The sequence below is a fragment of the Haemaphysalis longicornis genome, unplaced genomic scaffold (genome assembly GCF_048455015.1).
Source record: "Haemaphysalis longicornis isolate Haplotype H1 unplaced genomic scaffold, Haemaphysalis longicornis Haplotype H1 scaffold_10, whole genome shotgun sequence".
Taxonomy (NCBI): Eukaryota; Metazoa; Arthropoda; class Arachnida; order Ixodida; family Ixodidae; genus Haemaphysalis; species Haemaphysalis longicornis.
Genome location: NW_027526204.1, coordinates 133805995 through 133929393, shown reverse-complemented (window position 1 = coordinate 133929393; position 123399 = coordinate 133805995). Strand labels below are relative to the sequence as shown.

Below are 123399 nucleotides of genomic sequence, written 5' to 3'. Positions count from 1 at the left end.
TTTTACAGTATGTTAATACAAACTCTTGTTATTAAGCCTGGGTATATTGCTACATTGTGACAATTTTGTGAAATGCCTTAATTCTGTCCTGCAGATGTTTGACCCTCAGCATGAATAGCCGAACCGAATAGACAACTAGTTACAGCTTGTGTTCATTCTTGACATTTTACTACTTCTAACAGCAAGATCAACAAAAGCATAGCATTTACAGGCTGTTCATTTTAGTCATGCACACTTTACAGTTGATTTATAACTGCAATATATTTACCACCGCACGTACTAAATGACGTAAATAAACGTTCGTACGCACTTTAAATGCGGAGAAATCAGGCAATTAAGGTTCGTATAAAATGGATGCGAGAGTAATTTGCTACTTCCTTAATGCTGTAAACAGTAACATCCTTTGCTTCCCCGTGAGTTTTCTAGGTTTGCTAATATTTACGTATATTAGATGCAAAGCATCTTTTGCTCGGGGCTATGTTCGTTGTCCGTTGGCGTCCGCACCTCTCCTGCTCATCCCCCTCTCCACGCCAGCTGTGCGATAATGCGCTTCTCACTCCGTCCTCCTCTCTACGCCAGCTGTGCGATAGCGCGCGCATGCGCGCCTCTCCCTCCGTCCTCCTCTCCACGCCAGCGCTTGATTATAACCGCGTGCACGCGCCGCTGCCTCAGTTGCTTCGTCGGATGAGTCTCGCTCCGGCGTCTAATGAGTACCGACAGTCCTGCTAGCGGATTGGCTGACACAAGTTCAGCCAGCATCAGCCAACCAGTTAACAGAGCCGTTTGTCAGAGGGGAACCCTGAGGTGATGCGAAGCATTGCGGAGTTTCCAACAACGTTCACGCGATGTGGATAATCAACGCAAGTGAAAATAAAGGGAACTCCGCGATGCTTCGCATCCCCTCAGGGTTCCCCTGGGGAAGATGGTTTAATTTTTTTGTTAGTTAGATACCTCTTAATTCACAAATCATCGTCTTCATTATTTGTTAGTAAAACCCCGGAGAGATGTTTTCGGATTCTCATCAGCACAGAAAACTGCCGGCCATTCAAATACTCTCTCCGCCAATGAGCACGTTTAAATTATCAGTTATTTATACCGTTAGAAATATCAGTCGTGGATCTTTCAGTGTCTCATAAACACACTGGTACTTCCCACAGAGCACGACATTCTGTGTGCCATTCCTTTTTTACTCTTGTACCCACAGCGCCTTTCAGGCATTACAGCGGGGGCTTCATCGGCACCTCAGTTTCGCGTAGCCGATATTAATTGACACTTTTTAAATTGTGTCCCACCCTTACATGTTTGTTTTCTATTGTCCATATAAAATAGCGGGAATGCTCGAAAATGCGTATCTTGTCTATCAAGTGAACAAATCAGTAATTTATGGTAATGGAGCAAAACAGTCTGTTTTAGCACGAAAGTAGGACATTGCACACTTTTGCACCGTTAACTAGTCTATGCAAACACTCGACAGTTTTAACGCGCATGGTGTGGCCAATTTTTTCAGAACTGCTAAATTAATCGCTTGAAAATGTTTAGCCTGCGCGCAGCGCAGCTAGTTTGGTATGAATACTTCAGCTAACTTTTGGTGTGGGTGGATAATGACACCGCGACGACTGGTCTTTTAATTAAAGCAAGAAAAAAGACACCCATGTTGATCGGGTTAGGCGCATTGTAAAGAGCCTTGTGGTGTGCCCTTAAGAGCAGTGTAGCTGCAGCATGTTTACTATTTCAGCGATTTAAGGTGATCGTTTTTCCTTTTTTACAGCAACCCACTGGTTAACTGCGCGGATGTACAAGACATCGATCTCTCTAAATGGAATGATACTCTTACCACAGCGCCAGAGGACGGGACTACTTCTGCGGCTTCTGATGTGTCAGATACCTAGGCACCTACTATGGTTTAGTTTAACTGTTTTAGTTTTAGTGTTTTCTAGAAAAGACTTTATGCGGTCGAGACAAATAAAAGATCAAAAACGTCCAGAAGAACCGAGCTTGAAATGTTTGTTTACGTATTCTCTGCTACTACAGAGCCAAAACCACGGAACTATTATAAAAAAAAGAATTACTCCACTCTTACAAACAATTTTGGCGCGGTACTTAATGTGGCGAACCCCCACGGAATTTTCAGAGCCGCTTTTTGAAGGCCTGTTTCAGGTGATGGGGACTGTCCGGTTGAAAATGAAAGCGTTTTTTTTTTCGAATGACGTTCCATGCAGACGGACCTGGCGAGGTGATTCTCCCACAACCTAATGTCACAGTGGCTCAGCTGACAGATGTCATCAGAAGAATTGGTACCCAGCGTCGTGGCCCAAAAGCACCAGACACTCGACGTTTTGTCCGAGCCCTACTTGTCAGCCTCATTACATATCAACCTCAGCCTCAAAGAAAACTTCAACCTCGTTTACGGGATGGCCTCCTTTAAAAAACGAATGTATTTTCCCATAGACCGGTTGGGCGACCGCAAATCTCTGATAAGATCTCTTGGCACACGGCGCGTTATTGAAATCGGGTTTCTGTTGTATCAAAATGGTTACTTGAAAATCGCGAAAAAGGAGTAGTTTTATTTAAGACCATTTACACTCATCGATCATGAAGAAGAAACAATAGTAAACGTCTATCTCATAAATTACGTATCAGTACAAGTTTATATCGTTCGTAGATGTGTTTACTTAGTGCGCGAAAAATCGTCGCGTACGTTCGCTCTTGGTCAGCAATTTGGTTTTTTGAAGGTTTGACGACGGATTAAACGCACTGTCAGCGAAATTTGGACGCACTTTTAGCGAAGGTTTTGACGCACTTTTGACGCTGTTTTGGTGTGAGAAAGCTTTCGCGCTACTCTAAAGTTTCTTTCGAAAAGGATAATAGAGTTATTTACAAGTGTGTAAGCGATGATGAGGCATGGCTTGTATATTCTGCGTAATAGCTGCTACATAAGAAAGTGCAATTGTAACTACGGCACCTTCACTATTTAAATAAATCGTTCCACCGCTAGCAATAAACCATAATGAATGACGCGGAATGGCCCATGTGAACCCAGTGAAAAGCCTTTATTAGTTGAACTTTTTACCATTCAAAACGCACTATTCCTGGCGGGTGCCCTCAAAGTTGTTGACCGATGGAGTTGCTGTAGCGGGTGATCACAGATTGAAGCCGTTTGTTCCATCGAACGCCTAATAGGGCGTATATGCATTGACATTGATCTGAATGTACGCACACCCATCATGACTAAGCATTGCATGCCCTCTCGTGGTGCTTATTACTTCGATGTCGAAAGGAAGAACAAAAAACATGTGCAAAAAAGGGCCTTTATATTATATCGGGCATACAACTACCCTTAAGAAGCAAACAATTCGCAAAAAATACAAGCATAATGCTCGAATCGCGATACTATCCTTGTCCACTACGATCTGCCTTCACTTCTTAAGAGACCAAGATTCATAGCCTAAAGAGAGAGAGAAAAAAGAAAACATCTTAGGAATGAATGAATGAATTTATTGTCAAGAAAAAGGAAAGGAAAGACCACCAGCAGGCGTAAATTGTCACACCTAGGGGTGGACACCAGAACGCCTGCTGGTGTGGGAGTTGGGGCAGAGGATGACAGATTCAGAGAGAGGAGAAACAAATGATAGAGGTGACATATTTACAGAGCTCAAGGGGAGAGAGGGGCATATTTACAAGTTAACACATACTCACACACCCACACAAAGTCTGGTCCAGAAAAAAAAACCGGAAAAGTCCACACAGTCACTGCGCCAGGGAGTCAAGTGCCAGGCGGAGCCCTGAGGCATCCAGGTAGCCGCCCAGCGCCTCGTGGACGCTGTCCCTCTCCCTGGTGTTGCCCGGCGGCTATAGCAGCTCGTCTAGCGGCCGAGCCCTTCCCCCTAGGGCGGCCAGCAGTTCCGGCCTCCCTGCCGCATACTCGGGGCACTCGAAGAGTAGGTGCGGCAGGGACTGGACAGGTGCGCGGCAGTGCCGGCAGGCAGGGCTGTCGGCCAGCCCCAGGCGGTGCTTTCGTTCCGCCGTCCACACAGCCCCCACGCGGAGGCGCAGGATTGCCGAACGCTGCTGTCGGGGCAGCCGTGCGGCCCGCACCGGTGGTGGGGCCTCTCCAGCGGCCAGCCGTGGGTCCGGGTGCTGTGCCCGCACGTGCCGCTGTAGAAGCAGGCGGGAGTCGTCCGCCGCTGCCTGGGCATTCGTGGCCGAGGGCGTCAGCTCGTGGGCCTCGAGCCCGATGTGGCCGGGCACCCACTGCAGCCGCAGCCGGGCCCACCTGTCTGCCAGCCGCTCCGCCTTCTCGCGCACACCCCGAACCAGAGGGGAGTGCGGGTCGCCCTCCCGGATGCGCAGCAGAGCCACCCGGGAGTAGCACAGCAGGGCGCAGCGCTCGGGTGCGGGCTCCAGCTCCAGCAGCAGGTGCAGGCCCAGCTGGATCCCCACAAGCTCTGCCCTGGCCGAGGATGCGGCGTAGTGCAGCCTGGCCTGCCGGGTGGCCTCCCCCAGCACGGCGGCCGCTGTGGCCGAGCCCTGCCGCTGCCGCACAGAGCCATCCGAGTAGGCCAGGGTGTGGCCCTTCAGATCTCTCCAGACGACGGCCCGGGCCAGCTGCAGCAACCCGCAGTGTAGCGTTCGCCGCTTGCTGCGCAGGCCCGGAATCTCCAGTTGCAGCTCGGCCGCCAGGTTCGGAGGGCGGCTGGAGGGCCCCAAGTCTGTGGTGTCCACCACCTGCTCGTACCGGGCCAGCATGCACCCCATGCGCGAGTGCCGGTGGGTGCGCAGCCGCTGCAGCAGGGGGCCGCCCCCCTCGGCTCGGCGCAGCCGGTCAATATGGCCCAGGGCCCTCTGCTCGGCCGTCATCTCCAGCGTCCACATCCCTGCCTCTGCCAGCGTCCTGTCGCACTGCGAGTTTCGGGGCAGGCCCAGGCAGGTGCGGACGCCCTTTCGATGGTCGCCCTCCAGCTGCCGCCAGTTGGGTCTCCGCAGGGTGGCCAGCGACAGCGCGTACATCAGTAGCCCCACGGCCGAGGCGCTGTACAGCCACAGGGCTGTCTGCTGGGAGCAGCCTTTGTCTCGGGCGACCATCTTCCGCACAGCCGAGGTGGCCAGCTGTGCCCTGGCCCGTAGCTCCTTGGCGGCCTGGCGGAAGTCCACCCTGTGGTCCAGGATGAGCCTTAGGTAGCGCACCCTGGTCTTCCACTCGAGCTCCTCGCCGTCTATGTGGAGTTTCCTCGTCCGTCCGCGGGCGGCTGCGCTCGGGTGCACAAGCATGGCCTCTGTCTTTGCAGCCGACAGCTGCAGGCCGACACCTTCGAGCTTGTACCGCACCTCATCCATGGCTGCCTGCAGCTGCTGCACGACCGCCCTGCCGTCTCCTTTCGGTCCCAGCACCCACAGGGCGATGTCGTCGGCGTACACCGACATGTGTACCCTGTGCCCCCCCCCCCCCCCTCTGGGCAGGCAGCCTGGCTGCCTGTTAATGATGTTGATGAACAGCTCTGATAAGTATTTGCCCCTTTTTCCGGTGGCGAACTTCCACTCGCGTTCCAAGTGCTGTAGCTTTTGTTAGTCACGCAGTTCGGTCAGTTCACGCGAGCGCTTAGAGGACGCCCCTTGTTTATCCTTCGTGGTCGCTCCCTCAATTTCTTCCGCGGTCTGGTACCCGTAGCTTGGTAGGGTAAAATGCGATTCTGACGACTGTTCGCTAGCAGCGTCGTCCTTCTTGTTCTTGTGTAGTTCCACTGCCTTGAAATTGTCTTCCAAGTCGCATCGCTGGTATCTTTTTCGCGTACTTCATAGGGCTGTGCCAGAGTGGGCGGAGTTGAATCCGCCGCTTTCCCCAGCTCCTTGTTGCATTGCGCGACGGTCACTGTTGAAGTCGACGCCGCCGTTGCCGCCTTCTCTGCTTCCTCGACGTCCGTGACATCGGGGTGCACTTCTTTGTCCTGATCGTGCGCACGCAGTCGTGGGCTTCGTGTCCGAACGAGAGGCACTGGGTGCCCTTCGGAGCTCTGCAGTCCTATATGGCCCCTCCTATGACAATGCAGGCAAACAAGCGCATACCCAGGCACGGCAACAAGCACGGGCCCCGTAAAACTTGAACAGCTAGGTGTCGGAGCTCGTGAGGCGATAGGTCCTCGCGTAGCGTAAGGAGATCCAACCTCGTCGTAGACTCGGGGGATTCAAGACCCACCGCTGGCCAGGCGTCTTGACGCACGTCCTTGACATCCCCGAAGTCGGTGAAAGCCCTACGAACAGCCTCTTTCGATACATAAAATGGCTCCCAATGCACTTTGATTGTCAGTTCCTGGTGGGCGGGGCCGATGATGGCGCAGAAACGTCCTTTCACCTGAATTCCCTCGGCGTTAATCAGACGTTGCCTTGCTTGCGTGCACAGCCTAATAGGCAGGCATGGCCCATTTGGAAAGGACCGTTACCTCCGATATCCTTGGGCACGCCAAACTCTTGAAGTGGCGTGCGAAAGTATTCATTCTTGTAAGGCCTTCCCCCGAGGTTGCAGTGTAGAATCAAACAGGTCTTCACCGAATCACCTGAAGGCAATGTCGGGAGTAAGAACCTGTAGCACGAAGGCGCACGAGAGGACCGGTCACCGCGGCTGAACATAGTCACAGGAGCGCCTGGCTCAGAGCCAGCCATCACCATGTCCGATCGCTGCGCGAACCGGATGCGGACTGAGCGGACCATCGTTATCGGTAAAAGTTACCACCACTTCCACTGGGGCATTTCCTGCAAAGTCGGGTAACTTTCCAAGCACTAGATCCCCTGTGTAAGGGGTGCTTGTAGCGATTTTGTTACTGGTTGGTGCCCGGCGGTACCGAGGTACCTACCAATTTCTTGCAACCCGTGATACGGTCCCTCGTGGTGTTACGGTTTCCAGGATCCCCCGCATGGTAGGCACCTGCACCCATATTTATTCTGATGGGTGACCAGCGGATCAAGTCATGGAGCAGAATCCTCCCACGTCTTCCGCAGTGGTAGAGCGTTTCCAAGCCCTTTATCCCCCTCCGAGACAGGGGGCGCTAGAACCCTTTTGACTGGTTGGCCAGCGGTCCCAGACACCGCCCAAAGGGGCTTGAGGGACCTCCCACATGACCTCGCATGGCTGCTTGCGGTCAAGCTCCAAGCGTTTATTGCCACGTCGAGACGAGCCGCGCTACGGGGACGGGTACATTCTTCAAAGACACCGGTGGGTACCCGGCGGCCCAGGATTCGAATCTGGTATCTCCCGCTCACGAGACGAGTGTTTTACTACACAACCATCGCGGTCTCCCAGATGAACAAATGGCACGCTGGGAACCCCGATTTGAGCCAATAACGTTATATATAAATTCACTGCAGCAATACCCCACCATAGCAGAACCCACCACTGCTAAAGCTTTGTTCGTTTCCATCTTCACAGAGTAGAAGGGGTCTGAATATTTTCGCTTCAGCCTCCCGGCAGGCTTTCTTGACAAGTTGACTTGTGGATGTCAACTAGAAGCGTCCGGGACGTACAGGCTTGGAGAACAGCTTGCAAGTTTGCGTACATGTAGGTGCACCGTTTCGGTCGTTGCCCTTCAATGTATAGAATCTTTTCCAAAAGACCAGCTTGTGTCTGACATACGCGCTCATCTCCAAGCTGTACAAACGCACAATCATAAAGCAGTTCAATGGATTCCAGCCCATTGTGGGATAACTGGCATTGTAAAGGCGGACATTGCTGCATCCGTCGCGGATGACCATCGTTCATCGGCCATATCTATACCATTCTCCAGCAAAGATACATCTGTACTTGCATCTAGCGAGGCATGGAACATGCAGCGTGCAACCTAGGATGACGTATCACGTCATTACGCGCCGCTATCTTCCATCCATCCAAACTGCAAATTCAGAATGCCATCAGGGGCCCAATTCTCTACAAAAAGGCCACCGTTTTGAAACGACGCGGTAGCCCCATGCAAATTCACGTGTTCTTGGGCGGGAGCGCTGCTTTGGATGTCGAAGAGGAATAATATAAGCCAAGAAAAGCACTGGGGCAAAGGCGCAAAGCGACAAGCAAAACGACGGAAGGGGGGGGTGGGGGGGGGGAGGGGCCTGCCCGTCGCTTTGCGCCCCTTGCTACAGTGTTCTTGGCTTATCTCATTCCTTTTCCACATCCAAAGTAGCGCCCCCTCCCAAGAACAGATGCATTTGCATGGGGCTGCTGCATCGTTTCAAAACGACGGACTCTCGTTTTAGAGAATTGGGCCCCAGGACCCTCCAAGCGGGTAGAAGCAATTTCACTAGCATGTGGTTGAATGTCGCATACTCGCGAAACTTCCTCTTGAAGATGAAACGAGCTACACCGCCACTCTGCCCATACTGTAATGTGCGAGAAAGCCTCCAGCATCTGCTCTGTGAATGCGCTCGATTCAGTGCTCAAAGAGTGTCCCTCGCAGTGTATTCGGGACTGCCGCTTTCCGTGGACATGCAGCTAAAGGACGTTTTAGGACCATGGGCTTGTCCCAAACGTGCTTTACGGGCTACCAAAGCTCTGATAGAGTACCTGCAACTCACAGGTCTAGACCAGTCTCTGTGAATAAGTCAACGTCTCTGTGCGCATCAAGTTCTCGAACATCATCTCCATCATCTTCATCACGTCATCAACTGGCGTAGTTACGCATTTTAGCCCGGCTAACATCGCCAGGCTTCATTAAAAACCGTTCTCTCTCCCTCTCGCGCCGCCGTTGTAACCGTTGAAACTTGCTCCATGGCCCAAACGTGGGCACGAAGCTCGAGGTCTGTACAGTCGACGGCGTCCGATTGAACATATAGAGGCACACACCACACGAAATTTCGATTTTTTTGACGAATCTGCATCAGAAAAAAAAAGAATGCGGCAGAATTTCCATCAACCCATCGCCCCTTGTGAAGTGGTAAACTAGCACGCGGTTTTAGTAGTCGATTGAGAAAGACGCTTGAGAACGGAGTTCCCGGGCGTAGTGTCTCGCTACGATATATCCCGCTATTGCTAATTCCGCTTAGTTTCGATAAGGAGCTCGGTTCCGCAAATCTAGCCGACAGTACAAAACATTGGTGTGCGCAAAACAGGAAAACGAGCGAAAAGGGCGCAGAGGAGGGGTTGGGGAGAGTGTGACCTGTCCAAATCCGCTTATGCTGTAGGATATGTACTAATGAATATGTAGAAAGAAAACACTCTTTGAAAAACTGCATAATAACAGGGAGCCAAGTGCGAACAGAAACCCCTCTTTAGGTGGAGTAATGACCTCCAACAACCCGCACGGTTCAGCGGGCAGAGTGCGTTCGCAGCTGGTCTTCGTGCACCAGGGATACGCATGCGCACACACACGTGGCCGGGCGGGATCTAACCATTCTTTCGTTGCGCTCTTCCAGCATAGGGGAACGCAGCAGCCGCAGTCAGAAACAAGCGGGTAGTCGAATTTATTGCGTTCATTCCTCTTTCGCCGCAAGACATGCTTCACAGGTAAGCAATCTCTCAAACTTCCTTCCCAGATAGCCATGTTCACTAAAGCTTTGTGCAACCCGACCGGCCTGTAAAGAAAGTGACGTACGTACATCCACGCGCAGCTCACGTTGCCGGATTGTTGTACGCGGGATTGTTGATCGCTTTCAGCGTAGTACACGTCATTCACTATAGTGCTTCGTGGTATATCTGTGCGGGTAGCACGTTGGCGAACAATTTCTATGTTTACCAAACACCCCTTAGCGACACCCCTCTCACGCCACACTATGTGAGCTTGTCTTAATGATACACTTTCCTCTATAACCCGCGACAAGCACTGGGAGAGGGCGCTGGGCAGCCCCGATAAGGAGGTTCAAGCCTCTCTGACGAATCTGGCTGCCATTTTCGCCGCCAGGCTTAAAGGAGCCATGAAGACAAAATACAACTTGGGTTTAATAGAAAGACTGCTTAGTCCCGATAACAATGATACCAATATCATCGCAATCTTCGAACAAATAACTAAGATATTGAAGAAAACGTGTGAAGCAGTCCCGACCCCCTAGCCAATTTCCCGCAACTTTTCTACGACGTCACGGAACCTTGTTTGTGCGATTGGCGGCCGCCTAACTGACCTGTCGCGACGACACATGACTGGACGTCTGTAATGGGGCCTCTAGTTCCATTTGACCGCATCACTTGAATGCTGACGTGCAGTTAACGCACTGAAAATTATGTTTTATTGTTGGCCCGTATGACGTCATTCTTGCTCATAACACGCCTCTGTGGCGCAAAATTTGAACGTTTTTAAATACTTCTTGCTTTTTTTCGTTCAAAAAACATCTTTTGTGGCTGTAATGGAGCTGAGTGAGATACTGAATCCTAGTTCTTTCAAATTAAACGAAGTTGTATTTTCTCTTCATGGCTCCTTTGAGCCCAGCGGCCACCACGTCCCCATGACAGAGCTTGGCCCCCAAAAAAGTTTATCTCTCTCTTCTCTCTCCCTCCCTCTCTCTCTCTCTACCAATTCAACCTGAATGGGAGTCGAAGTGCGAAATCCACACAGTTTCGACCGCGTCCTAATGTAGCAATCAGATAAATGTCGGCTCCGCAACGCGAGGGACCATGGTTCCATTCCTACTAATTCAAGCGTTTTGTTTTTTTCTTTTGAGGCGCTTGGTATGCTTTTGTGGAACTAATCATCATCATGAGCCCTCTCATTGTCTAAAGCTGGCTTCTCCACAGTGCGTTTTCACGTGCGGTCGCTATCAGTTGGGTGAAAAAAGCTTCGCTAAAAAAACACGCCCACGCACACCGTACAGATGGTTAACCGGAGAAACCGTTACGTGCGGCCAGTGTCCACCCGTGTGTTATTCCTAATGCTGCATTACAGCCTCCCTCATTGTATGCTGCCTGTGGAAAGCTTCGCGTGGGCTTGCGCAATATGAGGGGTTCACAAAAAGAAAAGAATAAAATAGTGAGCGCACGTGCAAGTCAGCGGCGTTTGGCGCCCGGCGTCGGCGTCGTCGTTGGCATTGTTGATCTTTGTAACACGGCACATACCCACATGGGGGATTGGCCAGGAATCGGGCATAAGGAGGGGAAAAAAAGAGGGCCAATGTGTCCGCTGCACTTAACTTTAAATTAGAAACTGAAGCATTTGAATGAAGGAAGGGCATATAATCACAAGTAATTGGTAAAAAGTCCGAAGTCGAGGTTGGAACAAAAAAATTAGCTTTTTGAAGATGACAAGTGTAAAAGCTACAGCATCGGCGACAAAACGACTGTTGTCTGCACCCGATGTCACTCGCTCCGCGTTCCTAGGGGCAACTTCATAAGCTCATATTGGATTGGAAAAAACTTTATTTGAGCCGGCAGTTGGGTGCTAGCGCGCCCCGACGAGGGCCTCCGTCATCTTCGGGGTTTCCGCTACTCGGCACGGGTCCCTTGCTCGCCGTTGTCAGCTCGCGGGGTCCTTGCCTTTCGAGCGCCCCGACGACCTGCTTGCCGGCCCAAAGTTGTTGGTCTTGGTCGTCGCTCTAACACATCACACTGAAAGATTTACGACACAACCCGGAAGCTTACCCTAAACCACACAAACACCTAACCAAAGAAGAACAGGTCTTAGTGAGGCAGGCGCAAACGGGTACCCTCCTAACCCCAGCACGAATGGCCCTTTACCAAGCAACACCACAGTGCTCGAAATGTCTGGGAGTGCTGGACCAGCGTCACCTATTCGGCAACTGCAACAAGGGACCAGGCGAAGAAACCATTGTGGGACTCTCGTCACGTGAAGACCAAACCGCCCTCACCGCTTTTATCAAGCATATCCTGGAACGCCACTGCAAGGGACGTCAACAAGCCCCCGACAAGGACTCAACCTAGTCCACATGGCGCCGCCTAGGAAGCCACGATATGCAACCAAGAGGTTCCCAGAACAGAGAGGACCCATACCGGCAAAATATATATAGTAATAAAGCTTTCATCTATTTATTAATTCCTTCGCAGCTGAAACTCTTTCGCCGCCGCGGTGGCGCCAGCGGCGGAAGAACTTTCTCCGACTCTGGGCCGCGCGCATAGGAGATGGGGGCGAACAAAGAAGGTGCGGACTCCCGAAGAACAGGCGGCTTATCGGGAAGCGCGCCGCCTGCGAGGCGAGAATGCAATATCCCGCAAAAACAATTAGAAGTAGTACTGCAGGTCTTCAACGGCGAGGGAGCACTCGACGAAGGCTTTGCGGTTGTGGCTGATAAATTATACGACAGCTGAAGGGGGCATTGTACAAATAAAGCACTTATATATACTTTACTTATCGTTTTATTTGGTCTTCTACTGCCGGGTGCCATATATATACACACGGTAAATGGTTCTACGGGATTTATATGGCGCTCGTCCAGTTGAGCTTAATTAGTAAGATGAACACAGCTCTACTGTGACGTCAGGCTTGCACCGCTGTGCAAGCCTGAGGAATATTTTCTGATAGCCACTGCTAACCAAATAAAACAGTGGCTGCATTCCGGTACGCCTTTGTACCATCGTATAATAAAACTGCATCTTCAGCTGATTTCTTCCTTGAAAAATAAACTTTTAGATTCCAGTACGAGTGGGTTCACTAATTTTCAGCGCGTACCAAGAACGTGTGCATCCAGGCAATTTGTGCTTTCAAACGCTACGTAGAAAGTCGGTTTCAGAAAATAAAAACAGTGTAAGGGAAGCAAACTTCTGTAAAGACAACACAATACACCGTACCACCCGAAGCGCTATCGTTCTGCTACACATTGCGATAATCGCCACGGAAACTGGCCGTGAAGAAGACTTGTGCTTGAAAAAAAAATGGGGGTTTTCTATTCGAACATAAAATTACTACGTATTTCGCTTTATGCATCCCTTGGTGACGAAATGGCTTTAAATTTTCTAGCAGCAACACTTCTAGGAGCAAGTTAAATTCATTGGAGATAAATGTTAACAAAACGAAGGCAATTCTATTTTCACCCAAACTATCATGCGCTGTGTTAGAAGGAAGTCTCCTCCTCGGTAACAACATTGTCGAAGTATTTAACTCCCTTAAAGCACTTGGTTTCCATTTTCATAAAAACATGTCATGGGATCTACATATCAATCATGTTATTTCCCGTATTGCAAGTTCTGTTGGCATTTTGGCAAAGTTTCGTTTCTTTTTACCGCATCAGATCAAACTAAAAAGTTACAATGCCCTTTTCCTCTCTCATACTGATTACTGTGTCCTTGTTTGAGGGAAAGCCACGGTAACGAACTTAAATCGCCTACTCGCACTCCAAAAGAAAGCTCTTCGACATATAGGCAATGAAGATTACCACGCGCACACTAAACCGGTTTTCTATCGTTTTAATTTAGTTTCTACTCGCAATCTTTACTCATATCATTTAGCGATGAGATACACACAAAGCATTAATAACCCTGAAAATTTATTAGCGTGCCTTGCAGATCTGACAAACCGGATGCCCATATACAAAAACCCGCAACACAGAACCTTGCCTAATACCTTTTTCGAGAACTTTTTATGGGGAACAAATGCTTCGCTGTTCTCTCCCTACGCTCATAAATTACCTGCACAAACAGACAATAACAGTAGAAAATACTGGTAGAGCAAAACTGCGCACATTTTTTGTACATGCTGAATGATATCTTGAGAGAAATTTTGAATTTATTCATATGTTGATGAAATGTTTTCTTCTCATTTGTATGGCAGTGTTATCGTGATAAGTTATCATTCTGCTCTGTGAAATTGATTCCGCTGTTGTGACTGCTGTCTTGCTCTGTGCCCTTGATTCTGCTGTATGGTTGCTTGTTGATTTTTTATGTACGTAACATGATTTAACACGTATAACATGTTAAACATGCCTTGTAAAGGGTGGCCCGAACCCTTGTCAAGTGGACCAGTCTCCACTTATTGTTCGGGCCTGCTTCCAAATGTTCTTTGGAAAAATGAAGATGATTTTGAAGATTGGATTGGATCGCAACCGAATAGATTCCAATGGAGCATTCGATGAAACGGGCCAAGTCACCTCGACGAAACAACGTTCCATGAAATGGCTTCGATGAAATTGACATGCCTTCGATGAATCGGCATACAACGAAACTGTGTTCGATTAATTGTCACGTACCCCCCCCCCTCCAAAAAAAAAAACAACAAAAAAACGTCACTTTTGGAATTCTGCTCTTTAAATTGACCTTCAGTGCTAGAATAGCATGGATTTGGAGGCCACCAGCTGCGTAGCTGAGCGCTCCCTGGACGACGAAGTAATGCCATCGCATTTCACATCTTAAGACATAAATGGAGATGTCCTCTGCGACTTTCTTGTTTGTTGAGTCAAGTGTCATTGGAACTCACACCGAAATTGTTGCATCTTTTTTCAGGGCTTTTTTCGTCAGTGTTCTGTGCGTGGCTGCAGCTGCCCAGGCGTCATTCGCCGCAGGGCTGCCAAGGAGAGCCTTAGATCACCTGGCTGATGAGGCCAGGGAATCGCTTGTGCGGAAATTGGAGGCTATCGATCCGGAAGAGACGGTGGAGCGCGACGACCAAGGTGCGTTTGAAGGGCGAGGTGATTACGTTTTGGCCCAGCCAATGCAGGCGCGCTCCACAAATTCTCGCCAAGGCGCGTTCTGCAAGTGAGATAGGGTAGTCAGTTACACGCCGATAGTCCGGGCCATAAAGAAAGCATCTCATTCGTCTCTCAAATTCTTGGTTCGTCCTCCTTTTCGCAATTATAGGTTTAAATATGATGCGGGATTTGGCGATTCCTGCATAGAATAAAAATTGCTGAACTTCTCAGTGACAACATTTCGTTACCCTTAACTAGAGACGCTAATTTTATTTATTTATTCATTTATTTATTCATTTATTTATTCAAGGAAACCCGCCGAATACGCTGGTTTTAGCGGATAATATTTTGTTCAGCTTCTGCTACTACTCTAAGGGCTATATTATTCAGTATGCTATCGTTTACACGTACTAAAACGCGATTAGATTAAGCCCAACCAAGCTTTCACTGTCTTGTCATTGAAAACGCATACCCGCCGTGGCGCCTCACTGGCAAAGGCGGCCGCGTTGTGCTGCGGAGCACGAGGACGCGGGTTCGATTCCCGGCCGCGGCGGCCGCTTTTTGGATGGAGGCGAAAAGCAAAAACACGCAGGTGTACACGATTTCGGCGCATGTTAAAGATCCACAGGAGGTCAAAATTAATCCTGAGCCCTCCACTACGTCGCGCCTCATCACCGGTCAAGCGTCGCCGCGTTAAAGCCCACAATCAATGAATTGGAAACCCATGGAGAGCCGCGCGGGTCGTCTGCTCTTGTACTACACAGACGCGTAGGGCACGAGGGGGCGCTGGTTATCGCCAAAACTCCACCGCAGGAGTCCTGTAAGAGGGATACGAGTATTGTTTTATCCCAATACGAGCTGATTTGTTCAGGTAACCAGCCCTAAGTTACCAATCGTTCAGCTCGCATGAGATTTCGGTGCGGACGCCATGGTTAGAAATTCGCCTTCCCCAATGTATATATGTTCCGCGACTGCACCTTCCAAAGCCCACTTTCTAAGTTAACTCTTCGCGATGCGCCCTTTTTAGAGCAAAGCTGTATATGCCTTGGTCGTCACAGAGCCTGCGTGGATAAATCAGCGTGGAACGGAAATTCACACCCAAAACCGAGCCTTTTCACTTTCCTTCCTCAAACAAATTTACCATCCCCTCCTAAAGAAAGTTGAGACAATCTCGAAATCTAGAAGTGCCTCCAACCTTCACTGAAAGTGCGTTGAATCGATCGTACATCAAACCTTCCAAGGCCCAAATCGCAAGCTAACGAAGAACGAATCCATTCGACGATTTTTAGCTTACTAAGTAAAGGCATGTACGAACGATCTGAACGTGTGCCGACACGTGGTTTATGAGATAACAGTCTACTTCGTACTCCTTCACGATCGATGCGTGTATGGTCTTATCTAGAAGCGCTCCTGTTTATAAGTTTTCAATTAGCCTTTTTGACGCATTGAAAGCCCGGTTTCATGTACGCGCCGTGTGCCCAAAGATTCTATCAGAGCTCTGCGATCGACCAACCGGCCTATGGGGAAATGGGAAGACAGAAAAGGAAAGCCGGAACAACACGAGCGCTGCGTGTTGTTCCGTCCTGCCTTTTCGTCCTTGTTGTTCTGCGCCGTAGACATTTGTCGCGTTTAACGAACAAGCCCAACTGGTTCGTAGTTTTTTTTTTTTTGAAGATTTCCTGGTGTGACGTGACCGCCGATTTTTTGCACACCGAGCTTAAAGGACTACCGGATTGAGATTTTGGCCGTTCTCCTTCATGCCTATATGCGTGTGAGCATTGCCGGTGGCCGGTTATACGCGCACGGGTGCGGGGGCGGGGGGCAGAAGCAGCAGTGCTTCACGCGCTCAGCGATGTGCTGGTTGTGCTGGTTGTGCAACCAGCACAGTTGTGCTGGTTGGCGATTTCAGCGCCGACATCTCAGCACCCTATGTAGTCGAGTATTTTGGGTTGGTGGGTTATACAACAGTAAGATGTTCACTACGCGGGAGGGAAACGGAAAGCACATTCTTGTCCCCTACAGCGAAAGTAGTTCTTCTAGGTTTCATTCAGCTAATTAGCTTGTTAGTACGCTCAATTGCAAATTACAAAAGTTTTGTTACGTACTCTCCATGGACTGTGCCCAGCTTCGCTGGTCACCTTTCTTTGCAGAGTGAAACGCAGGAACTGAATGAATGTTTTAGCGAAGCTGCTAGCTTCTAGTCGGCTGGAAAATTTCGAAAACAAAGTCCAGGCAGGACCCAGCAGTTCTCTCCTAACACGCCGAGCGCATGCGGCAGGCTAATCACTCAACACCATAGAGACCAAATTCTTTTAAGGAAACCACAAAACAAGCGTCGAAACCGTATTACGGATGATAAGGATTATGTTTGCAGATTATGTTTGAAGCCTAGGCATGACTACTGTAACTAAATAGAGCAGTGTTGAGCAAGCGCATGCACCCGGCTTGACAGGACGCAGAATTTGCCGCCAGGGAAGCCAAGCGCAAGCTTCAAGCCCGCCGAGACAACGAGAAACATTCTGCATGCCCTCCCCCATTAGCATTGGCTTTACGACAATTTCGGTGGACATCCACTTCCGCATGGCGGGATGGCGACCATTTGTTTTTTATCTTTTTAGGAGATGTTGTTAGTATCTATCTAGTTATTGCTCCTGCACTATGGTACTGGCTTCGTTATAGGTTTGCTTTCAAGCGATCGTAAGAATAATACAACCCAGCCCTGGCATCGTTTTTAGTGACTACCCCCTTCCTCGCGAGTGAGCCTAAGTGCGTATATATGTCCTCCTATAGGAGGACACTTTTCTGTGAAACCACCTCCATTCCTAGCTAGAAGACAGCCCTGCCCACTTGAGTCACAAAACTTTTCACCCTCTCGTTGGTAGTTTTTCCCAACTTCTTGATTTGGTCTGCTCGAAATGAACTGTGACCAAGCAGAGGAAAGTGTTAGCTCCAACGCCGCATCCTTGAGATAACGTTTTACAGTGGTTTACCGAGCATCAAGTGCACCGGAACCATCGGGCTGTCCCTTCGCTAGAGGCGAGCACCGAAACGAGCGCAGCGTGACGTCAGAAGCACGCAGTGCTGAAGTCGCCGCCATCTACGAAGAGACTACGCGGGAACTTTTGACAAGGTGAGGCGACAGGAACAAGACGTGCTATCCTGCTTTCCTCGCTTAGCTGCAGTTGCGTTTAAATAACTGGTTGTGGCCAATGCTTGACATAGGAATGCTAAGTCCACTTGTGCTTCGAAAATTCTGGCTATTTCTCTACCACTTTACGAAACGTCATCGCTCTGCTAAGTGAACTAACCAGGAATTCACGCAAGGCCTTCGAGTTGATGCGCCACACTTTAGCCTGGACTGCCCAACTCTAGCGGTGGGCTCTCAGCTAGGTTTTTAGGACTGCAAAGATCCGCCCCGCATACCTTGTAGCGGAACATCGTATATCCGAACAGGGTCAATATCTCTCAGTGACACAAACCTCCGTTACAGTGAAAGATGTGCAGAGCATAGTTTCGGAATGATATTGCTGCCACGCTCCCCGTGTTTCAACGCCTCGAGAAAGAGAGGCGTTGAAACACGGGGAGCGTGGCGAAGCCCGCCTATATATATATATATATATAGGAAATGAGGGGCTCGTTGAAAATAACACAGAAATAAGGGTTGGCAGTCGAGAAAACCTCGGAAAGCAAAGGGGAGGATGTGGTAGATCATTGAAACAGATTAAGAATTTGGAAAGAAAGAAAGAAAGTGAAGAAAAAATGCCCGCCAGGTGGGATCCGAACCCACGACCTCCAGAATACCGGTCTGGTGCGATAACCACTACGCTACCGGCGGGGCGATTTTCCCATTCACTTTCTGGGGTATTTATGTTAGGTATGTTTGTTTCCTGTGCTTGGGGGTGGTAGCCAGCGCCATTCGGACTAATCGGGGTGAAGGGGACCTTCTTTTTAACCCCCGGGTCGTGACTCGAGTGTCTACGACATGTCCAGAGTGGTCGACCAGCTTTGAACCCTCTTAAGCTCCCTTTGGCAACAAGACTGCCAGAACAGAGGCCCTCGCTATGCATGTAGCGAATCAGAATAGGAAATGAGGGGCTCGTTGAAAATAACACAGAAATAAGGGTTGGCAGTCGAGAAAACCTCGGAAAGCAAAGGGGAGGATGTGGTAGATCATTGAAACAGATTAAGAATTTGGAAAGAAAGAAAGAAAGTGAAGAAAAAATGCCCGCCAGGTGGGATCCGAACCCACGACCTCCAGAATACCGGTCTGGTGCGATAACCACTACGCTACCGGCGGGGCGATTTTCCCATTCACTTTCTGGGGTATTTATGTTAGGTATGTTTGTTTCCTGTGCTTGGGGGTGGTAGCCAGCGCCATTCGGACTAATCGGGGTGAAGGGGACCTTCTTTTTAACCCCCGGGTCGTGACTCGAGTGTCTACGACATGTCCAGAGTGGTCGACCAGCTTTGAACCCTCTTAAGCTCCCTTTGGCAACAAGACTGCCAGAACAGAGGCCCTCGCTATGCATGTAGCGAATCAGAATAGGAAATGAGGGGCTCGTTGAAAATAACACAGAAATAAGGGTTGGCAGTCGAGAAAACCTCGGAAAGCAAAGGGGAGGATGTGGTAGATCATTGAAACAGATTAAGAATTTGGAAAGAAAGAAAGAAAGTGAAGAAAAAATGCCCGCCAGGTGGGATCCGAACCCACGACCTCCAGAATACCGGTCTGGTGCGATAACCACTACGCTACCGGCGGGGCGATTTTCCCATTCACTTTCTGGGGTATTTATGTTAGGTATGTTTGTTTCCTGTGCTTGGGGGTGGTAGCCAGCGCCATTCGGACTAATCGGGGTGAAGGGGACCTTCTTTTTAACCCCCGGGTCGTGACTCGAGTGTCTACGACATGTCCAGAGTGGTCGACCAGCTTTGAACCCTCTTAAGCTCCCTTTGGCAACAAGACTGCCAGAACAGAGGCCCTCGCTATGCATGTAGCGAATCAGAATAGGAAATGAGGGGCTCGTTGAAAATAACACAGAAATAAGGGTTGGCAGTCGAGAAAACCTCGGAAAGCAAAGGGGAGGATGTGGTAGATCATTGAAACAGATTAAGAATTTGGAAAGAAAGAAAGAAAGTGAAGAAAAAATGCCCGCCAGGTGGGATCCGAACCCACGACCTCCAGAATACCGGTCTGGTGCGATAACCACTACGCTACCGGCGGGGCGATTTTCCCATTCACTTTCTGGGGTATTTATGTTAGGTATGTTTGTTTCCTGTGCTTGGGGGTGGTAGCCAGCGCCATTCGGACTAATCGGGGTGAAGGGGACCTTCTTTTTAACCCCCGGGTCGTGACTCGAGTGTCTACGACATGTCCAGAGTGGTCGACCAGCTTTGAACCCTCTTAAGCTCCCTTTGGCAACAAGACTGCCAGAACAGAGGCCCTCGCTATGCATGTAGCGAATCAGAATAGGAAATGAGGGGCTCGTTGAAAATAACACAGAAATAAGGGTTGGCAGTCGAGAAAACCTCGGAAAGCAAAGGGGAGGATGTGGTAGATCATTGAAACAGATTAAGAATTTGGAAAGAAAGAAAGAAAGTGAAGAAAAAATGCCCGCCAGGTGGGATCCGAACCCACGACCTCCAGAATACCGGTCTGGTGCGATAACCACTACGCTACCGGCGGGGCGATTTTCCCATTCACTTTCTGGGGTATTTATGTTAGGTATGTTTGTTTCCTGTGCTTGGGGGTGGTAGCCAGCGCCATTCGGACTAATCGGGGTGAAGGGGACCTTCTTTTTAACCCCCGGGTCGTGACTCGAGTGTCTACGACATGTCCAGAGTGGTCGACCAGCTTTGAACCCTCTTAAGCTCCCTTTGGCAACAAGACTGCCAGAACAGAGGCCCTCGCTATGCATGTAGCGAATCAGAATAGGAAATGAGGGGCTCGTTGAAAATAACACAGAAATAAGGGTTGGCAGTCGAGAAAACCTCGGAAAGCAAAGGGGAGGATGTGGTAGATCATTGAAACAGATTAAGAATTTGGAAAGAAAGAAAGAAAGTGAAGAAAAAATGCCCGCCAGGTGGGATCCGAACCCACGACCTCCAGAATACCGGTCTGGTGCGATAACCACTACGCTACCGGCGGGGCGATTTTCCCATTCACTTTCTGGGGTATTTATGTTAGGTATGTTTGTTTCCTGTGCTTGGGGGTGGTAGCCAGCGCCATTCGGACTAATCGGGGTGAAGGGGACCTTCTTTTTAACCCCCGGGTCGTGACTCGAGTGTCTACGACATGTCCAGAGTGGTCGACCAGCTTTGAACCCTCTTAAGCTCCCTTTGGCAACAAGACTGCCAGAACAGAGGCCCTCGCTATGCATGTAGCGAATCAGAATAGGAAATGAGGGGCTCGTTGAAAATAACACAGAAATAAGGGTTGGCAGTCGAGAAAACCTCGGAAAGCAAAGGGGAGGATGTGGTAGATCATTGAAACAGATTAAGAATTTGGAAAGAAAGAAAGAAAGTGAAGAAAAAATGCCCGCCAGGTGGGATCCGAACCCACGACCTCCAGAATACCGGTCTGGTGCGATAACCACTACGCTACCGGCGGGGCGATTTTCCCATTCACTTTCTGGGGTATTTATGTTAGGTATGTTTGTTTCCTGTGCTTGGGGGTGGTAGCCAGCGCCATTCGGACTAATCGGGGTGAAGGGGACCTTCTTTTTAACCCCCGGGTCGTGACTCGAGTGTCTACGACATGTCCAGAGTGGTCGACCAGCTTTGAACCCTCTTAAGCTCCCTTTGGCAACAAGACTGCCAGAACAGAGGCCCTCGCTATGCATGTAGCGAATCAGAATAGGAAATGAGGGGCTCGTTGAAAATAACACAGAAATAAGGGTTGGCAGTCGAGAAAACCTCGGAAAGCAAAGGGGAGGATGTGGTAGATCATTGAAACAGATTAAGAATTTGGAAAGAAAGAAAGAAAGTGAAGAAAAAATGCCCGCCAGGTGGGATCCGAACCCACGACCTCCAGAATACCGGTCTGGTGCGATAACCACTACGCTACCGGCGGGGCGATTTTCCCATTCACTTTCTGGGGTATTTATGTTAGGTATGTTTGTTTCCTGTGCTTGGGGGTGGTAGCCAGCGCCATTCGGACTAATCGGGGTGAAGGGGACCTTCTTTTTAACCCCCGGGTCGTGACTCGAGTGTCTACGACATGTCCAGAGTGGTCGACCAGCTTTGAACCCTCTTAAGCTCCCTTTGGCAACAAGACTGCCAGAACAGAGGCCCTCGCTATGCATGTAGCGAATCAGAATAGGAAATGAGGGGCTCGTTGAAAATAACACAGAAATAAGGGTTGGCAGTCGAGAAAACCTCGGAAAGCAAAGGGGAGGATGTGGTAGATCATTGAAACAGATTAAGAATTTGGAAAGAAAGAAAGAAAGTGAAGAAAAAATGCCCGCCAGGTGGGATCCGAACCCACGACCTCCAGAATACCGGTCTGGTGCGATAACCACTACGCTACCGGCGGGGCGATTTTCCCATTCACTTTCTGGGGTATTTATGTTAGGTATGTTTGTTTCCTGTGCTTGGGGGTGGTAGCCAGCGCCATTCGGACTAATCGGGGTGAAGGGGACCTTCTTTTTAACCCCCGGGTCGTGACTCGAGTGTCTACGACATGTCCAGAGTGGTCGACCAGCTTTGAACCCTCTTAAGCTCCCTTTGGCAACAAGACTGCCAGAACAGAGGCCCTCGCTATGCATGTAGCGAATCAGAATAGGAAATGAGGGGCTCGTTGAAAATAACACAGAAATAAGGGTTGGCAGTCGAGAAAACCTCGGAAAGCAAAGGGGAGGATGTGGTAGATCATTGAAACAGATTAAGAATTTGGAAAGAAAGAAAGAAAGTGAAGAAAAAATGCCCGCCAGGTGGGATCCGAACCCACGACCTCCAGAATACCGGTCTGGTGCGATAACCACTACGCTACCGGCGGGGCGATTTTCCCATTCACTTTCTGGGGTATTTATGTTAGGTATGTTTGTTTCCTGTGCTTGGGGGTGGTAGCCAGCGCCATTCGGACTAATCGGGGTGAAGGGGACCTTCTTTTTAACCCCCGGGTCGTGACTCGAGTGTCTACGACATGTCCAGAGTGGTCGACCAGCTTTGAACCCTCTTAAGCTCCCTTTGGCAACAAGACTGCCAGAACAGAGGCCCTCGCTATGCATGTAGCGAATCAGAATAGGAAATGAGGGGCTCGTTGAAAATAACACAGAAATAAGGGTTGGCAGTCGAGAAAACCTCGGAAAGCAAAGGGGAGGATGTGGTAGATCATTGAAACAGATTAAGAATTTGGAAAGAAAGAAAGAAAGTGAAGAAAAAATGCCCGCCAGGTGGGATCCGAACCCACGACCTCCAGAATACCGGTCTGGTGCGATAACCACTACGCTACCGGCGGGGCGATTTTCCCATTCACTTTCTGGGGTATTTATGTTAGGTATGTTTGTTTCCTGTGCTTGGGGGTGGTAGCCAGCGCCATTCGGACTAATCGGGGTGAAGGGGACCTTCTTTTTAACCCCCGGGTCGTGACTCGAGTGTCTACGACATGTCCAGAGTGGTCGACCCGCTTTGAACCCTCTTAAGCTCCCTTTGGCAACAAGACTGCCAGAACAGAGGCCCTCGCTATGCATGTAGCGAATCAGAATAGGAAATGAGGGGCTCGTTGAAAATAACACAGAAATAAGGGTTGGCAGTCGAGAAAACCTCGGAAAGCAAAGGGGAGGATGTGGTAGATCATTGAAACAGATTAAGAATTTGGAAAGAAAGAAAGAAAGTGAAGAAAAAATGCCCGCCAGGTGGGATCCGAACCCACGACCTCCAGAATACCGGTCTGGTGCGATAACCACTACGCTACCGGCGGGGCGATTTTCCCATTCACTTTCTGGGGTATTTATGTTAGGTATGTTTGTTTCCTGTGCTTGGGGGTGGTAGCCAGCGCCATTCGGACTAATCGGGGTGAAGGGGACCTTCTTTTTAACCCCCGGGTCGTGACTCGAGTGTCTACGACATGTCCAGAGTGGTCGACCAGCTTTGAACCCTCTTAAGCTCCCTTTGGCAACAAGACTGCCAGAACAGAGGCCCTCGCTATGCATGTAGCGAATCAGAATAGGAAATGAGGGGCTCGTTGAAAATAACACAGAAATAAGGGTTGGCAGTCGAGAAAACCTCGGAAAGCAAAGGGGAGGATGTGGTAGATCATTGAAACAGATTAAGAATTTGGAAAGAAAGAAAGAAAGTGAAGAAAAAATGCCCGCCAGGTGGGATCCGAACCCACGACCTCCAGAATACCGGTCTGGTGCGATAACCACTACGCTACCGGCGGGGCGATTTTCCCATTCACTTTCTGGGGTATTTATGTTAGGTATGTTTGTTTCCTGTGCTTGGGGGTGGTAGCCAGCGCCATTCGGACTAATCGGGGTGAAGGGGACCTTCTTTTTAACCCCCGGGTCGTGACTCGAGTGTCTACGACATGTCCAGAGTGGTCGACCAGCTTTGAACCCTCTTAAGCTCCCTTTGGCAACAAGACTGCCAGAACAGAGGCCCTCGCTATGCATGTAGCGAATCAGAATAGGAAATGAGGGGCTCGTTGAAAATAACACAGAAATAAGGGTTGGCAGTCGAGAAAAACTCGGAAAGCAAAGGGGAGGATGTGGTAGATCATTGAAACAGATTAAGAATTTGGAAAGAAAGAAAGAAAGTGAAGAAAAAATGCCCGCCAGGTGGGATCCGAACCCACGACCTCCAGAATACCGGTCTGGTGCGATAACCACTACGCTACCGGCGGGGCGATTTTCCCATTCACTTTCTGGGGTATTTATGTTAGGTATGTTTGTTTCCTGTGCTTGGGGGTGGTAGCCAGCGCCATTCGGACTAATCGGGGTGAAGGGGACCTTCTTTTTAACCCCCGGGTCGTGACTCGAGTGTCTACGACATGTCCAGAGTGGTCGACCAGCTTTGAACCCTCTTAAGCTCCCTTTGGCAACAAGACTGCCAGAACAGAGGCCCTCGCTATGCATGTAGCGAATCAGAATAGGAAATGAGGGGCTCGTTGAAAATAACACAGAAATAAGGGTTGGCAGTCGAGAAAACCTCGGAAAGCAAAGGGGAGGATGTGGTAGATCATTGAAACAGATTAAGAATTTGGAAAGAAAGAAAGAAAGTGAAGAAAAAATGCCTGCCAGGTGGGATCCGAACCCACGACCTCCAGAATACCGGTCTGGTGCGATAACCACTACGCTACCGGCGGGGCGATTTTCCCATTCACTTTCTGGGGTATTTATGTTAGGTATGTTTGTTTCCTGTGCTTGGGGGTGGTAGCCAGCGCCATTCGGACTAATCGGGGTGAAGGGGACCTTCTTTTTAACCCCCGGGTCGTGACTCGAGTGTCTACGACATGTCCAGAGTGGTCGACCAGCTTTGAACCCTCTTAAGCTCCCTTTGGCAACAAGACTGCCAGAACAGAGGCCCTCGCTATGCATGTAGCGAATCAGAATAGGAAATGAGGGGCTCGTTGAAAATAACACAGAAATAAGGGTTGGCAGTCGAGAAAACCTCGGAAAGCAAAGGGGAGGATGTGGTAGATCATTGAAACAGATTAAGAATTTGGAAAGAAAGAAAGAAAGTGAAGAAAAAATGCCCGCCAGGTGGGATCCGAACCCACGACCTCCAGAATACCGGTCTGGTGCGATAACCACTACGCTACCGGCGGGGCGATTTTCCCATTCACTTTCTGGGGTATTTATGTTAGGTATGTTTGTTTCCTGTGCTTGGGGGTGGTAGCCAGCGCCATTCGGACTAATCGGGGTGAAGGGGACCTTCTTTTTAACCCCCGGGTCGTGACTCGAGTGTCTACGACATGTCCAGAGTGGTCGACCAGCTTTGAACCCTCTTAAGCTCCCTTTGGCAACAAGACTGCCAGAACAGAGGCCCTCGCTATGCATGTAGCGAATCAGAATAGGAAATGAGGGGCTCGTTGAAAATAACACAGAAATAAGGGTTGGCAGTCGAGAAAACCTCGGAAAGCAAAGGGGAGGATGTGGTAGATCATTGAAACAGATTAAGAATTTGGAAAGAAAGAAAGAAAGTGAAGAAAAAATGCCCGCCAGGTGGGATCCGAACCCACGACCTCCAGAATACCGGTCTGGTGCGATAACCACTACGCTACCGGCGGGGCGATTTTCCCATTCACTTTCTGGGGTATTTATGTTAGGTATGTTTGTTTCCTGTGCTTGGGGGTGGTAGCCAGCGCCATTCGGACTAATCGGGGTGAAGGGGACCTTCTTTTTAACCCCCGGGTCGTGACTCGAGTGTCTACGACATGTCCAGAGTGGTCGACCAGCTTTGAACCCTCTTAAGCTCCCTTTGGCAACAAGACTGCCAGAACAGAGGCCCTCGCTATGCATGTAGCGAATCAGAATAGGAAATGAGGGGCTCGTTGAAAATAACACAGAAATAAGGGTTGGCAGTCGAGAAAACCTCGGAAAGCAAAGGGGAGGATGTGGTAGATCATTGAAACAGATTAAGAATTTGGAAAGAAAGAAAGAAAGTGAAGAAAAAATGCCCGCCAGGTGGGATCCGAACCCACGACCTCCAGAATACCGGTCTGGTGCGATAACCACTACGCTACCGGCGGGGCGATTTTCCCATTCACTTTCTGGGGTATTTATGTTAGGTATGTTTGTTTCCTGTGCTTGGGGGTGGTAGCCAGCGCCATTCGGACTAATCGGGGTGAAGGGGACCTTCTTTTTAACCCCCGGGTCGTGACTCGAGTGTCTACGACATGTCCAGAGTGGTCGACCAGCTTTGAACCCTCTTAAGCTCCCTTTGGCAACAAGACTGCCAGAACAGAGGCCCTCGCTATGCATGTAGCGAATCAGAATAGGAAATGAGGGGCTCGTTGAAAATAACACAGAAATAAGGGTTGGCAGTCGAGAAAAACTCGGAAAGCAAAGGGGAGGATGTGGTAGATCATTGAAACAGATTAAGAATTTGGAAAGAAAGAAAGAAAGTGAAGAAAAAATGCCCGCCAGGTGGGATCCGAACCCACGACCTCCAGAATACCGGTCTGGTGCGATAACCACTACGTTACCGGCGGGGCGATTTTCCCATTCACTTTCTGGGGTATTTATGTTAGGTATGTTTGTATCCTGTGCTTGGGGGTGGTAGCCAGCGCCATTCGGACTAATCGGGGTGAAGGGGACCTTCTTTCTAACCCCCGGGTCGTGACTCGAGTGTCTACGACATGTCCAGAGTGGTCGACCAGCTTTGAACCCTCTTAAGCTCCCTTTGGCAACAAGACTGCCAGAACAGAGGCCCTCGCTATGCATGTAGCGAATCAGAATAGGAAATGAGGGGCTCGTTGAAAATAACACAGAAATAAGGGTTGGCAGTCGAGAAAACCTCGGAAAGCAAAGGGGAGGATGTGGTAGATCATTGAAACAGATTAAGAATTTGGAAAGAAAGAAAGAAAGTGAAGAAAAAATGCCCGCCAGGTGGGATCCGAACCCACGACCTCCAGAATACCGGTCTGGTGCGATAACCACTACGCTACCGGCGGGGCGATTTTCCCATTCACTTTCTGGGGTATTTATGTTAGGTATGTTTGTTTCCTGTGCTTGGGGGTGGTAGCCAGCGCCATTCGGATGTGGTGGTAGCCAGCGCCATTGGGGGTGGTAGCCAGCGCCAGCGCCCCGCCGGTAGCGTAGTGGTTATCGCACCAGACCGGTATTCTGGAGGTCGTGGGTTCGGATCCCACCTGGCGGGCATTTTTTCTTCACTTTCTTTCTTTCTTTCCAAATTCTTAATCTGTTTCAATGATCTACCACATCCTCCCCTTTGCTTTCCGAGGTTTTCTCGACTGCCAACCCTTATTTCTGTGTTATTTTCAACGAGCCCCTCATTTCCTATTCTGATTCGCTACATGCATAGCGAGGGCCTCTTTTCTGGCAGTCTTGTTGCCAAAGGGAGCTTAAGAGGGTTCAAAGCTGGTCGACCACTCTGGACATGTCGTAGACACTCGAGTCACGACCCGGGGGTTAAAAAGAAGGTCCCCTTCACCCCGATTATTCCGAATGGCGCTGGCTACCACCCCCAAGCACAGGAAACAAACATACCTAACATAAATACCCCAGAAAGTGAATGGGAAAATCGCCCCGCCGGTAGCGTAGTGGTTATCGCACCAGACCGGTATTCTGGAGGTCGTGGGTTCGGATCCCACCTGGCGGGCATTTTTTCTTCACTTTCTTTCTTTCTTTCCAAATTCTTAATCTGTTTCAATGATCTACCACATCCTCCCCTTTGCTTTCCGAGGTTTTCTTGACTGCCAACCCGTATTTCTGTGTTATTTTCAACGAGCCCCTCATTTCCTATTCTGATTCGCTACATGCATAGCGAGGGCCTCTGTTCTGGCAGTCTTGTTGCCAAAGGGAGCTTAAGAGGGTTCAAAGCTGGTCGACCACTCTGGACATGTCGTAGACACTCGAGTCACGACCCGGGGGTTAAAAAGAAGGTCCCCTTCACCCCGATTAGTCCGAATGGCGCTGGCTACCACCCCCAAGCACAGGAAACAAACATACCTAACATAAATACCCCAGAAAGTGAATGGGAAAATCGCCCCGCCGGTAGCGTAGTGGTTATCGCACCAGACCGGTATTCTGGAGGTCGTGGGTTCGGATCCCACCTGGCGGGCATTTTTTCTTCACTTTCTTTCTTTCCAAATTCTTAATCTGTTTCAATGATCTACCACATCCTCCCCTTTGCTTTCCGAGGTTTTCTCGACTGCCAACCCTTATTTCTGTGTTATTTTCAACGAGCCCCTCATTTCCTATTCTGATTCGCTACATGCATAGCGAGGGCCTCTGTTCTGGCAGTCTTGTTGCCAAAGGGAGCTTAAGAGGGTTCAAAGCTGGTCGACCACTCTGGACATGTCGTAGACACTCGAGTCACGACCCGGGGGTTAAAAAGAAGGTCCCCTTCACCCCGATTAGTCCGAATGGCGCTGGCTACCACCCCCAAGCACAGGAAACAAACATACCTAACATAAATACCCCAGAAAGTGAATGGGAAAATCGCCCCGCCGGTAGCGTAGTGGTTATCGCACCAGACCGGTATTCTGGAGGTCGTGGGTTCGGATCCCACCTGGCGGGCATTTTTTCTTCACTTTCTTTCTTTCTTTCCAAATTCTTAATCTGTTTCAATGATCTACCACATCCTCCCCTTTGCTTTCCGAGTTTTTCTCGACTGCCAACCCTTATTTCTGTGTTATTTTCAACGAGCCCCTCATTTCCTATTCTGATTCGCTACATGCATAGCGAGGGCCTCTGTTCTGGCAGTCTTGTTGCCAAAGGGAGCTTAAGAGGGTTCAAAGCTGGTCGACCACTCTGGACATGTCGTAGACACTCGAGTCACGACCCGGGGGTTAAAAAGAAGGTCCCCTTCACCCCGATTAGTCCGAATGGCGCTGGCTACCACCCCCAAGCACAGGAAACAAACATACCTAACATAAATACCCCAGAAAGTGAATGGGAAAATCGCCCCGCCGGTAGCGTAGTGGTTATCGCACCAGACCGGTATTCTGGAGGTCGTGGGTTCGGATCCCACCTGGCGGGCATTTTTTCTTCACTTTCTTTCTTTCTTTCCAAATTCTTAATCTGTTTCAATGATCTACCACATCCTCCCCTTTGCTTTCCGAGGTTTTCTCGACTGCCAACCCTTATTTCTGTGTTATTTTCAACGAGCCCCTCATTTCCTATTCTGATTCGCTACATGCATAGCGAGGGCCTCTGTTCTGGCAGTCTTGTTGCCAAAGGGAGCTTAAGAGGGTTCAAAGGTGGTCGACCACTCTGGACATGTCGTAGACACTCGAGTCACGACCCGGGGGTTAAAAAGAAGGTCCCCTTCACCCCGATTAGTCCGAATGGCGCTGGCTACCACCCCCAAGCACAGGAAACAAACATACCTAACATAAATACCCCAGAAAGTGAATGGGAAAATCGCCCCGCCGGTAGCGTAGTGGTTATCGCACCAGACCGGTATTCTGGAGGTCGTGGGTTCGGATCCCACCTGGCGGGCATTTTTTCTTCACTTTCTTTCTTTCTTTCCAAATTCTTAATCTGTTTCAATGATCTACCACATCCTCCCCTTTGCTTTCCGAGGTTTTCTCGACTGCCAACCCTTATTTCTGTGTTATTTTCAACGAGCCCCTCATTTCCTATTCTGATTCGCTACATGCATAGCGAGGGCCTCTGTTCTGGCAGTCTTGTTGCCAAAGGGAGCTTAAGAGGGTTCAAAGCTGGTCGACCACTCTGGACATGTCGTAGACACTCGAGTCACGACCCGGGGGTTAAAAAGAAGGTCCCCTTCACCCCGATTAGTCCGAATGGCGCTGGCTACCACCCCCAAGCACAGGAAACAAACATACCTAACATAAATACCCCAGAAAGTGAATGGGAAAATCGCCCCGCCGGTAGCGTAGTGGTTATCGCACCAGACCGGTATTCTGGAGGTCGTGGGTTCGGATCCCACCTGGCGGGCATTTTTTCTTCACTTTCTTTCTTTCTTTCCAAATTCTTAATCTGTTTCAATGATCTACCACATCCTCCCCTTTGCTTTCCGAGGTTTTCTCGACTGCCAACCCTTATTTCTGTGTTATTTTCAACGAGCCCCTCATTTCCTATTCTGATTCGCTACATGCATAGCGAGGGCCTCTGTTCTGGCAGTCTTGTTGCCAAAGGGAGCTTAAGAGGGTTCAAAGCTGGTCGACCACTCTGGACATGTCGTAGACACTCGAGTCACGACCCGGGGGTTAAAAAGAAGGTCCCCTTCACCCCGATTAGTCCGAATGGCGCTGGCTACCACCCCCAAGCACAGGAAACAAACATACCTAACATAAATACCCCAGAAAGTGAATGGGAAAATCGCCCCGCCGGTAGCGTAGTGGTTATCGCACCAGACCGGTATTCTGGAGGTCGTGGGTTCGGATCCCACCTGGCGGGCATTTTTTCTTCACTTTCTTTCTTTCTTTCCAAATTCTTAATCTGTTTCAATGATCTACCACATCCTCCCCTTTGCTTTCCGAGGTTTTCTCGACTGCCAACCCTTATTTCTGTGTTATTTTCAACGAGCCCCTCATTTCCTATTCTGATTCGCTACATGCATAGCGAGGGCCTCTGTTCTGGCAGTCTTGTTGCCAAAGGGAGCTTAAGAGGGTTCAAAGCTGGTCGACCACTCTGGACATGTCGTAGACACTCGAGTCACGACCCGGGGGTTAAAAAGAAGGTCCCCTTCACCCCGATTAGTCCGAATGGCGCTGGCTACCACCCCCAAGCACAGGAAACAAACATACCTAACATAAATACCCCAGAAAGTGAATGGGAAAATCGCCCCGCCGGTAGCGTAGTGGTTATCGCACCAGACCGGTATTCTGGAGGTCGTGGGTTCGGATCCCACCTGGCGGGCATTTTTTCTTCACTTTCTTTCTTTCTTTCCAAATTCTTAATCTGTTTCAATGATCTACCACATCCTCCCCTTTGCTTTCCGAGGTTTTCTCGACTGCCAACCCTTATTTCTGTGTTATTTTCAACGAGCCCCTCATTTCCTATTCTGATTCGCTACATGCATAGCGAGGGCCTCTGTTCTGGCAGTCTTGTTGCCAAAGGGAGCTTAAGAGGGTTCAAAGCTGGTCGACCACTCTGGACATGTCGTAGACACTCGAGTCACGACCCGGGGGTTAAAAAGAAGGTCCCCTTCACCCCGATTAGTCCGAATGGCGCTGGCTACCACCCCCAAGCACAGGAAACAAACATACCTAACATAAATACCCCAGAAAGTGAATGGGAAAATCGCCCCGCCGGTAGCGTAGTGGTTATCGCACCAGACCGGTATTCTGGAGGTCGTGGGTTCGGATCCCACCTGGCGGGCATTTTTTCTTCACTTTCTTTCTTTCTTTCCAAATTCTTAATCTGTTTCAATGATCTACCACATCCTCCCCTTTGCTTTCCGAGGTTTTCTCGACTGCCAACCCTTATTTCTGTGTTATATATATATATATATATATATATATATATATATATATATATATATATATATATATATATATATATATATATATATATCCTTTGAAAAAGTCCGGCCCCCGGTCGAAACGTTAGAATAAATGTTGTTATGTTTTTCAGTTTGACTTCTCTATCGTGTATATATATATATATATATATATATATATATATATATATATATATATATATATATATATATATACAGCAGTAAGATGTTTTCCTCCCCTTTTCACTTCCTATTTCCACCTCTCTCTCTCTCTCGCTTTACGTACCTGGTAAACTTTGCAGGTTAGGAGAAGGCGACGAGGCCATGCGCAAAGCAACCCTGGCGCACGTGAACCGGAGGCTGAAGAGGGGCACGGGCGACTCGTGCAGCGATGTGTGTCCCGTGCAGGCAACAGCGACTTGCGACCCGGACAAGCCGTACAGGGAGCCTGACGGCAGCTGTAATAACCTGGAGAACCCCGACTGGGGAAAGGCATACGCCTGCGAGAAGAGGCTACTTGATCCCGACTACGCTGATGGTAACGTAGATGGATGCCTCACCATGCGAGAGGGACAGCACAACTTGGTAGGGCGGAGAAAAGCGGCGATATACAAAAAGATGCAGAAAATCACAGAATTGTATGCTAATGCCTAAGCATTCTTATGCGGCTTGCCTTTATTCTGAGTTGTTGCAGGCTAGATTCGGCTATGAGTAACCAAATACGTTGGGTTCTTTTATTGATTTGTAGCTAGACTTAGCTTGCTTTTTTTTTCGCCCGTGATGCACACACACATGCATATGTATGTATGTGTAATATACAGGGTGTCCCAGCTATCATGCACCAAGATTTAAAAAAAGAGCAATGGCGTTACTCGAAGAAAACCTAGTGCACAATGTTTGCAGTACTGTGGAGAAGCGGACAGTAATTTTCTAGTTAATGTGAGTTAACTAATTAATTGTAAGTATTTACCTAACTCGAGAATTACTGTCCTAATCATTGAAGTGTCAATGAGAAACTTGTAGGTACCCACGAGGGGCATCTAACTGCGGTATTTTCACCGAAGAACTAATTGCCTACTCATTTATTCTCACTGATAGAGAAAACCCTCGAAATGTGAAAAATACCACGTGAAGGCGCTTCCGAGCGAATTGTAAAGTACCTACTTCTGCACGTATACGTGCAGAAGTATATAGTACTTTTACTGGTTTTATGCCTGAAGGGTTGGTCTACTTGTTCAGACGCCCGTTCGTGCAACATTGCTTTCTTCCTCACTTCAGCTCAGCAGACCTGCGATTATTCCTTTTAAAGCAATCCACACCAGTTATAGAAGAACCCGTCTTCAATGTTTCACCATAGTAACGCGTTAAAGTACAATAGCAGGCTACATGTCTGAGCAAATGATCCGTTGCAAATTCTCGTTAAATGTACCCTAAAGTACTTTCTTCTACATTTTTCATATCCTAAATGCTTTAAGAATGTAGTAAACGATCGCACTCATACTAAGAATAAGGGGTCACGAAGTACTCCAGCCAGAAATTACTGCTCTATTCCCATCAGATAACTTAGAAACTTGGTGAAAATAATTTTCTCTCTTTCCCGGTCTTGGCTTTCTTTGAGCGCGCTAATAACGTCATTACGGTGTGGTAGCGGCTGCACCAAATTTGTTTCAGTTACAGCAATAAACGCATTTGATAGCCACTTTTAAAAGTTGCCACAAAAGCGAAGCAGAAACTGAAGGCGCCTTGGCTGCGACGAGCACATCACCCAGTGCCGCTCCGGGCTGGCAATAGCTGTAGCTTCCCCACTACTTGCAGACGCGAAGAAAAGAGTGACGACGCTTATCAGTAGTGTTTCAGAGTCTCTTTAATGAAGTTTATATTTTTAAACATAGAATAACATATTGTAGAACTTATAAAAATGTGCGAGTCGCTGCTTGTGACCCGCCGCGGTGGCTCAGTGGCTAAGACGTTGCGCTGCTAAGCATGAGGTCGCGAGTTCGATTCCCAGCCGCGGCGGCCGCTTTTCTGATGGAGGCGAAACGCAAAAACGCCCGTGTGTACGAGATTTCGGCGCACGTTAAAGATCCCCAGGTGGTCAAAATTAATCCGGAGCCCTCCGTTACGGGGCGCCTCATCGCCTGCGTTGCGTAGGCGCGTTAAACCCTATAATCAATCAGTCGCTGCTTGTAAAAGCCGGCATTTACAAGTTTGGTCAATCTACACTCGTAGATGGTGATTGTACGGGGAAAATTTAGGGAATCGAAAAGGGTAAAACAGAGGAGCAGAAGACCCTTTTCTCACTCAGGTACTCCTGCCGGACCCGTAAGCCGGTGTTGTAGATGTAAAAGTGGAGGGCTTTGGCCGCCTTCTGGGACAGAGATGGTCGGGACCAATGTTCTCACAGTCTGCATCTTGAACAACTGATCGTTTAATCAGCCGAGTTAACGGAAAATCTGTCTTTTGAGGGTATATAAGGGACAACGGCAAAATACGGGTTCTACATTCTGTTGAGTTTCCCAAGCGTCTCAGCGAGCGCTGCTGGTCATATCCATAACGAATGAAAAGGCTTCGGTGATCGCCACTCCGAACGCCAGTATAACTAATTTACAAAAAAAAAAGAAGGAAGTCAACAGAATGAAGGAATAAAGGTAAAGGAAAGGCAGGAATGTCAACCAGGCTATGGCCTAGTTTGCTATCCTACACGTTGGAAAGTGGAACAATGGGAAAAAAATGAACAAAAAAGTGCTACGAGTTCTGCCGCGCCTCCGCCAGATGGCGCCACGGGTCCCGCGACCGAGAGAAGACACAGTGAAACATCGCCCTCGCGAGGGGCACGATCAAATGCAGAACATTTCCGGGGGCGCACGACGTTAAGTAGTTTGCGTTACGTTAATGTTGTTGCACTTGTGGCAACTGCTGACGAGAGAGCGCTCGTCAGCAGTAATTTGAATGAGTCAACGATATAAGGCGCGTGGGTAGCGTCCCATTCTGTGTCGGCTTTGTTGCGCAGTGGGTAGAGCACCATGTACATTGCATTCCGCCCGCAGGGTCGAGGGATCGAAACCGGGCGCCGGATAGTATTTTTTTTATATAGTAGGGAGGGGTGCGGTGCGGACTACGGACGTCAACGCGGGTGACATCGTGAGTTACTGAAATGCTCTGCATTTAAAAGAAAAAGATGGGGAAAGTAAGAACACGGCGTAAGGAGGTGTGCCCAGCGTAGACGATGAAGTTTAGTGACTTCATAGAGAGTAGTATTTTGTGCTACAGCTTTCTGTACAAGATTGTTGTTTTTAGAAGGCACAGGAGCGCTTCTGTCGCCTTGTGGGTAGATGACAGAGAAGGCCAGTAATCAGGATTTTCTACTCAGAAAAGGAAGCCACGGCTCATTCGCATAAAATTGATCTCTCACTGCTGCATTTACTTGTTAAAACTTTGTGTTTCACCTCTCACATGAATGATAATAAGCATGTAAAATCATTGTGTGCCTGTTCATGCGGGTTCTTGTTTGCGCAGGTGTTAGCACACTGAGAGTAGCGAAGGACGGTAGTCCCCTTCCTAGTGCAAGGCTCGTCTCGTACAAGGTCCATCCAGAGAAATTCAAGCCAGACAAGCGGCTGACGCACCTTTCCATGGCCTTCGGACAGTTCATCGACCATGACATCGCCTTTTCCCCTCCAAACACCCTGCCTCCGCTGGAGACCTTCTTGGGTGCGTACGTCATCCAGCAAGCCCTGCATTGCCCCTTCCCCCTCTCCCCTGAAAACCATTGTCTCTTTCACCTCGACGCTGCCGTGGACGATAAGAGTAGTTTGCTTCAATATGCATAAAATCGTTTTCGCGGACCCTCTGTGATAGTGCAAAGCCAATAATTTTATTATAAAAAGTCCGGCCACCTCCACTAACGTGAAACCTGGGGAGGGGCGAAGCATGCAGTGTATAAGTGTATTCTTCGTGCCCTGGCGTTTTTGCCAACGGAGATGAAACTGTTTGGGGGTAGAGGTATACAGCTTTGCTGTAAAAGTCTGTCTCCGAAGCACGACGCTCTCTAGTGCGAGGCGTAAATGAGTGTCCCAGTGTTTTTTGAGCACGCGTTACGTTCTCGCGCGAGGTTTTAGTACCGTGACTACATGAGACGACGATTGCGACAGCGACAGGAGACGCATACAGCCTCGGTCCCTCAGGTGCTTCGCCCCTAAAATTTCAACTAATTGTGCCCTATTGCGTAGCAACACCTGAAGCCAAACATACCTTGCTTGTTTAATGGAGGCCTCATTATAAGAAACTCCCCATGCAAAACAATGCTTCTATCATTTGTCTTAATTTATTCCACATTCATCAGAATCATTTGTCCATGCTGTCATGTAGCTTTTGCGTTGTATGTGGCATCAAAAGACGACAGCATACCGTTTTAGAGCTGCGGGGCTCTTCTTTCTCGATTGATCGCAGGAGTTGAGAACGGCTTCTCCAACGGCACAGAGAAGTTAGACATCGAGGTGCCCGAAGACGATCCATTTTACTCCAAGTTCGGACGAACGTCGCTCTTCTTCGAACGTTCCCTGCCTTGCTCCCACTGTGAACTCGGTAAGGTGTACCCATATTCCTATACAGACCGAAATCCTCCAAAGAGGTATAGCCATACATTACATAGCATTCTGAGCTGAATCGTGTTCGCTGAGATTTCTTTCCTGGCTGTGCTTTCCTACTAAAGCGCGACGACAGAATACGCAGTAACAATTTTTATGCGAAACCTGTGCAAATACGTTACTAGGAGCGGCGGGCCGCTAGGGTAACGCAAAAGGGGGGTCGGAGCAAAAGTTAAGAGTGCGTGCCGTCAGAAAATGATACAAATAAGCCCACGCTGCAACCAAGTCAAGTCAAGTCAAGTCAAGTCAAGCTTATTCGACATGGAAATACAGATATTACTAGGGACCATAATACAGATGTCAGGAGCGCGGACAAAAAGCCAACAGAAACGGGTTGACGGGGTCCGTGCACGCCCTCCTGTCTTCAGCACCGACTGCACCTGCGCCGAGCAGCGCCTCTGTTTTGCCTTGCGTAGCGATTGGAGTTTTTAAGTGCGAATGCACTTTATAAGCGACCCCAAACCATCCACCGCCGGCGTCGGCGTCCGCAGTGCTCCTCTATATTTAAAAAAGAAACAGCATCCGGAGCCAGGTTTCGATCCGAGGACTTTGCGGCCGCAGCGCGACGCTCTACCGACCAAGCCACGGACGCGACGCTGATATCAGTGTTAGAGTGACGCGCCTTATATCTTTAACGCATTCAAACTACGTCGTCAGCGGCGTGCGTTGGCGACTCAGCGGCGTTATAGCGGCTTGATAACTGCGTGGTGTACACGTGATACTACAAACCCGATGGAAGAGATGGAAGAGAAGGCGGCGAGGCGGTGGGCTGCGGGGGCCGAGCGCAAGCGCCGCAAGCGGGCCGACAACCGTGCATTCGCACTTTCACATTCTCCCCCTCGGGGAAATGCGGGGGAATTTTTGCAGCGCATCTGTTTAGGCCGACACAAATCCGTTCATCCGACACACAAAACCCCGAAGTCTCAAGAAAGAAATGTGGTTAGGGAGGTCCCTGGAATCAAACCCGGGACCTGTACGCCGTAAAACTGGCAACGAAACGACTGCCCCACCGCAAAGGCCCGATGGGTGCGGGTTGGCAGTGGCGGAAAACAATAATATGTGCAGCCAATTGGAAGAAAAAGAAAACGCTTACCATGGTGCAAATTGAACCTGGGTCCCCCACGTTACAAACTTGGGGTAACCGCGTTCAACCACGCAAATTTATGCCTTAATTATGTGTCACGTTCATGGCGTGCGCTGCTCCTCCAGGTGGACTCAGTGGAATGGCTGAAGACTTCTTTAAATTTTAAAAGCCCTGTGACGCTCGGTTATGGCTTAGTGTTTTTCCAAAAAATGCCCTCGGGTACATACGCACAGACCGTTTTGACACGAGTGAACCTTGCCTTGAAAGAAGCAGTTTTGAAAGAGCTTTCCGTGTGTATATTTAATCGTGGCGCGGTAGCATTGAAGGCTGCACTTAGAAGTACTGACTTTTCGAACAACAAAAGGAACGGATCAAAATTTCGTTCAAATCATCTCAAAGACACGCGCATTCTTGGCGTTAAAATATCATAAAACAGGGTTGCTTTAAGCTCAACTCTCTATCCTCCTGGTTTATCACATACTGTTAAGGACCGTCACATGATACGAAACGTTGACAGTAGATTGGCAGCCCATTCTTTCAATTGATAATGCGAAGTTGTATAGCTGCTGTGCTAAAGCTGTCAGTAAAGCTCACGCAGCGTGGAGAGACTTCAGCTTCCACACTAGATGCTTGTGCGATCATGGGGGGATTTTTTTTTTTTTTTTCATGTTCCATAACGAGTTGGATCATGAGCCCGACGTAGCCTTCAAAAGTCCTCGACAGGAAAGGATGAACAAAAATGGCTGCGGCTTTGCTCAGCTAACCCTGGATATGCAAAGCAAAAGCTTAGCTTAGTCTTTTTAAGTCTTGGCTTCACTTGGTTAACCTTGATTTAGCTGTAATTACTACACTATTCGTCCAAAGCCTGCCTTTGCCTGCGGTTGTGGTCCCGCTACGGGCTTTTTCCGACCCAAACGGGTCGCGCTTCCTCACTCTCCGACCCTAGCTTCGCGCACTTGGCATTTCGGACCCTCTCCAGTGAAGTAAGCCGTTCGCCGCGCGATACACCGTGGCCAGGGGTGGACAGAAGCCGCTTTCCGACGATGGCTCAAAGCCTCTGGCCTCGGCGCAACGCTCAGAGCAGAGAAAACGGCCCGCGTCGCTGTCATTCATAGCCAAGCTCGCATGCATGCGGTGATTCGCGTGGTCAGGCGGTGACTCAGCTGCGGACAGCGCATGCGCCAAGCCGGCAGCAGCAGCGGCGGCGACGGCGGCCAGCGAACGCGGTTGTCGGCGGATCTCGGCCCGAAGAGCCACGTCATGCGTTGCCATCAGCTGCGGTCAAATGAAGGTCAAATCCTCCGCGACGGCGAAACCGCTCGACGAGATTGGAAAATCTTTGCTTTAGAAGCATTAACAGTGCCTCTAACAGCTCTTCGGTAAAACAAGCCTGCTGAATCACGTTTCAGACCGTCACCTCAGATCGTTGTAGATATTCTGTGTGGGAAAGGTAGTATAAGATGGCAATAAGAAAATAAAGTTTCAGCGATGTTCTTCTTGACTGTATTCGCTCGTTCTCTTTAAAGGGCTGTGAAGAGCTTTTCAACAAAATTTTGTAGGGGGAATTATTTTATGGTTTTCTTGACGCTGAATTCGAAAAAAAAAAGATATTTTATATGCAAAAAAAATTTCATCATCTTCCCGTGGGGGAACCCGAAGTAGTATACGAAGCAACCATGGGGTCGACAGAAGTTCCCATTAGTTTTCAGTTCGATCGCGGCGTTGCGGGAGGAGAATGAGGAGAGCGGAGCGCGGGCGCGCGTCATTTATACCGCGGAGCTATAGTGGCGCCCCTAGCGGAGTATGCAGCGGCTACCGTCGCGTCTCTAACCCTAAGCTACTTCGCATTATCGCGCGTGGAGCCGCAGATGTTGCCATTCGTTGCACAATCCCGGAGAGGAGAGTAGCTTCAGATAAGAGAGGAGGAATGCCGGAGAGGAGAGGAGCGTCGGAGAGGAGAGGAGGAATGCCTCGCATACTACTCAGGGTTCCCCTACGGGAAGATGACGACGGTGCTTGAACGCGAAGCTATCTCGTGATGAATTCTTTGGTTGACCAATCCCTAGGGGCAGCCTTCCACAATCATCATCAGCGGTGCCTGGCCAGGCATGCGCAGTGGGTTGTGGTACTCAGGGTTCCCCTACGGGAAGATGACGACGGTGGTTGAACGCGAAGCTATCCCGTGATGGATTCTTTGATTGGCCAATCCCTAGGGGCATCTTGCCACTATCATCATCAGCGGTGCCTGGCGAGGCATACGCAGTGGGGGTGTGGACGCCGCACAACGGCGCCCACACAACGGCGGAGGGAACAGACTCGACCATAAGATGCTTCGCATCTAAAACACCCAAACCATCCAAAACCATTCGCTCGCAAATTCATCCTTCCGGCACCCTATTTGTCCGCACGCACCACCCACGCTCACAAAGTTAACCCAATAAACAAATATCAGAACTCACCCCTTGTATTGGCAATCAATGAATGGAATTCTTTGCTATCAGACACCTTTTCTTTTCAAACCGCACTCCTCGCATTTTTAGCCGCTCGAAATACTCTAACTTGTCATATCATGCTCATCTTTTCTAGGCTGCAATTGTGTGTTCCTGCTTTTAAAATACCAGACTCTCTGTTAACGCTGTATTTTGCATTTGATTTGTGTACTTCTCGTGCTATTATGGTATTTCAATGTCACTTTTATTTCTGTTGATTCTTTTCTTCTGCATTACTGTAAGCTTCGTCGGTTTTCAACTCACCCCCCCCCCCCTATGTAATGCCCACTTGGGCCCTTAGGGTACCCAAATAAATAAATAAATAAATAAAATAAATAAATAAATAAATAAATAAATAAATAAATAAATAAATAAATAAATAAATAAATAAATAAAACGAGCCGTGCCCGGGGGCGCGGTCGGAGTCCTGGCTGCCTTTCACGATTGGCCGGCGGCAGATGACGTCATATTCGGAAGTGCCGGCGCTGCGGTGACCGCTCGGCTTGATGAGCTCATTCTGTTTTCGTTCAGATACGGGCCAGAAAGTCCTCTGGTGAATGTAAGACTCATACAACCTTTACTTAGAATAGGAGAGCCCGAGGGAAGTATAAACGCAACAAGTTCGCTCGCGGCGAGATTTCGAAAGGGTTCTCCCCCAATGGCTCATAGCCGCCGACTTCAGTTTCTCGAATGCAGGGAAGTTGTGCAGATATTGCTTCGCCGCTTTCACACCAGCGCCAGTCGCAATTCCAAGCACAATTTTTCGACACACCATCATACTTTTCTTCGCATGTGCAACTTTGTTTTTACTTTCGGGCAGGCGGTAACAAGCTCTGTGCAGCGGCCTGCGATGCGCGAAGCGGCGCGCGCGCCGCCGCCGGTCGCCGCGTCGCGCGGAGGTGCTGCCGTGCTGGTGCCGGATTGCTGCGCTGCCGGTCAGCGGAACGTGGCATTGCTGCACATACACAGTTTTAGAAGAGGGGAACCGAACGTTAGGGGCCCCCAAAAAGCTACCTAAACGCAGGGGTACCCAAACGCAGCACGCTGGTCCGCGACGAACTTTAGAAGAACGTTTTCCCCGCAACAGCTCCAACCGGCTTGGGTTGCACGGATCGCCTCGGATGTTGGGAACTTTAAACTTGGCACCCAGGCAGGTATTTGGTCGCTGCTATCTCTACAGTTGCGCTCAACACAATTTTTCAACACACTATCATCCCCTTTCTCGCATGAACTTTATTTTCACGTTGATAATCATTCTAGCGATCGGTGCTGTGTTCATTCTTGCGCGCAGGTAGGGCCATCCGTCGCCCTCTCGCCGCATCTCGTGCTCTGGCAGGCGCATTTTCTGCCATCGACGAGCCTCCGCGGCTCGTCGGCGTTTCGCATCGCAGTACAAATTCGATCCCCTCTTTCCAAATCACCTCGGATGAAAATTCCAAGCACAAGCTTTCACCGCGCTGTCATCCACTCTCTTGCACGTTTACTTGCTTTTCGCGACTGCCTTGATTCTGGACAGCAGCGAAGAGCGGTCGCTGCCGCGTCATGCGCGGTTCGATTCGCTCGTGGCCCGGGGGCCGTACGGGCATGCACGACCGTCGACCGGCGAGTGTACGGAGGAAGGAAGGAAGGAAGGAAGACGTTTTTTCGTCCATCGGGATCAGGTATTGGGGGTGGAGGAGGCCCACAGGGCCGTCGCGACCGCCAGGGCCCGGGAGGTGGTCAGGACTTGGCCAGACTCCCCCGGGTCACGCAACATCTGCTCCCAGTGGTAAGGGGAGGGAACAGGGGGGGGGGGGGGGTACAGGGGTACGGGACTGCGGGGAATTCGCAGAGGGAATGGTAGTGAGTGTCGAGTGCCCCGCAGACTGGACAGGTAGGGTCAGTAAAGAGGTGTGGATGACTGTGTAGCGCTTCCGCGTCCGCGCGCAGAAACGCTTCGTACTTTTCAGCTTGTTTGTTGATTTCTCCTTAAAATCTATCGACTTAGCTAAACTGATAGCCAACAATGTTGATCGGGAAAACGAGCAAGAAGTTCGGGAAACCACGAGCGTTGCGGTCCACAAATTTTCTTATTCCCCCCAAAAATGGATCAGGAACTTCGGGCACCTCAGTATTTGTTTGAGCCTGTCGCTTCGCGTATGAAACACTCCTGCCGGCCTCGCGACTACCCGAGCCATGGGCACTGGGGTAGGAAATCTCTGGTATCTAGGAGTCGCTTTAGGAAATTTCTAGAAACACAGTAGCATTACGTTTAAAAATCGAGCAGAAGCACCTGTAGACAATAAAGATTACTGAAGTACAGATTACACGCCTGTTTAATTCGGAACCTCACCCACAAAATTGGGACACAGCGAAGCGGCGGCGTACGTCGCTGGCAGTCTTCCGAATATGACGCTACTTCCAGTCGCTGACTCTCGGTTGCTCGCTTTTTCGGCGATGCTGGAGGGTCAACTTTATCGACAAATACCGCTGTCCCCAACCTAAAAATGCCGAAAAAAAGTTTAGTCATAAACTGACCAATGTAATAATTGTAAAAAAAAAAAGACTGTTACCCGATTTTAAAGGGACACTGAAGTGATATGTAAACATTGCGGGATTACTAGCGCAAATTGTTGTCCGGAGTCCCCAGGCCATGTTTCGACCACTCTAGGCGCGTTTACGCGATTTTATTTAGTAGAAAAACTAATTCGAAAACGCTGTCCTCCTCTCTTTACGCTCGCCCATTTTCTGCGGCGTTTTCGTGTGACGTCAGGAGGGGATGAGCTGGCAATAGACCTTTCCGGATAGGGTGCCTTGATGCTCGCGCGCTCCGCTGAGGGTGAGGACAGCCGCGTCGTCTGCTACGGCATCCGCCATTACGCCTCCCGCCGCAGCTGGGTAGCATGCGAAGCGCGCGACCATTTGCGGGCACGATACGTTCAGGAACAAGCGCACGTTCGCAAGCTTTTCTATTTTGCGAAGCTTAGCCAGCACTTAGTGCTGTTGTTGCCTAAATGCTTATAAAAGAAACGAAGTATGCCTCGTAAGCTAATGGCCTGTGCCTGTGTTAGGCGTCAGTGGTTGACGTAGACTTCGATGTATTAAAAACGAATCTTCTTCCTTAGGCGGGAAACAACAGACATTCGAGAAGTATAAACCTTTACCTATTTTCTTTGTAAAAACGTTGATCCAAACACGCTACCCATCGTTTAATGCACTTATATACGTGCTGCCAGCAACCGTACATGTACCTCAGCGTAAAAAATTCAGTATTGTCGAGCTAGCTAGTGTTTACAATGTTTAGAAACAATTTATTAATTTTCCAAAACTGGCATCATTGCATTGCACGCAGAAGAAGCAGCCCCGCCCCCCCCCCCCCCCCCCCTTCACCCAAGGAATAAGGTGCTGAGCGGCAGTACTGTGTAAATATGCTGGTAAGATGAAATGTGAACTACTTTATTAGTATTCTTGCTGAAATGATTAAAATATTTAATTTTTTTGCGGTATATAAACACCTGTTTTTCCCTTGTTATTATCTGACATTGATACCCATCCCCCGCCTCACCATTTACAGAAGATACTTTACGGGCATACCTGAACACATCACATCCATACTGTCGCTCTACTTTTACGGAACAAAACCCGAAAATTTCAGTGAACATGCGATTTATTCCTGTACACAAATGCTGCGCCTACAGAAGCGATTTCACTAATAAAATCCTACATGGAGAACTTGCTGAGGACTGTTGCTATCTCGCTGTTATCTTCATGACTGCATTCGGTTTCAGCCTTTCCCAACCATCCCGCAGTTTCATTCATAGCAGCTTGGTTCAAAGTAAGCCTGCAAAAGAAATTACCATTGGATTTCAGAAGACTGGCAAAATAACGATGAATGTACGTCCTTGTCATTTAACCAAAACCTCATTTAAGCACGCTGTATGATCCCCGGCAAGAACGAGCTGTGTGTGTGACAGATAGATAGATTTATTAATTGGAGAGGTTAGCTCCACGCGAAAATTTTAATAATCTGATTTCAAGTGCGTTTTCCCGTGAGCTGTTTCAATGAGCGTGAAATGGACCTTGCCTGCTGTTGGGGTAATGCTTTAAACCTTTGAACTAAAAATTTATGCAAATAAAAACAATCAGCTGACGAAGAATCAGGTTTGTGGGGCGAGGTTTTATAAAGGGCGTTCCTTGCCTGCTGTTAGGGTAATACGTTAAACCTTTGCACTGAAAATGTTTGCTAATAAAAAACAATCAGCTGACGAAAGATAAGGTCGTTGGGGCGATAGTTTATAGCAGGCATTGAAGTTCTATGAAAAGTTTGTAGCCAAGTCGTGATTTCCTACTAGGGCAGAATTTAATTATCTTGTAAGAATGACACAACACTGCACAATAGGCCTGGGCTTGTTTTTACTTGTCATTTAAAAAGCACTGCTTCACAAGAACAAAGACGGCGGTAACCGGCCCGGCATCGTAACGCTGAACATTTTTCGCAGTAACAGGGTAACTTTTGTGTCCAAACGTTCTCATTTCGGAAGACGCATGCAAGCTTCGATGAAGTTGTGGAAAGCGTGCACGATTAAATATAAATTCTGAACCCAGGGTGAAACTTTCCCACGCAACGACACTACTCTGAAACCCTCGGTAGTACTTTAGAATGTATCAGAATACTCGGGGCCCGTTAAGCTGCGCCAAATATTGCCCACACGGGGGCGTTTGTATTCAAGAAAATAAAAAAAATAGTGGTATGCTAAATATTTCTGGCAGATGAAATAGCTTCGCGCTCAAAAAAATAAATGTTAACTTACGATACAAATAGATGAGGCTTTGGTGAAATGCCGCTTGTCGCGCTTGATTTTCGCTGCCCAAAGAAGCCTTCTTTTCGATCTCCTGGGCAAGTGCTAGAGTTTTCAGCCATTCCTAGAATAATTTTTGCCCTGCGGCCCGCAGCACAAGGGCATGGGGATGGAAACGATCGCATAAAACATGCGGGGAACGGGCATCGAGCGAGCAACAACATGCACACCAAGCGCCAGGGCCCGGCCGGAGGAGTCAAAATGGCGGCCACGCTGCCGCCAAGGCCGCTGAGGCGGCACCTGCCCTTTCAAAAGCTGACACCACTCTAAGCGGGGGCGCGCGCATCGAGGCACTCTATGGAAAGGCTGCGCCACGGCTGCGCTACTGCACGGCTCCCCGGCTTAGAGGCACTGTACCCCGGCCGACAGAGTCAGTCGGCCCAGCGTTTCGTCCGCCGGCCGCCGGCGGGTCGTCGCAATCAAGGAGGTTAAAAAAAATTGCTTGGTCGCAATTCGTTCGCTTAGTTGAAACGAAGCCAGGACACGTTTGTGAATGGAAGAATGTGCCTTTCTTTACTTGGTTTGTTTGTACACTGTATCTAGCTCCAAGTTAAGGTCGCTTCACACAAGCGCTGCACATGCGACGCTTCGCTGACTGGTACGCCAGTAGGAAAATATAAGGCCTCTTGAAGGCGGGAGAAGAGTCAGCGAAGTCAATATAGGTACTAAGCAAATAAAATCAACTGATATTTTTACCGTACAGCGTAAAACTAGGGCGCGGGAAGCACTTTTTTGCGCTGGGCGAACAAGCACAGCGGTCAGCAGCACGACTACGCATCTGCGAACGCTTTTCCGTCTACGAAATGCAATTGCTAGACGTGAGCTACTGTGGAAACTCGGGCGACGCTTACTGCACGATCGCAGTACAACAAATAGTCACCTAAGCGGCTTGAAATGCCAAAACTAAATAAAAGTGTAAACCGGTTATACAATATATACCTTATATTAGCAAATCTTTCCTTCCCCGCTCCGTGGCCTAGCAGTCTGGGGCGCTAAGAATTCACCCCAAATGTTTTGCGAGTCACGAGTTCGAATCCCCGCGGGTACGTGCTTTTTTTTTTTTTGTAAGTTAACTTTCTTGTTTTCCGCCGATGTTTTCTATATTGGGTTCACCTTTTTTGGGGCCGCAACGTTCATGGCTACACGAACTAGTTCACAAAACGCGCGCAGGCTGGCACTGGCGCGCTAGCGAGTTCTCGTTGGCGTGCTGTTGCCATAAGCACCGACTGCTTGCAGGCAGTGGGCACAGGCCAGAATGAACAGACCCTTGGCCTGGTGCGAACACGCTTTTTACGATACAGGCATGAGGGAGGCAAGCTCCAAATATGGGGGAAAAGCGCATGACATTTGGGCGTCTGCGGGTACGCGGAGGGCGTTCATGCACTGCGTAGGTCTCGGCTAGTGAATGCTACGACTACAAGCCGTCCTGGGAGGCTTATCTTGTGCATTTTACAGCCGACAACATGGCAGAAGCGCGGTACGATGATTACTGAGATATTGAGAATGCCCATCCAACAAAGCCATTGGTTATGCTTTACAGAACCGAAACCGAAACCGAAACTTGTGTGATTGCTAACCTTGGGCATCGTCCAATCACGGCGCCCCTCCTCTCAACGTCACAGCCTTAGTTGGTGCGGCCGCCGCAAACCACGCATGGTAGTTTTTCTTCTTTCGCGCTTTGTAAAATAATTACCGATTTGTCAACCGGATAAACGATGAAAAGTGTGCTAATTTGAGCCAGTCTACGCAGTGCAAGCAAAAACGGGAGCTTGACAAATTCACTTCAGTGTCCCTTTAAAAGCACTTCAATAGCCCTTTAAGCTTAATGTCTTTCGCTATTATACCGCAGACTGAGTAGTATGTCCATAATACGCTGCCGTGATGTTTGGTTGGATCGAATGGTTGGTCGGCCCGATCTCTCCTAATCCACCACTGACAGCTGCGCTGCAAAATTATTTCCATTTCGGTTTTCACAACACCGGGTTGGCACTTAAATAATTAGCTTTACCACACAACCCTTACCCACGCAAGTAGTTAGGCTTAGTGTTCTACCCTTGAATGTAGAGCAAACGGATCTGCAGCCGTTTCCAAGTGCTAAGAGATTGAGCCAAGCACGTACGTTGATTTATATCAGCCCGACATACTCATAAAAAGGAGACAATTGTAAACACCTGCTTCTTCGCACTAGTTTTGTGTTTTCCGGAAGTTATGTGACATGTTCAGGATTCGCGCATTTAGACAATGTTGCCTGAACACCTTTTAGGTTTTACGGCTTCAAAGTACTGTACTTATTGCAGCAAAAGCATCTCAGATTCTTTAGAGTACTTACAAGAACAGTGGTTTCAGATTTTGTGTCCGATTAATGGTTTTATTAAAAATTCAATGAATCCTCCTTTGACAGGTCCGAGGCAGCAAATGAACTCGCGGACATCGTTCATTGACGCTTCGCAAATTTACGGCATCAAAAAACAAATCACGGACACACTCAGGGAATTCTCCACTGGTACGTTTCTAAAGACTGCTTAGTACCGCGCTTTACAGTTGGTTACTTTACTTTTGTAGGCGCACTAGCACAATAGCTCAAGTGATCTACTGTTGTACGTTCAGTCACTCGTACGAAACAAAACAGCGGTTGTCCCCAACACAATGGCGCAAAAAAGGGGAGGTATGGAGGGCAAAGGCGCGTGTGCATGACATTATGCCGTGCTTAAACAGACAGTTTTGGAGATTTACACTACTTTGCGTATACACATAGTAATGTAAATCTACTACTGTACGCATAGTGTAGTGTAGTGTAAATCTACTAATGTACGCATAGTGGTTTAAACATACGACGCCTGATAACTGTCGTTGCTTACATAGGTAAAAAGGTGCATTCCCCTTCAACATTGGGACCGTTTTACAGCGGGGCTGTTTGAGCTATCTTCCGTCCGTGCGGATCGTTAACAGAAAATTCCGTTCGGCGAAGTGGAGAGGGGAAAATGCTAGGGCAGAGAGAGAGAGAGAGAGAGAGAGAGAGAGAGAGAGAGAGAGAGAGAGAGAGAGAGAGAGAGAGAGAGAGAGAGAGAAGCAAACGGAAAGGCCTAGAGGTTATCCAGGCATAGAGTCCGGATCGCTACTCGGCACTGGGGAACGGGTGTGCAGGGGGCAGGGGCAGGGGATGAAAGAGAGGGCAGGCAAAAAAGAGGGCAAAGGAGCAGGGCCGCGCACACACTTTAGTCCCAATGTGGGCACTATAGTCTTTCGGCTAAGCCTGTGTCCTTCATAAAACGCAAAAGGGCTTTTGTTGCCTTCTGCGGAGTCGATTGTAGGGGTCGGTGTCCTAAAATAGTCTCTAGTGTGAACGGTTGATTGTCCAATCAGTTGGCCAAGAAGTGTTAGGGAAAGTGACGAGGAGGCAAGGAGCTCGCGAGCAGGTTTTGGGAGTGCCCGCTTCAAGGAAAAAAAAAAACGTTTTACGCTGTCCGTATCGAACCTGGTGCCTCGCATTATAAAAGCGGCGCCTATCAGAATTCCCTATCATCACATTCGGAGCGCATAGCATTTCTTTGGGTTCGTTGAGCGGGCGCTGGCTTTGGACATTGGCAGTCTGGATTTCGGACTTCAAGAGGGTAGATTCTGGACCTTGATTTAACTCAGTTAGCACAAAGGAAACTTCCCTTTTTTTAATATCCTTCTCTTAAGAAAAGGGCAGACTAAAGAAAAGTTCAGTTAAAGGTAGTGCAGGTCACCAGCTCCATTTTGTCCCCTCAGTCTTCGCATCTCAATTGCGAAGGTGCATGGTCAGATTTACCTATTTGCCCTGCTATATTTATATGCAGTGATGGCTACCCGCATTCCCTCCATAATTCCATACGCGTTCTTGCACCCTCCCGAATGTTCCAACATTCATGGATAGCACGTTCCTACTGGCTCTGTAAACAATTATTGATAAAAGTGCCGTTAAAACCCAATACAAATAACCCGACATTACCTCTGGCGTGCTCTAAGCAGCCCTCGCTCGCCCGCCCGAGAGAAAGCGTACAACCAGGGAACTTAAATAGGATGATTGCGCCTAGATAATTCAATTAAATTGTTATCACTCTAACAAAACCGACTCAGTTCAAATACTTTCACTCCTTGGTTGCTTCCATTCTTTTCATGAATATTCGAGTTTCCTCTAGTTTGAAATATGCTATGGAAATTTTATCCTCGCAAGAGCGGGCGGAACGGCCCACCTACTTTTGACAAATACTAGGCATTATGCTTTATCATCAGCTCTTAAAAGGATTCGTTGCAATTTTTAAGGGCGCAATTTTACGTTTTAGTGACAACTTGTGAATTAGCCGGGGAAAGAATCCTGAGCGAGCTACACCCTACCTACACTGATCATATGGTAAAAAACAATTATCTGTGACTCCCTGAACAAAGCTGACCTCTCATCGCACAGGCATCCTGAAGGAAGAGACAGTGGGAGGCTCCGTTCTGATGCCCCCGAGCCTTGACCCCAACAACGACACCTGCAGCAGCCCCGACGAAGGCAAGATCTGCTTTAGATCAGGTGAGCACGACAACAACCGAAGTGAACGCGTTCGTGGGAGTATATATACTACCATCGGCACGCCCAGAACATTCTTGCAGAGGATTCGGAAGATGCTTCATGAGAAACGAAAGAATGGGAGCAATTGCAGATTGAACAATTCTCGATCTTGGTAGCACGCACTGTGGCGCATATGTCTTCAGAAAAGAGACTTGCTTGCTTCAGGTGCACGCGTTGCGCAAACTAAGGTCGTATTCCATGACGAGACAATCGGCTTGTGACAATACGGGACTCGATGGTAAGCCAGCTACCATTTTTGGTCTTGCAGCCTCATCTAATACTTATAATTGCAGCCTCCTAATTGCAGCCTCATAATTACTCTTGTATTTACTGTTTATATGTACTTTGTTACAGTGGTATTTGCTGCGCTATCAAATCTATTACTTCATTACGGTTTTATTTACTGCTTGCGTTTGCTTTAGTACTGCTGAATATACTGCCTTATTTACTATAGTACTCCGTTACTACTGTAACTGCTACTTTGACCCTTGCTTCTCCCGTGTCCGCTGTATAGCGCTAATCACCAGCGTTTACCCCCGCCGCCCGCAGGAGACTTCAGAGTCAACCAGAACGTGGGATTAGTGGTGTTGCACACGCTCTTCCTGAGGGAGCACAACCGAATCGCCCGAAAGCTGTCCGCCATCAACCCACACTGGGATGACGAGCGCACCTTTCAAGTAACCAAGTGGGTGCCTAACTCATCCGAGCTGTGTACCTGAAATCAGTATCTTTTTTTTACGATACCTTCCATTTGATCTGGCACGACCTGCGGACACGGATCACGCGAACAAACTGCAAGTTATTCTGTCGCTTCAAAACTGTAGTATTGATGCGGAAGGAGAGATTAAGAGCAGGTTATAAAAATAGAGGTGTGACAGGAAACTTCCGCTTCAGGAATTTCTAAATACTCCATGATACACCAAAATAACATTGCTGTCCGTGTTGTGGCAACTGTCGTGCCGACTCGCAAAAAGACTTCTCGCAACCAAGAGTGGAACACGCCTGCGCGCCCGCACACGCACGCCCACAAACCCGCACACTCACGCACAAACGCATGCAAGCACGCACACACACACGCACACACACTGTGTGCGTGTATTCCGGAGAATAACTATGTCACTGTAATTTGAACTGGTATTCCTTACCAAACACGTTCCTTAACCAGATTCTCGTCTCTTCGCAACTCTCACGCGCGGTGTCGAACAGCCCTCAAGTCGCACCTAACTGCCTCCCGCCCCTCTCGCCCAGGAGGATCGTGGAGTCCCGGTACCAGAACGTCGTCTTCAACGAGTGGCTTCCCGAGGTCATTGGACCCGATGCCACGAAGAGATACGGGCTCCATCCGCGTAGCTCCGGTTACACGAAGTACAATCCCCACGTGGACCCAACCATGGTCAACGAGTTTGCGGCGGCTGCCTTCCGATTCAGTCATTCCGACATCCACGGACACTTCAAACTGTGAGCAATCCTGGTCATAGATGGTCACGAATGCGGATGAACGGAAATTCGCAGCAACAAAAATTGTCATGACAATACGTGAGGGTCATACACGTACCGAGAGGCACACTAGGATAATGATGAGTAAAAGACTGCGTATCGGCCATGGTATTGGCCACCATCTGAGTGAGCTCCACAGCTTGTAGCTAACTCTAACTGAGGCGGGCCCCGCTATCGACACGTAAGTCAAACTAGTAGGTAGTTCCTAATGCGCGAGCATCACTCGCGCGTTAGTTTGCTCAGTTGGCAAAAGAAGCACCGCCCCTCATCCCCGACCTGTTTAAACAACTCCCGTTGGCTTGGCATAGCCAGAAGCTGTGACCAAATTACGAATGGATGCACGTAACCCAAAACCCGATATCAAAATTCTCCCCCTGGGGGCGAAGTCGTAGCAGAATACCCACAAGGCCGACAGTCAGTGTCTCGACCTTGTGCGTGGACCATGGGCCAGTACGTGAGACAGAAGCGCTGCGCAGCAGAACGCGAAACTACAAGTCGCACCAGACAGCAACGCATAGCCTAACACTTCAAGTGTCAGTCACAAGTGCTTGGCAATTTGCTCAAACAATTTTCCTTTTTGCATTGCCCTGAGATTGTTCTTCGCTGATTTCATGCACTTCACCAATTTGTAGAGCGTGGAAAGCTCTCAAATCGCACAGTGCGTTGACTTCCTTTTTCTTCGCTTTATTACATCATTTACGCATCTAAATTAGCAACGGCTTCCTTTGGAGCCTTCCGGAAAGCGTTGTGCCAGAACAACGACCAGTCTGGGTCACAAGCTCTTCCGAAAGAGAGAGAGAGAGAGAGAGAGAGAGAGAGAGAGAGAGAGAGAGAGAGAGAGAGAGAGAGAGAGAGAGAGAGAGAGAGAGAGAGAGAGAGAGAGAGAGAGAGAGAGAGAGAGAGAGAGCAGGATCTTTATTCAAGAAGCAGAGAGGTTTGGCGGCGTTTGATGTCGCCTACAACTTGTCTGCTGAAGACTGAGGATTGAGGAAGAAAAGACCGAAGAAAGAACTTGGCAAGAAAAAAAGAACTGCCTTAGACTTTGCCCGATGATGGACTTTCACGCATTTGTGCTTTGTTCGGATCTTGTGCTACGTAATTTACAATATCGAGCCCCCGTTGAGAGAACTCCAGACTTAGAGGTGCACATTTGACCCTTCCCGAGCGCGGCCTCAACCACCACACCGTGTGCCCCTTGCGGATGCTTTTGGAGCCCGGTGGCCTGTCTTATATAAATAGGCAAGTCCGGTCTTGCGCGGGTTGCTTGAGTGGGTCCTCCCCCGAACAAAGTGGCAAGCCTGTGCGAATTCCTGACTGCATTGCGATCACCACGAACTGCCCATTAACTGCAGATTCCAAGAACTGGCCCAGTTATTAATTCTACTAAGAACGACTGGCACTTGTTTAACTTCTCTTACCCTCCTTCCCCATTCCTTTCATCCATCGTGACCAATGGCCGTCCCTTTCTAATAAAAGTTCTCTCTCGCACTCTCTCTCTCGTTTCGCAAAGGGTGATTGCGGCTAGTCAAGAAGTGCCGTCCTATAAAGAGTATGCCCTCTACCGTTCGGTCAAGACGCAGATTTTTGAGGATTTCTACGATTACTTGTATACGTCGACGCTTTCTCGATTTGAATATTGATGAGCCCATCAAAGCGAAGCGTTTTGCGACAGTTGTAACTTTATTTTTTTTAGAGAAATTGCCCTACGGCATAAGAAAAAGTTTTCAAACGTTTTGCGCAAACATTCAAGAGGTGACCGTCGCTGGCCCCCTATCGCCAACGGTTAAGGATGCGGCCCTGTTCATTGGAGGTGTTGCATTCCGGCGTTCCTAAGACCTGGGCAAGATCCCAACAGGTGTTCAACGTCAGCTCCTGACGCAGGAAGCACACAAAAGGGGCAGGTGTCCGCAAAAGGGGCGTGAGAGCGGGCAGGCCAAGCGTGGGTTAGCGCTGCGGATAACGTGTGCTGAGCGCGTGCCGAGGACGCTCGGCGGTCACCGCGAGGCACGCGCTCACGAACGCTCGACATTTTCTTGGTATTTTTTTTTCTGCAACGGGGGCCTTACGGTGAGTAACAACAGCTCCGCTGTTAAAATCTGTTAATCGCTGGCATTCTACTTCAAATAGCGTTAGGAGACTGAAGGGCTCCAGGAATTTTTGTGTTTCGCCATTTTGTGTTTCGTCGCTGGTCTATTTAGCTTTGACGACCGCTCAGGGCATGTACGTAGGGGGGGAGTAATTTGTTTTGGGCGTCAAAAATTCGCGCGAAGAAATTAATGCATGACGTTTTTCAGCATTTGCTCCCTATTCTTGAAATACTGCGAATGGTTGCTAGAGCTCATCGATTTTAAAGCGATGCAATATCTGACATGCAGGTTCGAGCGAAATGGTAAACAGGTGGGAGATATCTTGCTGAAGGATAGCTACTTCCAGCCGTTCGACTTCTACAAAGGACGCATCGAGGACACGGCTCTCCGAGGATTCATCCGCCAGCCAATGCAAACTACGGGCAGGTCTCTGATCTGTTTTTCCTAGACTTTACGTGCGATCGGCAAGACCACCTGTTGTGCCATTACCGCTGTTATATCAGCGCTTACTTTTTACCTCGCTTTTTTAAGCACTACATTTTTCGCTGTCCTCCTGGTGTAGGCTGACATAAATTTAAATCAATAATCTCAGAGATGCTAATAGCACAGCTTGAGGCGTTGTCCTTCATAATGGACTCGAGACGTTGCTTATCGGTCATTATAGAATCTTGAGGACAAATTGTTGCGTCTTGGTAGACACTGGTGTAAACAGCAGGGTAGCCGTCCACCGAAGAGGTCAGGCCGCAAGACAACTCGGGCTACGGGTCTCAGCGAAGATGGCTAACTAAGGCAAGCAAGCGCGGGGCACACACATTTACGCAGTCTTCGAATTGCTTGGCTGGCCAAAAAATACGGCACGTGTTTCTCACTGGTAGGATGTAGAGAGCACTGCGACCCCTCGAACAGGGGATTTCTTGGCTTTACCGATATCCACGCGGAAATGTTTGCCCTTGCACCTTTACTTTTACCTTGCCCTTGGTAATGCTTACTGTGAACTTTATATTTTGTACCCTTTGTATTATCATTGTTGTCTGAATGTTTACCTTTGGTACCCTTTGAGTTTTGTTGCGTTGTTTATGATACCTTGTACGCCGTCCCCCCTTCTGCCGTGCCTTCGGGCCTTTAAGCCTAATGTGGAATAAATGAAATGAAATTAAATGAAATATCACTAAACCGTGCATATGAAAGGCTGACGCTTTGTAACAAAATCTGATGTAATCTAACAATCGATGACAGTGTCACACATTCAAGTTGTTTGTTTCGGATGGGACCGTTCCCTCATCTGGTTTACCATGAATGACAAATACCGTAAGCAGTAATTGTCATTGCCAGTACAACCACTCCAGACAGTGGACATAAACCCACGGCAGGGTTTAGAAAGCTTGCCGCTGGCTAGGCAGCGTCGAAAAGGCGTCATGCCTGAGACCAAATTACAGATTAAAACTGAAAGACGTCCAGTCATCGCCAAAGTGTATCCATCTTCGGTGAGGGTAGGGACAGATATACGGTTATCTATTGTTCCACTGGCGAAACTGACGTCATACTCGAGCTCGGCCTCTCATTGGCTCCGAAAGTGATGTCGCTGTGTCCGTAGTCAGTTGTTCGTGCCGAGCATCCCACCTGCTCATGGGTGCCTTGCTGACGGGGCTCAGCCCACAAGTCCCCGTGCTCTTCTCCATGCCGAGAATATTACACGTGTAATAAAGTTAACCAAAAATATGCGGCATAGCACCACAGCGGCCCGTCAGCGCACGTGTAACTGAATTTTAATGACCTGTAAATCAGGAACACTCGCCTTTATCTTCTAGCGGCAGATGAAATAATGAACGAAACGTTAAGGGCTGCTATTGCGGCCCTCGCACACTTTACTCGAAGGAGACACATGACAACAAGAAATGAGAAATTTCCATGCCCTCGCGCATATAGTTAACCAGCGAAGCTGTAACGGGCTGCATAATTGCCTCCTTTATGTGTATGGTCCCCGCCCATGTAATGCCCTCCATTGAGGGCGTTTAGGGGTACAATTGAAATAAATAAATAAATAAAACTTTATTAACATAAGGATGGCGACGCGGCCTAAGTGGGGGTGGGCGGGGGGAGGGTGGTGTCAAACAAGTCTGGACGACTGTACATTCTCAGATGGACGCCAGTGGCGAGAGCAATGTCCCACAAGGAGGCAAACACCTGCTTGGCTGTGGCTGCGGGTGGATAGAGCGAGTCCTTTAAACACGTAACGTTGCTGGGTTTGTAAAAAAACAAACAAATAAGTAACATAACAAAACTTTACTGCAGAAGGCGGACACGTCGGTCGGCATGGGGAATAAAGGAAGGGGTGGGGGGGGATTACGTTCGGGTCGACGCCTGAAGAGCGCGCGAGCTCCCACAGAGAGAGAGAGAGAGAGAGAGAGAGAGAGAGATATAAAACTTTTATTGCCGCAAAGGCTAATTCTGGGGAGGGGTGGTGGCCGAGGGAGGAAGGTCCCCGGTGACTTTGGCAGCCCGGGCGACGATGGCACCTTGCACCGCCGAATCCGAGCTGTCCAACGCCCTCGCCCAGTGCTCACCGTCTCGATGTGGGGGGAATGGGTTGTGGGGGCATTGCCAGAGGAGGTGATCCATGGTTTGGACCACCCCACAAGAGAGAGGAGCGTCTGCCGTGCAGTGGCGGCTTGAAGCGGCGTTGTCCAGTCCACAAGCCGCAGGACGCCGGGCGGGAGACACTTTGAACGGAGCGTTTGAAGGGCGGGACACTCCCACAACATGTGGTTTACAGTGGGCGTGGCTCCTGTGGAGCAGGAGGTGCAGGCTACTGCGTCCACAGGTTGCTGATCCTGGACAGCATGCTGGTGACGTTTTGGCACATGGGCACGCCAGTTTGCCGAGACACCATCGGTTAGCGCGGCACCAGCCCGTGCCTTGTGTAGAAGTATACTTGTGCGCCCCGCGGCAATCCAATGGGCAGCCGGGGAGCGGGGTCCGGTGGAACCAAATACCGCAACGACTGCTTGGACGCGTGTCTGGCTGCAGGCTTTGCTGCTGAAGGGTCGGGGTTGTATCGTGCGAATGGGACGGGTAACGCCGAGTTGGAGCGCAGTTCAAGGTGCTCGCTCGCGCACGCGCAAGCGGTCTCGCTGCCGATCCCGCCTGCGTGTCGCGGGACCCAGTTTAAGCGTGCGTCCCGCAGTCTGCGACAAATGGCCTTGATGAGATCGCAGGTGGTTCCGACGTATGAGGTTTGGCCAAGTCGATCGAGAGTTTCGTGGGTGCCCGTAACTATTGCAAATTGGTGGTTGCCAACGGCGCCGTAAAGTTGCCTCAATGTGCTCCGCCGCGAGAACTGCCTCGAGGCACGCCTGACAAAGGCTTGATGGGCGAAGAAATTAATTAATTAATTAATAATTAATTAATCAATGCTTATCAATAATTAATTAATTATTAATGAATTATTTAATAAATTGCTTAAATAAATAAATAAATAAATAAATAAATAAATAAATAAATAAATAATAAATAAATAAATAAATAAATAAATAAACAAACAAATGGTACGGATAACGAGCTCGTTTTTGTTCCTGCTTGCGGAGTCTCTGATCGTAGGCTGCCTGCTCTTCGGGGGTGTAGGTACGACGCGTGGCCTACCCATTGCGCAGTAACGTGCAGCCGCTGTTTCCCACTGCCGCATTGACGCTGCTCGGCCCGCGCCGTTGTCGCTTTACCTGTGCCTCACGCAGCATCTCGCTGCGCGCGCGCTCTTACATAAGCCCATCGACACATTCTTCCCGAGCTTACTTCTAACTCCTCTCCAACTTCGCGCAGCTCATGGGGCAGCGCCGGAGAAGTTTTCTGCGTGCACAGGACCACCGGGTTTTCTTTTTGCCTAGCCCTATAAAGCTCCGCTTTAAAAGTGTGTTGCTCCGAGCCAAGTTGTAACGGCTGTAATGTATGTCCCAGGTACGGCGACACAGCGGTGACCAACTACCTGTTCCGAATGCCCGGCGGAATGACGGGTAGCGACCTGTTCGCCATTGACATGCAAAGAGGCCGAGACCACGGCACCCGGCCGTATTCCGACTACGTCAAGCTCTGCCGGAACGTCACCATCGACTCCTTCGAAGACCTCTACGAGAAAAAGTTGATGCCCGCCGCGATAGCGAAACTCTACTCGACCATCTACGGGTAAGTCCACCAGCGCAGGCTGGATGCAAAAAAACATTCAAGAGTAGAAGTCACATGCTTCCTCCGCTCTCGGTGGTTCTACCAGTGATGGAAACACTATACTTCGGCCTTTAGGTAGAAGGGATTGCAGTGACGTCATTTCGTAGTGCAATGACGTCATTTAGTAGTGACGTCGTTAGGCCCGTTCTACGTGACGCGAATTTGCCCGCCAATTGGCTCCTGCAGCGTCATTCGTTGGGCGAAAAGATCTATTTTCGTTGTTACAGCTAATCGACAAATGAATAAGATGGCGTTTACAGGGGAAGTTTCGTGTTTCAGCATTTCGCAATTTGCCACAGCAATTAAAATAGATTTTTGCCCCACGAACAGCGCCGCAGAAGCGAGTTCCCGGGGAGCTCCGTCCCATGTAGAACAGGGTTTGCGGGTTTACGCGTGGACGGCAGGGATTTTTTATTTAACATCTCCCGTACATGAAGCCCGGAATGGTGATTTCGCTCCAACTGTAGGAATGCCTTACACCGCCGTCCCCAACACGGGCGAGGAACAGAGAGGGGAGGTTTTACGAAGTCCCTACTCAGGAAGAGAGAGAGAGAGAGAGAGAGAGAGAGAGAGAGAGAGAGAGAGAGAGAGAGAGAGAGAGAGAGAGAGAGAGAGAGAGAGAGAGAGAGAGAGAGAGAGAGAGAGAGAGAGAGAGAGAGAGAGAGAGAGAGAGAGAGAGAATGTTTGTTATCTAGACAGCCCTAGTCCGGGTCATCGTGCCACAGTCTCTTCATTGGGAGACGGCCGGTTCATATATCTCCCAGAGTCCCCCACTAACCCACAAGTAGAGGGCCGCCAGGAGTTCTTGCGTCGTCTTGATGTCCCCGCCATAACCAAGGTTCAGCCAGTCCTCCCAGGAAGCGATGCGAGAGCGAAGGTGGATGGCACTCGCAGTAAAAGTGACCTACTGATGAATGGTAAGCAGGGTTATCAGATCGCTCGGACCACAATCCACCAAATCGGCCTCAGTTGTAGCCCAAATATAGCCACTAGCGAAATTTTTAAGTAGCCCAACATGGTCAAAACTACTTTTTAATAAAAGTATTTTCCGCGCATATAAAATCGCTTTTCCGCCTATTCTTCTCCAGTCAGGACTTCTGCGCTGCGAGCAGCATGGTTGCTATCGCACCGCGCGAACCATCAGCTTATTCTAGCCACAATACTATCCTGAAGGCCATGCGCCCCAGGAAGATTACCGGGGTGAGATACCAGGAGATACCACCTGTGCGATTTTTCGGCGTTTTTCCTGTACACATGCGAGTAAAAACTAATTCAGAAAGAGATGTATTGTGACAAATTTGTTTACATATATGTAGAGCTTGAAGCAGAAAAGTATGTACCAATGGCTGCATGCGATTTAGCAAGAAGTTTATTGTCCCTTCCCAGTCTAAAATCACAACAGGAATACCGCAAAAACCTAACAAGAATTCCCGTCGTTCTACAAAAATCTTCGTTGCGACAACAGAAGTCCTGTTGTTACGACAAAGCCATCTGTTGTTACGACACACATTTTGTCGTAACGACAGCCAATTTTTTCGACGACAAACATCCCTGTAGTCACAACAGAGCTGCCATTTATGCTACTCTTCACAATGGGGAATAACATTCAAGCCATGTCCTGATGGAACATCAGGATCCCGACAGGACAGGAGTTCGGCGCGACGGAACATCAAAATCAAGACAGGAATACTACACACGACAGAACAGAATCCCGACACGGCAAGAATACGACAAGACCACAGAAATTTTTCTTGCATTTTTGACTGGCTTGACGCAACACAAAACCTTAAGAGAAAATCAACACCCAAACCATTTGTTTCCAATCTCTACAGCTACATACAGAAACTGACAAGGCTTCGTATAATCACACACCTATGTACAAAACGGTAAGAACATATTAAAGACTAGGCATTCATATCTACAAAAACTAATTAAAATAAGCATAACAAAAATTATTCACAAAGCTAGACAGTAGGCAGAGAGCACAGTAGGCTAGAGAGGGATATCAGCCATCACCATCTTAGGGGGAGCGGAACTCATTCGCCTATACGTAATGTTTGAAGTAAAACGGCATAAAAATTCTTGTCCCGCTTGAAACCTCTTGCAGCAGCATCCGTTCCTGGCCCGACCAAACTTCACGTTAAGGAATGTCTCGTACGCCACTCTATTTCTAAGGCGCGTTTTAGTAAGCGACACCTGCTGGTTGAATACTCGTTTCCCACAGCGATTGACACAGGTAGTGACAGCAAAGAGAGCGCGAGCCCAGACATCGCTGACACGGTCGGTTTTCCGGCGACGTTTTTTGCCCTTCTCATGCTCACCCAGAATTCGTTCATGGTATGCGCCCTCTGCCAGATCGCAAGCAAGCGATACTCAGATTTGAGAGCCGAAATTCGTTATCTCTAGAAAAGCACCGAACAAGAGGCAGAAAAAATCGAATGAGCACTTTATATTTTTTCTTTCTAAAAGCTGCAGTCCACTCAGAAGCTTCAGGTTCACAGGAAGTCGCTTCAGCACACTTTAGATACAAGCTATAATGAACTTGTGTCACTTTTCCAACAGAGAACGTTTGTCAGAATGACTGAGCGAAGACTTCTGAAGACAGTCGAGAAAAAGAACTCCCAAGCCGCATGCCCCAACAAGCAGTATGAGCTGCTCCCATTCCATGTTGTCAGGCTCTGCGTAACCAGGCGTTACAACGCCTACCTTAGCGTTTTTTTTCAGAAAAGAAATCAACTCCTCAATTAGTTTGACAGGGTCCGGGTCCTTGCACTGGAAGGGCTTGTCACTCGAATTAGTCAATGATTGAGCTGATAAATTTAAAAAAAAATACCCGGCCGTCGCCACTAACGTGAAACCTTGGGAGGGGGGAAGCTTGCAGTGTATAAGTGTATTCAAACATTGTCTCTCTCTCTTGCCACATGCAAGGCACGCGCTGATTGGGTGCAGGAGAAGTGCTGGTGGGAGAGAAATCGCGCACTTGCCGAGATGGTGACGCCCTCTCGGCGTCTTAGGCCTTGGTGTTTCGGAGATGAAACCATTGGGGCGTAGAGGTATACAGCTTTGGTGTAAAATCTCGTATTTTTGAAGCACGAAGCGTTCTAGCGCGAGGCGTTGGAAAACGAGTGTTCTGGTGTATTCTTTTAGTACGAGTTTTCGCCCACGGAGATGAACATTCTTTCGCGAGGTGTTGGAAAACGAGTGTCCCGGTGTGTTCTTTTAGTACGCGTTTTTGCCTACGGAGAGGAAACGCTCTTGCGCGAGGCGTTGGAAAACGAGTGTCCGATGGTTTAGAACCGTGACTACAGGAGACGATGACAGCAGACGCCCACAGCCTGAGCCCCTAAGGTGATTCAGCCCCAAAAGTAAATTCTGCGGGGCAGTGTACATTTCGCTTAGTACTTCTGCTGCATAGCATGCAGCGTTTCCTACTCTTCGTTGCTTTGATGTGGGATCGCAGTGCCGCCCACTGATTCAAGATTGACCGCAAGGCAGGTGCAATGCTTAGCCATCTCGTCGCACACACACCTACCAGTTTATTCAAGACATTTCCCGAGGGAATGGCAGCGTAGGTTTACCGCTAATGTTGCTGCCTTTTTGGGGCACACGCAAAACCAATCGAAAGTTTCGCGTACAAACTATTCAGTGAGCGATTCAATGTGCGTGGGTAGCCCATCAACCTCTTCAGTACAGGCTAGCTGCCTCGTTTGTCCTGAGGCCTACACAAAATTTGATGCGGAGTTCGCGTTCAGCTAGCAGCGCCTTCACGTGGAAAAAGTCCCTCCACGCATGCATCAGTTACAGGGACAAAGCGGAGAAAGGCTGTAACAAAATCATTTTTGCTGCTAAGAGAAAACGCGCCACGACAGTTGGTTCCTTTGTGGATCAGACGTACGTGCTTACATCCATAATCAGCGAATAATTTGCCCCAAATGTATGTTTAAAAAGTTCATGTCTAAACGGTGGTCCCAGTACCTCTGTAACGATTGCGGCATACTTTGTTCGGCCCAATGTGATCCTCAACCTCTACGCAGAATCGCTGAAGCATCAACTTACCACAGTAGCCAGCTGGTTAGCAGTCAGGAAGCTCCTGTGGTCGGCAACTGGTTTGTCACGATTGCTCCGCGCCCAGAAGCCCCGCCGCAAAATCCCCGCGACGTTAGCCCCATGTCTGAAATGCCCCGTGAGCAAGAGCCCCGCGCCACAATCCCCGCGTGCCAAAAGCCCCGATGCCACTGACTTTGCCCTGAACCATTCTCCCGTGGCGATACAAGCAAACGCCAATTTAAAGCAAAGCTTTCTAGCTCGACCAGCCAATGGTTCTTTCGTGGCGTGCGAGGCAACAAACTCCCAACGTGTCGGAGGCGGCGGCGGAGGGTGGGATGGGGGTGGAAGGTTTCAGTCACGACGCACACTAGATGGCGCGGCGAATTTACCCAGCGTTCCCCACGCGGAAGTACCTGCTCGCCGGCGGCGGTGGCAGCGGCGGCGGCGGTACGGTTTTGTCGTTTGCTTTAGTGACGATTGTTTTGGGCCTGTTTCGGCGCAGCTTCGTGTCCATTGCGCGGTGCCTTCGCACGGCTTGATTAACTTGTTCGACAGCCCCTCCTCTGTAACTTGGACACGATGGAATTAAGTGGTCGTACGGCAAAGATATGTTAAAGATTAGTTTTCAGGGCACGAAAACAAAATGTAGAGAACACTTACACACATCTGGCCGATAAACAAAGACTATCGTTTGCACACTGCTTGCCACGAATGGGACTCCGTTTTCTAAATGGTGAATACCAATTCGGTTGTGTTTTAACAGGTATTACAAAAGCCGAAAGGAGCAACTAGTTATGATAAATAGCGATTATAAATGCTCCCTTAGCTTTCTCGCAATTATCAAACTTACTAAACTAACTAGTTTAAATCGGTATAAACGGGAATCACTAAGCTCACATGCCGAATCGTTTCAGTGTCTGCGCTTCTGTCGCGCGGTGGTGTAGCCCCATGCTAGCCCATCAGGATGGCTAGGTTCCGCTGTCCTACCATTCGAAAGACGCTCCTCTCCGTTTTCTTTCTCCCGACTCACGGCCGGGCTACAGCGGCGGCGTCCACCGCTCTAGCCCGGCCGTGGCCGACGGTGCTGCTGCGTTCGGGACGCCGCCCCCGTTATTTCCAGGTATCGGCTGGCAGAATCTCTGGTTTCACTCTTTTTAGAGCCACGTGTGTGAATTTCAGTGACGTCGCATGGACAATTGTTGTGGGTGTCGCTCAAAGCTTTGATTTCCAACCGAGCATTCCAAGCATTCAGGAGCCGATATTTTCGGTTCCTGAATGCTTTATACCTGTGCTACACGGTCACTTCAAAGGCCTTCGTAAGGCCGTTGAATCGATAGTCTATCGAGTGCCCCATTGTAAATACATAGGGCGCAGTTGTCGAGGAGTGGCCAATTGTCAATTGAAAGTTACCGTGTAGCACAGGTATTAGAAAAAGTGGTAACACAATTTTACACGACCATCTTAAGAAAGAGGTAGACAAAGCAAACTGAGCTTAGAAGGGAAGAGGAAGGAAAGGAGCTGTCTTCCAAATGGCGTTAATCGCGTGGTTATCAAAGCGTCACGTCTCACTCCTCCACCCCCCTCCTCTTGCACTAACACTTAGCATTCCTTCCCCCTTTAGCAGCGCTGATTGGCATACGTAGTCTAAGTAGGGTGGATCCGAAGCCCATGGCTGCGGAAGTGATAACCACGCGGTGAACTTCGTTATTCCGCGTCTGTGGCGAAGCCCAGTGACACTCCGAGGTCTCGGGGGTTGCCACATCGGCCAGGCAACAGCCTGCTCGAGTCAGTGCAACATTCAGCACCAAATGGACTACGTTGCCATGTATTCCATGTAAGTTATACAGGTCCAAAAGGGGCTGGATGTACTCTTCATATATGGCTACACATACGTCATGCCAACATGTATGACAACGTAATTAAATCAATTTATAATTGCAAGACGTGAACTCATAGAGGACGAAAACATTAACCACTAGACGAACCAGCAACTTTGGTGAGGAGCAAGGGGCTTTCGAAAACGGGGCAAAAAGAGCAGCTACCTCGATCTTCTTTCCAGGAATAATGCCATAGGCCTCATGGTCTTGGGTCCAGCGGAAAGCTTCATGTTAGCATGTTTTGCTTTTGTGCGGCGTAGTTTTATATCTTGGACATAGGTCTGCAGTTCCACCTTGCAAGCGCAGCAGCAAGTCATGTTCCCCGAAGCGGATGACAACACCCGTGCACACTGTCAAAGCGATCCGGTGTTAAAATGAATGGCCTCCCATAAACATCACTGTCGTCGAATTCAGTTGTTGCCAGGAAAGAGCACGGCGTCTCTTCCCGCCATGCACCTTGTGCACCGACGCCTGGGCTCTGGAAGTTCACTGCCATTGCCTTTCGTCCGTATCGTCCTTGCGTTTTCTTTTTTTTCTTGCGAGCCACCGTTTACGTACGGGCACGGGCACAAGCACAATGCGAACGACGAAGCGCACAGCCTCCGACGCATGCTGTACCATCTGTGTGCAAAGTCAGTAAAATGCGGACATGCACACTTGTTCGAGAATGTTTGAGAGTGGCCTGCATTTATGGGAAATGCTTGATCAAGAAGCGGTTCCGGTTGTTTAATTTGAGGCACCTTTTCACGCTCCGTCGCCACTGAGCAGTGTGACCGTTGAAGGGAATCGGGCTATGGTTTCAATCAGCGTGCTGCGCGCTTGGCTCCCGAATGTAGCAGATAACAGGATGCTGAGCGGTGACAGAGCATAACAAGACGCTTTAAAATAAATGACGGGCGTCGCTTCTTTATCAAGCATTTCCCATAACAGTAGGCCACACTTTCAAGCGCTCTGAAAGAACTACGCATGCGCGCAGTTTACTGACAATGCAGCCACACCGTGCAGCATGCGTCGGAGGCTTGTGCTCCGTCGTTCGTATTTATTTTTACAGCGTTACGTCATTTCTAGATAGCGGAGGCAGATTTACGGTTGTCGCTACTCGATTAAGCTTGGCAATAAAAACATTACTGTCGTATTTCGGGATTCTAAGCACCTTAATGTTTTGTTTTTGATTTCACCATTCGAGGTCATTCAGCGATAACTTGGCGCTCTCAACACCCTCTTTAGCGCGGACCTCTCTCGAACACAGAGACGCGTTTTTTTGAGATCATTGATTTCCTTGTCGTGCACTGCCTGCTTGTTTAGAATGTCGCCGTACTTTTTCTGACATTTTAATGGGAGCCTTCACCTGTCAACCTGAGTGGGCTAGCAGGATAAGGCGTCAAGCCTACGCCCTATCTCTGCCAGACTAGAACTCGGATCTGCGTCTAGGACGCCCTTCCCAGCGCCTTTCGTTTTGGAGACACGGCAATTGAGACACCGCCACGACCTTCGTGCAGATTCCCCTTCGCCTTTAAAAGACACTTCTAAGCAACCCGAGCAGGTTTCCAGGTGGTTAGCGTACTCACAGTATGAGCGTTTCAGGAAGCGGCCGTCTGTTGGCAGGCAGTCATCGCAGGTCGGACACATGTCTTCCGGGTTGGCCATAGTCAGATACAAAGATGGGCAAAACACGTCCACAAACACAGCACAAAAAACCGTACGGCAACAGCACGATAAGGCGGCTGCGGCTGTGACAAAAATAACACTGCTAGGGAGATTTAGAAACCCACCAACGTGAAAGTTAAAGCAAGAAGAATTAGGGGGGCGTCTATTCACCACCATCGCCACTACCCAAGTGCCGAGCTCCAATTTCGGCCACCAGGAGGAACACAGCAAAAGCGCGTTGGGATGACGTCACAATGGCGGGTTCTTGAAAGAACGGGCAGCTATTCCTTGCTGGTAGTGTGAAAGTTTCAGCAAGAAGAATTAGAGGGGGTGGGGGGGGTCTATTCGCCCCCACCGCCACCGTCTAACTCTACGGCTATTAATATTATTAGTTGGGTTAATCCACTTGGAGCCCCACCTTACAGGAAGCACCTGCTCGACACTGTGCTGATTTTCATCAGAGAAGCCGGCATTGAGCATTGCTTCTAGCTGCCACTCTTTCCCTGTACTCCCTACTCATTACTTCCTGTCCCATTTCCGACTCTTGACCGAGGCCTCCGGTCATGTCAAGGGGACTTCTCTCCCTCTTTTCTTATTTCAATAAACGTATGTTCATTTATTCATTATCAATTAATATTAATATTAACATTAACACTTCGGGTATTATAGCCCAATCTGGTTACCGTGGTGGTAAGGACACTTGGTGCGCGAGCGGATTCCATGTATGTAGTGGATGCGGGGTGAAGTAAAAATAGAGGAGATTTGTGCTTTCCGGATCACAGATACGGCTTCACGGTATAGGGTGGGGTGGGGACTGGGAAACACTGCCTTCTTGCGCGTAGCGCGCAGAGATGATGTCGGCGTGCCTGATCTAAACCTTGTGATTGCCAGGCTGGCACACACCTGGTCACAGCATCGACAGACCCGGGGAGGTTTTTTCGGGTAAGCGTGTGTGCTCGAGCATTGCGTCCAAGTTGGCGCGGCCGGAGACACATACCAGCGTGATCTTGTAAGGACGGGTGCGAAGGGCGCAGTCTAGGGTGTCATAGGCACGAGGGTGCGTGGCGTGACAAGCTATATTTCGTACCGGTTCCTGCGAGTCACGAAATACCAAGATTGAGGGGCAGGGGGTTCGACTTTGACAGCGTATGGGGCAGCGGCCGCCATGGAGAACGTACACGGCGACACCAACAACCGCATTTAGACAAGTGGAGCATTGGCGCTTACAGCGTCAGAAGGTAATAACACTAAAGAGGGGAGCAAAGTTTAACAAAAAGAAAACGGAGAGGAAGTGCGGAAGAAGCGGCGCTAAAAAAGGGGGAGAGTGGAAGTGCACACGGCGGCGGGGATATGCAAGATGACTGTATCGGAGAATAACGTGCATGTAGAGAGTGCAGACAATCGACGCAGAGCTCGTAGAAAGACCCCCGCTTATTTAAAAGATTGCGGAACACTTCAATATGTACTGTATGCGTTCGAAAGCAACGAATATTCCTCGGTGGTTTTCGACATCCATTTCTTTGCGTGAGCCCACAGACGGTGGTCGTTCCTGCTAAAGGACACACATAGCCAACGGGAACGTTTGGTAATTACTGAGCTATTGTTAGCGGTTTCCTACATACGCCGGTCACACAGACATTTTCCAAATGAGGAAGCACGTATTTTTGAGGTTCTCGGGCTGTATCGCTACTTTTTTTTTTTTGCTTGTTTGTTTCCTGCGAATTCCAAACGCTGTAAGCCACGCCTTGCGAGTCAGCGGAGATCCAACAAAAACATTTTTGCGGTACGTGCAAGGATTTTTACCACTCGCAGGGACGTGCGCGACATCGACCTGTTCTCGGCCGGCCTCAACGAGCCCGCAGTGGAAGGCGCCGCCATGGGCCCCACGTTCCTATGCATCGTGTCCGAAATGTTCAGCAAGCTAAAATACGGCGACCGCTTCTACTTCGAGCACGGTTACCAGGCGGGATCTTTCACACCAGGCAAGTGCATAGAGTTCTGGTGCGGGGGGAGGGAATACGCATATTAAATTTAAGGAGCCATGAAGACAAAATACAAGTTTTGTTCATTAAAAAAACTGCTTTGTCCCGTTAACAAAGATACCAATTATGCAACATGCTGCAAACAAATATTCCAGATACTAAATAATACAGACGAAGCAGTGGCGACACCCCAGCCACTTTTCGGAGACGTCTCTATGACGTCACAGTGTCTTGTTTGTGGGATTGACGGCGTCAGACTTAAGCAAGCCACCGTCAGTAACATGACTCGGCGAATGTAGTTGGGCCTTTAGTTCCGTTTAATCATATTGGCACCATTTACCGCAACCACGCAAAGGGAATATGCCCACTACGTCATTGCTAGGTCCGACGTAATACGTCAAATAGCCCGTTCCCACTTAACGTCATCCCTGGCCTCTCAAAAAACTCATCTCCGACCACCGTCCCCGTAACGTCTACTTTTGTCCTGGGTTCCTCGTGCTTTTCAGACGACACGTCGGCATGTCTACGAAGCTCCTTCCTAGCTACACTCGACTTTATCAAGTGTCGAGTAAAGTTATGGAAAGGACGTATGAAACGGAAAGTTACGAAAGGGACGTAGCTCCCGTACAACGCTACTCCGCCCAGCCGCCTACAGTCGCTGTGCAAGTCGTGCGGCTCAAGCCGTACTGAACGACACGCAACATCGGGACGCGTATAGGCGTTTCCTAGTCATCACAGCCAAGCGACAAGTGGCGCCGTCTAGGGGCATGATTGAAGCCACCGGGACGGCGTTGAACCACGGGGGGGATGTTGCGGACTGATGTCCGATAGATGGCGATGAAGTCGGAAGCTCGCTAGAGCTTCGTTTGATACGGTGCTCGTTTGCGCTATGCCCTTCTCTTAACTATACTGTAAATGCATTTCGCTACCTCGTCGGCGCTTCATTTCAGTATCACTAAATATTAACATGCAGTTAACGCGCTGATAACTATATTTTTGAAACTTCCCACATTACGTCACTCCTTTACCCACCGCGGTTGCTCAGTAGCTAAGGGGTTGTGCTGCTGAGCACGAGGACGTGGGTTCGATTCGAGGACGTGGGTTCGACACTTTCTGATGGAGGCGAAAAGCAAAAAAAAAACACGTGATTACGAGATTTCGGCGCACGTTAAAGATTACCAGGAGGTTAAAATTAATCCGGAGCCCTCCACTACGGCGCGCCTCATCGCCTAAATAGCGTCGGCGCTTTAAACCCCACAATCAATCAATCAATCAATCAATCAATCAATCAATCAATCAATCAATCAATCAATCAATCACTCACTCACTCACTCACTCACTCACTCACTCACTCACTCACTCACTCACTCACTCACTCACTCACTCACTCACGCACTCACTCACTCACTCACTCACTCACTCACTCACTCAATCAATCAATCAATCAATCAATCAATCAATCAATCAATCAATCAATCAATCAATCAATCAATCAATCAATCAATCAAGCAAGCAAGCAAGCAAGCAAGCAATCATGACAATCAATCAATCAATAAAGGACGCAATCATGTCAATCCTTTATTAAAGCTCGCCGTAGCGCATAATTTGAACGTCCTTCAATAGTTGTTTCATTTTCCATCGCCGGAACGGAGCTGAGTGAGTTATCAAAGGCTGTTTCCTTCAAATTAAACAAAGTCGTATTTTGTGTTCATAGCCCCTTTAACACGAGGCGGGTTTGCACAAGCTGCTGTAACAAAACTGCCTCTAAAGGGGCTCAGGACGGTGTGTTTTACTATTGAAGCCTCAAAGGTAGTTTATTCAGCTCAAATCGCATTAGCTGGATTCGCGTGATAAAGTCGAACATTTTGATTTTATTTGCCCTTGCCTCGGGTTTCTTCCTGCTTTTCTTTTTGAACAGAACAACTCGAGTCACTACGTGAAACAACCCTTGCCAAGATCATATGCGAGAACACCGGGATCAAGACGAAGCTCCAGAAAAACGTCTTCCGTTTGCCCTCGCGGTAAGTTGTACGCGATTTCTTGTAAAAGCAATGCAGGCCCAAGAATGGAGGCGGTTGTAGTAGGAGGGACTCCTCACTCGTGGTAAATTTCTTTCGGTGCCTTCATAATTGATCGATTTTGTATCGTGCCCGTGTTGTAACCCTGCGTTTACTAATACTTGTGTTGAGAGATTCACGCTTGCATGCTTGAATCGAGTGCAGATCGCATACGCAATGCTTACTGTGATTACAATGGGTAATCGTTTTTATTACGCATCATTCCCATGTTCACAGAAAGCGTATTATCTCGCTGCCTATTCATAATATCAGATGTGTGGAATGCCGTGTAAAAAGAAACATTAAAAATGTATTTTTTTGCTATGTCGACACATTAGATATCAGTAGTGGGTGAGGGGGTCTAGAGAAATAGAAAAAAATTCTGGCTTTTTTGTGTGCTTGGCCTATAAAATACTTTAGGGCTAAGTGCTCCAATGCCTACTTAGTGATATCATGTAGCATTAAATAAATACCACTAAATATTTTTATTACATTTTGCGATGTAACCGAAAGCACCCCACAAAGAGCAGCGAAGTTAAATGCACCATCTAAAGGAAACCAAGCACTGCCGTGTGCACAGTCTATGCAACATAAACTTGACAGTATGATTCAGCGTGACGCGCTAGCCCTATCTGCCGAGATATCAGCTTCGTGCAGTACAGGTTCCGTAACTATTTGCGATATTCGACGCCTCTGAAGAATATATGGAAAGCGTAATCAGGAACGTTAAGCCTAACACACTGACTTCCGCAGCGTCGTACGTAATCTGCATTTTGTGCATTTACGTAATATTCCGTATTTTCTTCTCGCAACATTTTATAGTTTTAGAAATGCAACAGCACCATTAGGCCATCATCCAGTGACTTAAGGTCTGTTGGGGGGTTGGTTAATGGTCTGAATATCACGGAGAGGGGGGCTGGGATATTAAATGTGAAAGGAACTCGGGTGTAGCAGGTGTGAGATAAATAGCAGTAAAAGAACCGCAGTAACAAAAACACACCGCAACGAAATTTCGTGCAAATTAACCAGAAACGAATGTTCCATCAAACTATAGAGAGAAAGACTTTATTGAATTGTCCTGCGGGGGGAAGTGGGCGGGAGCCACTCAGGGCCTGCCCCCTCCTTGACGTTTCCTAAGTCGTCCCCGAGACAACGCCTTGCGGGCGTCTACGAGGTCGACGCGCGGAGGGTCGTCGGGTGTGATCCCTCAGACCTCCCGTCGGCGCCTCCCTACGCTTCTGCCCTGCAAGAGCAGCCTCGAGCCGCTGGACTGCCCGGAGTTGAACATAGTCTCTACATTCCACTTGGAACTCCCTGACAAATGCGCGTTGAGGGTAAACCACATCGCTTGCACGACTCTCGCCGGAGACGTATTCCTTTCTTTCCTTTTTCTCTACCGCATGCATTTGAAATCTCACCCTCTTCGCGTTCCCATTGTTGCCTGATCTCGCAAAAAAATAAAAAATAAAAATAAACGCGACATGAACTGTTGAAGTCCGATTGCCCAGTGAACCCGGCAAAAGTCGCGTATTGTCAGTACCCGGGCACTTATAGCTGATTTCATTGTCACCAAATACCACGTACAGTTTTATTTTCTCTTACTATGATTAAGGTCCCCAAAGGTGGGAGCTACACACCCAGTAACAAAGCCTATACTAAATGACTGAACCCTGGCGTTGTGTCGTCCCTTTTTTTTCTAAACACGCAGGGGAAAAAAGGTGGATTGCGAAGACCTGCCGGATATTCGACTTCATTTATGGACCGACAAGCCTTAGTACAACGACAATGGTGGCTGTAAAGAAAGGAAATAATAAAACTGCAGCTTGGAACAAAGCTGAGTCAGAACTTAACCTCCCTTGTTATTTTGTATCTCGAAGGCTCCGCACAACAAGCGCTGAAAAACAAAATTGGGGCAGCTTACACTAGGGGTGTCATGCGTCGGAAACAGTGGAGCTGCGATTAAACCTAGTTTCTTCCGGTTCTGCTAACTGTTGCTAGATCTTGCTAGGCTCTGCTAAGTTTTTTTTAGGTTTTGCGATGTTCTTGTTAGGCTAGGCTAAGTGTTGAGGTCCGAATTATATCAACGGTCCGAATTTTCGGTCCGAATTATATCAACGGCAGGGTGTCGAACCGGAACCGAACCGAACCGAAAACCGGAAGTGAAGAGGTATTTTTGCCGGAACAGAACCCGAACCCGAAGCGTTATTTTTGAACACGCTGAACCCGAACCGGAACTTAACCGAAAAAAGAAATAACGGTTACCGGTTCACGCCGAAACGGTTCGACCCTCCGCTGTTGATATTGCACAGTCAATGCAATTCAGGCCTTTTTTTCTTTCACGTACCATCCACTTCGTACCCGCTCGCGCACTTTCCCCTCCAGACAAATGAAAACAACCACGCTCTATGTAACAACAGGGGGAAATGAACGAGCGTAGTGCAAGCTGACCAAACGAATTGTCGTTCTCGGCAGCTTGCAGGGGATATAAAACGACTTTGCCCTTCCCTAGCTGCGACTTTATTGGAGCAATGAGGCTGCAGGAGTGCTCCCCTGCGCAACAGCGAAAGCCCACACCCGATGTGCGCAAACTTTTTGCATTTCATAATTTGCTTAAAAGGTCCGACACCTGCAAATTGTTAATTCTTGACAAGTGTGATCGCAGGAGCTGCTCAGTGGCTAAGCCGTTTGCTGCTGACAACAAGCGGCCTCGATCTCCCGTCCCCACGACCGTTTTTCTGAAGTAGATGGAAATCGAGAACGTCCGCGTATCGAGATTTTGATCCAGGTTTAATATCACCAGCTGGTTAAAATAAGTCTGCCGGCCTGCAACCTTAGCTGCGCCTCGGAGCAGAGATATAGCACGGGGCATCAAATGCGCCAGTCTTTTTTTAAATGTGTTTACACGGAAAACTACAAAAAAGAAAAGGCTAATCTCGTTGTTTTAAAATATTACGCAAGAAATAAGTAAAACCGAATAAGTAAAAAAAAAAAGCACCAAACGTGGATATTGCCATTGCCCATCCTTTCACAACCAAACGTGTCATCAATGCGAATGAAGTGAGTTCCGTGGTCAGTTTTTCAGGACAGGTACAGTGAACAAGTTCCGTTTTTTACATATACGAATAATAACAGGTATGTCATGGAAAACTGTTAAGGTGCGCACTTATCCCTTGGCAAGAAACTGCAGCCCTCAACCTTGCCTTGGAAGCAGAAACAGTGATAAAGCAGATGACAGGTGCAGAAAGGCAGGCCGGTACCTCACACTGTCCCATTCACCAAGCGATCATCCTTTCTGCTTGTTCTACAGTTTTGTCTCTTGCAGATCTGCTTTTTTTCGAAGGTGCACTTGCACTAACTGCCCAACCCGCTACATTACTTCTACTGCTACTCGTTCCGGAGGGGAGTATTCTGCTGTGGACGAATTAAAGAGCGTCTACCCAAAAAGTCCCATCTCATGCTCCGCGCATCAAATTTCTCTTTCATTTTGTAACAGCATAATCAACTGTGATAAGATTCCGCAATGTAGCACACGGAACGATGGCAGGGGTTCAGGCGGTACGATGACATACTGATTGTAATGCACACATCCAGGTATAGCTATCGCGAAAGGAATTGCAGTGGTCAGAACAATAATGCAGTGACTGAGCGGTAACTAAAGCTTACTTTTGACAAAAGCGTGGCTAACACATTCGATAAAATGACAGCTAACAAATTAATCAGGGTGACCAAATAATCTAATTCACTGGTAGTATTTATGTACCTGTTGTAGGTATTTTCTGTTTTCTTACAAATATAAAAAAAATGTGCGCCAATGGTATTAAGCGCTGGTATTTGAACGTGCCAGTACGCAGGCCTAAATTTAAGGCTTCAAGGTTAGCGTGATGGGCGATTACATAGCGACGATTGCTATTTCAACAATAAAGGAAAGGGCAGAAAATATATCCCAGCATCATATATCTTGGCGGTGGCTTTATGAATAGCCGCAAGGACAACATAAAGTCTGGGCGAGAAAGGTGGTAAATCGTCGCCACTTCATCTGTTTTTCTAATATCTCGTAATTGTTTAAAGTTTGCTTTGCAATTGCGCCACTGCCCTTGGGGAACAGCAGCATTTTGAATTTTTGTTTGTATTTTGATTTGACTGTCGTTTTAAACTACTAAATGTTTTTTTTTTTCTAATTTCAGTGATAATTCAACTCATCGAACCGGTTCGCGAACCGGTTCGGTACGTGATTTTGTCGAACCGGAACTGAACCGGAACGAAATGATTTCGCCTGAACCAGAACCGTAACCGAACCGGTATTTTTTTCGGTTCGACACACTGATCAACAGGCTCCTCTACTACCACATCGTGTGGGTGTTTCTTCGCTTTCGCTTCTTCTCCTTCGGAGATAATGAATTTATCATACGTATTTCTAAAACCAGCCGCATCTCCCGAGAATAAGAGTGCTAGCTGCGCCTGTTCTGCTCACGTGCAACCACGTTCACGTGCCTCCGCCACGCCCTCTTCTAGCTTTGTTTCCCGCGCTGTTTACGTGAAGAGGCAACGCGATGAACACACCTACTCAGGAGGCCCGTGTTCAAATCCCACCCTAAGGCAATTGTTTTTACTTGTTCTGTGCAGTGGCAGTCAATATCTGTACCTCACAACAGTGACGATGTTTGCAGAATTGGACACTTAGGTCTTTCGCATTTAAAAAAAATTCACCCCACCTCCCCGAAGGGAATCGTGAGGAAATGCGAATGCATTTCTTTTGCGCGAGAGTGCGCGGAATTTATAATTAATGAGGAGACGGTGATTTGTAGCGTAACCATTTATTTAACACCTGTTTGTGTAGTCGTTGTACTTGATGGCCACGATCACTGCCTTGTGGTCGGTAAAGTGCACAGTCAAAGTGTCTTTGAGAAGAATGCGGGCGTGGGAGAGTGGGGCGAGCGTCGAGAGGAGAAGCACCGAAGCACCGCGCCTACCCTCGCCTACACTCTCCCACACACGCGGGAGCTCCGGCGAGCTGCCGCGATGCGAGCGCCCTCACACGCCCGAGAGCGCTCCTCCTCTCCACTCACTCGCCGCTGATCCGCCCGCACCACCTGCTCCGGTTGCTAGGGGAGAGGAGGAGCGCGCGCGCTCGCAGCTGTTGCTATGGGAGAGGGGGTGAGAGCGGAGAGATAACACCTGCGGGCGCGCGGACGCCGCACGGCGCCTGACATGGCTCGACTAAGAAATGCATTCGCATTTAAAAAATCAGGGAGGCTTGAAGGAAAGGAAGGGGAGGACTTGAATGGCGAAGCTGTTGTAGGTGAGCATTGCCAGACACATAATTAAGTATCAGTATCATTGTTTATTTGCATAGTTGCGGTGCTAGTAATCGTCGTCATATGCATCAAAGAGGTGGTCGCCTTCTTCGCGGTGAGTGGTAGATGCAAAGTCATCCTCCCCATTGTTGACTTTCACCAGCTCTTCGTCATCGATTCGAGGCAGCGATCTGTAAATCGCCTGGGGATGATTGGCACACTCGTAGCCATGCCTCCAATTATCCATAATGGCATCTAGAAACTGTGGCGGCTCCGGTTACCTGTCCCAAGCGGGTGTTTTCTCACCTTTAGCTTTAGCGATGCAGTTTTCTTCATTGTACATTCGCGGTAGCGCTTGACGACAGTGCTAAACTGTTTTTTTTGTGAGGTGGTCGCCGCATAGGCACGCGATCCCGAGCGCTCGCCATTGTCGCGCTCCTCAGGTTTTATGCCAGTGTTTTATTTTTGCTAGAGTGACTGCGCGTGCCGAGGACACTCTGCGGTCGCCGCGAGGCGTGCCACGAGCGCTCGCATTTTCTTGGTATTTTGTCCTGCAGACGGCAAACTTTGGCTTGTACAAATACTCCGCCGTTAAAATTACTGCCTATTCTATTGAACGGCAAGATAAAAGTTAGCAGGAAAAGAAAGTTCTATCTGCTGATGTGAATGTGCCCTAGCAAAATCTCATTAACATACACAAAGAATAACAGCTGGACTATAATGGAGCCTTGCGGCGCACTATACTCCCGGGGACTTATGAACAAACCTCCAGGTTGAGATCGAATGCGGAAAGGCGGGATATTTTTCGAGGCATGGAAAAAACGGAGGATTACTGGTGTTTGTGGGTTTTCCGCATTGTTTACCAACCACCCTGCTTCACGTCTGCAACCAAGTCGACGTAAATCGTGTAACATGAGGGCCATGCCATTAAAATGATGATGATGGTTGGGTTTTTATGGCGCAAGGCCGACTAAGGGCAAAGAGCGCCAGAGAAAAGGTTATTTAATGAAGGTCATTAAAATGGAAGTTAAAAACTCTGTAGGGGGCAAACATCAGTCAAAGTTTTTATGTTCACAAAAAACACGCGTTGTCGGATGCTGCCGCAGTAGTGACATTAACCGTGACAAATTCCGACGCGGTGTCGCCAAATATAAGCGTCGTATGAAGCTTTTGTGGAAGAACTCTTTTACATTTTTGCCGAGTCACTGAACCGTGGTGCAGACCGAGTTGTCCAGTTATAGAGAGTGCACATCATGCACGTGAAGCTACTTGGCGGCGACTCCTGTAGTTCTTATCTGCAGCGGTAGCTGAAATCAGGTTGTAATAAAAATTCTCTTTTTGACAGATACACAGGCCAAACTTTTCGCACTTAACTAGCCAAAGAAAAAAAAAATTTCCCCGCATTTCCCCGAGGGGAAGAATGTGAAAGTGCGAATGCATGAGTTGAATTTGCGCGGTTCGGTAATGTTCGCGAAAGAGAGATCACACACACGCACTCAACTACAAAGAAAGAAAGATGCATTTATTCACAGACACCTATTTGTGTTGTCGTTGTACTTGATTGCTAGAGCGGATCTCAGCTTTGAAATTTCGTGTCAGTACTCTAGCCCTTCTCACGCCCGATTCCTGGCCAATCCCCCACGTGGGTATGTGCCATGTCAGCGGCCAGGCAGCGCGCGCCCATCTCCCCCCGTTGCCAAGGAAGACGAGGAGATTCCTGGCCAATCCCCCACGTGGGTATGTGCCATGTCAGCGGCCAGGCAGCGCGCGCCCATCTCCCCCCGTTGCCAAGGAAGACGAGGAGCGCGCGCACCCGCAGCTGTTGCTATGTGGACGGACGGCGGTCGCCGGAATTCAGGGTCGCTTATAAAGTGCATTCGCACTTAAAAGACAGCTGCAAAGGTACGTGGCCGGTTTTGTGCACTAATAAAATTGCGCAGCAGTCTGCATAGTTACCGCTGCCGGCTCCACGAGGAAAACCCAAAGATAAAAACTCGCGAGAAGACAAAAAGGAAGGCTCCTCCGCGAGAAAGGGACAGGATAGCGGGGGCAACCCGTCAGTTTGCTTTCTTCCATTCAGAGCCCGGGCAATACGCACATGTGTCTGACTTTAACCACTCCTTTTTGTATGCGTGTATGTGGGGGCAGGGGGAAAGGAGGGGGCATCACTCGCAGTATAGAGGGCCGCCGTGCACCCAGCTGCTTCAGGTGTTTGGGTTTTGGTGCCGTTACCGCCCTGTCCAACTGCTCATTCGTGCCTGTTGCACAAAATGACAAAGTTCGTAGGCACGTTTTTCAGGGGCATGATAGCTTGCACTGACTTCACTGTAGTTGCCGTGCTGGTGGGCTGGTTGCAAGGTGAAAATCTGCACTCATTACCTGGAGCACTGCTCAGGAAGACGACAGCCGTGGACCAAAAAGAGCGATGGTACCGTAATGGGCTAGCCACATATTTCACGAGACATTCCAATGCGGGAGCTTGAGCGAAAAGCCTGGCGTCTGGCATCGCGTTCGCAATATGAAAACGCCTCCCCCCCCATATTGCCTTGCATTGTGCGTGCTTTAACTCTGTGGTATAGCCACGGTAGCGGAAGAGGAAGCAACGAAATTTATCGTCGTCGTTAGCTACCTCATTACACGGCGTCGTTAAAGAATAGAGGCGCGACGAGTAGGAGACAGATCGAAGCCATTCGAAAGCTAAGCGCTCCTCCAGCGGCAAGATGGCCCAGCTCTTCAAATGCGACGTGGAAGAAGGCGCCGCAGGCGTTCCGCTGGGCATTATGCTGCCTGATTCACAACCCACACGCGTGCTTAAGTGTACTCGGATGTTTTATTTTTATTGCAGGGGAAAATTTCCCGCCGTGGTTGTACTGCGGCGCTATATGTTCACTTGGAAACGACCGCGCACAAGACCATAGTCCAAGCGTATCCGAGCAAGATGTTTCACTGTGAGCCTAGTAAAACCAGATGGCGTAAGTACATCAGCGAAATGATAGCCTGAATGCGCACAGCAGAACGCTACGAACAACTTCGGTGGCACAATTAATGCAGCCGATTGGACGCGAATCATGTTAATTAATCGTGATGGTACGAATGGGCCATTCGGCTCAAAAAATAACTACACAGCGCTACGTGCGTCTGCGAAAAGTACTTTCCCATGCCACGTATTTGCAAAAAAAAAAAGTAATGGCCGCCATCAACACGTGCCATAGGAGCACAGCACCTGCGGCCGCATTGCCCGCCCCGCCATCACCCCCTCTACCTTTCCGTTTTCACCGTGCAACACCGAAGCGACCGTCCGCCGAAACGCAGCAACACCGCCAAAGAGGGAACGGAGAAACAAAATTTACAAGACAAGTAATACCCCCGTCACACGGGCACTTTCAATCGCGATTGAGTCGATCCGGATCGAGCTCAATCCGGATCGGGTGCATTCTACACGGCAGTTTCAATCGCGATCGAGCTCGATCCCGCTCGAACTCAATCCTGGTTTCTCAAGCGCGATCGAACGAAAGCGGCGATACTCTCGTCCCCGCTCAGTAAAGACACAGAAGGTGAAAACTTCAACTAACGCCACAAACTGTGTCAAATAACTTGACCCAAATAAGCGTGAGGTAACATTTACATAGTTCCGTATACCTACGACCGCGAGAAGTTACCAGACGCCGGCCGCAAGTACAATGTTAGCGCTATCTAGCGTACACGAGTGCAACCGGTGCAATTTTCGATCGCGATTGAAACGGGCCGTGTAGCAGCGGCAGTGCGTCGAGCGCGCTCGAAAACTCGATCGCGATTCACTTCAATCGCGATTGAAAGTGCCCGTGTGACAGGGGTATAAATGAAGTTTATTCATCATCATTGTCTGATTTTACTGTCTTTGAGAGTTAAGGGGCGCAGTGGCAGTGCTATATGCATGGGACTGGACGCACACGTCCCGACTCGAGTTCGGGGTAAAAACTGCTTGCAGGACTGCACTCGTGAGTACGGTAGTCACCAGTGCATGTGTTTACGAATTCATGCACTCGCGAGTGCTTTGCTCACGCATCCATGCACTCACGCGTCCTTGCACTCGCAAGTGCTGTACTCACGAGCAGAGGTCGGCGGGCTAAATCATGAGTCCACTCACTATGACTCATTTGGGCTCAATCTCACGCGGGAGTTTGAGGTTGGGTGAGCGTGAGACTAGTGTGGCATCATGACTTTGAGGCCAAGTGAGTTCGAGCCCGCGTGATCCCGAGTGAGTTTGAGCGCGACTGAGCCCGATTGAATTTGAGCCCAAGTGATCCAAAGTGAGTTTGAGCCCGACTGAGTCTAAGTCCAAGAGAGATCGGGTGAGCCCATTTGAAACTGTGCCACGCTAATTTCGTGTGAGGCTAGGAGAGCTGAGCCGGCATTCTTGCAAATTTGGGCCTCAATGAACTCGTCACGGCTTGAATATAGGCCACAGTTGTGGACACACGATTTCCCATTGAAGGGGCCATGCAGACAAAACAGAAGTTCGGTTCATTCGAAAGATTGCCTCGTTAGAATCACACTGACACCACTTTTTTGTGTAATGTAAAAGCCTTGTGGTGTGCCATAAGCACAAAATAGCTTCAGCGTGGGCCTCTCGGAAGGGTAAAGGCAGCTTTCCAGGCGTGAATTCTCCTTTCAAGGGTCCTAGCTCGACCAGGGACGCCTGTACCCATCAAAGAAACCGGTAGGTCCCCGGCGGTACCCGGATTCGAACCTGGTACCTCACGCATACGAGGCGAGTGCTGTACCTCTGAGCCATTGCTGCGGTTCGAAAGTTCCTGCGTTTTTGCAGCCGCCCCTTTCCTTAGGGGCGATTTCCTGTGCAAGCCGGTCGAACTACCCAAGCGTTTTAGTCCCACACAAGGGTCGAGCGCCAGGCCGGGGAGTCGCTTGTACCTATTTCACAGGTAGGTGACCGGCGCCACCAAGGCACACGAATGCTAATGCTGCCTTCCGCAGCCACGGTGGACGCTCAACTCGCAACCGCCTGTGGCAGCGTGGGTTGTATTCAGGTATTTAAGGGAATTGTTTGCGTTTCTTTTTTTTTTCAGCAACTCTCTGGTTAACAGTTCGGATACAGAAGACATCGATCTATCGAAATGGGCAGATAGTTCTAAGCAAGCATGAAATGATGGAACTGGCACTGTATCATCCTATGTGTCGCCTGCTAACACAGCTGTTGCGGCTTAATTTAACGGTTTTATTTTTTGTGTCTTCCAAAAATACTTCACGCTGTTGCGGCAAATGAAATATCAAGAACAGCAAAAAAGCGACCTCAAAATATTCATTTATTTGCCACGACTGCAGATCCAAAACCACCATATTATTAGAGACAATCAATTGCACCATGGCGGAAAATATTTTGTACGCATGGCACCTTGCGGCAAGCTGCGACGGATTCTTCAGCGCCGCTTTTGAAGGCCGTTTTCAGATCACGAGATCTGTAGCGTTGTAAATACAAAAAATTCTTCCGCTGCAGCGTACGCGAGCATGATGTATATAAAGCTGAACAACCTTCCGAAATAATAACACTAGCTGCTTTCCGGTCGACACACTGTACAGAGAAGAGGAAACCTTAGGCACATTTTCGGCAAACTGTGAGTACATAACTGAGGTAGCAGCGTAGTTTGAATAAATAAAGCAGAGCGGATTTTCTTTACTCAAAAAAGAAGAAAAAACGCATATACGGTAGAAAACTGAGGTCGAAAATAAGCTAGATAACTGGCGCCGTTCGAGGAGATTTTTGCCGCATAGATACGACCAAGGTCACCCGGTTGACCTTTACCTGTTCATGTGCTTGTCACACGCAGTCTCACTACTCACGTCACCCAAGACAACGCTTCCAGAGGTCAAGTCCGCCGCAGCGTTGGCAGGTGTAAGTATCAGCGTGGAATTAAGTAATCGCAGCAGTTCATTCACTGCACATGTGGCAGCCACGCGTTCGTTCAGTCGGTCGGTCGGACACAGACACAGACAGACAGACAGAGGGACGGACGGGCGGACGGACACAAAGTTTCGCGCTCGGGTGGCCGTTTTCTCGTTTAGCTATTTCCTCATTTTCTCACGCGCCCTCATTTGCTTGGTCTCCTCTGCTGAAGTTGATGATAACAAAAATGAACCGGCGCTCCTCATATCGAACAGCTGCGTATTATCAAACGAAACACACGGTCGCCTAATGCCAGGTTGTTTTCCGCAATACAGTGATGGTGCTTATCGAAAGTCTATTGTAGCAGATGGCTCGCGAGCCTATAAAAAATAGTGCTCTTCCATTATGTGAAGATTGACGTCCTGCGAAGCTGGACGCAGTCAACGGAGTGCGCGAAACAAACCCCGTTTGTTTGTAATTTGTGATTGCGAATACTCCTCAACCATTTAGCTGTTAGAAACTTAGAACGACTCGAGCTTTATTCTAGCGAACAAACATGGGGCAGTCTGTTTCCCTCCCGCGTCGCAGGCATCTTAGTGTCTGTGTAACACAAAACCCAATCCGCTCGACCAGTGAGACACCAGACGGGTCGCATTCGGCTGCGTGACATCCGCGTGTAAGCCTCCCGCCAGCACAAGGGACCTGTCATCAGTGAGGGCATAAAACCTGTAGCTTAGCATTCAGCCCGTCCCTCCCTCCCCCTACTTCTTCAATCCACGCCCCGCACATGCATGCATAAACCAGCAACCGCTAATGTGCACCTTTCCTGTTTAATGTGAAAGACACCGGCAAATAGAAGTTGGGAAAGAGGGGTCCACGGTGCCGAAAAGGAACGCCTGAGCGACGCCGAGTAAAGCGGCTTCACTGGAATTACAGGAGGGGGGGGGGGGGGGAGGTGAGGTGGTTAGACATAAAACAACTCAAGGGTGGGAGTTCACACACGATATATACAAAAGCGCGACCTCTGGCCAAATCCTCGAGGGATTCCAGTACTGTCCGGGAGTCCTCAGGCTACCGTACAACCAATCAGATCTAGGCGCCGTAAGCGAGGACGAGTGTTCTGTCAGAAAGCCTCTCTCGCGGGCCAGCATGCGCGCTGCACTCCCAAAAATAGTGGAACTTACCGGGCCACTAGCGGTGTGGGCTTTCAGCCGGTGGGGTTTGATCGGGAATTGAAAGGTCCCGGCCACATAAAGATAGCGGACATTTTTTTTTCTGCACCTCTATTCTTCTGCCACTCCTCCATCACATCCAGTGTGAAGGCAAAGCCCGGGCGAGGCGGTGCAATAACACCTGTTCCGCTCTGTAGTGTCCGGAAGGAAGAGGGCGGTCATCGTGTGGAACCTGCCTGCGAAGTCCATTCCGTCGGTTGGAAGCTGCCATGCGTAAGGCTCGACTCCGGTTGCGTAACTTCTGTACCACTAGCAAGGAAGGTGTTCCCTGCGGGAGGAGGATTAAGTTGGCACGGTTGAACGGCAACTCTCGCACCGCCTCGTCTACATTCTCGTTGCCTTCGACGCCCCCCAACGCGGGTACTTAAGGGTCACAACTTGATTTTACAGGCAAGCTGTATATTGCTATACTAAATGACAACTTAAGAACGGCACCGGAAGTTGCCGCTGTGCCTTATCACCGTAGCCGGATGTTTCTACGCGCGGCGCAAGTAGGGCGTTACTGGGAATATCTTGAACATGGCGTGAGCCGTTCCCGTGATTTTTTCGGACTTAATATGCTTATAAACGACTCCAGTGACGACAAACAAACTGCGTGAGACAAGGCAGACGATATCACGCATTCGTAGCGAACCCCTTTCAAAACGCGCGCGCACTCACGTCACGGGTCCGTCGCTTTGGCGGAGTGATACACTGCATGGGGTGGTGCCGTTCTTGAGTTGTAACCGAGTGTAGGATCCCGCGTTTCTCAACCGGAGGCGTCGATTTACTAGGTACTCCTCCTCCGTTCCTCCTTGTCACCGCTGACGCCTCTTTCGCAAGCTTTTTTTCCCCTCGCCATCACCCATGCCTCCTTCGCAAGTTGCGCAATCGGCTTTGCACCCGCTGTGGGGCGGACGCGTGTCGTCCACTCGAAGAAAGAAGTGCGAGAATCAAAGGAGCGTCGGTGCACACAGAAGCGCGAATGGGCGCGACAACAACGAAAAGCCTCAGCCGCGGGACGTGTATCAGCCGCTGTTTGCTCCTCAAGTTCCCCCTCGTCGAGTAGCTGCCAATTCCTCCCGAATGAAGAAGAGCACAGTGTCAACTTGAAACGCCGACGTCAGCTAATAACGATAATAGAGAGTTTTAGTGTACCGTTTTCTTCCTGTGCGTACGCTAAACGTTAAATTTTTGTGTTCACGGTATAAGTCGGCACCGCGAGGAAAGTTTTAAAACCGCGTTTTTACGGTTTCGCGTTGCGAAGCGTAAACGGTTACTGCGCCATCTGTTGAACTGAATGCGAAGCAACTCACTCTGGCCGAACGAGCACCTTGAATTATTCACACGCACACAACAAGCGGAACCAACCGCCTTCCTGTTAGTAATGAGTGCAAACATTCATAACAGAATACGAACATTCTCCTACATAAGTCTACTCTCTAGCGGAAGCATTGAAGCCCCGAGGTAGCTTGTTTTGGCAATCGCACACATCGCGCAGAGCAAAAAAAAAAAAAAAAAAGAGAGAAGAAATCGGGCTTGAGGGATACGTTTTATACGCCTCAATAAATATCCAGAAATACGTTTCGAACAAGCGCAACGTCACGATCTAATCGCTCGCACTGTGAGGCCGATGCAAAAGGACAACATGTAACCTTTTCCCCCACACCCGTCGCAAATTTGACACTCACTTCGCACCATTCGCGGGGTTGAACAGCAAGTCACTTCACTGTGGCGCAAGCCCAGTAGGCTTTCGGCCGCACCCACTCGGTTAAATCGTAGCTAACCGTAACTAATGCCCAATTAGCAAGCACCCGCAGGAGCACACCATCGCATTCCACCATGAAGAAAGCGCGTCAGCAGCAGACTCACACGCACACAGCTTCAAAGAATAGCAGGAGGTTCGTTCGGACAATCAGCGACGTCATGTTAGTTTCCCACACCGCCAGAGAAACGTGCAAATCTGCAACTATATAAGCAGACAGGAGCAAAAGAACTCGTTCTATAAGATGTAAATTCATGCTTGCCAAATAGTACGAGAGTTGAGGTGCTCCGATATACTTGCCGCCATGTTGTAGGCCAGTAGCCTACGCACGCTACTTCTCGGAAATAGCGTGCGTTCGTCTTACGCCCGCTAAACGCAAGACCAACTTTGCGTACTGAGCATGCTCAGTGCGAATGACAGAAGGGAATAGTCGACACTAACACTTTGCATATGCTGAAAACGCTATACCAAAACTCTCCAATATATAAATTCGCTATCGCAAACCCCACCACAGCTAGAGCTTCGCTGGCTTCCACCTTCCCAGAGTGGAAGGATTCTGAATGTTTTCGATTGAACTGCCCGGCAGGCTTGCTTGAGAAGTTGATTAGCGGATGATCAAATACAGGCGTGACGTGCAGGCTTGGTGGGCAGCTTGCGTGTTGGTATACGTGCACGTGGACCGTTGGGGCCGTTGTAGCCGTTTGAACGCGCTCCAAGACCTGATTTAGGGCACGAAGTCCATATGTCAATGGTGTCCGATTGAACGTATAGATGCACACACCCCGTATGGCATTTCGATATATGAAGTGCAGAGAGAGCCCTTTACAGCCGCGCTTTGTCGTCGTAGCTAGATCGCTGGACCCAAGTAGAGCCGGCGTTCGGTCGAAACCACGGTCGTCGCGGCGTAACCCAGAGGCTACGAAAGCCAAGAGGTTTATATGGTCATAAGCGTTCAAAACTCGTGAACTGCTGGCACTTGTCATACATCATCCCGTTGATGAGCGCAAAGAAAACAGTAGGTACATTTGAGGTAAAATATACCCAATTAACCGGCAGCGCCCGCGTTTATTTAGTTAGGAACACTCGTTGGGTTGCAGAAATAAGATTTAGCGCAGCGAGACACGGACGATGAAAATAACGGGACGGGCGCCTTTCACCGTCCGTGTCTTACGCTGCGCTAAATCTTATTTCTGTAATATGAACCAACTCGCCGAGCAACACGTCTTACTCGTTGGGTTGGTTTTTGCGACAGTAAGCGAAAAAAAGTGGCAGTGCAACGGCGGCACGTGCGGGAAGTAAAGCAAGCCCAAAAAGAACAGAACTCCCGCTGGTGCTGCTTCAGGCAGGGGGCGCGCTAGCCCTGCCAAGGCGGGAAATTTGATTTGCATTGGGCGGTAGCAGTGAGCCGACAACGGCGCTTCAGCCCATTATGGCGAATCACTGTTCTGCACTTCCGACAGCTTTCACATTGAGTGGAACGGCTTCAATTTTTTTAGGAGTGCACATAAGAAAAAGAAAATTTCGGCAGAATTGTCATCAATGCATCGTCCCGCATGAAGTGGTGAATTAATCGTGGTTTCAGCATCCGATTGAGAATGTCGTTTTATGACTGTGTTTCCGGAAGGAGTGTCTCGGTACGATATATCTCGCCATTCCTAATGCGGCTTGACTTTGGATAAGATGCACGGCTGCGTAAATCTAGCTGACAATAAAAAACATGCGGGTGCTGAAAACAGGAGGGCTGGATGAAAAAGGGCGGACGAGGGTAGGGGGCAACCTCTCCAAAGACGCTTCTGCTGCAGGATATGCACTAATAAATCGGTACAAAAAAACATGTCTCTAAAAATGCATTATAAGGGGGAGCCAAGTACCAGGAGAAAGTACTTCTCAGGGGGAGTAATGGCCTCCAACAACCCGCATGGTTCAGCGCACACAAGGCCTTCGCAGCTCGTTTCCTTATACCAGGGACACGCATGCGCACAAGCGCATGGTGCGACGGATCTAACCGCTCAGTTTCGATACGCTCTTCCAGCAGAGGGGAACACAGCAGCCGCAGTGAGACGCAAACGGGTCGCCTTAAGTATACTGCGTTCATTCCTCTCTCGCCGCAAGTCATGTTTCACAGGTAAGCACTCTTTAAAAATTCCCTCCCAGACAACCGTAATAACTAGGGCTTTGTGCAACAAGACCCGCTTAATAAGGGTAGCGTCCTGGGCACGTTGGTACTCCATTGTTAAATCAAATGATTGCGCTAAAAAAGGGGGGCACGCACGGAGTCCTCCCTTCGTCCGTCCTAACTCTGTCCGTGTCCCCCTTTTTAGCACAATCATTTTATTTAACAATGAACACCCGCTTGTTAACAAACGGTTACCTGTTCGCTCCATGCGTACATCACGTCGTCAAAGAGTTGTACGATCGATTGCTAGCCGCCATCCGAATAGTACACGTCGCGCACCATGGTGCTTCATGGTGTATCTCTGTGGGCAGCGTATTGGCGAACAGTTTCTTTGTTTAACAAACACCTCTTAGCTTTTAAGTGCGAATGCACTTTATAAGCGACCCCAAACCATCCACCGCCGGCGGCGGCGGCGGCGTCCGCAGTGCTCCTCTATATTTAAAAAAGAAACAGCATCCGGCGCCAGGTTTCGATCCGAGGACTTTGCGGCCGCAGCGCGACGCTCTACCGACCAAGCCACGGACGCGACGCTGATATCAGTGTTACTGACGCGCCTTATATCTTTAACGCATTCAAACTACGTCGTCAGAGGCGTGCGTTGGCGACTCAGCGGCGTTATAGCGGCTTGATAACTGCGTGGTGTACACGTGATACTACAAACCCGATGGAAGAGATGGAAGAGAAGGCGGCGAGGCGGTGGGCTGCGGGGGCCGAGCGCAAGCGCCGCAAGCGGGCCGACAACCGTGCATTCGCACTTTCACATTCTCCCCCTCGGGGAAATGCGGGGGAATTTTTACGATAGATTTCCTAAATTAAGGCAAATGCTTCATGCGTCATAAGATGACGGCGCAGCTGAGATATATGATTAACGTTAGAGTTGGAGAACTGTAGCCCCACATAATATTTGGTGCAATCGATGAGAGTACCACCGTCAACGTCAGCGCTCGCGCAGGACAGTCGATGTGCGCGAGGTGTTGCCCCGGAAACTGTCAAGATTACAAAAGGATCGTCATAAAATGATCGTCATAAACAGACTAGTCAACTGTCTAGATGATAACGATACGTTACCGCCGAGGATAAAGATATGGTGTGATAACGATACCGGCAAAAGAGCTTTCGCTTAAAATCAGTTTGAGAATTCCGCTCTTTCAGCTGACCTTCAGCGCTTGGATAGCGTGGATACGGAGTGCGCCAGCTCCGTAGCCGAACTGTCCCTTTACATCGAAGTAACGCTATCGCGTCTCACATCTCAAAACACAAATGCAGATGTTCTCTGCGTCTCTTTAAGGGCATAGCTTATGAGGACGACACAAATCCGTCCGGCGTAGACAGAAAACCCCGAACGCACGTGTGCACGTGCCTCGCGGCGACCGCCCGGCGGCCCCGACGCGAGGCGCCGGGCTCGACCTTCGCGAAGTGGCTTTAGCAAAAAAATGAAAGCCGTTACGCTAAATGCGGAAGCGGTCGGACGTGCAGAGCAGTTATTCACCATAATGGGCTGTAGCGCCGTTATCCGCTCACCGCTACCACCCAATGCAATTCAAATTCCCCGCCCCCGCAGTGCTCGCGTGCCCCCTGCCTGAAACTGCGCCAGCGGGAGTTTTGCTCTTTTTGTGCTTGCTTTTCCTCCCGCGCGTGCCGGCATTGCACTGCCACTTTTTTTCGCTTGCTATCGTAAAAACCAACCCAACGAGCGTTCCTAACAAAACGAACGCGGGCGCTGCCGTTTAATTACGTATATTTTGCCTCAAATGTGCCGGCAGTTTTCTTTGCGCTACACAACGGGGAGATGTACGACAAGCGCCAGCGGTTCACGAGTTTCCAACGCTTATGACTATATAAACCGCTTGGCTCTCGAAGCCTCTGGGTTTCGCCGCGACGACAGCCACGACGACGGAACGCCGTGTGGCTCTACTTGTGTAAAGCGAGCGAACTAGGAAGACAAGGCGAGCCCCTAAAGTGTTCTGCACTTCAAAGTAACCGAGGGCACGTGAGCGCGTGCCTCGAGTCCATGGCCCAGCGTCATCCAGGCTTGCGCGTGGGATTACGCCATATGAGGAGCTCCCGCCTTCGTCGTCGTGTAGCGACCGGCGCGCTACGGCTCCGCCACGCCGATGACGATGACGCACTAACCAGCTGAAGAAGTGGAGGTCTCCCGAGGTGTGGACGCGCTAGAAGAGGATTTGCCTTACGCGGCTCCGCCGTCAGACGACGACGACGAAGAGATGGCGACGATTGCTACATAAATAAGCACTGTACATACTTTAACGGTGTTTTGCTTTACAGTTCCGTGCAAAACGGCTTTGCACTGCAGGAGTCCGGCTGCTCCCTCTCTCCTGGGATCCGCTGTCAGTGGGGGGAGAAGCTAGGTCGACCCCTAGCTCTGCTGTTTCTCCACTTGGTCTCCCCATCAGCACGGCAACGTACATACTTCTCAAACTGGGAGTACACAACACTGTGGAGGAGCTCATAGAGGCTCATTTGGTAAACTAGCACCACCGTCTAGCGACCACAAGAACACGACGCCCACTGCTTGGTCGCCTAGGACAGAATACCCCAGAAGAACAAGGCAGTTGTTCCATGGACATACCCATAACCATACGGCAAAACATCTCTCTGGCTCCCATTCCACGGACGATGCACCCTACGTTTCACCTGGGAAGACGTGCGGCGAAAGCACAGGCATTAGATATAGTCCATGGATCCAACCCCAAAACTGTGTACACGAACGCTGCAGACTACGCTCGCGTGGATACGATGACAGCTGTCGTCACCACATGCACCGAGCATGTCGCCAGTGTCACACTTACAGGAATCAACACCACCCAAGCAGAAGAAGCAGCCATCGCTCTTGCCATTGCCCACACCTCAGCCGATACAATCATTACTGATTTTCAAGAAGCATGCCGAAGCTACCTACGCGGAAGAATATCAAGACCAGCTGCAAGAATCCTTCTCCAGCGACCCCCTCAACGCAAGATCAGTCTGACTTAGGCGCCTGCCCACTCGCCCCTTCGCGGCAATCATGGCCCACACGACAGCCAGAGAATTAGCCTACCGGGCACAGCGAGAGGACTGGCTTCAAGCGACTCGTCCTCTAGTAACATACCAAGGCATCACACAGCACTACAAGCTGAGTAGGCAAGAGTATGCTCCTGCCCACCCGTCACTCACCAAGGAACAGGGGCATAAACTCAGGCTTTTGCAGACAAATGCGTTCCCACACCTATCTAAACTTCACGCAATCAACCCCACCCTCTACAGCGCCACCTGCTCACACTGCGGTGAGATCTGTACCCCCTACCACATGGTCTGGGCCTGCCAGAAAAACCCACATGTCCGCCAAATCCCCAACCCTTCCCATGAGCAGTGGGAAAGAGAACTGGCCAGCTCCAGCACCGAAACTCAGCTTCGGCTGGTGGAATGTGCGGAGAAGGCAGCAAGCTCCAACGGGACCCCGAAATGAGGAATACGACCACGTGATCCCCCTTTTTTCACAAAATAAAGTTTACTCTCTCTTTCTCTCTCTCACTCTCGCTCGCTCACTCGCTCGCTCACTCGCTCTCACTCTCGCTCTCGCTGTCGCTCTCACTGTCGCTCTCGCTGTCGCTCTCTCTCTCTCTCTCCATCCTTGCACCACATGTGTGCAAGTTGCGCCGACTTTTTTTGGTGAAACGTTTTCGGAATCGACAGCGGGATTGTTACATTTTTTTCAGTGCCCTCTTCGTCAGTGTCCTGTGCGTGGCTGCAGCGGCGCGGGCGTCGCTCGCCGCAGGGCTGTCAAGCAGGGCCTTGGACCGCCTGGCTGATGAGGCCAGGGACTTGCTTGTGGGCAAATTGAAGGCCCTCGATTCGGAAGAGGCGATGGAGCGCGACGACCAAGGTGCGTTTGAAGGGCGACGCGTTTACTCTTTGCCCCCGCCAACGCAGACGCGCTTTATAAATTCCCACCAAGGAGCGTTCTGCAAGTGAGATAGGGTAGTCAGTTACACGCAGATAGTCCACAATAAGGAAAGAATTTGATTTGTTTCTCGACTGATTGATTGTAGCGTTTAACGCGCCGACGCAATGCAGGTGATGAGGCGCGCCGCAGTGGAGGACTCCGGATTAATCTTGACCACCTGGGAGTCTTTATCGTGCGCCGAAATCTCGTACACACGGGGTTTTTGCTTTTCGCCTGCATCAGAAAAGTGGCCGCCGCGGCCGGGAATTGAACCCGCGTCATCGTGCTCAGCAGCACAAATTTGATAATTGTCTCTCAAATTCTTGGTTTGTCCTACCATTCACAGTTATAAGTGTAATGCTCACGCGTTACTGCGCGATTACTGCATAGGAAAAAAAATCGCTTAATTTCTCATCGTATTTTGTTGCCCTTAAAGGGACTCCACAAAGGGTCAAGAAGCATAGTGAAAGCTTTGGTTATCGCCAGCAGAAAGTGGCGCCGGGTAATTTTCTCTTCGCAGCAGATCCGCATTCCGTTTCTGGTTAGTGGCTACCGAATGCGTTAATTACTGGGTGTTTTCACTAGAGGCGGGACAGGCGTGTTAAGTGGACATACTTAATTTTTACAAAAATTTTATATATCGCCCTTTGGGCACAGGAGAACATTTGTGAACTTGTTGGTTTTCCGAAAGAGACTTTCGCCTACCTAAAAAAGGATTCCCAATCCCGGCTCGGGTGGCAGGTGTGTTGTACAGGTCACGTGAAATTCGACACTATTAAGGTTGTAAAACACAAACTATTTTAGCTATTTCGGCAGATTCTTTTTCTGTCGAGACTTTGCATACTGTCAAATGAGTTCCTTGATGTTTTTCGTTATATTTTTAAGTAAAATTTTTTTAGTAAAACAATACAAACTTGACAATTTCAAAAATTGCCAAAATTTCGGGCCTTCTTTCTCATTATCTTAATGAGCTGGGGAGTTTCATTTTTTTAATTATTATTCCTTCATTCTTTCGCATTTTTCGTGACAATTTCAGTGTATGTAAAAAAAGTGGTTCATTATGAAAATTGCGCTGTATTGCAAGTAATTTGCGCTTTTTGGTCTACTTCGAAAACCATTTCACAGTGGTTTACCGAGCATCCAGTGGACCTGAACCATCGGGCTGTCCCTTCGCTAGAAGCGAGCACCGAAGCGAGCGAAGCGTGACGTCAGTGGCACGCAGCGCTAAAATCACCGCCATCTACGAAGAGACCACGAAGGAACTGTTGGCAAGGTGAAGTCCCTGGAAAAAAAGTGTTACCCTGCCTTCACAGCTTTCCTCGCTTTGATGGAGTCGCGTTTGAAAAGCCGGATTTACACAATGCTTGACATTGGAATGTTAGGTCCACTTCTGTTTTAACAAGTCTCGGTATCTCTATATCACTTCGCCAAACGCCGTCATTCTGCCAGCTGGGTAAACGAGCAACGCACGTCTGGCCTTCGAGGTGCACTCTAGCACGGACTGCCAACTCTTGCAGGGGACTCTCTTGCTGGTTTCAAGGACTGCTAAGAAGATGCGACACGCATACCTTGTTCCGAGACAGTGTATTTCCGGATAGGTTCAATATCTTGCGATTACACAAATCTCCGTGACATTTCAAGATGTGGCGCGCATAGTTTCGGAATGATATTGCTCGGCCAACTCCAGGCTGTGCCCGGTTGGCGGTGTATGCCTATGTGTATGCCTATGTTGCAACCTCTCTCTCTCTCTCTCTCTCTCTCTCTCTCTCTCTCTCTCTCTCTCTCTCTCTCTCTCTCTCTCTCTCTCTCTCTCTCTCTCTCTCTCTCTCTCTCTCTCTCTCTCTCTCTCTCTCTCTCTCTCTCTCTCTCTCTCTCTCTCTCTCTCTCTCTCTCTCTCTCATTATCCCCTTGACGACGCACCCGACGTACCTTTCAGGTTAGGAGAAGGCGACGAATCCGCGCGTAAGGCAGCCCTGGCGCACGTAAACCGGAGGCTCAAGTGTGACACAGGTGAATCGTGCAGCCATGTCTGCCCCCTTCAAGAAGGCGCGGCTTGCGACCCGGACAGTCCGTACAGGGAGCCTGACGGCAGCTGCAATAACCTGGCCAACCCTGGCTGGGGAAAGGCATACGCCTGCGAGAAGAGGCTGCTGGACGCCGTCTACGCAGACGGTAACTAATAGGAATGCCTCGTCTTGCGATAGAAAGAGCGCCACTTGATAGCGCGGAGAAATATGAACAAGCCGCGATATAAAAAAAAATCATCATCTTCTCGTAGGGGAACCCTGAGTAGTATGCGAAGCAGCCATGGGGTCGACTCAAGTTCCCATTAGTTTTCAGTTTGATCGTGGCGTTGGGGGAGGAGAATGAGGGGAGCGGAGCGTGCGCGCGCGTCATTTATACCGCGGAGCTACAGTGGCTCCCCCAGCGGAGTATGCAGCGGCTACCGTCGCGTCTCTAACCCTAAGCTGCTTCGCATTATCGCGCGCGGAGCCACAGGTGTTGCCATTCGTTGCGCAATCCCGGAGAGGAGAGGAGCGTCGGAGAGGAGAGGATGAATGCCTCGCATGCTACTCAGGGTTCCCCTACGGGAAGATGACGGTGGTGGTTGAACGAGAAGCTATCTCGTGATGGGTTGGCCAATCCCTAGGGGCATCCTGCCACAATCATCATCAGCGGTGCGTGGCCAGGTATTCGCAGTGGGGGTGCGGACGCCGCTCAACGGCGCCCACACAACGGCGGAGGGAACAGGCTCGACCATGAGCTGCTTCGCATCTAAAAATCACCGTGTATTTGCTCCCTTCGCTGCAAATGTGGTGTAGAGACACACAGCCTTCTGTCGCCCCTTCCCCGTAGATACCTGTCTTGTCTCCCCACCTAACTCTGACCTCTTTCTGGTCCGTCTCCTCCTACCGCAATAAACACGCTGGAGGTTTCTGCAAGCTAATTCAATTTCTCGGCGTTCCACTACTAGCGTGGCATCAAGTGGAACCTTTTGTTACAGGTGGATGTGCAATGCCACCAGGAGGTATAGGCCGCGGAACGAGTTCTTTTATTATTATTATTATTTTTGCGCCAAAATATTGTTTGCAACGTGTATTTTCTGCAAAAAGCAAGTCCGGAATATTTTTACCAAAACGAACACTGGGAGTATCAGTTATATATGGATATCTTGAGTTAAATATCCCTAATGCTCTTTTTTTTGCTCAAGAAAGGGCCCTAGATTTAGTGGTTTAGAGAGGTTTTGTCTATATAAACTTCTCTTTTAACCTTTTAAACAGGTAACCATTTAAACTAGGCAGATAACCCTTTAAAAAGCTATCTGACTCAAATAAAGCAGTTTGTTCAACTAAACTCCATTGCATCAGACATATTAGAGCTAAAACAAGGTGTCCCGCAAGGCTCCGAGTTAGGCCCGTTACTGTTTATAGTTGATGTAAATGGCATCATAAATATATAAGGTCCGCAAGAACTTATAATGTATGCGGATGGCACTAACGTATTCTTAACATCTATTAATAATATTAAACTTCACACAATGGTAAATGTTTGCTTGGAACAATTATCAAATTTGTTATTAGATAATAAATTGCAACTTAACGCTACAAAGACAACTTACATAATATTTAGCCCATACAATAAAAATGTCGAGAAAGAAATCCTGATTATATTCAACGGAACCAAGTTAAACTGAGTGACAGAACAGAAGTTCTTAGGTGTTTTGTTTCAAGAACAACTTTCGTGGAATACGCATATTGCTCACCTGTCCACCAAACTCTATAAAGTATAGGTCTCATATATAGAATCGGCCATTTGATACCGCTATGATTGAAACAAAACTGATACAATGCTCTCATTTATTCGAAACTATGTTACAGGATTTTGGTGGGGGGGACCACAACTAAAACTAATTATAACAGGCTCTTTGTATTGCAAAAAAGAATTTTGCAGATTTATTTAGATTATCATGGCTGTTACGCAGATTTGAGGATCATTCCTTTATTTACTGAATATTCAATGCTTCGAGCTGACCAAATCTATTACATGAAGGTTCTGCACACAATTTATAAGCAAAAGACCCACAATCAAGTTAACAATAAATCTTCTGGCTGCTATCTCAGGAATACAATACGGCACACTCCAAAAGTAAGAACGAACTATAGTGAGCAATCTGTCCTGTACCAGTCAACTGAAATATTAAATAAATTGGGAGAAAAATTAAACTTCGATGCCAGTGAACACGTTTAAAAACAGGTCAAAGAAGTGTTACTTATTAATCAAAACGCTTGCAATACTGATATATAATTAAGGGTTTGAAATATATGTCTACATGTTCCCCTAAAGGTAGAGATTAAAAACAATTACAAACAAATATACATTCATACGTCATTGTGACATACTAGTGTAACTGATGAAACTTCATGCGTACGAATTACTGAGTTTATGTGTACACTGTGATCCTTCTGTGAATTTTGGACCTATGCTTTGTATAATACACAGGAAATGTAGTAATGACTTTGCTTTGTGTTATTTCTCTATTACGATTGTGCTATTTTGCTTAAATTTGTGAACAGACGTGTTATTATGTACGCTGTAAATCGGGTGGCTGAGGCCCCTGTCAGGCCACGTCAGCCTTTAGTCTCAGCCTCCCCTTGGTTTTGCCAAGAGTGCTATAGAGATCTGTACAGTAGATGCGAGATCCTGGATAATACCGAATGAGGAAGTAGTTCAGGCGAGGTATACATCCTACCAGTAACGACAGAAGAAGTAAAGAAGGCTTCAAAAGAAATGCAAGGGGACAAAGCACCTGGTGAGGACCAGATAAACCTCTTCCAGGGCCCCTTTAAGTAGTCCCTGTGCAATTTACCTGTTCATCATTCATGTTTCATTCGAGCCACGTTTTTGCAGGCCTTAGCACGCTGAGAGTCGCTCGTTCTGGTGGACCTCTGCCCGTCGCCAGGCGTGTGTCGTTCACAATGCACCCAGAGAAAAACAAGCCAGACAAACGGCTGACACATCTGACTATGGCCTTCGGACAGTTCCTCACCCACGACATCGCCTTCGCCCCTCCCGACCCTCTGCCACCACTCGAGACCTTCTTGGGTGCGTACGCCATTCGCAAAGCACTGAAGGGTTCTTTGCGAAACCCACATCCCGCTCTCCTAAGGGCTTACGCGGATGCTAACTCTAATTCTAAATGGGGATAAAAAATTTTGCAGCACTTTTGTAATTTGTGAGGAGCCCATTCTTGTTTGCCTTATCTAAATTTGCCATATCTCTAAAATTTTATAGCCACGTGCTACTACGCTGTACACTCCCACCATAGTAGTAGTACTCACCTTATCTAATTAATTTTAGGTGTCAATCTTAGGTGGACTGTCTAAGAACATGTGGTATTACCGTTTGCTTTAATTTTCCCTTCTTCCCCTGGACTTTTACTCAGTAAGGCATGTTTAGCGTTGTAGAAGGCATGGAAAGTCGACGTAAGAATTTTTTGGCGCTGAAGCGCTTTTCTGTTACAATTTATCGCAGGAGTTCAGACCGGGTTCACCAACGGCAGCGAGCGGCTAAACATGGAGGTGCCCGAAGACGATCCATTTTACTCCAAGTTCGGTGTAACGTCGCTTCCTTTTATACGTTCCCTGCCTTGCTGCCAGTGTGAACTCGGTAAAGTATACCTCCGCTTTTATTGTTTCGTTTCAGTGAAAAAGCGTAGCTCAATAAAATATGAATTCCGAAATTTTTCATTGAGAGATTGCCTCACAGTGCACAGAATTCTTAGATGAATCGTCTTCACCGAGAGTTTTTCTTTTTTGTTGTTGTTGTTCAGGCTGTGCTTTTTTACTAAAACACGATGAGGAAATACATAGGAAATATGTTCCATGCACGACGAGCGCGAATAAGTCACTAGCAGCAGCGGAGCAGTCATGCAACCTGAGTCACGTTCGCAGTGCCCCTCATGCCTTTAGCGGCAGACCATGACACTTTCCGTTTTCCCTGTTGCGAGCTAATTTTAACTCAACCACCCAAAGTTGACCGGACCTTTGCGGTGCAAACCAGATGAACGCAGTTGTTGGCGTTGCTGCAGCCAACAGCAGCACGGTAAAACGCTTTGAAAATGATGACAGCCTTTGGGTACAGAAAAGAGAAAATGTTGGTCTCTCTGTCTGATTGTCGAACCAACCACTTGGCTCCCGGCCGCTACCGAGAAAGACGCATTGTATGAGCTCATGCAGTATGCTATCACCTTCTCTTTATCAACGAAATGGCTAGAAGATCCCAGTGTCTCACACTGGCGGCAATTTTTGCAGCGGCGTGTTCACAGCGTATGGCAAAAAAAATTATAACAATATAGAAAAAGGTCCCAGGGGCTCCATATTTTACATATAAGATGGCTGATATTGCACCTTAAACCTTGTTGTCTAAAGGTGAAGCCGACCGTATTGGGATTTATGTAAGCTTGGTTTTCGTAAGCTAGCGTTCCCACATTGCGTGTTGCGCAGTGGAGCGTGTCTACGTATGGAGGGAGTACGTTTACAGCCCCACTTAAACTCCCTTCCACCGCCGCCGTCTCTTTCTCAAATTGTGTACACTCCGCGCCACGCGCGGCGTCTCTCTCTGCTTAAGTAAGATACAGAAACATACGGCACCGGTACAGGACTGAATCACATATAAAAATTACCAAAAAACGCCCTAAAGGAACTCTTTCAGCCGGTAAACGAAGCGTGGATAAATGGCGTAGCTCCTAAAGAACGGACTGAAAAAATGATGACGCCTATACTAAAACCGGAGCAACTACTGAAGTACCTTGAACGTCTCCGCCCAATATCACTAACGTCATGCTGCGGCCAACTCGCGGAGATTACAATTCTAGAGCGCCTCACGTGGGTGATAAACATCAAGGCAGTGTTGCACCAAGACATTACAGGAGTTTGGCGGTGCACGTATCGACTCAGGACTGCATGCTCCGCCTCAAGCACGATGTTTGCGACTCCCCTAGCAGCGCACAACTGAGAACATTTGTAGCACTCGACATCTGCAAGGCATTCAACAGCGCAAGTCATAAAGCCACGTTACAGAACCTCCAAAGCACCCAATGCGGTGAGTGAATATATAAGCGCATGTGGAACTTTTTAAAGCCATGGAACCATGGCGGTCCTATAAACGGCCACTTGGTAGACCCGTTCGAATCAAGTAAAGGAGAACCACGAGGCTCTATTCTTTCCCCAACTCTTTTTAACATGGTCCTCAAAGATCTGCCCATCAAGCTAGACTCCATCGCCGTCGTTCACTTCAAAGTCTATGCCGATTATCTGGCGTTGGGGTGCTGTCAGGGCTCCCCCGGACACCAGGAGCACCAACTATAGTACACAGGACGCAATTGACGTCGTCACCGTATACATGAAAGACTTGGTCTCAGCTACTCCCCCTCTATGACTGAATTCAATGTCGCGGAGGATGGTCCAGCCGGCCGCACTAGATGGCATCCCCATAGCAAGGAAAAAAGAAACTTAAATGCTTGGCGTTTGGCTTCAACAACAAGGCAAAGCGGACGGTTGAGTTAAAACGATCACTACTTTTATCAATCAGATCAGGCACATGATGAAACGGATTTCAAGGAAGCGACATGGGGTAAAAGAACACGAACTACTGCGAATTTTCGAGGCGTTCATCATTCCCCGCATCTCGTACGCATCCCCTCATATGCGGCTGACCCGCACTAAGGAAGTCAAATTAGAAACGCAACTGCGCAAACCTATTCGTGTTGCCGTGGGACTTCCAAATTACACCCCACTCCACGATATTCGCCGAATGGGAAATCACACTCCAATCTCACTCGGCACAGACATCAACAAAGAAGCGCAAGAGTCTCGTCTGCGCGCCTCTAGACAGGGAGAAGCTATACTCCGTTGACTCAGGTTCCAAATTGGGGAACCAGAAAACAACATTGCAAGACGCACCTCCCCCCTCCCCCCTCCCCCTGGGAGCACCTGCCGAGGCTAACTGTACATCCTATCCCCCACCACACAGGCGTGAAAAACGACCATGAGCGCAGAGCCCACAAAGCGCGTGCAACCCACCATCTAGTGGCGCAGAAGATAGACCAGGGTTATACACCTGTCTCCACCGACGCCACCGTATCAGACGACGTTATAATTGCGACCGGGGCGTACTACGAGAACGTACAAGGTACTCGTCGCTTCCTGAGAATTCATTACCCTGGTCATGCGGAAGCGTTAGCCATATCAGATGCCATCAGGAGCTCCATCGGCCGACGGAAACTACTGATACTGACTGACCGCCAGAATGCGATCCGCCTCTCCTACCGCAACCGCTGAGTGCCATGTCATCGAGGGATACCAGAAAATGTGGCGGCTCACTCACTCGCGCGCGAAACTCTCTTCCGCGAGTCTGAGACTCCAATTGCGCTCCCCGAGGAATGCGCCCGCCACACCAGCCGTGTCGATGAAAGAAAAGCATGCAGCCAAAAGTTGGTTGAGCTGCTTAGAGATCAAAACACACTCTGCATCCCCCCATCTCTTGGCCCCGATCGAAGACAAGTTGCGTACGCCGAGCTCAATTAGGTGTCATAGGCACCCCAAATACCATCCACTACTTGGAAATGAACGTATTAAATAGACACCAGAATGAACAGAAAACACATCGACACCACAGTCATAGAAATCGATCCACAGATAATTTTAAAGGTTTCTGCTCGAAGTTTTTTTCTTTGAAACTAACATGCACACATCTAAGCTCCGCGTAGACACTCTCAAAGCCTTAACTTTTAACGAAAATAGGTCGGCACGAACAACTAACCCCGCGCACCTAGACGCAACAGCCACGCTATCAAAACATGCTTTTCATCTGAGAAACGCAATAAAACATCAAACCCGTTTTTCGAGGCTAGCTAGCTGCGCGTGCTCGGTTAGTTAAACTTTTCTGAGTTTCTAAGGTAATTTTTCTGGGTTTTTTCGAAACCCCACGTACAACGTCCCGACTGTGTGACGTCACGACCGTGGGACGCCATGACATTCTTGACCAATCCCAGTCTATATTTTCAAAATGGTTATCAGACCGCTGTGATGGTCGGTTATGTACTGGTGTTTTGCCTAAAACGTGCCGTGGGCTATGCTGCACTGTGAACCTGCTATACACGAACCCGTATTCACACGAATGAATCGTGTCACCAAAGGTAGTTCGCGAAAGGCTCTCTGTGTTTTCTTCGGTTTCAGCGGTATTATAAAATGCCCACAAATGGCGCTAGTGGTGTATAGGACCACAGAAAGCGCATATGAAAATTTGGTCGAAACCCTCGAAACCCTCTAGCACTGGTTGCAAGAAAAATTCATGAAGTATGTTGCTAAATGCTCAAACTCTGCACTCGTTTTGGATTACTGTATTGCAGTGTTAAGGACTCTCACATGATGCAGACGTTAACAGATGACTGGGAGAGGATTATTCAACCTGATAATACAAAAATGAGTAGTTGCTCTGGCCACATTGCGATGTACTGCGTCATGATGCAAGCGCGATCACAGCCGGATGCTTTTCCATGTTCGACTGCGAGCTTGATCACGAGCCGGTCGTCGCTCTCGCGTGTACTCCGGGGCCAACGGCTGATCACAACAAAGCGCTAACATTGCCCTCAATTGATACACTGTAGAACAAGGCTGCCCCGTCGGGTTCCGCACCCTTATCTCTAATCATTGAAAATATTCCCTGTATGCAGCGGCAATGTTGAGATGGCAGTAACAGAAGAAGACGGAATGCTGAGTTCTGTTCCATTTCACTCGATTTGCTTGTGCGCTTCAACCAATGTCCTTGGCCAGTGTGCACCTGGGTATGCCCTTCATACCATGACATGGTGAATGCTAGGATAAGATGGTTGGCCGACACGATCTCTTCTAATTCATCCAAAACAGCTGCAGCGCTGTAGAGTTACTTCAACTCCATTGATAACAACGCCGGGTTTATCCGTGATATTCCTAGTGAAGTTATTCATACTACAGGCCGCCTTTCACAGATAGAAGTACGTAGGCAAAGCACGCCAGCTTGATGCAAAGCCAGGTGGATTTCCCATAAACACAGCTTTTGCCAAAAGCTGTCCAATTTAGCCCAACGCGTACAGTCTTTGTCAAAATTTTGTAGGCCACGGCAACCGTGGCCGAGGTAGGCGCGCGGCCAAACAGGGGCGCTGCGGTGGGGTTACCGCGGTCGGCAGGTTGCGGGGCTTGAGGGAGCGAGGAAAACCTCCTTTCTTGACTTCGTAGTACGACTGCTGGTGTTGCACAAGCGCGGCGCGAAGTTCCTGCGCTGAAGCGAAGTTCCTGCGCTCAGGCAACAGCGAAGGCGAGAGCGAAAGTTCTCCTCGCACTCTTTGGCTGAGCAACCAGACGACAGCGCCAACCGCAGCAACCCCTGCGGGGCCGCGTGCCTGCTCCGGCCACGGTAGCCGTGACCTTGCGTGACCAACAAAATCCTTGCAAAACATGTGCGTTATTGTATATATTCCAGGCAGATTTATTTGAATAGAAATTTTTGTAGAAAACGCCCACTTCTTGAGATTACTTTTCTGTTCCTTAGATGTTCGTACATGTTCGGAACTTAATGCAGTTATGTAATGTGTTCTGATCACAGCTAGAGCAATTTCAGTTTTTACGTTTTCAAAGAAATGCGCTTAATACAGAAAAAAAATCTCACAAATCCTCGAAACATTTACGTAAACAGTGCAATACAAATTGCCTTGCTCAATCAACAGCTTTATGAACATTCGCGTAATCTTCCTTCCACAGGTCCGAGGCAGCAAATGGACTCGAGGACGTCGTTCATTGACGCTTCACAAATTTACGGCATCAAAAAAGAGATCACGGACGCCTTAAGATTATTCTCCGGTGGTACGTTTCTAAAGCCTGCTTAGTGCCGCACTCTACAGCGAATTATTTTACTTTAGTAGACGCACTAGCGTCACAGTTAAAGTGATCTTTGTGCGTTAAATCGCTCGTTCGAAATGAACCAACGGTTGGCCCCAACACGACATAGCAAAAAAAGAGGGTAGGTAAAAGGCCCGCGTGCATGACGTTATACCCTGGTTAAAACAATAACAGATCCGCCGCATTCAGTTAACGTACGTATAACGCCTGACTAACTTTGTTACTAACCTAGTTGACGGTGTGCATTCCCCATTAACAATAAAACCTTTTTTAACTCTGACATACTGTATTTACGCGAAGTGGTGCCTACCCGCATTCCCTCCATAATTCAATACGCTGGCCTGCCCCGCCCCGGCAGTTTCAACACTCACAGATGGCATTCTCCTGCTGGCTCTGTATACAATAAGTGATAAGGGTGCCATTAAAACCCAATAAAAATAATCCGACTTTATCTTTGACACGCTGTATACTATATAAGGAAAGCGTAGGACCTTCGCGAAAGGTAAACAAACCCCTACTAGAAGGCTGATGCTGAGATAACGCAATGTAATGGTTTATCAACCTAAATAAGCCGACTCACGTTCAAATACTCTAATGCTTGGTTATTTCCGCTCTTTTTTTGAGAATATCCCAATTGCCTCTACTGTGAGGGATGCGATATGAAATTTGATCTTCATTGGTGCTGGTGGCATGGCCCGCATACGTTTGAAAAATACCAGAACTTGTGCTTTATCATGAACTCTGCCACGGCGCGGAAGGATAGCTTAAAAACGTTAGTTAAATTTTTTAATGACGAAATTTAATGTTTTAATGAAAATTCCTGGGTTATCCTGGCAGAGTGGCGAAAAAGCTACGTGCGACCTACACTTATTATGAGTTATAAAAAGCAATTCCTCGTGCCTTTGCGGACAACGCTGGCCTCCCTTCACACAGGCCTCCTGAAGGAACAGACAGTGGGAGGCTACGCTCTGTTGCCCCAGAGCCTCGATCCCGACAACGACAGGTGCAGCAGCCCCGCCGAAGGCAAGATCTGCTTTAGATCAGGTGAGCACGACAACGTCCCAAGTACACGCGTTCATGGAAGTACACTACTACCATCAAAACGGCCACGACACTTCTGCAGATGATACGGGCTTTTTGAAAAAGATACGAAAGTACTTAGGCAATTTTTGTATAATGTTTGGTTTTTGCACCCCGCACTGTTGCGTATTTCTACAGAAAAAAAAGTCTTGCCGGCTTGAGGTGATTGATTGCGTTGACAAAATAAGGTCGCATACTACGATGGGAGAATCAGTTTGTGACAATACAGAACGCTGGAACGCCGACTACCATTTTTGTTCTTGCAGTATAATTTGCCATATTACTTCATTAATGTTGCATTTACTGTTTGTATTTACTTTATCACTGTTGTATTCACTGGCTTATCTAATCTAGTACTTAGTTACTGTTCGCATTTACTTTATAACTGTTGCATTTACGGCATTATCCAATACATTACTTTTATCACTGTTGTATTTACTGCTTGTTTTTACCTTATTAGTACTGTGCCTACAGCGTTATCAAAAAAACTATGGTTGATTGCCCTGCCATAGGAATCGGTAAAACACCAAAGTGAAATGTGCAGCGAAATTTGCAGCTGAGCATGATTTGTGGGTCGGCGGCTGTCTTGTGGGTGTGCTTGGCGAGCGACGTCCTGCTGGCGGCTCGCTTCGGCAAAGGCGTACTGGCGTCCTTTCCGTGACGGATATGACTTCATTGAAATTTTCGTGTATCTGGGAATAAAGACTTTCGTGTTAATATTACTTCACAACCGTTGCGTATCATTACTAGCAGCCCTCGCCATTCAAGTGCATCACCTCTACTCCGCGAAACTCAGTTTTATCTGTCACAGCATTGTTCGATTATAACATAGGTTTTTTTTTTTCAAACTACTCAACAAACAATTATGTTTTGAACTTCTTGACGTAGGTACTTTAGTGAATCGTAACATACTAGATTTGCCTTGAATAACAACTTGTTATTACCTAAGGTAAAAACTAATTATGGCCTGCAAACATTTCATTTTGCCGCCATTAATCTGTGGAACCGCCTACCACTAAATATTAAGTCTTCACATTCTATCACAGCTTTTAAAAAATCTCTAAAAATCTTCTTCTAACCTGATATGTTTCCTAATTTCTTGGTTTTGCTGGTTTGACTTTCGTCATTTGTTTACACAGTAGTTTTTTGTGTACTTTTGTAAACCGTTAGTTTTTAATTGTGTATAATGATAATTTGCTTTTTTAATGCCGTTTGTATGTACACAGCTTAATATTTTAGTAAATTCTATATGAAAACCATGCACTACATCTTTTTGCTTATTTGTTTTCTTCACTTAGGTTTTATTGTACTTGTTTTCGCTTCCACGGCTGCTTCTGTAACGTTTTTCGTGTACTTCATCATCGAGGGTCCCAGTGCAGTCGCTGACTTCGGGACCCTTGTTTGTAAACTTCCTTTGTAACCGTTTACTTTTGATGAATGAACTTCAACTTCAACTTCAAAGGTTATTTAGACCTGTGCAGTGCTTGTCCGCGGCCGCTATTGACGCGCACGCCTCCTGCAGGAGACTTCAGGCTGAACCAGAACTTGGGACTCGTGACTTTGCACACGCTCTTCTTCAGGGAGCACAACAGAATCGCCGGAAATTTGTGCGCCATCAACCCGCATTGGGACGACGAGCGCGCCTTCCAGGTCACCAGGTGGGCATTTACTCAATCTGGGCTGCGCAACTGAAGCTAGCGGCTGCTTCTTAACGATACCGGCCATTTTGTTCCTGGCATGGCTGGTAAACGTGGAACACGCGAACATCATCGAAGGTTCCCTGCTTCTTCGAAACCGTTATATTGATGTTAAATGAGAAATTAAAGCTGGCTTATAAGCATAACCCTATAAGTGGTAGAAGAATTCCGCGTCACGAATTTTGCTAGAAGCCTCGCACAACCCCAACCAGGAAATGCTGCCCTTGTAATTGTCGTCCCGAGCAATGAAAGAAGCCCTCTCGCCCCCAAGAGTGCGGCACTGTCCGCTACACGCGCGCACGCACGCACGCACGCACGCACGCGCACACGCACACGCACACGCACACGCACACGCACACACACAGGCACACCCGCACGCCCGCACACAAACACACGCATACACACGCACACAGACACACACACGCACGCTGACACACCCCACGGACGCACACGCACACGCAAACCCACACGCCCTCACACACGCATGCTCACACACACACACACACACACACACACACACACACGCACACAGACACACCCACGCAAGCAAACGCACACCGACACAAACGAGCATACAGACAGACACACGCACACACACTCGCCCACACACGCACAGGCAGACACACACGCACGTACGCACGCATACAGAAGCTCACCCACACGCACACACACACACGGACAAAGACACAGGCATGCTCACACACGCACGCTGGCACGTATGCACGCAAGGACGCACACTGTGCGTGGGTTCCGTTTCTCACCTCTGTAATTGTAATTTGATCTGGTCTTCTGCCCCGAACACGTTGCTGCGTCCGGTTCTCACCTTTTCGGTTTTGTCACGGGCAGTTTCTAAATGCCCTCACGTCCGACCCTACTGCGTTTCTCTCCGTTCTGCATCTCTCGCCCAGGAGGATCGTGGAGTCCCGGTACCAGAACGTCGTCTTCAACGAGTGGCTTCCCGAGATCATTGGACCCGAGGTCACGAAGAGATACGGGCTCCGTCCGCGTAGCTCCGGTTACACGAAGTACGATCCCCAAGTGGACCCAACCATGGTCAACGAGTTTGCGGCGGCCGCCTTACGATTCGGTCATTCCGACATCAACGGGAACTTCAAATTGTGAGCAATCCTGGTGATAGACGATCACGAATGCGGATAAACGGGCATTCTCAGCAGCAAAAATTGTGATGACGATGAGTTTTCGAGGTGCACAGCTTAGCTAGTAGCAAGTCACAAAGTGTAGTAACAATGATTTTTTTTGTTTGCCACGGCTTTTTCAGCCAAAGGTGGTTTAGCCAGGGTCCCTGGAGCCTTGGTGCAAGGGTTGTGCCAGGACCGAAGGATCATTTCGGGCCACTGGCTCTGCGGAGTAGCCGCCAAATCACGAGCTCTGGGGTGATTAGCGCACATTTGATCTTCGGCACGCGCCGCCGCAGCCACCACATCGGCGCTTACGCAACTTGCGGATGTTTTTCAAGCCGTATCAAAAGCCCGCAGCTTCGCTTCGGTAAAGGGTTCATGTCGCTAGTCATGAAGTGCCCGCCCTGAAGGAGCATGTTCTGTGCCATGGTCAAGACGCGAAGTTTAGTTGAACTTTTTTAACGTCGACCTTTGCTAGATTAAAAAAAATAGCAGTGGCTTAGCTCACCTATGCCAGGACATGCGTAGCGTGAACTAAGGTTCAGCTGCTTATTCTTAGCTTTCCTGGTTGTCTAGGATTAGCTTGATTATCATGCTTACTGCTGCTTCAATGACACACACGCGGTATACGCATTATGTGACACATGTATATTTATCAAGCGGCTCCGGCGCAGCGTCACCAATTGCCCCAGAGCTAAGCTGGTCCCACAGGCGCACGCCGGTGTTGCTGTGATGCACGAGCCATCGGTTCCACACCCGGCCACCCCTCGTATGATCATAATGTGGACCGGGCCACCACGTGTGGAACGGACATCGGCGAAGATGCTGGGCGCGTGGGGTGCGTGAGAGACGCCGGGCAGCGAGCAACGTTCTGTGCGCCCTGTGACGTCACTGCTCCTCGCGCATGCGCAGCACGGCTCTCCAGGAGCCACGCGAACCTGCTCAACCTCGGCCGGTGTAGCTCACGCCACAAAACGGATGAGCTCATAACATCATCATAATCATCACCATCATCCTACTTAGGTCCACTACAGGGCGTGCCCCATTGACCTTCAGCCAATCCTGTCCTGCGCTGGTCGAGTCCATTCTTTGCTTCCTTATTTCCTTATTTCGTCCCTCCATCGAGTTATTGGCCTTCCCCTTCTTCAAGATACGCCTCTCGGTATCCACTCTGCTGCCCTGGTGCTCCACCGATTGTCATTTCATCTCACTACATGGCCTGCCAGAGTCCATTTCTTTCTTTTAGATGCGAAGCATCTCATTCTCGGGGCTGTGTCCCTCCCTCCCTCGTTGTCGTTGTCCGCCGTCCGCAGTCTACTGCGCATGCGCGTCTCTTCAGCCACGTCAGCGTTTGGGATGACGTCAGCGCAGTCCACTATAAAAAGAAATAGCTAGGCGGCGCCCGGTTTCGATCCCACGACTCTCTGGCCGCAACGAGAGGTACGTGGCGCTCTTCCCACTGCGCTACAAACCGAGACGGAAGCATGTGCTACGAACGCGCCTTATGTCCTTCACTCATTCAAACTACGTCGAGAAGCTACTGGTACAACGAAGGCACGCGAAGCTGAACGTCAACGGAAACGACGAACTGAAAACTAATGGGAACTTCAGTCGACCCCATGGCTGCTTCGCATACTACTCAGGGTTCCCCTAGGGGAAGATGGTGTAATTTTTTTATTTGAACTAGGATTTTCCGTGGTCGAGGAAGTTCGTTTCCTGTCCCTAAGTGTTTCCCGTATAATTATATGTTCGATGGTCCGTTGAGCCGACCTAGGGGTGCTTTCAATTTGTTTAGTAAGACGCCAAGTATTCGCTCCTAATGTCATGACCGGAAGGACGCGCTGTTTGTATATTTCAACAGCGAAGCTGTTTAGCTCAGCCAAGATTGCGGCGACCGCCCGGCAGATAAAAAAACCAACAACATGCCGAGCGCTCATGTGTGCGGGCCTCCCGGCTTCCGCCCAGCGCACCGGGCGCACGTGTAATGCGGGTAAACTGTAATACGCATTTACACTATATATATACGCATTTACGTTTTATAAAAGAGCAGTTATTGGATCAGTACCAGCGTGATACCATAGTAAATAGAAACATGACGCTTCTTTTGCATCAAAAGTATTGGCAATAAAAGTTCGCTGTCACGCATGAGGGTGCAAAACTAATCTTCAGATGCGTCCGAACTAATGCGTCAGAACTAATCTTCAAAAAAAATTTCCCTCCTAAAGGAAAATTTACAATCCTGATTTTTGCGGCGTAAACGGAGGACATAATGTCTGCCAAATGAACCATACAACGTTTTTTTAATACGATTTCCACAAGGCGAAATTTGCGTCTCAATGTACGGAAAATGTGCGTTTTTGCACATTTTAGCATTTATTTTCCGAGAACGACTTCCCTTGAATGCTTCAAAAATATTTTTGAGGCAATGTACACAAAAAGATATCACTTCAAAAAAATGTTCGGTTCTGTCCACGTTGCGAAAAATATTCTTGTAAATTGTTGAAAAAGCACCATTTTGGCTTCATTCTTCCACAAAAAACGAGGGAAACATACCTCTCTATGACATTACCATGGAATTGGCCTAAGAGGCCAGAAAACACACGGGCCACAACCAGAGTTTCACCTTTTCACCTTCTCCAGAATATTTTAAATAAATTCACAAAGTGAACGCCGTTTCACAGGCACCGCATAATTAAAGTGTTATTGCGTGGAAGAAAAAAAAAACTTCGCACGCCAAGCTACAACCAGGGCTTTTGCGGGAAGCGGTATTGAACAAGAATTTTTTTTTTAGAAAAATTGAAAGGGTCCAGTGCCATACCTGCGACGCTTGGCGTGGAACGACCCAGTAGCCAACGTTATTTGCTTCGGTGATTTTGGCGCCGCAGTCAATTCCTCACAAACGCTCCCTACCCTAAAGAGGGGAATAAAGGTCACGTCGTTATGAAGAAGAACGATGTGTCCTCCTGAGAAACAAGCTAAAAAATCCTTGATTCAACTTTCCTCAGGGTAACGACATGTAATCATTGATTTTCGTTTAAGAATAGAGAAGAAATGAGCAAAAGTGCACCAATAACCTGTCATGAGGTTTGACGTCCCTCCCAATCGCCCCGAAAGGGCAACCCAACCGCATGTTTTAAGTGCACAGCACTTTAGGGGCTCGCCTTGTCGTCGTAGCTCGCTCGCCGGACCCAAGTAGAGACACACGGCGTTCCCTCGTCGTGGCGTAACCCAGAGGCTTCGAATGCCAAGAGGTTTATATAGTCATAAGCGATCGAAACCCGTGAACCGCTGGCGCTTGTCATACATCTCCCCGTTGTTTAGCGCAAAAAAAAAAAAAACTGCAGGGACACTTGAGGCACAATATACGTAAATAACCGGCAGAGCCCGCGTTTATTTAGTTAGGAACGCTCGCTGGGTTGGTTTTTACGATGGTAAGCGCAAAAAAGTGGCAGTGCAACGCCGGCACGTGCGGGAGGAAAAGCAAGCACAAAAATAACAGAACTCCCGCAGGCGCAGTTCAGGCAAGGGGCGCACGAGCACTGCGAAGGCGGGAAATTGGAATGGCCTTGGGTGGTAGCAGTGAGCGGATAACGGCGCTACAGCCCATTATGGCGAATCACTGCTCTGCACTTCCCACAGCTTTCACATTGAGTGGAACGGCTTCATTTTTTCTGGCATGCGTTTTTCACCCCTTATTCGCACGCGTACCGGTCAGACAGCAGCTGCGTAGCATTGTAACAACCACCGTCTGTCGGCTCAGCGGAACATTAGAGGAGAAGGCAGCGCGGGCCGGTTTCAGACTGTTGGGTAAGAGAGCTTTGTACGTTTCCACCCATGGATCTGTGGGCAGGCAGTGGTTGTAGCGGCGGGTTCTTTTTTGTGTTCGCCACTAATTTCCGTGCTTTTTCTTGGGCCACGGCTGTATTTCGCTTCGATGAGCCCTCAGGTGTAATGGGTAAAGTACTGAAATGGGTAGTGTAATGTACCAGGTGTGTAATGGATAGTGTCACAGCCAGAAAATATTTCTCCGGGGGTGTTTACGCCACCAGTAAGGGAATGAAAAGAAATAGAGCCTGCGCCTATCATCTTAAACATGTTGCTACCTTATTAGCTGACATTTTTATCGCAGTTTTTATATTTCTAATATATCGATATGATGTATAAATAGCATGGGTGAGGAAGGGGCCCAGAAAGATGGAGAAGGGAGATGCCACTCTCACAAAATTCCAGGAGGTGTTCTGACGCCGACACACTCTCCCCACTGATGGATTTCGGGAGTTCAATATTTAAGCGACAAAATAAATGCATGAAAGGTGGTGTTTTTTCAGCGATTGTACGCTGGTCCCGAACTAATGCGAATGGCTGCTACAGTTCTTCACTTTTTCAACACTGCCATATCTCACATGCAGGCTCGGACGAAATGGTAAACAGGTAGGAGAGATCCTGCTCAAGGATAACTACTTCCAGCAGTTCGACTTCTATGAAGGCACCACCGAGGACACTGCTCTCCGAGGATTCATCCACGAGCCAATGCAAACTACTGACAGGTCTCCGATCGTTTTTTTTCTTCTTATTTTTATGCGCCATCACCAAGACCGCGCATTGCACCATTAACTGCTACAGCGCTTCGTTTTTCCGTCACTGTTTTTTAAGTATCCCAATTTTCGCTGTAGTCTGACATAAACCTGAATCAACAATCTCCGATATACTTACTGCAGAGGTCGTGGCGTGTCCTTAATATTCATAGTAGGCTCGAAACGCTGCTTATCGGCCATTGTACACGTTTCAGAACATTTTGTTACGTGGTGGCAGAACAGATGAGACAATCTATGGTTAGAGGGGGCGTGAAAACGTACAAAGAGATATGGTCGATGTATTTGCAGTATGTACAGGTGCCGTCAGGAGTAATGGGAGCGAGGGAGCTGTGGCTGAACCGCATAGGAGCGCGTGCAGCTGCACCGGCGATCAACGAACGGACGAGAACGCGCATACGCGCACGCCGACGACGAAAGCCCGCCTATGCATATCAAACGAGTTCTTTTCAGCTAGCTACAAGCATTCTTTGCAGCATACTGGTATCGGCGACGGCGCTGATAGCACAGACACATCTGACAACGTCTTTGGCACACTTCCAGCGCACGCGACCTGCCGGAGAAGCGGCGCTCTCGCAAGGACCTGCAGTAACAGCTTTTTTTCCTCAAATATTTTAGGTGTTTATGCTATCAGCACCATCGCCAAGACCACTATGCTTCGAAGACTTCTCAAATGCATCTTAAAAGAAGTATTTTGACATGAACAGGTGGGCTATCCCGGTCGCCAGGTGCGCATGCGTGTTCTCGTCCTTTCGTTTACCGCCGGTGCTGCTACACGGCGCTTATATGCGTCCGGCCACAGCTCCCGTGGTCCAATTACTTCTGACCACATCTGTACAACCTTTTCCAAATTTTTTTAGGCCACGCCGAAACTTTTTGAGTCACAAGGAATTCAAATCGAAAGCTTAATATTATTGTGCGACTGAAATATTTTTACGCAGTAAAGAAGAAAGCTTTTACCACGTTTCTACCATAAAGCCTTTGTGTATCGGTGGACAGGCAAGCTTGAAATTTGAATTCTATGCGGCCTGTTAACATTTTTCATGGCCTCGAAAATTTTACGAAGACTGTACATGGCGGCTAAGTTTGTTACACGGCAGCAGGGCACTAACCATGGTATATCAGGAACAAAATATTTACAATAGTTAGATGGCGGCCACGAGAAAGCTCGCGCGGGTCGTACGCCAGCCAATCCCGCGTGGCCGTCGATGGTGGGCGGTGGCGCAATGGGACATTTTTCACCTGTATTCCGTGACATCATATTGTTATGTAGCGACAGGACACAGGACACGAACTATGAGATAGGTGAACGATGTAGTCGCGCAGGCTGCGCACACACACAAAGTATCTTCATTGTCGGAGGCTGACACGTCAGAGCTACCTTTCACTGCCCTCTTCATTGTCTCCTCGTGATATTATGAGAGCCTGCAGCCACTCATAACCCATCCTGATACAACCAAATGATCTATGAGAGTGTCATAAATTCAGGTTATTTGCTTCCGTACGAACCGTTCCCTTGTCTCGTTTCAACGTGTGTAAGGAAACGGTAATTGACATTCTGGCTACAACCAGTCTAGACAACGTAGTTACATGCACCCGCAGCGGGATTTAGAAAGCTTACCGCTGCCCATGCAAGAGCGAAACGCCACCACGCCTGCGATCAAATGATAGATTAAAACCTAAAGACCCCCAATCACTGCCAAACAAAATATATCCACCTTCAACAAGGTTAGGGCGGAGGTGTATACATTTATTTGAGCGAGGGAGTATTGGGACGGGGATGTGGTCAGCCTCCTAGGTCCAGGAAGCCGCGAGCCTGCACCGAATCCAGGGCTCGTTGCAATAGAGCTTCTTCAACTTCCGGAGCCGAGCTGGTCAGCGCATACTGTCACTGCTCAAGGGATGGGTTGTTAATAGGGTGGAGGTCGTGTGGGCAACAGAATGTGAGATGATACGTCATAAGGGGTGAGTTGCAGTGCGGGTAGTCCGGTGAGAAGAAGGATTGTGATATCTTCTAGAAGATTATATGATTGTGAAATGTTTCTGTTATCTGTCCTTGGAGTATGTATGGTTGGTGAAGAGTGTGGAGAAAGATACGTCCTTCGTACGTGTGTGTAGTGCGAGAGTATTGAGTTGCACGTGAGGTCGATAGCTGCTGCTGTACTATAGTTGCGGAAGGTTCTGGGCCAATCGGGGTTCCCTGTCCAAAGGTTGGGAATGCCCGGATAATAAGGTCGCAGGCGGCAGCATGTGCTACCTCGTTCCCGACAAGGCCTGAGTGGCCTGTGGCTCAGACAATGGCTATTTCTATGTCGTCAGGCAGCTTTTAGAGGTGAAAAACCTGAGAAGCTCGGGCTGTCGGCATCTGAGGAGTTAGTTGAATAGAGACGAAAACTTGAGGAACTGGAGTTGAGGGTGGCGGCCTCCCTCTTGTGCGGGCCCTGAGAACGACGAGCGCTGATTGGGATGTTTCTCATGCTAGATATTTGGGCTGAAGGTAGGCGATTGTTTCATCACCTGCTAGTTGCAGGGGGTCTTGCTGGTCTCCGCTTGATTTTTGTGTTGTCCATAATGTAAGGTCATCGGGTTAAATGCAAGGTGAAGATTTAGGACTGCTTGATGTTTTTTGCGCAAAGGGAAGAGGACAATGTTGAAAACGAGGGCAGATATTACAGGTCCTTGAGGTTGAAGAAAAAATCACGCCATATCCACGGAATGAATGATGATAAGTGAGGCGAAGCTCGAGAGGGGGAGATCATCGGTAACCGTAACTCTCCCGTGAAAGTTCGCCCATTACATCATTAAGAAAGACGTAAGACTGTGTGCGTACATACATTGTAGAAATCAACTTTTATTTTCGGAGTCAATGCTCCCAGGCCCAGACCTGGTGAAAGACCCCGCGCCATCGAGGACTACCCCGCACCTCCACCACAATTTGTCACGTAGGATGGGACACAACGGTAAAGAAAGAACTTTTATTTAGGGCGAACTTGCGCGAGAACAAGACGAGAGGAAACGAGCAAAGGTCCTTGCGTCTCGTTCGATCTCCGAGAACGACTGCCTGCGTTCGTGGCGTGATCTCTTGCGTGATCTCCCCCTCGCAGTGCACGTGCGCTCGCGCCTCCGTTGGCGAACACAGACAAGCTCGCGCTCCCGGTGCCGAGTTTGCGCTGCCGGTTGCAGCCGGTTCTTGCGCGTGCAACGCGGCCCACTTTGCGACATCTCCGAAAGCATGCGGCGGTCACGTACCACGAGACACAAGGGATGGACATACCCATGGCTTTAGGAGCTTCGCCCCTAAAATTTACCGTTCAGCTTTTGTGTCATCGGCCGAAGCTGACGTCATACACCAGCTCAATCCTTTATTGTGGCCGTAGTTAGTTGTTTCTGCCGTGCATCCCACATGCTCATCGGTGTTTGCTGACATAAAACCACTCTCCCCATGCTTTTCTCCATGCAGAGACTAATGCTCATTTAATAAAGTTCATCATAAAAATGGGGCATAATACTAGAACGGGCTGTCTCCACACGTGTGACTGTATTTTAATGAAGTGTAAATCAGGAATGCTATAGCGGCAGCTGAAAGATTAAAGAAAACGTTAAGGGCTGCTACTCCGCCCTTCACAAGCTTTAGTCGAAGAAGACATAATAACATCAAGAAATGACAAAGCCCATGCACTCCGTGTATACGGTTAACCAGCGAAGCTGTCACAGGCTGTATAACTGGCACGGCGTAGACGAGCTAGTTTCTGTTCCGGCTAGCGGTGTCGCCGATTGTAAGCTGCCTGCTCCTCGGGGGTACACGTAGGACGCGTGGCCTATCCACTCCGAAGTAACCTGCAGTCGGTGTCTGTTATTGCCGCAGTGACGCTGCTCAGCTCGCACCGCCGCCGCCGCCAGCGCCCGCATTGTCGCTTTATCTGTGCCTCAAGCAGTAGCTCGCTGCGCGCGCGCGCTCTGAAATAAGTCCAGTTCCACTCTCTCCCCAATGTTACCACTATACTCGGTTACAACTCAAGAACGGCACCACCTCATGTAGTGTATCACTCCACCAAAGCGCCGGACCCGTGACGTCAGTGCGCGCGCGTTTTGAAAGGGGTTTGCTATGAATGCGTGATATCGTCTGTCTTGTCTCACGCAGTTTGTTTGTGGTCACTGGAGTCGTTTACAAGCATATTAAGTCCAAAAAATCACGGGAACGGCTCCCGCCATGTTCAAAATATTCCCAGTAACGCCCTACTTGCGCCGCGCGGAGAAACATCCGGCTTTGGTGATAAGGCACAGCGGCAACTTCCGGTGCCGCTCTTAAGTTGTCACTGAGTATAACTCTATTTCAACCTGTTTTCTTAGCGCATGCGCTTGGGGTAGGGCCGAAGGAGTTTTCTGCCTACACAGGAACGCTGGGTTTTCCTTTCGCCTATCCATATAACGCTTCACTTCGAAAGTTTGTTGCTTCGAACTCAGTTATAACGGTTGTAATTTCTGTCGCAGGTACGGCGACACCGGGGTGACCAACTACATGTTTCGACCGCTCACCCAAGAGTGGGGAAACGACCTGTTCGCCACCGACCTACAAAGGGGCCGAGACCACGGCATCCCACCGTATTCCGACTACGTCAGGCTCTGTCGAAACGTCACGATCGACTCCTTCGAAGATCTATACAAGAAAAAGTTGATGCCCAGGGCCATAGCTCAACTGTACTCGACCATCTATGGGTAAGTCCGCCAGTGCAGCCTGCGCTCAGATTAAGCGCAAAAACACGCACAAAAAATACCAGACCCGTGCTTCCCACTTGAGAGTGCTGTAACCGGTGCTTGGAGCACCGGAGATGCCTCGCGGCGTTCACGGGGGAAGGTCGGCTGTTCCAAACATCTAGAAATTTGACGCAGCAACGAATATAGTTGTTTGTTTCGCACATGCGGCGCCGCCGCAGCGAGCGAATTCGCAGAAAAATTCGCAGCCTGTAGAAGGGGGCCCACGGGTTTTCGCGTGGGCCGCAGTGCCGTTTTGTATCACTGCTTGCTTACGTGAAGACCCTAATGGTTATTCCGCTCCACGTAAGGAACAGGAATGCATCATACCGCTGTTCCTAACCAACTCGAGGAACAGACCCAGCAGAGGTTTCATGAAGTCTCTCCTATTGTCGAGGGTCTGACGCACGCCGGTCTGGTCGGGAGATACGTTGCAACAAAGCGTAGACACCGACCAAACGAAACCGCTAAAAACTTTAAAAACAACAAACAAGAGAGGTTTCGGCAGCATGTCTACGGGAACCTTGTTCCCAATGGGGTCTTATTCCCCCCATTGTGAACAAGCTTTCCGCACACAAGCAAAACGTCTCCGGTTCGTTGTTTTTAAAGTTTTTAGCGGTTTCGTTTCGTTGGTGTCTACGTTCTATTGGAAATCCCTCCATGGGAAAGTTATATACGCACTCGGCGACTTGAACAACCACATTTTTGACAAGCTGAGCGATGGCATTTAAAGCACAAGGAATCTATAACAGTCGCCGTGGAAAAGAAAGACAGAGACGCTTACTGAAGGAGTTCTCTAGCCAGTTTCTCCGCGTTGTGAGAAGAAGAGGGGAAACGTAGACGGAGATATGTGGGAGGGCGATATCGGATAACGGCGTGCGCGTAGAGAATGTCCACAGTCGACGCAGGGCTCGTACAGACAGCCTAATCCTTTAAGTCATTGCGGAACATTACAGCCTGCACTGTGGACGTTAGAAAGCAACGCATATTCCTTGTGGCATCCGACATCCAACAACGCCTACGGAAGCCAATTGACAGTGGTCTTTCGTGCTGGAGGCCATGGGAAGCGATGAGCAACTTCTTGTAGTTATTGAGTGATTCCTTGCAGCTTCTGACCTCTGCAGGTTATACGGATCTTTTTCAAAAGAAGAGGCACATGTTTTCGAACTTCGCGCGGCTGCATCGCCAGGCTTTCCATTTTTCCTGCGAATTCCGAACGCTACGCAACGCTTTGCTAGTCAGATTATATCCACCAAAAATATCTCTGCAGGACGTGCAAGGATATTTGCCCCTCGCAGGAGCGTGCACGACATCGACCTCTTCTCGGCCGGCCTCAATGAAGCCGCAGTGGAAGGCGCCGCCATGGGCCCCACGTTCCTATGCATCTTTGCCGAAATGTTCAAGAAGCTGAAATACGGCGACCGCTTCTACTTCGAGCACGGCTACCAGGCCGGATCATTCACGCCAGGTGAGTACAAAGCATTGTCTAGTGTGATAAATGTTATGAGGAGCGTGGGGGGGAAGAAACACATACAGCGCATGGAAAAATGAAATGCGAACCCAAAAATCTGAACCAGAACATGCAAAATTAACGAAAGTACTGTTAGTGAGAACCAATAAGGACACAGTACAGTCGAGTCCACTTATAACGATACCGTTTATAACAATATATCGGATATAACGATGAACAGCTATGGCACCGTCGACTTTTGTATTCTTTCTATGGTAAAATAATCCGCTTATTACAATGTTCCGGTGCCACGATATCGGATATAACGATTGAACCCGGTTACATTGTGCACGAAACGTGCAACAGTGACGACTCTAATCACGCGGTTGCGCATCCTACTCAGGTAGTGTCTTCATAGGAGGCCCAATGCGTGACACAGTCTTTCGGGGACTTTGCTCAGGGACTTCGTTTACGCCAAGGACATTTACCTCAGCTATTTAAACCACCTATAGATGTTCTTGAAAAACATTTGCGCTATAGCTTCACACGCGGCAAACAAAGGTGACCGATTGTGGCTTCTTTTCCGCAAATTAGTAGTAGTACGACCTTGCTGGCATGCGAATAAAATGTTCTGAGCTCTGTCGCATCTTTTTATTTCGCAACCCGCTTATAACACTTATCGGTTATAACGATAGGATTTTCTTGGCACTTGGATATTGTTATAAGTGGACTAGACTGTATTGGTATATTTGGAAAACCAAATCTCCCAGCTCTATTACTGTAATTAAGCCATGCGGCAGCATGGAAACAAGTCGCGATAATTTTGTGTTCCTATTCTTGTTTTCGTGTTCGCTTTTCATTTTTCCATGACTGCACATAGTGCCATGAACTATATACCTTTTGTTTTATTTACTTTTGCCCTTTCTTGCCAGCGTCTGACCGCGCCTAGCTGGCTTATCTAAGTTAGAAGCGGAGCACGCGTTTCCGTATTTATTTTTTTTTTTTTGGCCGCGCATATTATCTGATTTCATTGGGAGAGTGTATGACCCTTTCCTCCCAAGAATAGAATGTTCACCTTTGATCGCTGATGTTCTATATCTCATCAGATGCTTATCAAACGATTAGCGCCGAAACATAAATGCTTGCAAGGCAAACACTGGGGCATTCGATCCGCCGACACCTGCTTGTGCACATCACGTTGTTGACTGGCTAGCCGCCTCTCGTGTGATTATTGAGTTCTCGGGGGAGCACAAGTTCGCTCTAATAAACTTTCGTCCCTTGAAGAAACCTGCGTCGTCCTTGACAACGTAACGATATCAAAGCGTCATGAAAACAAAATACAAGTTTAGTTAACTAAAAAGAGTGCTTTGTCCCGTTAACAATGATACCAATATTGCAAGGTGCTGCAAAAAAAAAATCGAGATGACAAAGAAAAATTTGGCGGTGGCTTAACTCAGTTACGCCTGGGTGTGCGTATTGCATATCTTGGTTCTCTGTACGGTTAAGACGCTTCTCGAGGCGCGCGGCTCGTTCTTCCTCCGTCTCCTCGGCTCGCTGCCTCCTCTTAGTTTCGTTCCGATGACGAAGCCTGACGACAAATCCCACGGACCCTCCCCTTCTATATGTACGATTTTTTTATTTTTTAAATTCTTTTTATTTTAATTTTTATTTTTATTTTTTCTATTTTTATTACTTTTTTTGCTGTTTTGGCGCGCGAGCGGCGGTGCCAGCTGCGGCGGCTAGGGAATCGCTAGGTTCCCTAGCCGCCGCAGGTTCCCTAGAAGACGCTGCCAGCTAGGGAACCGAGGTGCGGCCACCGGTCACAGTAGGGGCATTTTTTTTTTTACCTGAACTGGTGCAGATTACTCCAGTGCGTGCAGACCAGTGCAAAGTGCTACTGGGGTATCGATTAGTAAAAAAAATGAACATATACTGCACTGCTTGCACCAGTGCAACCAGTTCAGGTAAAAAAATGCCTCTAGTGAAACGGCCAGAATGCGGCCATTGTAGCTCTCGCTACAAAAACAGATGAAGCGGCGGAGACACCCCGGCCACTTTTCGGCGACGTCTCTATGCCGTCACAGAATCTTCTTTGTCCGACTAGCGGCAGCCGATCTGAGCAACCATTACGAGACATGGCCAGGCGATTGTAGTGGGGCCTTTAGTTGCGTTTAATGGCATCGCTAGAATGATAACGTGCGGTAAACCCGCTGACAACTATATATTTGGAGCCGGCCCGCATTACTTCACTCCTGTCTTAAAACGCACCGTAGCACACAATTTCAACGTTCTTCAATATGTGTTGCGTTCGTTCAGTAGATATACCTTTTGTATCTGGAATGGAGCTGAGTGAATTATTAAAGGCTATTTCTTTCAAAATAAACAAAGTTGTACATTGTGTTCATTGCCTCTTTAAGTGGGAGGGGGGTTGTGTACAAGCTACTGTTGAAAAACTTTCTAAACTCGCGCTGGCTGATGTGTTTTAGTATCCTAGCCTCAAAGGAAGCATCTTTAGCGCAGGTGTCATTAGCTCGATTAGTGTGATAAAGCCGAAGATTTCATTTGTCCTTGCCTTCGTCCGTATGTAAGGTTCTTCCGGTTCTTTCTTTTGTCTTCTTTTTGAACAGAACAACTCAAGACACTGCGTGAAACAACCCTTGCCAAGATCATATGCGAGAACACCGGAATCAAAACGAAACTCCAGAAAAACGTCTTCCGTTTGCCCTCGCGGTAAGTTGTCAGCGATTTTAAGTTAAAAATTTCCCCGCATTTCCCCGAGGGGAAGAATGTGAAAGTGCGAATGCAGGAGTTGAATTTGCGCGGTTCGGTAATGTTCGTGAAAGAGAGATCACACACACACACACAACTACAAAGAAATAAAGATGCATTTATTCACAGACACCTATTTGTGTTGTCGTTGTACTTGATTGCTAGAGCGGATCTCAGCTTTGAAATTTCGTGTCAGTACTCCTTTAAGCGGGTGCATTAGCCCTTCTCACGCCCGATTCCTGGCCAATCCCCCACGTGGGTATGTGCCATGTCAGCGGCCAGGCAGCGCACGCCCATCTCCCACCGTTGCCAAGGAAGACGAGGAGATTCCTGGCCAATCCCCCACGTGGGTATGTGCCATGTCGCCCATCTCCCCCCGTTGCCAAGGAAGACGAGGAGCGCGCGCACCCGCAGCTGTTGCTATGTGGACGGACGGCGGTCAACGGAATTCAGGGTCGCTTATAAAGTGCATTCGCACTTAAAAAGACGCAGGCTCAACTCTGGAGGCGGTAGTAGTAATGGAAACTCTTTGAACGTCGAAAGCCTTATTCGGCATCGTCGTCGTATTCCATCGCTTTTATGTCGCGTCAGTTTAACAACCCTGCGTTTACTTCACCTCTCTAATGGTTATGTTGAGAAATTCGACCCTGCTGCAATCAAGTGCAGATCGCATGCAATGCTTACTGGGATTGCAAGGGGTAATCCTTTTTATTACATATCTTTCCCATGTTAAAACAAAATGTATTATCTCGCTGTTTAATCTTAATGTCAGATGTGTAAAATGCCATGTCAAGCTGCACCGAGAAAAGGCTATTTTTTGCTATGTCGACACGTTAAATATCCATAGTGGGTGAGGGGGTCTATAGGAGGAGGTGAAAAATTTTCATCAAAGACAAAATAATTCGGCCTGTTTGGGTCATTGGCTTATAGAATACCTCAGATGTAACTGCTGCGATGCACGTCTAAGGATATAATGTAGCAGTAAATAAATACCGTATTTACTCGCATAATGATTGCACTGGCGTAATGATCGTACCTCTGAAGTTCGTCGCCAAAATATGACTTTTTATTTCCCGCGCAATGATCGCACCCTGAACTTGCCGCAGCCATATTTCGTATGTGTGCCAAGTATAGACGACGATGGTCGTGCTTACTTTAGTTTCCTCCTCTTTCAAAGCTGACATGGATACGTTATTACCGCGGACTTGATGATATTAGCAATATCGGCAAGCGTGAGTTCATTATTGGTGTGGAAGAAACTCACTAAATGCACGTACTGTGCTGATAAAACATAAAAAAACGCGCTCGGCTTGCTGTGTCGTCGGAAGCCGCGTCTTGATGTCCCACACTATGACAGCAGCCACTTATTGGTCGACCTGTTCTCACCTCACAGCAAACTCGTTCCGGCGCGTTCCGTAATTCCGCAATTCCGGCACGTTCCGTAATGAAAACTGCATTTTACATCAATCATTGGTCATTCGGTGGTCAGTGGAGTTTTTATATTTTATTTCTTATGATTATGTTCATGAGACTAATCGTAAACATTCTGACCTGCATTTTGCGTTTTCTGCGCTGAAACTTTTTCCCGAAAAATTTACCGCACATAATGATCGCACCCCTAAATTTGCATCATATTTCTGGGAAAAAAAAGTGTGATCATTACGCGAGTAAATACGGTACCACTAAATGTATTTATTACATTTAGCGATGTGACCGACACCACCTCGCAAGGAGCAGCGGAGCCAAATGCACGCTCTAAAGAAAAACCAAACGCTTCCGTGAGCGGAGTCTATGCAACATAAACCTAACAGCTTGATTCGGCGTGACACGCTATAGCTAGAGCTGTCGAAAACTTACCGTGGTGGCACTAGAGTTTCCGTAACCTTTCTTGTATTGAACGCCTCTAAAGATATTTTTTTGAGCTTTATCTGTTAGCTCAAGACTGACACGCTGACTTGCGCAGCATTCTATGTAATCTGTATTTTGATATTTATGTAATATTCCGTGTTTTCCTCTCCTAATGTTTTAATGTTTGTAAAATGCCATAACACTACTAGGGCGAGCATTACGTCACATAACGTCTGTCCGGTGTAGGGTGGAGGCCTGAATATCTCGGAGGGGAACTCTGGGATACCAAATGTGAAGTGCACTCGGGTGTTGCAGCTATGAGAGAAATAGCTACAATAGAACCATAGTAAAAAAAAAAGACAGAACGCCGTGACGACAGTGCTGGCAAAGTAACCAGAAACGAATGTTCGAGCAAACTATTCTTTATGTTCCACGTTACACTCCCACACAAACGCGCGTTGAGGGTTGACTTAACTGCTTGCGCTACTCTAGCCGCAGAGGTAGTCTTTTAGTTCCTTTTTCTGTATAGCACGCCTTAGAAAGCTCATTCCCTTCGATTTTCTGTTATTAGCTGATCTTGCACGAAAAAAAAAATGTGCCGCGAACTCTTGAAGTTAGATTTCCTAGGGAGCCTGGGGTAAGCTACGTGTTGGCAATACACCGCGCCTGTAGCCTACTTCATTATCACCCAATTCCACATTCAGTTTTCTCTCCTCTAGTGATGATGATCGAGACGATCAAAAGCGTGACCTACCCGCCCACCAACAAAGCTTATACCAGCGTCCTTCAAATGAAAAGCATTGAAGGACTCTGCTTATACTAAATGTCTGTACTCTGGCGTTGTGTCGTCCTTTCGTTCAACACGCAGGGAACGAAAGGTGGATTGCAAGGACCTGCCGGATATTCGACTTGATTTATGGACCGACAAGTCTCAGTGCAACGGTAACGGCGGCTGTAAAGAACATAAATAATAAAATTTTGTTTGCAACAAATCTGAGCTAGACCGAACCTCCCGTGTTATTTCGTATCTCCAAAACTTCGCACAGTCAGCCCGACAAAAGAAAAAAAAAATCAAGGAAGCTCACAATGAGACGCAAGACTTGAAGGTAGCGAAGCTGTACGCAACCTTTACGACCAAAACGACGGTTCAAATCCACGATTGCAGCCGATTTTCTTTTTCTTCGCTGCCGCAACGACCTTTAGTTTATCATTCTTGCTATAAATGTGAGCTTCCTTCATTTTTTGGAAGTGATAATCATTGGACATCCCCTTAGAGGGGCGGCGCTATGGCGTGTCGTTATCTTTCCGAGCAAGTCTTGCCACTGTTACGGTGAACGCTGGAGTCTTTCTCGTACCGAGCAAGTATTTCTCGTACCGAGCAAGAACCTTGTATTTCAGTTTCACGGCCCCTTCAAGGAACTAGTTGTTGCCCCATTTTCTTATATCTCGGTGCACATAACAATGATGTTACTTGCTTTCTAGACTACGGAAAAAAGAAAAGCATGGTGGACTGCACACTAGAGCGAGGTTGAAGGCAATTGCAAGTATCCGCATCAAGGTTCTGTAACAAAAGGTTTTTAATTCTTAATATTTTTTTGGCTAGCAACCCGTGATTTTGGGGTGCTCGAACCAAACTTTTATTCACGCTTTTCGTGTTCCACTTGTTTTTCCTAGTGCTAAAAACCACAAACTCCATCTAAGTACCTAATACCGAGCTTGAAGACGAAGCGTGTAAGGCAATGCCTTTCAAAACTACTACTACTGGTAACACGGATCGTACACATCAACATTGCTTAGAGTACAGGAAGCCTTTGGCGGATTTAAGGCGAAAGATCAGCGGTAAACAAAAATTATACCTTTAGTTAAAACCTGATGTTCGATGAGTTTTTACAAAAACAAATTTTAGTTTTACTCGGAAACTAAAATTTACTTTTACTGATAGGCCAGCGAAACTGCTGGGTGTCGTGTTACGCCTTCATAACAGCAAATACTTTAATTACTTATAAAATACTTAATATAATAATATACTTAATATATAATATTTAATATAATATATTATATATTATTTAATATATATATATATTATATAATATATAATAATATAAATAATATACTTACTTTTACTTATAAAAAAAACGTCGCAACCCATTTTCCTTCTTTCCCTTTAGAATTGAGGAGCAGTCATTCAGAACCGTGTGGCGACGCTGTAAACTATGTCTAAATATATCCGATCCCTGTTTGGCTTTGTGAGCGTCGCTCCTCTGGACGTACTTTTGGTTTTAGCTGCATTAGAGGTAAGCAAACTCACCAGGAAGTATAACTATACTTTAATCATCGCACAGTACATTACATATAACCGCATTACTAAAACTAAAAAAAAAACAATAAATAAACCTACATTGTTATAGGCGGGTCAAAAAAGCCGAGCTGCACCACTCCGCAATGTGATTTACTAACAGATATCAACGAGAATGAGACAAGTTTCGATTTCTAGCGGGAAGTCTCGAGTACTGTCCAGGGCGAAACGCCACAATCAGCCTTGGCCATCACACTCTTAGAGGTTTCACATTGGAAGGCCCTGCTGAAAGCCCCAACGTACGCCAAAGGAACGTCCACGTACTTCTTGAGGGGGTTGTCGAAATTGAACTCACAGCGATAAAAAGTCTCTCGCATGTAGAAAAATTGGCTGTGGGAGATGCTCCAGTGGTTCCAAGCAGCATGAACCTTGTGCCAGTCCGGTTCGGTGAAGCTCCTTAGAACCGACAAGAGACCCAGCGATGCCGCCACTGCGTCTAAATCGGTTTCTGTAAGCGCATCAGTCGCATTTTTCTCCAAGTAATCTTTCCCGAAGCAACTCAGGAGGCTTGATATGCGGGTCCTCGCCGCACCTGGCCACACTGCCACGTCTGTCAGCAAAAAGCGCCACAAGGACTCCGCCAGCGCCCAGGGGACCAGGGGTGTGTTGAAGACGTCAGTGTGCGCGGTGTCGTTTCGAATAAGGGCATAAAGCTTCGGAGAGACCAAAATCCGTTGTCCTTTGTGAAGCACGACAGGGTTGTCTTGTCTTCTGCTCGTTGCGGCTTCATTCCTGGACAACGGAAGACCGAGGCGAGCATGAACCAGCCGCGTCTCGAACTCGAAAGCCCGGGCGGCGAGGAGCTTTTCGAGGATGCCTGTTTCGGAACTGCTCCCTTCGATTCGCGGTCGATCAACCTCCGAGGGAACGACCAAGGACATGCTGTCTAACAAAACGTTTAGCCGTTCTCTGTCCGCAGCATCCACGACTATACTGTAGGCGTAATCCGTCTTAATGGTCCCGATAATGGACTTTACCACACGCATGAGCTGAAGTTTCTTGGCCGGCGTGAAGAACTCGTCGGTGTACATTGCGTCGCGCAAGTTTGGTGTCAGGGCCACTTGGCGCATGCAGAAGGCGACCTTCTTCGACGCTATGAGAACTGAAGGCCAGTCCAGCTGTACGAGGCCGTTGTGGACACTTGAGGCCAGAAGGTACACGGCTCCGGCATCCCTTTCAGCTCCGCCACTAGAATTGAAGGTCTGAACGAGTGCGTCTATTTGTTCCGTGCCACTCGCGTCGACTTCTGTCGGATAGTGCAAGCCCTTCAAAGTCAACCCCAGTGCCGCCAGAAGTCTCCACCTCTGCAGGAGCCGGGAAATGTTGGATCCGCGGTGGCGCTCCTTTTTCACTTTTCTAGGGTAAAGGGCGTGCAACGTATTCGCAAATGCAATTACATCGTTCACTCGGACATCCTTGTGCGTCAAATCGTTGAACGTCGCTAGAGAAGCATTCAACGACAGTTTGTACTTAATACTGCTAAGATCATAGCGCTGGTTATGGGAGATTAAAATCGTGCCGGGTTCCGCTATGGCCATGGATACCACGGACGGGATGCCGTACCTGAGGTTGGTGAGCGAAAGATACGCCATTGCATTAGTGGGCCGTGCATCCCGCAGGTACTGCTCACCAACAGTGGCGAGAAACGTGGTCAGGTTTACCAACAGGGCGTGTTCATCCGAAGTAGAGCTGAGGCAGGAGTCGAAAAGAGACCTCACGAAGCTGCTCACTGGGCTCTGGGGCCTGTTGGTCGCCATCAAAACGTCGCGTTCGTAGTTCTGCTTCCCGCCCAACTCAGACACGCCAGAGTGGGCACCGACGACGAGGTTGGAGCA

General features: G+C 48.7%; 2 protein-coding genes across 2 annotated transcripts; both read left to right on the top strand.

The window, feature by feature from the left end:
• Positions 1–31924: 31924 nt before the first annotated feature.
• LOC144160115 (peroxidase-like) lies at positions 31925–70507 on the top strand. The gene is made up of 11 exons (XM_077691721.1): positions 31925–32170; positions 35149–35343; positions 36082–36216; positions 49119–49229; positions 49818–49953; positions 50517–50726; positions 53141–53278; positions 56804–57028; positions 66451–66620; positions 68539–68641; positions 70386–70507. Exons 1-11 carry the CDS (start codon positions 31957–31959, stop codon positions 70450–70452), a joined length of 1704 nt encoding a protein of 567 aa, XP_077547847.1. The 5' UTR covers positions 31925–31956; the 3' UTR covers positions 70453–70507.
• Positions 70508–88029: 17522 nt separating this feature from the next.
• LOC144160114 (salivary peroxidase/catechol oxidase-like) lies at positions 88030–120197 on the top strand. Its single transcript, XM_077691720.1, has 15 exons — positions 88030–88141; positions 88756–88887; positions 88960–88972; positions 90884–91119; positions 93856–94087; positions 94508–94614; positions 99744–99845; positions 100815–100925; positions 102484–102619; positions 103567–103776; positions 108207–108344; positions 112881–113105; positions 114440–114609; positions 117219–117321; positions 120077–120197. Exons 1-15 carry the CDS (start codon positions 88030–88032, stop codon positions 120177–120179), a joined length of 2130 nt encoding a protein of 709 aa, XP_077547846.1. The 3' UTR covers positions 120180–120197.
• Positions 120198–123399: the final 3202 nt, after the last annotated feature.

Excerpts from the sequence above, each read along its gene's own strand:
- LOC144160114 (XM_077691720.1), top strand. The coding sequence starts at position 88,030 with ATGGCCCACACGACAGCCAGAGAATTAGCCTACCGGGCACAGCGAGAG. Across the intron at positions 94,615-99,743 it reads TTGCTGCCAGTGTGAACTCG|GTCCGAGGCAGCAAATGGAC; the intron begins GTAAAGTATACC and ends TTCCTTCCACAG. Across the intron at positions 102,620-103,566 it reads CGCGCCTTCCAGGTCACCAG|GAGGATCGTGGAGTCCCGGT; the intron begins GTGGGCATTTAC and ends TCTCTCGCCCAG.
- LOC144160115 (XM_077691721.1), top strand. The coding sequence starts at position 31,957 with ATGCGCAAAGCAACCCTGGCGCACGTGAACCGGAGGCTGAAGAGGGGC. Across the intron at positions 35,344-36,081 it reads TCCGCTGGAGACCTTCTTGG|GAGTTGAGAACGGCTTCTCC; the intron begins GTGCGTACGTCA and ends GATTGATCGCAG. Across the intron at positions 66,621-68,538 it reads GGCGGGATCTTTCACACCAG|AACAACTCGAGTCACTACGT; the intron begins GCAAGTGCATAG and ends CTTTTTGAACAG.